At 41.6% G+C, this 135,702-nt stretch overlaps 7 protein-coding genes and 1 pseudogene across 8 annotated transcripts; 2 read left to right on the forward strand and 6 right to left on the reverse strand.

Annotated features, from left to right (window-relative positions):
- Positions 1–6,748: 6,748 nt before the first annotated feature.
- LOC121172208 (olfactory receptor 5B3-like) lies at positions 6,749–7,675 on the reverse strand. Its single transcript, XM_041004059.1, has one exon. The coding sequence runs from the start codon at positions 7,673–7,675 to the stop codon at positions 6,749–6,751; it is 927 nt and encodes a 308-aa protein (XP_040859993.1).
- Positions 7,676–11,985: 4,310 nt separating this feature from the next.
- Positions 11,986–12,943, reverse strand: LOC121172205 (olfactory receptor 5B3-like). The gene has a single exon (XM_041004056.1). The coding sequence runs from the start codon at positions 12,910–12,912 to the stop codon at positions 11,986–11,988; it is 927 nt and encodes a 308-aa protein (XP_040859990.1). The 5' UTR covers positions 12,913–12,943.
- Positions 12,944–23,019: 10,076 nt separating this feature from the next.
- LOC121172310 (olfactory receptor 5B3-like) lies at positions 23,020–23,883 on the reverse strand. The gene has a single exon (XM_041004161.1). It carries the CDS (start codon positions 23,881–23,883, stop codon positions 23,020–23,022), a length of 864 nt encoding a protein of 287 aa, XP_040860095.1.
- Positions 23,884–37,196: 13,313 nt separating this feature from the next.
- On the reverse strand, positions 37,197–56,137 carry LOC121172194 (glycine N-acyltransferase-like). Its single transcript, XM_041004040.1, has 6 exons — positions 55,995–56,137; positions 49,254–49,361; positions 46,044–46,151; positions 39,832–39,958; positions 38,103–38,274; positions 37,197–37,691 (listed from the first exon to the last, which is right to left on the reverse strand). The coding sequence occupies exons 2-6, from the start codon at positions 49,329–49,331 to the stop codon at positions 37,289–37,291; spliced, it is 888 nt and encodes a 295-aa protein (XP_040859974.1). The 5' UTR covers positions 49,332–49,361; positions 55,995–56,137; the 3' UTR covers positions 37,197–37,288.
- A 6,728-nt stretch (positions 56,138–62,865) lies between these two features.
- Positions 62,866–81,734, reverse strand: LOC121172207 (glycine N-acyltransferase-like). Its single transcript, XM_041004058.1, has 6 exons — positions 81,552–81,734; positions 74,799–74,906; positions 71,585–71,692; positions 65,413–65,539; positions 63,680–63,851; positions 62,866–63,268 (listed from the first exon to the last, which is right to left on the reverse strand). Exons 2-6 carry the CDS (start codon positions 74,874–74,876, stop codon positions 62,866–62,868), a joined length of 888 nt encoding a protein of 295 aa, XP_040859992.1. The 5' UTR covers positions 74,877–74,906; positions 81,552–81,734.
- A 5,806-nt stretch (positions 81,735–87,540) lies between these two features.
- LOC121172169 (glycine N-phenylacetyltransferase-like) lies at positions 87,541–104,093 on the reverse strand. The gene is made up of 6 exons (XM_041004012.1): positions 103,815–104,093; positions 93,408–93,496; positions 92,736–92,843; positions 90,994–91,120; positions 90,096–90,267; positions 87,541–89,220 (listed from the first exon to the last, which is right to left on the reverse strand). The coding sequence occupies exons 2-6, from the start codon at positions 93,483–93,485 to the stop codon at positions 88,806–88,808; spliced, it is 900 nt and encodes a 299-aa protein (XP_040859946.1). The 5' UTR covers positions 93,486–93,496; positions 103,815–104,093; the 3' UTR covers positions 87,541–88,805.
- LOC121172170 lies at positions 100,562–101,072 on the forward strand (annotated as a pseudogene).
- Positions 104,094–120,325: 16,232 nt separating the features above from the next.
- On the forward strand, positions 120,326–128,330 carry FAM111A (FAM111 trypsin like peptidase A). 2 transcript variants are annotated; one of them, XM_041004026.1, is made up of 4 exons: positions 120,326–121,234; positions 123,423–123,524; positions 123,873–123,983; positions 125,540–128,330. In XM_041004026.1, the coding sequence occupies exons 3-4, from the start codon at positions 123,903–123,905 to the stop codon at positions 127,289–127,291; spliced, it is 1,833 nt and encodes a 610-aa protein (XP_040859960.1). In that variant the 5' UTR covers positions 120,326–121,234; positions 123,423–123,524; positions 123,873–123,902; the 3' UTR covers positions 127,292–128,330. The 2 variants fall into 2 exon arrangements, with proteins under 2 accessions (XP_040859960.1, XP_040859961.1); XM_041004027.1 differs by lacking the exon at positions 123,423–123,524.
- The last annotated feature ends 7,372 nt before the right edge of the window (positions 128,331–135,702 follow it).

Raw genomic sequence — 135,702 nt, forward strand, 5'->3', positions numbered from 1 at the left:
TTTAATCACCTATACTTTTGTGTGTATGTAAATATAGACTTTTATTTCATTATTGTGCAAAGCCAAAATATTCTATATCAAAATGGAGAACAAAAAATAAAAGAAGGAAAGCCATATACCACTATACTCATTGAATATACCAAAAGCTCCTAAACAATCAAAATTTTCATCACAATAACATACTTACCTATTTGAAAAAAATCTGAAATTATAGAGTCTCTAATACTTGGAAAGTCAGTCTCCTCACAGATGGAACATGAGGTCAATGGATCAGACATTATAAAGAGAATCTAGGGTTGTGGGACTTTGGTTAATTTCAGCAGCATGAATCCACTTCCTCAAGAATGGGAAATCCTCAAAAAGATGACAAAAGAGACATGGATGAAGTTCAAATACTTTGAGCAAAATAAACTTGTTTAAACATGCTATGACATGTCTGAGCAGAATGCAGCTTGAAGCTAGGAGAAGGATAATACAGCAATTTCAAAAGAGATCCTACCAGGGCAAAACGAATTCTGGTAAAACTAAAGTATGAAAAAGATCCACCAGCTGGGGGTACCTGCCTAGGGTGCATTGTACCTAGGCAAGTGTAAACACTGCTGGGAGAAAAGCAGCTAATAGCTGGTGGGTATTCTGGGCCTGCGTAATGCAAAATTTGTGTTCACTGAACCAGCATGCCAGCATAGTTTCCTATTCTATTCTTTCTTTTTCTTTCTCAATATTTGGGGGAATAGACACCGGCATACCAGCAAACAGGGTCTGGGCACCTGTACGGAAATGAGCATGGGCCCACTTTCCCACCTTCCCAGGGCCCCAGTGCAGCACGACATACTGTCAATGGATGTGCTTGAGGTTCTTTATTCATCTAGGCAAAGGGGGTTGTGCATTGCTCAGGAAGGGATTCTGGAGGTATATGGGAGGAAAAACTGCAGAGGGAAAAACTGACAGGTGGAGGAGTAGCTTCTGGGGGACTTCCACCACCCAGGCTACTGCACTTGCAGGTAAATGAGGAGACTGAGACTGGGTGGTTTCGAGGAGAAAAACTGAAGGACCCTTCAGGGACAAACCAAAGCACCCACCCATGTGGGAGACCTGAGCTGGGCTTGTTGTATCAACCACTATATACAGCACACATAAAAACCATGACTTGGGCACCTACCTGCCAGGGCTTGACCACAGTACCCACCAGTGAGTGTCAATGCAGAGGGTGGATCACGTCAGGCTGGGTCATGACACTAATCATCATGTGAGAAACCAGGTCTAAAAGTATTTGTGGGTTCACCCCTGTAGGGTTAACATACCAACTGGCTTGCTCAAGGGCTGGGAGTGGTGATGGGCTGAGTGAGGTATGATCATGGAACTCATTAATACTCATCATACTGAGGTTGGTAACAGGCTGAGCTGGTCCAGGTTGTTGCAGCTGTAGGCACATCCAAGAATTTGATTAGGGAAGGGCTGGGTTGCAATATACACCAGCACACACACAAAGGCTGGGACTGGGGGGCAGACTGTGCTGGGTAAGGACCTAGCACCCACTGGCACACTTGAGGTCTGGATCTGGGAGTGGGCCTGATGGGGTGGTCATTTCCACTGGTGAGTACATGAGTCTGGACTGGGTGTTGGCCATCCAGGAAAGGTTGCTTCACTTGTCGGCAGGTACATGGGTTGGCTCTGTTTGAGTGGGGGTGCAGTGACTGGGCAGACATGGGCCATATTGTAGCACACCAGCATGTGCAGGTGCCAAGATGGTATGTGAGCCAAGCTGATCTAGGCTAGGCTATTACACCTACTGGTTTGAATGAAAGCTGGGGATGAGCTCAAGCTAGGCAGGACTAGGTTGCAGCACCCTCCAGTCAGAGTCCAGGACAAGGTACAACATCCAACATCAATTGCCAAACCAGGTGATGGGTTATGTCAAGTTGCGTTAGAGCAACAACATCTGTGGCTGGCAGTAGGTCTTGTTTGGGAGCTAAGAAGATGCCTTGACTGGTCTGCAGTTCCCATTAATGATGGCAAGATGGGTTGGACATGAATTGGGTTGGCAGTATTCCTTAGCGTGGGTGTGGACTGGGTCTGGGTATGCCAAGTTGGGATGTTCTAGCACCTGCTAGTGCTCTTCGGAGCCAAGGTACATGCAAAATGGACTGGACTAAGGTGGCACCTGCTGAACCACACAAGAGCTGGCTTTGGGTGGGCCAGGTAGGAATAGGTTATAGAACCCAAAAGAACTTTAATGGGTGTAGGCTTATCAGCCAAGGCCTCTGTAACTGCTATGATAGGAGGTAAGCCAAGTCAGGCTGGGCTAAGAACCCATCAGTGTCAAAAAAATCTGCTACTCTGAGGTGACCTGAAAGAGGTGCATAGGGAAATCCTCTGTCAGAATGCAGCCCTTGCAGGTGAGCACAAGAACCAGGGCTAGGAGTAGCCCAGAACCGGTCAGCTTGCAGTACCTGCTGGCATGTGTGTGGATCAGGTCTGGGGATGTGCCAGCCTGGAGCAGTTTCTAACACCCACTGGCAGATATGAGAACCAGGATGGAGTGCAGAACAGGTTGAGTTGGGATGCAACACCAGCCAGTTCACATTTAGGCTGCCACTGTTGGGAGTCCAGGCTGGACTAGGTGGTAGCAACCACCATAATGAGCTGGAAGTGGGAGCAGGCTAGGCTGAGCCAGGCTATAGTGCTTGTTGATGAATGCAACAGTGAGGAGAGACATGCTATAGTGGACCACAGCATCCACCAGCACATGTAAGACCCAGGATGGAGGACAATCATAGTGAGGGAGTTGTAAGGACTCCACTGCTGGGTCGCTGCTCCCCCTGTTGAGAGTGAGAGCGATGATTGGCAGCAGACCAGGCTGCACAGGCTACAACACTTATTGGTCTACATGGGAACTTGGTTAAGAGGAGAGCCAGGCTGGGCTAAGCGATCATGTCCACTGGCGCATGTATTATCTGTACAACTTTTCTGCCACTTCTGGTTCAAGCCATTTCCATGATTAGGGAGACACCAAGAGTCCTATATAGCCAGATTGTTAGTGGTACCTTTCTTGCCAGAACCTGTTGGCTGTTATGTCTGAGGGCCACATGGACCTATTTTGACCAGCACAATGCAAAAGTCAGCATTATTTTCCTGTGGGACCAGTGCAATGCACTGAGCTCAGTGAGTTTTTGCTGAGCTCAGTGCATGTGCAGCTCACTGTTGTCACTGCAGTTTTTTTTTAAAGATTTATTTGTTTTTATTACAAAGTCAGATATACAGAGAGGAGGAGAGACAGAGAGGGAGATCTTCCTGCTGATGATTCACTCCCCAAGTGAGCACAACAGCTGGTACTGCGCCAATCCGAAGCCGGGAACCAGGAACCTCTTCCGAGTCTCCCACACGGGTGCAGGGTCCCAAAGCTTTGGGCCATCCTCAAATGCTTTCCCAGGCCACAAGCATGTAGCTGGATGGGAAGTGGAGGTGCAGGGATTAGAACCGGAGCCCATATGGGATCCTGGCGCGTTCAAGGAGAGGACTTTAGCCACTAGAACACGGCACCAGACCCTGTCACTGCAGTTTTAAAGCTTTTGCCACACTTTACAAAATGGCACCTGATGTGAGTTTTTGATCTGCTGGTCATCAGGTCTGAGGGCTACCCGGACCTATGTTGTTGCAGTTATTACAGTTATTGACCATGTTATTGCAGTTCACTGAGCCAGAAGTGAGTTTACTCCCAGCTCAGTATATGCTCAGTCCTTTCCCATAGCCTTTGCCTCCTTAAACAAAATGGTGCCCGATTTGCCTGTAGGGGGCAGACTGGGCTGTGAAATCCACCCTGTTCCCACACCACCCTTCTGGGACCTGCTGCTCTATCTCTACTCCAGGTCAAATCAAACAGACCAGCAGGATGGATAGTTCTTTGGGTTCACCTCTGGAGCTCCCCATAAACGTCCCTTCCCACCTGGTTGCTGGTGTAGTTCTGGCTGCCTGTGGAGTTCAGATCTCCATTCCCTGAAGCTGCAGCGATATCAGTCACTGCAACACCACACCATTGTTTTTGCTGCTTTTCTGCGTCTGTCAGTCTCTAGGTGCCCCTCGGCTGTTGTGTTGTCTTTTATTTCCTAGAATGTGTCATCTCTGGTTCACACTGGCTAATATTTCTCCGTCTGTTTAAACATGTCCTTACCCTATTCTACCATGTTGATTCTCCCTGAAAATATTGATTTTATGGAAGAGAGTAGAATGGTGATTCGTAGAGTCAGGAAGTGTGGAAATTGGAATGTAATTAGAGAGGTCTTACGAGAAACAGCAAAATAAACTTTGATAAAAAAAAGTTTTCTGGTAAGTGAAATTTTAATTTTTTAAAGTCAGTTTAAACTTGGAATATTGACAATTGGAGGCTGAAGAAGTTAGGGTAAAAGGAGAAAGGGAACAAAAAACACAGTCAGATATACACAGTATATTCTCGTGGGACAATTATTATCACAATAATGTTTTCTATGTTGTCTAAGGACGGCATAAGGGAAGAAGTGCATAACTGGCACAGCAGTTAGGATTTTTGTTACGACATGCAGGCCCCACAATCAAAGCGCTCAGGTTTGACTCCCAGCCTTGACTCCTGACTTCAACGTCTTGTTCATGCAGACCCTGTGAGGCAGCGGTGATGCCAAAAGTATCCACAGGAGAGATCTGGACAGCTTCTGGCTCTTAGATTGGTCACAAGGCCATTGCAGGCCTCTGGGTAGTGGGCCAGTGAAGGAGAAATTTTTGTTTTTGTCTTATCTAGGTCTGTAGCCCTGCCTCTCAAACCAATCAATAAACAATTTATAATCAATAAAAAGCATTTAAAAGAACTGAAATATAGGAGCTAATAGGCTCCAAACCAAAAAATGTATAAGGAAATTAAGATGGTTAGATATGATACATTCTTGTACTATACTGCATAAAAATGTATGAGTAACACATGACAACAAAAAAATTTAAGAGTCAAAGTAAAACGTAAAGTAAACATATTATACATAAGAAAGATAAGTATTAAAGGACATGAAAATGCTAATTACCCTGATTATAGCAATACTTGTTATAAACTTGTAGCAAATTAAGACACTGAAATCCAGTTATAGAAACATTTTAAAATTACAAAAAAATAAAATTTTAATTTAACAAGGCAAAAATGAAACTACGTTTGCACTACCTCCCTAAATAAGATATGTAGGTTAAGGATAACTTGATATAATCATTGATGGTTCAAAATTGATCATATTGATCCAGTCAAACTCAAAGCTTAGTTAATTTATTCATACATATGAAAAATAATTATTGGGAAGCTTAAAAGGAAGTAGACACCAATTTAGGCAGCCCAAACAAATATTGTAAATAAAGTAAATAAAATCATTGCTCTTGTGAACTTTAAATTCTATATGGGGATGCTGGATAACAAATAGTTTGAAAAATTAGAGAAGGTTGGGTAAAGAATATGAAGAGTAACGCAGGTGAGAGGACAATGAAAATTAGGAGATAACAGTGACTATTTAGGGGAACATTTGTTTAAGCAGACACTTGAGTGGAATAAGTAAAAATTCCACAGAGAGTTGAGGGAAAGTGGCAAGGAGCCAGGAGGATACATGTTGCTGCAGAGAAATGGGAAGATCAGTGAAACTGGAACACATAAAAGAGCAGAAGAGTGATAAGAAGATGACACTCAAATAACATTTATGAGTAGCATTAATCATTTTCAAGACCTTGCAGAGAGAAAAGAGAATTTCATCAAGATTCTGGTGCATTTTGAAAAATAATGTGAACATTAAGGAGTAAGATATTTATGATTCAACTACACCATTATTTTCCCTCGTTTCATTATCCATTGGATAGTCTATGTTTATTATCACTATTACTATTCATTATTATTTGAAAGGATTACCGAGAGGAGAGAGACAGAGACAGATCTTCTAGCAAATGTAATTGCCAAAATGGCTGCAATGGCTGGAGCTAAGCAGATGTGAAACCAGGAGCTGGGAGCTACTTCTGGGTCTCCAGTGTGGGAACAGGATCCCAAGGACTTGAGCCATCCTCAGCCATTTCCACAGACCATTAGCAGGGTGTGTATCAGAAAAGGAAGACCTGAAACATGAACTTGGAAGCCAGCATTGTTGGCTGAGACTTAGCTTACTACACCATAGTACCACACCATAGTCTATGTTTTTAATAACACTGATATGACAAAGAATTTCCTATAAAATTGATCAGTCAAGTTACAATGGTAATTTATTTAAGACTCTTGACCTAAATATTACTAAAGAAACTATGCCAACAATAAAACTTTATTTTAAAAACTATCATATTTTCTTATCAAATTAGAATTTTTCTTGATTCAAGGAAAGAAAAACAATATTACTCATATTTATGTGAAAGTAAACTTGAACGATTTTATTTTAGAAAAGCAACATTTCTTTCACATCCAATTTCCAGCTGTCAAGGAGACATCCTCGGGGTTAAATACAGGATCTTTAACTCATGGGCTAGTTTTCATCCAGGAATCCTATGTGTGTTGGTACTTGCACTTAAGAGAAAAGAGACACATGCAGAAACACTGAATCCATTAAGCTCCCATATTAATAAATACATAGAACATTCTACACTTCATTGTAGCCTTCATCATCCAGACATTACATTTAGGATCATTGTGCCTACTTTCTCTAAAATAAAAACTTTTGAAGAAGAAAGGATATCGCTCCATGATTTTTCTTGGCTAAGGTCATACTCCTATTCACAGTTTGACCTTCAGAATAACTTTCCTGAATGCACCCTTCACCTCCTTGTTCCTCAGGCTGTAGACCACAGGGTTCAGCATGGGGATGACCATGGTGTAAAACACAGATACTACCTTGTCTGTGTCCATGGAATGACTGGAGCTGGGCTGCAAATACATGAATATAAGAGTCCCAAAGAAAATGGAGACTGCAGTGAAGTGAGAGACACAGGTGGATAAGGCTTTCTGGTATCCAGCAGTGGAACGCATCTTTAGGATGGTTGCAAAGATGAACGTGTAAGATACTAAGATAACAAGGAGAGCAAAATAGACAATGAGACTAGCAGCATAAACAAGAATCATCTCACTAGCATGTCTGTCAGAGCATGAGAGAATCATGACTGCTGGAACGTCACAGAAGAAGTGATGGACAGTATTGGAGTTACAGAAGGAGAGACTGAATGTGTCCCCAGTGTGGATGGAGGCATTCAGAAAACTCCCAATGTAGCAGACAATGGTCAGAGCAGCACATACACTTCTCGTCATGATGGTGGTGTAATGTAGGGGTTGGCACACTGCTACATAGCGATCATAAGCCATTAATGCCAGCAGGAAGTTTTCTGCTGTGGCAAAGGCTGCAAAACAGAACATCTGGGCAGCACAAGCACTGCGGGAGAGAACGGTGGTTCCTAGTAGTAGACCAGCAAGAACTGTGGGAGTGACAGCAGAGGAGTAACAAACATCCACCAGAGACAGGTGGCCAAGGAAGAAGTACATGGGAGTGTGGAGACGAGAGTCCCAGAGAATCAACACAATCATTCCCAGGTTCCCAATCATGTTGGAGAAGTAGATAAGAGTGAATAATACAAAGAGGGGGCCTTGCAGTTCTGGGTCATTGGTGATTCCTAAGAGGATGAACTCTGTTGCTTCTGTCCTGTTTCCCATCAAAGCTGCTTGCAAGTAAGACGATGCCCTGTAATGATGAAGAACAAAGAACAGCACATTAAATCTAGGGGTGACTGCAGTGAATCTAAATGTGTAAGTGCAATGTGCCTTATTTCAATTTAGGAATATCATGTGTTTCATGAGTCTTCACAAGTAAATCATGAATTTAAAATCCAAATTTAGTGCATTAATTTTCTATGTGGCTCCAAAAGGTTGAATAGGAGGTGCTCCTAGACCCACTTGTGAGATTTTAAATTCTATTTATGTGTAACGTGCAAGTTCAGAAATTTAATGGATTTCCCAGCATTGAATTTTGAATTTGTTTAGTAACTCTAGCACTTCAGCCTTTCCCACACTGGTACATTCTTAGATGTTGTTTTGTGAATGTGTGCAAACTGGCCTATGGTATTTGACATCTATTTTCAGTGATTCCTCTGTGTGCTATTATGAAACTAATAGTCTGTTGCAGTTAGGGTTATCAGTATTAACATGAGGTTAAATAGAGAAACTAAACTTGAAGGAATTCAGGGAAGAGCTGATACAGTGTCTGATAATGTTCTTGTAACAAGGCCAGAAGCTTACTATAGTATTCTTGAAAATGCCATATTAATATTACTGGGACTTCAACATTTTAGAAAATGGAAGTTCTACTCATGGAACTGGATTGTTCAACTTCTCCAGCCATTTGCATGTAATTTTTACTTCTAGAACATGTATTTTAAAATATCTTGTACAAATAAAAATGCCTAGGTTGATTTTCAAAAAAAAAAAACAAAAAACAAAAACCAACATTGAACAACTCCTGCTTAAATTTAGACAAGAAGGTATCAAGTTTGAGGAATATATTTTGTTAACAGAATACTTTTTATTGGCATACCAAGATTTATCACCAAATCTAAGTTTTAATTCAAATTTTATTTATTTTTTATTGCAAAGTCAAATATACAAGAGGAAGAGAGACAGACAGAAAGATCTTCCGACTGATGATTCACTTCTCAAGTGACCACACTAAGGGGTGTGGGAGAGGAAACACAAAGTGAGGGGGTGGAACCCTTTAACTTCTAAGACTGTATCGTGAAAAATACGAAATCTATTGAATTTATATAAACTGAAACTAAGAATAATGTGCCTTCTATGAGTTCATGCTCTGTCCATGCACCGCCCATAGGACTGATGGGTCTTTAGCCCTACTTGAGTCTATACTTATAATTCCATTTTTGTGCCACATTGATACCACAAATATTGAACTTTTGTACCTCTCAATTCCCATCAACTTGAAGACCTGCTTTGGTGGGAGTATGGAGCTTAATATTTTTATTAGAATCTTTTAAAATCAGGCTGATATTTTACATAATTTAATATTTTGTCCCTTAAGCAGCATTTCCACCCACATTAACTGCTCTTCCTTCTCAGTCTCTTTATACTCCGTGCACAAGTTTTCTTTATCAGTCTGGTTATACTATGTTTGAATACCTTAATACACGTAGTCAATATGATCATACATTCCACAATAGAGCAGGTGAACATTAATTATGCATAGCTGTGTGAGGCATATGGATGACTTGTGAAATTGAACAAGAGTCTAAAATTCGCAAGCACTATTGTGTTAGAAACAAAAGATTCAGTTTGCACTGAGTTCTATTCTAAACTATGTCTCTTTAGATACATTGCTACCTACATTAGCATTTGTGTCAATAATAACAATAATAATAAGGAGATGATTATGTGGTATGGGAAAATATCAAAATGTAATTCATACCTTTATATTCATACATGTGCTTTTCAAAATGAGTGATACGAAAAATTAGTGCCACACATCCAAACAATGCAAAGTCTGTAGCTATACAAGGACTGAAATTCTCCCATTTGCAACAAAATGAATGCCAGTGGAGGACAATATGTTAAATGAAATAAGCTTGACAGAAAGAAAGACATAATGTAATTCTAAATCTTTGACTAGAAGCCAACAGCTCATAAACAAACTGAAACCACCACCTGGTGAATTAAAGCCTCATCTATTCCATCTTTCTGCAATAGTTGCAGGAAGTAACATCAAGCACCCTGTTGATGCAATCATGACATGGCCCACACCACTTAACTTCAGTGTTTCACAAACTTGTATTTCTGTGCTCCAAGTTGAGCAAGCAAACTGCCTCATGATTTTTTCCCAAATTGATCTTTCGGCATCAACTATACTTTAAACCAAATTGTGTGTTCACTAACATGCTTACCTTGCTCTTTGAAAGCAAATGAAAGTCAATTCTGAAGAGAAAGTTGGAAATTCATTCAGGGAATAACGCATGAAGGTCTAGCTAATTTCTCTTGCAGCGAGTGGTTAAAACATTCTGAAGGTCCCAAGGCAGTAGACGTGAAGGTACAGACCTGATCCAAGGTTCAGGCCATCACTCTACTGTGCATCACCTTAGGATCCTCGGAGCTGCCTCCTACCTCTCCCTTCTGTGTAAGCAGAGTTGTTGAATGAGCTCTCCTACATAATTCACAAAACTGAGCTTGAAAACAATCAAGAGAGGAAGGTAGACTCAGCAACTTGCACCTGCTAGTAGGTTCTCATCGTGGGTTGATGCAATGCTTTTCTGGAAGATCTTTTACACATGTTACTGCAGTATGAAGAAATGATGACTGAAGGACCCAGGGTTCTGTCCAGCCATTATAAAATGAAGTCACCTAGCGTCGTGTTGGATTTCAGGAGATGATGCAGGTGAACCATTAGGGAACTGGAGGATCCTTGAGCTCTCTAGGGATGTCGCCAACAAGGACACCTGCAGTCCTCACACCACTTACCGAGAAATGAGGCAATTAAAATCTCTGTTGGAAGTGCAATGGTATATCAAGTGTTCAATCATATTTTTTACTTATCTTATTCAGGATTTCTTTATTTTTCTGAGAGACCTAGAAGCATTATTATGTATATTTCTTGGGGCTGAGCTCTTAAAATGTGGTAAAAAATATTTTCATATTACCACTCTGTGAGCACAAGTAATTAATGTCCATAAACTTCTTTGTTATCAACCCATTCTCCAACCCAATGTCCCTGAAAATATAATCCATAGTTTTATCCATATGACGTTGTCCTTCCAACAATGACCTGAAACAGAATTCTAAGTTTCTGATTCTGCATCTATTGCTTAGCCCAGTGCACTGCAGAAGTATCTACGTTGGTATATACATCAAGCATAGTCCCTTTTATATTTCAAAATCATATTATTTTATATGAACTTTACATTTTTTCCACTCATTGACTTTGAAATAATAGAATCCCTAATCTATGAAAGTCAGACTCTGTTCACTGATGCAATCATGAGCTGGATAGGGGTGGACAATATAACGAGAATCTAAAGTTGTGGGACTTTGGTTAATTCCAGTAGCATGAATCTACTTCCCTGAGCATGAGAAATACTAAAAAATATCATGACAGAAGAGCCATGGGTGAAATTCAAATTTTGACCAAAAAATCTTACTTAAACTTTCTGTGACATGACTGAACAAGAAGCAGCATAGAGCTTGGAGAAGGATAACAAAGCAGTTCAAAAACATATCCTACCATAGCAGTATGAAATTTGGTAAAAGAAAAGATGAAAAATATCCCCCAGCTGGAGGCAACAGGTGCATTGCACCTAGCAAGTGTTACACTTTTGGGAGAAAGGAGGCTTTTACCTTGCAAACATCTGGACCTGCTTAATGCCAAATTTGTGTTATCTAAACAAGTTGCCAGCATAATTACCTATTCTATTCATTTTTTCTTTCTTCTTAAAAGATATGTGAGTGACAGACACCAGCACACTGGCATATGCCATCTGGGCACTTGTGCCAATCATGAGAAAGTGCCAGGACAGGTGGGCAGTCCACAGGGTGGTACAACACGCTAGCAGAAGCCTGGGCATATGGTTTGATGAGCTCACAATCTTGGGGAGCCATGGATTCCTCAAAATAGCACTCCTGGGAATGTGTGTTTGAGAGAACTGCTGAGAAAGAATGTGACAGGCAAGGAGTGACTTCTGGTGGACTTCTATGAACCTGGCTACTAGGCGTTGGTTAGACTGAGCAGGCTACTTCACATGGCAGGTGCAAGGGTTGGCTCTGAGGTTGACAGGTGTGTGACAAACTCTGTTGGCTGATTCTGAGGTTGACAGCTCTATATGCATAACAAAAGGATTTTGCATTCCATTGTAACCATCATTTTTCAGGCTTTACATTTAGGATCACTGTGCCTACTTTCTCTAAAATAAAAACTTTTGAAGAAGAAAGGATATCACCTCCATGATTTTTCTTGGCTAAGGTCATACTCCTATTTACAGTTTGACCTTCAGAATAACTTTCCTGAATGCACCCTTCACCTCCTTGTTCCTCAGGCTGTAGACCACAGGGTTCAGCATGGGGATGACCATGGTGTAAAACACAGATACTACTTTGTCTGTGTCCATGGAATGACTGGAGCTGGGCTGCAAATACATGAATATAAGAGTCCCAAAGAAAATGGAGACTGCAGTGAAGTGAGAGACACAGGTGGATAAGGCTTTCTGGTATCCAGCAGTGGAACGCATCTTTAGGATGGTTGCAAAGATGAACGTGTAAGATACTAAGATAACAAGGAGGGCAGAATAGACAATGAGACTGGATGCATAAACAAGAATCATCTCACTAGCATGTCTGTCAGAGCATGAGAGAATCATGACTGCTGGAACATCACAGAAGAAGTGATGGACAGTATTGGAGTTACAGAAGGAGAGACTGAATGTGTCCCCAGTGTGGATGGAGGCATTCAGAAAACTCCCAATGTAGCAGACAATGGTCAGAGCAGTACATACACTTCTCGTCATGATGGTGGTGTAATGTAGGGGTTGGCACACTGCTACATAGCGATCATAAGCCATTAATGCCAGCAGGAAGTTTTCTGCTGTGGCAAAGGCTGCAAAACAGAACATCTGGGCAGCACAAGCACTGCGGGAGAGAACGGTGGTTCCTACTAGTAGCCCAGCAAGAACTGTGGGAGTGACAGCAGAGGAGTAACAAACATCCACCAGAGACAGGTGGCCAAGGAAGAAGTACATGGGAGTGTGGAGACGAGAGTCCCAGAGAATCAACACAATCAGTCCCAGGTTCCCAATCATGTTGGAGAAGTAGATAAGAGTGAATAATACAAAGAGGGGGCCTTGCAGTTCTGGGTCATTGGTGATTCCTAAGAGGATGAACTCTGTTGCTTCTGTCCTGTTTCCCATCAAAGCTGCTTGCAAGTAAGACGATGCCCTGTAATGATGAAGAACAAAGAACAGCACATTAAATCTAGGGGTGACTGCAGTGAATCTAAATGTGTAAGTGCAATGTGCCTTATTTCAATTTAGGAATATCATGTGTTTCATGAGTCTTCACAAGTAAATCATGAATTTAAAATCCAAATTTAGTGCATTAATTTTCTATGTGGCTCCAAAAGGTTGAATAGGAGGTGCTCCTAGACCCACTTGTGAAATTTTAAATTCATGTGTAACGTGCAAGTTCAGAAATTTAATGGATTTCCCAGCATTGAATTTTGGAGTTAATAAATCTAGCACATCAACTTTTCCTAGGAAGGTACATTCATAGATGTTATGTTGCCTATGTACACAAAGAGATCTACAGATTTTGGCATTTTTTAAACTAATTGCATGTTTTAGTATTTATTTATTTATTAAAGACTTATTTTTGTTTTTGCACAGTTACATATATAGAGAAGAGAAGTGACAGAGAGGTAAATCTTCCATCTGTTTATTCCCCAATTCGTCACAACAGCCGAAGCTGAGTCAATTGGAAGCTAGCATCATGGATCATCTTTCCGGTCTCCCTCAGGAGTGCACAGTCCCAAAGGTTTGGGCCATCCTTGACTGCTGTCCCAGACCACAAGCTGGGAGTTGGATGGGAAGCGGGACCACTGGGATTAGAAGTGGTGCTCATATGGGATTCATGCATGTTCAAGGCAAAAATTGTAGCTGTTACACTACCATGCAGAGCCCATCTATTTAGTGATAACATTGAGCAACTGCTGCTTGAATTTAGGTGGTGATGGATCAGAAGTTTAGAAATGTGTTTTTGTTAACAATTATTTAGTGGTATGACAAGCTTTGGACACAGAATGGCTATCAAATCAAGTGGTCTTCAATGCCGATTGTAATTACTCATTGTCTCCCTTAGTTCAAACTCTTCGGTATTTCACAGAAAAATCACTAACTAATACATGGATAAAGAAACATAATGTTATGAGTTAGATTGGCACACCAGGAATTAACTGCTGTATTCAATAAGTCAGTTTTACTGATGTCTTGTCACTCAAAGGAAAGTAGGGTTTCCATTTTTATTTCATGTTGCTTTTATTATATGTAATTTTACATTTTTCTTTTTTCTCCTTCCTCTACCTGCTATGTCAAAATAGCTTTAAATATTAGGAAATCATATAGGCTAATATGAAGTGAACGAATAAGTTATTGAACTTGTTTGGGTAAAAACAATATGGGAAGGAGAAAGAAAATGGAGAGAGAACAGAGAGGAAACGTGGCACCCCTTGGCTTCTGAGCTTGTAGTGTGAAAAAAATGTTAGATTCATTGATTTTGTATAAAGTAAAAAGAAGAATAAAAAGGAAAACTACATATGAAATGTCTTTGGTAAAATATGGGGATGTCTAATCAACAGATAAAAGTCTGAGAGTGAAGGCGTGCATGGGGTATGGAGCTTGAGTTCTGGGAGGAGATGCATGCCAATCCTTTATCTAAAATGTGGGAATCACTGTTCCCACCGTAAAATCCTTGGTTCAGATTTTATTCACCTACACAATGAAGATGACACAAGATCTGCCTCAAGATATCACTGTAAGACTTAAATGAGACAACACATTTGAAAAACACAAACTAATGTTGCAAAATATTGGATGCTTAGCTCAGCCTGATGGACGTTTTGACTATTATTATGAAGATCATATGACACTCCTTACGTGATTTGAGAAGTGTCAATGGCAAGAAGTAGTGGCTTTGTGTGTGCACTGAGGCTCGAAGCCTCACCTCTCTGCTGCTTTGGTGTTTCTCTTTTTGTGTGACTATTTGCTGGCACCTTATGTGCCTTCTAGGAGTTCATGCTCTGTCCATGCTCTGCCCGTAGGACTCATGGGTCTTAATTCAACTTGAGTATTTTTTTTTTCGTTCCACCATTGTATCACATCAATATCACAAATATTGAACTTTCATAATCTGCAGTAGCTTGCAGATCTGTTTTGGTGGGAGCATGGAGCTTAACATTTTAAATTAGAATCTCACTTACTGTCATGCTGATATTTCACATAATTTAGTATTTTGTCCCTTAAGCAGCATTTCCATCCCACATTAACTGCACTTCCTTCTCTGTCTCCTTCTAATCCTTTTCTTTATCAGCCTGGTTATACTATATTTGAATACCTTAATATGTGTAGTCACTTTGACCATACACGCACACCATAGGGGGTGAACTCTAATTATGCATAGCTGTGTGCTTGTGGTTAAGATGGGTATTATTATTCCTGGTCTATCATTAAGGAAAATTGATGATTTCTTCAATTCATCAAGAGTCTACAATTCCCCAGAGCTACTGTGAACAAAGATTCAGTACATCATTGAGTTCTGCTGTAATCCAAAGTATGTGTTTTTAGGTACATCGCTGCCTACAATGCATATGTGTCAATAATAAACTACTAATAAATAATAAGGTTATGATTATGAGGTATGGGGAAATATCAAAATGTAATTCATATCATCTATACACATCCAAACAATGGAATGTTCCACAGCTCTATAAAAGGACTGAAATTCTCCCATTTGCAACAAAATAAATGCCAGTGGAGGACAATATGTTAAATGAAATAAGCTTGACAGAAAGAAAGATGTAATGTAATTCTAAATCTTTGACTAGAAGCCAACAGCTCATAAACAAACTGAAACCACCACCTGGTGAATTAAAGCCTCATCTATTCCATCTTTCTGTCAATAGTTGCAGGAAGTAACATCAAGCACCCTGTTGATGCAATCATGACATGGCCCACACCACTTAACTTCAGTGTTTCACAAACTTGTATTTCTGTGCTCCAAGTTGAGCAAGCAAACTGCCTCATGATTTTTCCCAAATTGATCTTTCGGCATCAACTATACTTTAAACCAAATTGTATGTTCACTAACATGCTTACCTTGCTCTTTGAAAGCAAATGAAAGTCAATTCTGAAGAGAAAGTTGGAAATTCATTCAGGGAATAACGCATGAAGGTCTAGCCAATTTCTCTTGCAGCGAGTGGTTAAAACATTCTGAAGGTCCCAAGGCAGTAGACGTGAAGGTACAGACCTGATCCAAGGTTCAGGCCATCACTCTACTGTGCATCACCTTAGGATCCTCGGAGCTGCCTCCTACCTCTCCCTTCTGTGTAAGCAGAGTTGTTGAATGAGCTCTCCTACATAATTCACAAAACTGAGCTTGAAAACAATCAAGAGAGGAAGGTAGACTCAGCAACTTGCACCTGCTAGTAGGTTCTCATCGTGGGTTGATGCAATGCTTTTCTGGAAGATCTTTTACACATGTTACTGCAGTATGAAGAAATGATGACTGAAGGACCTAGGGTTCTGTCCAGCCATTATAAAATGAAGTCACCTAGCGTCGTGTTGGATTTCAGGAGATGATGCAGGTGAACCATTAGGGAACTGGAGGATCCTTGAGCTCTCTAGGGATGTCGCCAACAAGGACACCTGCAGTCCTCACACCACTTACCGAGAAATGAGGCAATTAAAATCTCTGTTGGAAGCGCAATGGTATATCAAGTGTGCAATCATATTTTTTATTTATCTTATTCAGGATTTCTTTATTTTTCTGAGAGACCTAGAAGCATTATTATGTATATTTCTTGGGGCTGAGCTCTTAAAATGTGGTCAAAAATATTTTCATGTTATCACTCTGTGAGCACAAGTAATTAATGTCCATAAACTTCTTTGTTATCAACCCATTCTCCAACCCAATGTCCCTGAAAATATAATCCATAGTTTTATCCATATGACGTTGTCCTTCCAACAATGACCTGAAACAGAATTCTAAGTTTCTGATTCTGCATCTATTGCTTAACTCAGTGCACTGCAGAAGTATCTACGTTGGTATATACATCAAGCATAGTCCCTTTTATATTTCAAAATCAAATTATTTTATATGAACTTTACATTTTTTCCACTCCACAGGTGAGAATTTTTTTGTAGTATTTATACTACTTAGCATAACCAATAAGACTTACGTAATATTCCCAAAGATTTCTTCCTGTGTTTGTAAATACAGGCTTTCATCACATTATCCCACAAAGCCAAAATATTCTATTCCAAAATAGAGACCAAAAAAATAAAAGAAGTGAAAATCATAAAATATTATAGTGTCTGATCACAGCAAATGCTCCTACATAAGCAGATTCCTTTAGCCTATAATCCTATTTATATATGTTCTTAAAAATTGAAATAGTAGAATTTCTAATCCATAGAAAATTAATCTCTATTCACAGTTAGAATAATGAGGTAGGTAGAGGTGGACAATATATTGAGAATCTGAAGTTGTAGGACTTTGGTTAATTTCAGCAGCATGAATCCACTTCCCCATGCATGAGAAATACTAAAAAAAATCATGACAGTAGAACCATGGATGAAATTGAAATATTTTGACCAAAATAAACTTGTTTAAACTTCCTGTGACATGTCTGAAATTGATGCAGCACAGAGCTTGGAGAAGGATTACACAGCAGTTCAAGATCTTGCCAGATCTTTTTTCTTTTGTGTTTCTTTTTTCTTTCTTTCTTTTTTTTTTAAGATATGTGAGTGACAACAGCAGCACACTAATAAATGGAGTCTTGGCACCTGTGCCGACCATTGTGGGGCCCAGGACAGGTGGGCAGTCCACAGGGTGGTATAACACGCCAGCAGAAGCCTGGGCATATGGTTCGGTGAGCTCACAACCTTGGGGAGCCATGGATTCCTCAAAATAGCACTCCTGGGGATGTGTGTTTGAGAGAACTGCTGAGAAAGAATGTGACAGGCGAGGAGTGACTTCTGGTGGACTTCTATGAACCTGGCTTCAGTACTTGCAAGTAAACAAGGAGGCTGTGATCAGGTGGTTGGAGAAGGGAAGTCAGAGGTGCTTTGGAGGCCAAACCAATACACCTGCATTGTGGGAGACCTGAGCTGGACTTCTTGGTATCAACCACCATCTCACAGAGTACATGAAAACCATGGCTTGGGGCTTGCCTGTTGAGTGTCCAATCAGGGGTTAGACCACTTCATGCTGGGCCATGACTTTAACTAACATGGAAGAGAACAGAGACTGGGAGCAATTTCTGTGGAGAATTGTGGGCTTAGTCATGTGGGACTGCCATCTCAGCTGATTTGGTCCAGATCTGGGTTGGTAACGTTCTAGATTAGTCATGGCCATGAAACTCAACAATATCCATGAGTCCTGGTGTTAGGAAAAGGCCAGGCTGATTTAGGCTGTAGCATTCCCAGGTGCATCCAAGAACTGGATGTGGACTGTGCCAGGCTGCAGTACCAAATGCCATGACTGGAAGGTAGACTGAAAGGGCCTACTAACTGTTGGAAAAGTGATATCTGGGCCTGGAATTGGATCTGGTGGGTGAATTTCAGGAACTCCCCTGTTGTGCCATAGCTCCCTCTGATGAACATGTGAGGTAATAGGTGGTGGTCAGACTGAGCAGGGCTGCTTCACATGGCAGGTGTATGGGTTGGTTCTGAGGTTGTGGACTGGACTGAGATAGGACAAAGTGTAACACACTGGCATGCACAGGAGCCAAGATGATGTGAGCCAGGATGGTGTAGTCCTTCCACTTACTGGTTTGCATGATAGTTAGGCATAGGGGCAGACTAGACAATGCTAGGTTGCAGCACCCAACAACCAAAGTTCGGGTTGCCGTTGTGCCAAGCTAAGACAGTCTGCAGCATCTGATGGCAAAGGTTAGGCTAGGTTGTAGCAACCACTGGCATGCACAAGATCAGTCACTAGCAGCTGGCTTTGTTGGGGAGTTAGTATGATGTCCCACCTGTGCTGTGGTTTCCACTAGTGAGTGAGAGCTGTAAGAGGGCAGTGAACTGGGTTGGACATGACGGCAGTGTCCCTCTGCATGGGTTTGGGCTGGGTCTGGGGTGTGCCTGACTGGGCTAGACTCCAGCACCTGCTGGTTCTCTCAGGAGCCTGGATGTGCAGACAGGCTGGGATAGATATTAGCATCTGGTGAGTCACACATGATCTAGGTCTGGTTGTAGATTGGGCTGACTTGGCTATAGTACCTAACAGTAAGAGCTGAAATGTGCGTATGCTGATAGGACAAGCATGCTGTCCCTACCAGGACAGTAGATGGGCAAAGAGCCCACTTTTGTGTGTGTGATCTGTGACTAGGAGGTGATCTGTTAGAGAAGCTTGGCAAACTCCTCTGTCAGGACTCAATCCCTGGAGGCGAGCACAAGAACCAAGACTGGGAAAGCTCAGCTTATGCCAGGTTACAGTACCGACTGACATATGTATGTGTCAGGTCTACAGAGTGGGACAGGTTGGGTCAGTTCTAACACCCACTGACAGATGTGAGACCTAGGTTGGGGGGTGGGACAGGTTGAGTTGGGTATAACTCTGTCCAGTTCACATTAGGGATGGGACTGTTGGGAGTCCAGGCTGGACTAGGAAATGGTACCCACCAGCATAAGCTGTGATTGGCAGTAGCCCTGGACAAGCTAGGCTTTAGCATTGCTGATGAATGCACATGTGAGGAGGGATATGACAGACTGGGCTGTAGCTTCCACCAGCACATGAGAGTGGAGTGGCAAGCCTTGTACGGAGTTTGCAGACTGCCCTGTTGGGTCACTACACCTGATGGTAAGTGTTAAAGCTGCAATTGCGTTGTGGAGAGGGACCAGGCTATGCAAGGTTACAATACCGTACCGCCTGGATGTTAGCTGGATTAGGGAGAAAACCAAGCTGGACAGTGGCCATATTCACTGGTGAGCATTAGCCAGAGTAAATGTGGGCTGGTTGGGCTTTGCGGAAGCATTGTCTTGCAGATGCTGGGACTGGGGGTAGGTATTGTCAGGTTAGATTTTAGAACCACCTGGAAAGTGCAGCATCCAGCCTGGGAGTGAGCCTAATAGGGAATGTGAGCATGTGTCTGCTGGGCTGCAGCTCCTAGCAGTGAACCTCAAACCACAGCTGGGGCAGATCTGGATGAACAGGCAATGGCACCCACCAATGTGAGCATGTGCTGGAAGGTGGTTTTGGTCAGGCTCAGCTTGGCTACAACACTCATTGCTGTTTATGAGAACACAATGGGATGTTGCACAGACTGGCCAGGTCTGCTGCACATAGTGGCATGCGCAGGAACTGGATCTAGGGGTATGGTCTGGTAAAGGTTACTCTGGGTCACTCCTACCAGTTTGCAGTTCACATTGGTATGTGTGAGGGCCACAGGTGTGGTGAGCAGAGCTGCGGTGGATCACAACATTCATTGGTTTGCGATTGAGATGGGGCTTGGGATATAATTGACCAGGTGCAATCAGCAGTGTGTATATGTAGGCTGATGCAGGTTATGAATTGAGCTGGGTACTGAGCTGGACCCTGAACTGGCTGGCATGTACAGGATTCAGTTCTGAGGTCAACTCTAGTGAGATTTCAATGGGAATCCCTCAACTAGACCCCCGAAACTAGAACTTGAACAGACTAAATTTTTTGACAGCTTTGCTGCTACAGTGTTGACAGCTGGTATCCGGGTGTGTGAAAACAATAATAAGGTGGGTTGTGTCAGCCAATGGACCTTGGAAGGATTTCCTCAACCTTGGGGAAACAATCAATGGCATCTGAAAACTATCCAAACCAATTGAGCAGAACTTCAGAGCAGGCTCCACATTGGGGATCAGGGATAATTTCAGGTAACTGTTAGTTTCCCAGGTGCAGATGTAGTTTGGCTGCTGGGAGTGGCCCTCTCTTCTTTTTCACCAGACACAGGAAAAAAAGAGATTGGAGCTATTTGTCTCATCCACTTTTCCCATTCCTCAATGCTTCCAACCCTAAATGGTGGTACATATCGCATGCATTCTTGTCACCTATGGAAACATCACTAAAAATAAAATAAATGCTACAAAAAGAAAGTAACTCAAGTGAGAGGAAATTGAACATGAGGAGGTGAAAGTGACTACATAACATTTGTTTAAGCAGAGACCTCCCCAAATGGCTGCTTGAGATAAGGTGATCTGAAAGCAATAGCTGGGAGCTAGTAATCTCTTCTGAGTCTCCAGAGTGGGAGCAGATTCCCAAGGACTGGAGTCATCTTCAGCCATTTCCACAGACCATTAGCAGGGTGTGTATAAGAAGAGGAAGATTTGGGACATGAACTGGTTTCCATACAGGAGAGCCGGCACTGTTGGCTGAGTCTTAGCTTACAACACCATAGTACCAGACCATAGTCTGTATTTTTAGCAACTCTGATATGACAAAAAAATTTCTACAAAATGGCTCAGTCAAGTTACAAATGGTAATTTATTTAAGACTCTTGATCTAAATATTACTAAAGAAAATATGCCAACAATGAAACTTTATGCTTTCCTTTAAAGCACTATCACATTCTCTTATCAAGTTAGAACTGTAATTTATTCAAGGAAAGAAAAAACAATATTTATGTGAAGGTACCCAACTTAACAAATATTTGAATAACCATTTCAATATTTTAGATGAGCAACATTCCATTGACTTCTAATTTCTGGCTGCCATATAGACTTATGGGGGTTACAGTGCAGGCTTTTAACTCACGGCCTTGTTTTCATCCAGGCTTCCTATGTGTGTTGGTACTTGCACTTAAGAGAGAAGAGACTTGCAGAGACACTGAATACATCAAGCTCCCATATTAGTATATCCACAGAACAAAAACATTCTACACTTCATTGCAGCCTTCATCATCCAGACATTACATTTAGGATCACCGTGTCCACTTTCTCTAAAATAAAAACTTTTGAAGAAGAAAGGATATCACTCCATGATTTTTCTTTTTTTTTTTTTATTGTTGCTTACATTGTATTATGTAGTACAGTTTTATAGGCGCTGGGGATTCCCCCCACCCCTCCCATACCCCTCCCCCCATGGTGGATTCCTCCACCTTGTTGCATAACCATAGTTCAAGTTCAGTTGAGATTCATTGCTTGCAAACACATGCCTAGCATAAAGTTCAGCGTCTTATTGTCCAGATAAGTCCAGTGGCCTCTTGGGGAGACCTTCTATGGTCTGAAGATAGGTCTAACAGAGTAAAGATCCGGTCAGTTAAAAGCCCCAACAAGGCCTCAGTATCAATATACAACATTATGGAATTAATTGACATAGTATTGGGTAAACAATATGTTAAAAATAATGCAAGTTCCCTTCTTCGAAACATCTGGGTTGAGACAGTATCAATGACAGGTTCAAAAAATAACAAACAACCAAACAAAAAAATTACAGGTTAAATCAAGGCAAACATGTGGTATCTAATCTTTTGGGATTCGCTCATTTCCCTTAGCATGATAGTTTCCAGTTGTGCCCATTTAGCCACAAAGAACTGCATTTTGTTTTTTTTAATAGCTGAGTAGTATTCCATGGAGTAGATGAACCAAAGCTTTCTTATCCAATCTTCTGCTGATGGGCATTTCGGTTGCTTCCATGTTTTTGCAATTACTGATTGTGCTGCAATGAACATAGGGATGCACAGCAAGGGAAACAATCAACAAAGTAAAAAAGCAACCCACAGAGTGGGAGAAGATCTTTGCACACGATATAGGCGATAGGGGGCTAATTTCCAGGATATACAAAGAACTTCAAAACAACCAAAAAACCAAAGCAAACAAACCACTCAAGAAATGGGCACGGGAAATGGGCAAACATTCCACAAAGGAACAAGTCCAAATGGCAAGCAAACATATGAAAAAATGTTCCAGCTCCCTAGCAATAAGGGAAATCCAAATTAAAACATTGATGAGGTACCACCTAACACCAGTAAGATTGGCCCACATAAACAAGAACACCAACGACGCTTGCTGGCGAGGATGCGGGGAAAAGGGAACCCTACTCCACTGCTGGTGGAGCTGCAAATTGGTACAGCCTTTATGGAAATCAGTCTGGAGAACACTCAAACAACTCAAAATCTGCATACCATATGACCCAGCAATAGCACTCCTAGGAATATATCCAAAACACCTGTTTTACGACCTCCATGATTTTTCTTGGCTAAGGTCATACTCCTATTCACAGTTTGACCTTCACAATAACTTTCCTGAATGCACCCTTCACCTCCTTGTTCCTCAGACCACAGGGTTCAGCATGGGGATGACCATGGTGTAAAACACAGATACTACCTTGTCTGTGTCCATGGAATGACTGGAGCTGGGCTGCAAATACATGAATATAAGAGTCCCAAAGAAAATGGAGACTGCAGTGAAGTGAGAGACACAGGTGGATAAGGCTTTCTGGTATCCAGCAGTGGAACGCATCTTTAGGATGGTTGCAAAGATGAACGTGTAAGATACTAAGATAACAAGGAGGGCAGAACAGATAACAAAGCTATCTGCATAAACAAGAATCATCTCACTAGCATGTCTGTCAGAGCATGAGAGAATCATGACTGCTGGAACGTCACAGAAGAAGTGATGGACAGTATTGGAGTTACAGAAGGAGAGACTGAATGTGTCCCCAGTGTGGATGGAGGCATTCAGAAAACTCCCAACGTAGCAGACAATGGTCAGAGAAGCACATACACTTCTCGTCATGATGGTGGTGTAATGTAGGGGTTGGCACACTGCTACATAGCGATCATAAGCCATTAATGCCAGCAGGAAGTTTTCTGCTGTGGCAAAGGCTGCAAAACAGAACATCTGGGCAGCACAAGCACTGCGGGAGAGAATGGTGGTTCCTATTAGTAGCCCAGCAAGAACTGTGGGAGTGACAGCAGAGGAGTAACAAACATCCACCAGAGACAGGTGGCCAAGGAAGAAGTACATGGGAGTGTGGAGACGAGAGTCCCAGAGAATCAACACAATCATTCCCAGGTTCCCAGTCATGTTGGAGAAGTAGATAAGAGTGAATAATATAAAGAGAAGGACTTTTAGTTCTGGGTCATTGGTGATTCCTAAGAGGATGAACTCTGTTGCTTCTGTCCTGTTCTCCATCAATGTTGGTTTGAAATCAGAAGATGCACTGAGAAGGAAAATAAAATATGAAATAAAATGACAGAGTATTAGGTATAAGAAAGACTGGAATAAAATTGTATGATTCCTGTATAGTGTGCATTACTTTAATTTCAGAATATCATAGGTACAGATCATAAAGCAATTTCCTAATCACAGTCATTATGAAGGGCTGTAAAAAGATTTCTCAGAGATCTGAAAATATTTCTACCATATGATTCGGCATTCCCCCACCTGGAAAATACTGAAATGAAATGAAATCAGCACATGATAGAATTATACACCCATTGCTATTGCAGCTATATTCAAGATATCTAAGCTGTCCATCAACTGATCACCATGTGGTATTTGTAAACTTTGAAATAATACTGAGCCATTACATGAATGAGATTCTGCCCTTTACAGCAAAAATGGATGCAACTGGAATCCATTCTGCTTAGTGAAATAAGCCAGTCCCCAAAACACCAAAATCATATATTTTCCTCCATTTGTGGCAACGAATACAAAGAAGTATTATAAAAAAGGTTATGTATTTGAGGATGAGAGTGAAATTTTGAAATTTGATCGTTGTTTATAGCCTTTGTGTATACAGCTAGATAGCACTGTTTTCTTCTATTTGATATTTGTTCAATTTCTTACGTAATGGAGTGTTATTAAGCCTTTTATATGTCATGGTGAAAAGTAAGAAAAAAATCGAATTAAGAAAAGTGTAGGGTGAGTGGGGAATATAGGCAGGAGAGAGTGTAGTTGAGAAATACTGCCCTACTTTAAACTCTGTATTATGAAATGCATGAAGTTTTGTTTACCATACACAAATAATTTAAAATATTTAAAGAGTCAGAATCAAAAACTTTAGGTTAATTTTCTGTGGGGCTCTTCACTGTTGGTTGAGAGGTTTTCATAAAAAAAAACTTTGTGAGACTTTACGATTTTAAGTATTTGTAAACTGCCATTTGGAAAATTTAATGAATTGCCCAATATTAAATTCTGCAAATATTGTATCCACCACGTTAGCATTTTCCACACATGTAGTGGCTTTGGTACAATAATGGGGGAATGTATAGCAGACAGAATTCTGAGCAGAGACAATGTACTATGTTCGGGGCTTCTAGAAATCGTTGTTCTTAACCTAACTTGTTGGTTCAGTTTTTCTTCATCTGTACAATGTTAGCAGTGATATCTGCTTCAAGTAGTCTCTGTAAGAGTTAAAAGAGACAACGTATTTTTAAAAGCACTGAGCAAAATGCATGGCCTGGTAAAAGTGCAATTATGCTATTATGATTAGGAGGGCATAATCGTGCCTTTGCAGTTTGAGAGGGGTTAGCGGTAACATGTAGGTTTTCAGGTGGACATGAGATGTGAGATTTGAAACCTCACTCTGCAGTTGCAATTACTTTGCACAACATCCATTAAAATATCTTATGTATCTTCTAATAATTTATGCTCTGATAGAGGATTCCTTCTCTTTCCACCCACTGTGAGCTTATCTTTTGCATTTGTCCTGTCCTTGAAATGTATTTTATCTCTACTTGAAAGAATCTATTTTTTCTTATTCCGTCGCAATGTCACAAATACCAAGTTCTCACCTTCCATAGTTTGTGGGTTTCCTTATCCTGCAGTTTGTGTTGGTAGAAAGTCCAGAGTGGTACATTTCCTTTTATAATTTTTTGTTAGTTTTTTATAGTATAGTTTAGTTTTATAGTTTTATAGTATAGTTTTATAGTATAGTTTTTTGTTAGTTTTTTTTATAATTTTTTGTTAGTTTTTTCATTCTTTGTCAGAGTTGTAGCTTTCTTATTTGAATCTCTTCTGCTATCAAAGTGGTATCTTAGTTTTTATTTTAATATTTTTTCATCTTTGGCAGCATGTCTGGTCTCTGTTCTTTATCCCCTCTGTTGCTAGCTTACTGCTCCTTTTCCAAGTTTACTCTGCCAGCCTTACTGTACTGTGTTCAAGCACCACAAAAATATATAACCTCACTGATCACATACTTTGTTCTACAACTGTGTGCACATGTTGTTTTTGTATTACATGGATATTATTTCTTATTTATCATGAAGTCAAATTGATGATGCATGAACTTTAACAATATTCTACAATTCCCAACAGCTAGAAAGAAGGTGCCAGAGATTCAGTACTTGAGCCCACTTACACACTAACCCAAAGCATGAACTTTTAGATACATCACTGCTCACATGTGTATGTGTGTCAATAATAATGAAATTATGAGATTTGGAGGAATGTTTGAAATATAATTAAGACCTTTATTATTAATTTAGTTGTTTCAGCCATTTAAAAAAGATGATTTAAAGATATATAGATATCCAAAATGGAATATTGTTGATGAAACTATTGATGAAATTCTACATTTCATCAAAATGGATGCAGTGGGAAACATATTGAGTAAACACGCCAGACACAGGAAGACAAACACTTCAATTTTTAAGTCTCCAAGTACTAGCCAACAAATAGTGAACAAATTAAAATTTCTACCTAGTTAATTAAAGCCTCACTTACACCATTTTTCTGTCCATATTTTTGAGCAGTCTCATGTTACTGTTCTCAACTGAAGTAATTTTATTTTTTATAATCTATCTTCATGCCAATGCTTCATAATAATATTAAAAACTTCTACTGTTGGTGTTCAACAGTAGGCATTCTGCCTCATTACTTTACAATCCGTGTTTTCAGTAAAAGTATATGCTGAATAATATAAACTAACCTAACTCTTTGAGAGCAAATAGCAATCAATCCAGAATAGAAAACCAGAAATTCATTAAGGGAACACTGCGTAAACATTCTAGAAAAATTCTCTTGTAGGTAGTGGTTAAAAGTTCCTAAAATCAGGAAAGCAGTAAATATGAAAGAAAAGACACTATTAGACATTCAGATCATGATTCCACTGCGCATTAATTTGGAACACTTGAAGTAGTCACTTACCTTGTTATTTTAAAAGTTATAAAATTGCCTCTCCTACATACTCCATAGAACTTAGTTTAAAAATAGCAGAGGAAAAGGAGACACGTAATACTTATTATTGTCTTAGAGTCACTCAATACAATTTTTGCTTTGGATATTTTCCTTGACTATGAATGTAGACACCCAGAAAATCTTTCTGACCAAGACGCCCAGTGTGCATTCTGGCCCTTCTATAATGAAGTCACCTAGAGTTATGCCGGTTCGCAGAAGATGATTCAGTAAACCAGTAGGGAATTGGAGAGATGCTGAACTTTCTGGGATATCTCCCAAGAGGGAGTCTCCAGTTCCTCACACCACTTTCCCTGAAATGAAGCAATTAAACAACCTGTTGGACTACACTATGTGTATCAAGTATACAATCATATGCTTGTTATTTATATTGTTCCTTGTTTTTTTTTATTGTAATTAACATGTAGCTTACCAACACTAATATGCATATTTTTAGTGTGTAGTTTCTTAAAATTTGGTCAAACATATTTTCATGTTATTATTATTATAATCACCAGTAGTTAATGTCCTTAAATGTGTTTGTTACCAATATCTTATCTCATTCAATGCCACAGAAAAACATGAAATGCCTTTTATCCATATAATTTTGTCATTGTAAGATTGTTCTGAATCAGAATTCTATAGCACACCATCTGATTCTGACACATTTTGCTCAGCATATGATATCTGAGGTCCGTCCATACTGTTATACTCATTGGAATTAGTACCTTTCTTCATGTAAACTTTATAGATTGTTAAGTACCCCAGCTGAGTAATATTTATTTTGTCTCCACTGTTTGGTGATAACAAATAATACAAATTTAATTATGTGCAAATTGAAGGTCTTGTGCATATGTGTGTAAATATAAACTTTTTTCATTGGATTAAATTTAGTAAATACTTCCTAACTTATTCCTCAATGACAAAATTAGCTATAACAAAAGTTAGACATCCTAACTAAGCCTTTGAAAACTATTCATTAATCAAACCCTTTGACACACTGGCTGATGTGTAAACCAAGAATATAGAGAATTTACACCAAGTATGTAAAGGCCCTTCAGTAGGAGAAAACAATCAACATAATAAGTCAAATATGATGAAGGAAAAAAGGTTCATCTTATTAATCCAGGATAAGCACTTACTAGAGTTTTGCATTGTTTCTTGACAAGCACTCAGAAAACTAACAATGCAAGACATTCCCTAATCTAAAATCAAGGCCTCTCCAACAATGTATAGAAGATAGTAGAAATGAGATGAATGCAGAAAAGCCTTCAAAACAAGGGATGGATTGCAGTGTTTGCCAACTCCTGTCTGCCTGGATCACACAGTTGTGCTTACCTTATCACAGGCAATTACTGTGCTTGAAAGAGCACCCAATACCACTGAATTTATAGCATTTTGTAACACTTTACAAAATTACATTTCTATGAAGTGAATAAACTTTATGTATGTCATAATACAGTTCTATAGACATAGTGATACTTTCCATCCAACCCTCCCTCCTGTTCGCATTCCTCATTCACCACCCTCTTTCTTGTTGTCTTTCTAAAAGATTATACTCAGAATATATTTTCAAAAATTTATATATAGTTTAAAATGTAAATTAATGCAATTCATAACCACAATTAACTAAAAATAACTCTTATTTATAAAATGTGCAACTAAATGCTCTAAATATTGTTAGCAATTTGTACAAAGTTGGTTGAAAACGTAAATGTGATTTTCACAGAAAGGAGTACTAACAAAAATTTAGGTGGTAAAGTTTTTAATGTTACTTATGCAAAAAAAAAGGTACCATACAGTATGGAACTCTACTCCTGAATGAGTGTCGAACTCCCAGTGAACCATAAAGATACCTTTGTATTTCATTCTAGGTTTTCTGTCTCTGTCTATACTTACGATGTTATGATCTGCTTAAATATCAGAAAGTTAAACTTGTAACTTGTACTAAGGGACCATACTAGTGTTAAAACACAGGGACATATTCAGGGGCAGGAATATTATGGAGGGAGTGTGGGGTGGGAAAGAGAGGAACTGCCATGTTTATAAAACTATCATAGAAAACAATAAATTTAATATTTAAAAAGCAAAGATCAAATTATCTTGTCTTCTGCTCTAAAGTAAAAGGCTGAAACTCAGCCATAAGTCAAGTATTCCTGGTTTTACTGTGTCTATCAAGATAGTACAAGATTCTTTCTAGAGAAACTAGGCAGGAGGAAGAAATAAGTAAGAGACATTCAAAATGCAAAGGAATGGTCACTATTTACAATGATGCAATCGTAAAAGCAAAAAATTGTAAGTATCGCATGAAACATATTTGCTAATCAATACACTCAGCAGAGCGACAGGAATAAAAACCATCACCTAAAGCATTCATTTTATTTCTATCCATTGGTAATAAAGAACCTGAAAAGGATATTAAACCACTTACAGCAGCATCTAAGTGAATCAAATGCCCAGATATAAATTCAACCAAGACTATGTTGAACTTATGTATTCAGAAAAAAATTGAAACTAAGAACAATTTGACATACGGAAAGGAAGTTTGTTCATGAGGTAGATAAGGATGGACATGATAAATAAAATCTTAAGCTAGAACGTGTGGGAAGAGATGAAACAAGCCTTTACCAGTGCAGTCCTAAAGACCAAGCACAATCAGATTCCTAGCTTCAAAGAGGTGCAGTGAAAGTAGAAGGGTCAAAACAAAATTGCACCTGTCAAGAGCAAAGGTCATGGCAACATTGCTGGACGATGTGAGTGTGTTTTGCTTGTTGACATTTGGGATGATCAAAGAATGATGGCATCTGCAGACATGCGGACTGTTTTGAGAAAGCTAACCTAACATTTAGAAAAAAACACACAGATGCACAAACTGCAAGTGTCAAACAGAATTCTCCACCACAGCAAAACTCCCACTCATTCCTCTCATTAAACAAGGACAATTTTGTGAGTAGTTCAACAACAAGTAGTTAGAAATCCTCTTGCTAGTCCTAATTTTACATTTTTTCCCCTCTGATTTGGAAAAATTTTAGTGGACATCCATTTTCCTTTAGATAACAGAGTAATAAACAGGAAAGACTTGCACATCAATTGAAACTTATTATTACGATTTGATAATAGCAATAACTTGTTTTCAGTGTTCCCAGCTCTACAATATGGGTAGGATATTATGTTGTAATGCATAATTTATCCATATTATAATGGACTTTTGTATGAGCAAAACTCTTCATGCATTCCTTTTCCAATGTCCTAATTTTTTATTTAAAAGCAGATTTTTAAAGTATCTGAGTTTTTTTGTGGGGAAATTTTTTTACTTAATTTTTTTTATTAATTACATTGCATTATGTGACACAGTTTTATAGGCACTGAGTGATCCCTCACCCCTCCCCAAACCCTTCCCCCATGGTGGATTCCCCCACCTTGTTGCATTACCACAGTTCAAGTTCAGCTGAGATTCTTTCATTGCAAGCACATACTAAGCATAGAACCCAGCATCTTATTGTCCAGATAAGTTCAACGGCTTCTTGGGGAGACCATCTCTGGTCTGAAGATAGAGCCAGCAAAGTATCATCCTGATCAATTAATCAGGATGCACAATCGGGTGCTGCTGCCTTGACCAGTCCAGACTACTGGAGGTTCCTTTACCTATGATTGATGGCAGGATCCTTGGTCACACCTAGCTTAGTCCATCACCACCCCAACTATTGAGATAACCAGTGGGGCTAGAATTTTCACAGGATGTGGCCCACACATCCCTCACAGAATTTACCCCTGGTTATGGTTCTTGAGTGCTAGTTAATGTAATGGCTTGCTTAATGTGACCCTTCTCCTGATCCATCATCATGTCAGGTAACATGATATAATTCTGCAGGACAAGCCCCAAGCCATAGCTTCTGAATGGACTGGTATTTGGTGATCAGCATTGTTCAGTGATTGCAAGTTTTACAAAGGAAGAGTTACTGCCAATGGGAATCTACAAATGCTTCACGTCATAGAAGCACAATGGGTTCAACGTGGAGCTAACTAAGCAGCAACTCAAAGAACCAAAACCCTAGAGCTCCCCGGCCGGGTGGCCAGCAGGCGGAGCCTGGCACCAAATGGCGAAAGGCCGCCCAGGGACATCTCACAGTAAAAAAATGTAGAGATTCACTCTATGTCCCATTATTAGTGATATTAATTTGATCATCTAGTTAACAAGGCATTTTTAAACTTCTGGGAGTCACACAAAAGTACAAAAGCCACATACATCTCTAAACTTTAAGTGCATATAATTATACATATCTTTAAGGTTTGCAAAGTTTCCTCTTTGATGAAATATTATGAATTTCATTGAGGCATCCATATTTATAGTTTTGCATTTGAAAACTCTAAAATCAAAGAATTAATCAACCATAACAGAAGCTATGGACTTCTGTGATTAAGCAGGAAAACTCAGAAATGAATATAACTCACAGTCAAGTGAATGAAAAAAATATTACTCTCTCTTTGAAGCTATGAAATTATTCATATACCATTAAGAATGGTGTTTAAAGGAGGTATCTTACCTAGCAATTAACAACACCAGCATCAACACTGCACATTAGTGTATCTGGGGATGATATGAGGTTCCAGCTCTTGACTCCAGCTTCCTATTAATATGGTCCTTGGGAGGCAGTAGAGACAGCTCAAGTCTTTGGGTTCCTGTCATCTATATGGGATACCTAGATTGAGCTTCTGGTTCATGATTTTGACTTACCGATTCCTGGCCATCATAGCCACCAAAGAAGTGTGCCACTGGATCAGGAGCTTGTTGTGTGTGTGTGTGTGTGTGTGTGTGTGTGTGTGTCCAATAAAAAAAAATCACAATCTTTAAATGACTTAAAAGTAAAACAATTTTGAAGAACATAAAAGCAAGGCTACAGTCCATCCTTTTTCACCAACTTGTGTGTTTCACCTGTGGTTAGGAGATGTCTAACCTGTGTCACCCAAGGAACACTATTGAAGACCTCAGAGTCCAGGAAGCTTGCATGGGCTTATTGGATTAACAGCCCTATATTTTGTGGTATGGTAGTACTCTACAGGTTAGTTTTCATTCCATCAATCATTCACTACTCCAGTAATAATAAATAATACCACCTGCAGAAAACATATATGTGGATTGATATGTAATATATTCAATAAGTGTATAGGTTTGATTTGTTTAAAGATGGCATTTGATAATGAAATCAACCATTTCATAATAAAAGCTCACTATACATCCGCAGTTTCACAAATGAAATGATGTAAGAATTTAAATGTAGGCATGCTTGGATGCACATGGGTGGATGACAACCAGTTCATTGAAGCCTGCTGAGGACATCTATTACCATGAAGGGCAGAACTAGAACAGTTCTTTCGGACAAGCTTTAACAAGCGAGTATCTGGGCAAGTGGAGACTCTAAGGTGGACTGTATCAGCTAATGGACTTTGGAAGGATTTCCTCAACCTTGGGGCAATGAAATCAACAGCGTCTCAGAACTATCAACACCACTTAAGCAGTATCCTTGGCACATGCTCCACCATGGGAACATGGGATGACATCAAGTGGCCGTCTCCCATTTCTGGATACTGACACAGTTGGACTGTGGGGAGTAATTCTTTTCCATTCTCTCTCTACTTTCTCCAGATGCAGGAAGAAAAAAAAAAAGGAGATTGGAGGCATTTGTCTCATCCACTTTCCTTAATTCCTTGACCCTCCCACCTGAAACAGTGGTCCACAAAGGCATGCATCCTTCTTAATTATGTAGACATCAAAAATAAAATAAATTTATTGTAAGAAAAAACAAAAATAATTATAAGTATAGTAAATATCTTTTTTTGGAATGTCTGTAAAGGTGAGATCACTTTGAAGCCTGTTTGAAGCCAGCTGAATTACTAAGTGAATTATCATCCCATTTTGTGCTTTTGGTTATATCTTCTCAATTTCATGAATGTCACATGATTTCTATTTCAAGCTGGTATTACAGGTATAGCCTCCTCCCCTAAACATGAAACCCCTCTCTCTGTTGACAGTCCAGACTCCTCTTTATTGATATTCACAAAAATTTCTTGTTAGAGGGTACAAGAGAGTGTTAGCCTGTACTTACCACAGACACAATAGCCTGTTGTTTTGAGTGCTAAGAAACTGCAGTATCCATCTACTTCTTAACAATCCTTTTTTTTTGCTGCAATGCAAATGCTTTCAAATATTTTGGTTAGATGAAAGGTTATAGAGAGGAGGGAGAGAGAGAGACAGAGGGAGAGAGAGAGAGAGAGAGAGAGAGAGAGAGAGAGAGAGAGAGAGAATCAGACATCTGCTGGTTCACTCCTCAAATGGTCACAGTAGTTAGGGATGGAATAAGTCTAAGCCAGGAGCTAGGAGCTTCAGGTGCATCTCCCAAGTGGGTGTCAGGTGCCCAAGCATTTTGACCGTCTTCTGCAGCTTTTCCCAGGCTAATTAACAGGGAGATGGGTTGGAAATGAAGCACCCAGGACACAAGCCATATAAGATGCTGGCATTGCAAGGCAGCAGTCTTATTCTGCTACAACTGACAATGCAGTTGTTTTAAATGTAGAAGTTCTAAATGCTGAATCAACTGCTGCTTTACATGTCCAACCAAAAAATTAGTGGAAGTCTTTCTTCAAGTGGAGAACATGCCTAGTTAAAATACAAGGAATACAAATGAGACACACATTTTCAAAAAAAAAGGCAGAGTAAATAGATGTTTCTTGTGCTGGGTTCTCAAACAACTTGGTGAATGTCGGATGTAGATGGAACTGGTGAGGACTGATATGAAGGATTCTCCCAAGAGGGATTTTGGGAAACACAAGACCAGAATTAGTGGTGAAATTCATTGGAAATGTATATTCTGGGGCTGTTACCTAAGTCTACTGTGTCAGAGAAACTAGGGATAAGGTTCCACATGTGTCATGCCAAGCCTTCCCAGTGATTCTGATGTGTGTTCTAAACAAGTGTTTCTCACCAGAGGTGAGGTTGCCTCCAGAGAATTTTATCTCTATTTCTTTTTTATAGTTATTTTTATTTTTTATGATTTTTACATAAGGTTCAAGGGCTACAGGAAGGTGGATGAGATCACCATTTCCACATTCTCTTTGTTTCCTTCCTGTATCTGGAGGAAGGAGGGTATAACGGGAGAAGCCACAACCAGCCTCCCAACCGCCCCACGATCTCTGATTGTGGGGCATGCTCTGAGTGCCCTGCTCAAAAGGTTTCAATAGTTCAACAGTTCTGAATTGCTGCCAATCTCATCACTCCAAGCATGATGAAATCTCTCCAGAACCCACTGGTTCACACAGTCCAACCTAGAGTCTCTGTTTGCCCAGATAGTCACTGTCAACACTTGCTTGGGGTAGTTGATTGATTTGTTCTGTCCTCTGTCCTCTGTTGTGGTACCAGGTGTCCTCTGCAGGCTCCAATGTACTGCCTTATCCTCCATGTGCACCTGGACATACCCTCAACTGCTCCATTTAAGCTACTGAGGAGGCCCAGCTCTGACACATGCACTCCACAGTCAGAACTATGGAACATGCAATTCTTTCCATGGTTGGGGTTTTGAATCCAGAAATACAGCTGGGGGGAATCCCCATAGAAATTTCATCTGAGGTGATTCCAGACCTGATCTTATGTGTGCTTGCCAATACAGGGTCAAGCATAGTCTGTCACCCCAAGCAGCTTATGCATATGCTGGTGGTTGCAATTGCTGGGTCAGTTCTGCCTCAAGCCCCATCTTCTACACAAACCAATGAGTGTCGCAGCCCGATCCTGCCCACCACACACTCAGCCTTCACATACACCAGCAGAAACTGTAGGCTAGTTGGACCAACCTGAAATAATCCACACCAGGCACACCCCTGCCATGGTTTCCATGCTTGCCAGTATGTACATCAGACTAATCTAGTCCATCCCACATTCCATTAAGCTCTCACACAATTCAATGGGCCTTGAATCCTAGTTCAACCCAACCAGACCCACTATCCAGCTCACACAAGCACTGGTGGGTGCCACTCTCTGTCTAGCCATACATACCCAACTCCTGGTTCTCACTCTCACAAATTGAAGTAGCAACCCAAGAGGGAGGTGCTCACTGTTTTCTATTGGACCCAGTCCCACTCATGGATCCTGCACTCTTGAGGTGTTCCTGCAGTTTAACTTGACAGAATTTGCTCTCCTGCCAGCATCTACCACATGATGCTGCAGCAAAGCCCAACCAACCCACACCCATTCTGATTTATGCATTCACCAGTAGGAACACTCAACTCTGCCTGGCTTTCCCCTGATCCAGCTCACATGAGGCCAGTAGGTGTTGTAACCCTGCCAGGCCTGGTCTGCCCCCATCCAAACTCACATTTTCCAAGGGAGTGGTAGTCCAGCAATGGAGCCCCATGCATCTTCCCTACTAGCATTCCCCCTGTCCCCCGGGTCTCATACGCGCTGGTTGATTGCTGTGGCCAAGTTTTGTAGGGCCTGCCTCAACGTGGCATTTCTCATTGGATGTAGCCTGGCCAGACCCACCCCAACCACAGCTCCAACTCATGCTGGTGCAGGCTACCAACCTCGCCCAGTTATGCCAGCTCCTTGTTCTGTCATTCATGTGAACTGCCATGTGTTGTGACCCAACCCAACTCAACCCACATTCTATTCTTGTGCTTGGATTCACCAGTGAGTGATGTGAACTGGTTCAGCATGGTTTATTCCCAACTTTCACTAAATGTATGCCTGTGGGTACCATTTCCTGGCCTGTCCTGGGTTGTTCCTCACTGTGGTTCTTGTGCTCACCTGCAGTGACCGTGTTAAGACAGAAGAGTTACCCAAGTTCCTTCATCAGAACCTCTCTTAGTGCAAGATCTCATGCCCAAGAGTGGACCCTAGCAATGACTGTGGCCTTTCCTGATTGGCCTTCAACCTATTCTGGTTTTTGCTGCTGGTGGGTGTTACAGCCCAGACAAGCATGGTCAAAACCACAAAAGAGCTCACACATGACTCAGTAGGGGCAGAGACCAAGCCTAGCCCTTCCTACACCTACCGTGGTTGTCACGAGCATCAATGCATACATGCCTCAGGTCCAGGGAGACATTTTCAGTTACCCAAACAGAAAAATGGTGCTTCTGGCATCTGGGATAATGGCCAGATTGTGTTATGAATCTAAAATGTACAGAATAATCTTGCAACAAAGAATTACATAGTTGACAACATCCATGGTGCGGAAGTTGAGATATCCTGAACTAAACTGAACCTCAAATATTTTGGGTGCCTGTGAAATTAAAATATTAGAAACTTTTTGATACTGGTGGTATCCTTGGTTGGAATGGTTCATCTCCAGTTCATCTCAGGTGGGCCAGAAGAGAACAAACAGATCCCTAATTCAAGTGATCATTTCCATTAAAAGTTCTCTTTGTAGATGGCAAGTGCTTCAAATGCTAACTTCAGGTGAAAACACTGCACTTCAGTCCTGGCTAACCTGTCTCAGTCTGGAACATTGCCTATTCCTCAGGTCCTGCCAACAACTCCTCTCCTATAAGCAAATTGTCAACACACCATAGAATTGAGTATCTTAAAATAATGTGTTCAAGGTCAAGTGTAGCTGTAGGTATCCTCGGTGTATCCTCCTCCTCTTCAAACACTCCCTCATCTCAGGTGAACGCACACCTGCCTCTCTGAGCTTGAGTGATCCCATTTACCCTTCTATGCACATTCACCCCATGTTCTTCCCATCACAAATCACTTAGCTGAAATCTGTGCAAGTAGAAAATTTATTATTTGGTAGTGGCAGCAGTTCCAGGAATCTCAGGGTTTGAAGACAACATTTGATCATTTTCTTTAGAATGAGAGGTGAGAGAGGATAGGCTAATACAAGGTTTTCTTTTTGATAATTCTCTTTGTTATATCACATACTTTGTGTTTGATCTAATCTTGCTTGTGTGCTATGCATAGCTTATTGAGTGTATCTATCACACCATAATTAGAGGAGATTCTAAAGACCTAACAATAGTACTGATGTGCTGATCAGTAAAGGATCAGTCGCAGAGAGAGGAGTAAGTGATAATGCCCAGAAAGTAGCACCTCCCGTTACTCATCATGGGTGGCAAAGAGTCTCCCAAACCATGCATTCAGCACTCCTGGAGAAGCACGTTGGAGCAATATGCAGCTGAGTAGGAAGTGATGCAAAAATTCTGAAAATGTGAGAAGCTAAAACATGTGGAACCATGTACCAGGACCTTGGCCTGCTTTGTGTCAAGGGAGCTAGGAAGTCCATCGCAGTTATGTTGACCACTCACATATTCATGGTAGTCCAATGAGCTCGCACCATTTCAGCTTACAATGATTTATTCATTCATTCCTCTGTTTATCCACTACTGTAGATGGATCCCTACTTATTCTCAGCTCATGAGTCCAGGCCTGGCTTCACACCGGCATGCAGATCCACTGGTTCCAGTTACAGGGCATGAGGATGTGGTGCAGAGTGTCACCCATTTTTTGCATAGCTATGTTGTCCTTGTCTGTGTGAGAATAGACAGGAAAGCCAAGTTTTTCCATGGCAACAACCTGGGCATGGACAGTGTGGGAGACAAGGCCCAGACCCCGGTACTCAGGTAGGGTGCCTGCTATTCGTGTTTCTCCAGTCTGGTCCATCAGGTCCCAGGACACAAGGGTGCCATCTGGCCCCAGCAGACCACTGGTTGGGAAGGTCCGGATGCAGCGTTCAATGAATCTCTGGCTCCTCTCATTCCCACCGTAATACCAGAATTTATTCACCAAGGAAGCATGGGCAACATCCAGAGATGTGAGCTTGAACTTCTCATGGTTGCTATGGAAAGCCCAGAAAGAAAGTCCATGAGGATGAGGATGTAATATTCGTTCTGACTTCTTTTATCTTGTGAGACAGAGTACAAAGTCAGGAAATAGCAAAGGCAAAGAGCTCCTAGATGGATAGGCCTGTGACGATAGAGCAAAGAAAGAAGACCAATATCATACAAGCATTGTTGGAGAGAAGAAACAGGAAGGTTACAAAGGTGCAAGTGGTAGACAGGTTCTAAATATTCCAGATGAAATGGAAAACAATAGAATTTTTTAAGCAGAGAGGAGCACAGTTGGTGTTGGAGTTTTTCAAGGATGATCCTGAGTGTTGGGAGAGCATTGATGTGGGAAGTCAGAAAGAAAGCAGGGGAGAAATTGGGAAGCTACTTCAGAAACAGGAGATGTGCTTTAACCAACTCACATGGCCTTGGGCTTGCCACCAGTGGGTGGTAAATTCTTGACATCCAGCAGGGAAGGGATGAGTTTCTCAGCAGTCTTAGGTGACATATACAGAAAGCCTTCTGAGTGTTTGATTTTGAAAGATTTAATGGCTGAGAAGTTTTGTATCACGTCGTTCAGACGGTTCTGTGAGCCTAGAGCAATAAAAGGAGATAAGTAATGATGAAAACACATGATAGGAAGTTCTGCAGAGGAGTAGGAGTTGCTGGGAAATGGAATCAGACAATGAGGAAGCCAGGATGGGGCTTTTAAATATTCTTCTTATTATCTCATTTTATTTATTTATTTTGTTTGTTTGCAGAGGGGAATTCAGACAGAGCCATGTTGTTGGCAGTAATTCTGTAATGAGAATTCTCTGGGTTACATAACCACGTTGCTTTAACAATCAAAGGAGATGAGTCTATTTAACAGTTAGCTAACTTTTTCTGAACCCTGTGCCCTGTTGCAGCAATGATCCACCATAATCCCATGTCTCCTTCAATTGCATTTTTTCCAATTGTGCTTTGTGTTCCCGTGGCTAAATCATTTTATTTCCCTCATGAAACTTGCAAATTTAGCATAGAGAAAATCTTTGGAAAAACGCTTTGCTCCTGGTGGCCTTGACAATGGCCATTGAAATGTTTCTAGGCTAGCCGGGTGGAGACACGTGTACTGTTATGGTGTCATCACAGCCCCATATTGGATTGTCCTCCACAGTCATTCCATTCATAGCCAATCCATCAACAAATTTCACCAGCTAATAAATCCATGTAAGACCAGAAGAAGAACCATCTTGCAAGACCCAATCCAAATGGTTTAGTCCATAGAACATGAAGTTTGCCATGAAGTAGAAGTTAAGTGACACCTCCAGCTATTGTTCTAGCTTTTCCTTATTCCACATTTTTTTTAAAGATTTATTTTTATTATTCTCTCATTGGAAAGGCGGATATACAGAGAGAGGAGAGACAGAGAGGAAGATCTTCCGTCCGATGAGTCACTCCCCAAGTGAGCGCCTCGGGCCGATACTATGCCGGTCCGAAGCCAGGAGCCTCTTCCGGGTCTCCCACGCGGGTGCAGGTTCCCAAAGCTTTGGGTCGTCCTCGACTGCTTTCCCAGGCCACAGGCAGGGAGCTGGAAGGGAAGCGGGGCTGCCGGGATTAGAATCGGCGCCCATATGGGATCCTGGGCGTGCAAGGCGAGGACCTTTAACCACTTGCGCCACCGCGCCGGGCCCTTATTCCACATTTTTAAATAGTCTTTTCCGTGTCTTGTCTTCTAGAACGTTCTCAGGGTAATTTGGTTGGTTAAAGTCACAAAGCAACTGACAGTTGGCTATTATTCTTAGGACTCTGATTTCAGAGTTTGCACTCATAACCAAGACAGTTGTCTTAAGTGACCTGAGAAGTGCTCTATGGCACAATGAATTCCTCTTCATGAGCCTGCCCTAACATCCCATCATCCTAAGGGTCCTGGATACATCTGAAAAATGTGCTTAAGTCCTCAGTAGTAAGAATTACAATGTAGTTCTCTATATGAAGTCCATTCTCCCTAGGCCTTGATATGCTTTCCACGTCAGTGGATACAGGAATAATGGAGTTAGAAAGCAACAAGCTAAGGGGTCTGGTGCTTGGAGGAAGGCGATCTGAGTCATATATGTAGACTTGACTGAGAAACAGAAAGGAGACCTCACGCATCCCATTTCTCTGGCTTACTTTGAATCTGCAAGTGCTGTTTCCAGTTGATGACTCCTGGAGAATCAAGGAAAGCTTGACAGGTGTTTGGGTCCCGGGAATAGATGTGGTAAGTATTGGTGTAGTGATCGAGGTCGTCTGTCATATTCTGTTATCAGAAAACAACAATGAGCCTTCTTCAGGTTCATCACACAGTGCTCTTTTCCTTTTATATTATCATTCTACTGTATTGCTTGAAGCAATAAATGGGATTGGTGTTTTAATTTGTCTGTTATAATTGTTTCTGAGTCAAGGAAATCAAGAACAAAGATTAAAGCACTTATAAAATTTCAGAGCAATACTGTTCTCTACCTCTGTGTCACATTAAAATTTCAAAAAACAAACACAATCATTTCAAGATAGTTCCTTGATTTCTCAGACATCCTTAAGGGAAGAGGAAAGGCAATTGAACAAGGAAATGTTCTGTTACAGAAAAGCTACATTGCAGCTAAAATATTTGCAGAACATGCCAACGATGAACATGACTGTATTAAAGTGGCTCCGGGATGGCTTTGATTACTGGGGCTAATACTCTTGGGAACACCTGCATCCCGTATCAGGGATACCTGGGTGCTTGAGGCCCTGGATGGCACTGAGGATGTCTCACGTACCCTGATTTCTGCCATTGGTGTAGGGACCAGGATTCAGTTTCTGGCTCCAACTTCTGCTTGGTACAGCCCCTGTTCATGTGGCTTTTTATTTTTAATTATTAATGTGTGGATTTATATATTTTTTTTAATTTATTTATTTTTATTATTTTTCACATTTTATTATTGTTGCTATCATTTTACGATACAGTTCCATATTCCCCTATCCCCTCCCCAATTGCCTTCCCCCCCAGTTCCTTTATATCATTATTAACATATAGTCCTTCATACTCAGTCATATGTTCATCATTGCGGGCATGGACAATGGAAGAGAGTCCAGAATCCTATTGTCAAAATATAATATAAACAGTTTCAATGTAAGTCCATCTTTGTCTGGAAACAGAGATGCCAACCACACTGCCTCCTCACATCTGGTTGTTAGTCTCCATTACATAACTACTGTACATTCCCTTAAATGAAAAGTCATGATACAGAATCAACAATAGAAAGAAAAATAGAAATTTACAATGCCATGAAGTTAAATGACATGTTACTAGATATGACAGTCTCCATTACACAACTACTTTACCTCCCCTTAAATGAAGAGCCACAAAACAAAATCAACTTCCGGAAGAAAAAAAGAAATTAACAACACCAAGAAGTTAAACAACATGCTTTTAAATGTGCAACGTGTAGCTGAAGAGGTGAAAATCAAGAACCTTCTTGAGGAAAATGATGTCACTGCATGATCTACGAGTCATTGAATGATTTAATCAGAAGAAAGTGTTTTGAAGAGATGAAACCAACAGAAAACAACAAAACCCATGTGATATAGTTTCCGCTGATCTTTGTTGGAGTGTGTCTCCTCCCGACAATAAACAGATGGGTTTTGTTTTTCAATCCAGTCTACTAATCTATGATGTTTGATTGAGCTTAAGCAATTTACATTCAGAGTTAAATATACATAGGTGGTACTTTGGTCCTGTCATTTTAGGAATGGGTTGTTCATTGATTTAGTCTTCTGTTGTCATTTTACTGGGATGTTCTTCCTTTTTGCCTTTGGTTTTGGTAGGTGCTATTCCTCTTCTCTGTCAAGGGAACATCTTGAAGTATCATCTGTAGAGCAGGTTTGGAAGAGGCAAATTCTTTTAGCTTTTCTTTACTATGGAAGAATTTTATTTCATTTTCAAAGATGAAAGAAAGCTTTGCAGGGTATGTTATCCTAGGCCAATTTTTTTTCTTTCAGAATCTGGAATATGTCACTCCATTCTCTTCTTGCCTGTAGAGTTTCCTGTGAGAGATCTCCTGTGAGCTTAATTGGCCTTCCTTTATATGTCAATTGATGTTTTTCACTTGCACATTTAAGGATCTTTTCTTTATGTTCAATTGAAGAGAGCTTGATGATCATATGTCGTGGGGAAGATCGCTTTTGATCAAGCTGGTTGGGAGTTCTGTGCCCCTCCTGGATCTTGTTTCCCAATTCTTTCTCCAGATTAGGGAAATTTTCCTTGATTATTTCATTAAATACATTTGCAAACTCAGCTTCTCTTTCTGCACCTTCTGGGACTCCCATAACTCTTATATTTGGCCTCTTAATAGTGTCTTTCAATTCTTGAATGCTTTTTTTGGCCTGATCCAGCTCTGCTTCCAGCTGTTTGTTTGCTTCCCCCAATGACAGAAAATATTTTCCAATTCTGAGATTTTTTTCTTCTGCTTGTTTCATTCTATTTTGGAGACTATCCACTGTACTTGTAATTTGCTCTACTGTGTTCTTAATTTCTGATATACCAGCCTTGATTTCCTTTACTGCTTCCTTAAATTCTTTGAACTCTTGCATTAACTTCTCATTTTAGACCAGAATCTTTAAAATGAGTCTTATGGATTCTGTGTCCCCCATTTTCTCAATGTCTTCCTCAGTTAACTCTGAGGTTGGCAAAGGGTTTTGCTCCTTTGCAGAGGAGTTTTCAGTAATATTCATTGTGCCTTTGTCTCTTCTTTTGCTCTTGATCATTGTACTTCCGGTTAGCAGAGTGTTCTTCTTGGGGCAGGTTTCTAAGCTGTGTCACCAACAGGTCTACGGTTAGATTTTACTTATTGCAGTTGGTACACAACTTTTTGCTTGCAGCCACTTGTGCCACAACCTCCAGTGAGTTCCAAGTCTGGCTTCTTATGTCAGATATCCACCGTAGTCTCCACAGCACAGCTCTTGGCTCACCACTCTCCACCTCCTGTGATACCGTGCTGAGGCTGCACTGTTGTCTCTGCAACCTTTCTCCCTCTTCTGGTTGGAGTGGGTTCCAGGATTAAAGAGACACCAGGTGTCCTATCTAGTTATGTTGTTGGTGGCACTAATCATGTCGGAACTTGTTGGACGCTAGGTCTGGGGGCCACACGGACCTGTTTTGACCAGTATGAGGCCACAGTCGGTATTATTTTCCTGCGGGACCTCAGCGAGTTCTCGCGAGCTCAGCACATGCGCAGTTCACTGTTGCCCCTGCAGTCGCAAAGGTTTTGCCACAGTGCGCAAAATGGTGCCCGAAGTGCTACCACAACAGTTCTTGATCTGCTGGCTGACAGATCTGAGGGCTACCCAGACCTGCCCTGGATGGTACCCATAGAATGCCACGTCGTTGCAGTTCACCGAGTCAGAAATTAGCTCACTCCCTCTCAGAGCATGCTCAGTCCTTTCCCTTGCCCTTTCCTCCTTAGGCAAAATGGCGCCCAATTGAGCTCTAGTGGGCTTATTGGGCTATGAAATCCTCACTGTTCTCGCACTTCCCGCCTGGGACCTGCTGCTCTGTCTCTGCTCCTGGTCAAATCAAACGGACCAGCAGGACAGACAGTTCCCCATCTGGGTTCACCTGCCAAGCTCCCAGTGAAAGTCCCTTCCCACCTGGTTGCTGGTGGAGTTCCGGCTGCTGGTGGAGTTTAGATCACCGTGCTGGAATATCATTCACTGCAACACCACACTGCTGTGCCCGCTGTGCCCGCTGCTTTCCTGTGTCTGTCAGTCTCCAGGTACCCCTCTGCTGTTGTTCTATCCTTTCGTATTTGCTGAAATCTGTCCTCTCTGCTTTATTCTGGTTAAATGCTTCTCTGTCCGTTTAAACGTGTCCTTACCCTATTCTGCCATCTTGATACCTCTCATGTGGCTTTTTAAAGAGTGAATGGCAGATGGGAGATTTCTGTTTCATTTCTCTTTTTTCTCTCTATTTCCCTCTCTATTTCCCTCTCTTTCTCTCTCTATTTCTTTCTCTCCCTGTCTTCCTCTTTCTTTCTCTCTATTTCTTTCTCTTCTTCTTCTCTACCTCTCAGGTAAATGAATTAAAAATATTTAACAGCCAGGTATTGTGACACCAAGACTTAGGCTGTTGCCTGCTACACTGGTATGCCATGTGTACAACACGATGCTATCCTGTGGCTGGCCCTGTGTGACAGCCCACACAGGCGCTGACGAATCCACCTGCAAACTTGGATTTAAGCCATTGAATTCGCTCCCTTTAATCCCCTAAACAGGCAGGAAATTGACCATAACTTTCTGACTCCAGGCAATGCATTACAAGAAAATTGCTACTGTCTTCCATAAAAATAATCATATGAAACTCTTAATGGACTTCACCAATTTTTACACCAATCATCTTTTAATTCCCTTTCCTTGTAGTATCTTTGTATTTGTACATTGTGGAATGACTAAATCTAATTCATACATATTTACTTCAGACAAGATGTTTTTGTGGTAAGAACATTTTGTATAGATACTCATAGCATTTTTTTTCAAGAAGATTATGTGTTATTCTGAATCAGAATAACTGTGTAATAAAATAAATCTCTTGAATTTATGTCTCTGAAATTTTGTGTCTTCATCCAACATCTCCACAAATGCTCAAAACTTTTTTTCCATAGTGCTGTTGCCTTGGCTGTGTCTTTATGGGAAAATGTTTATTTAGGTAGTTTGCCATTTCAGTGTCAGGTGATGGTTGTTTTCATATCATTGAGATGAGTTCCTCATATATTCTTGGCATTAATGCGTTATCAGATGCGTACTTGAAATGCTTTCCCTCAATATGTGAGTTACTGTGCTACAAGTAGAGACTATGACCTTGTGATCACAAAAATTTTTTTTTGCCTGTCATCTTGCTCCAGCCTTCTACCCTACTTCATTTTATTTATTTATTTTATTTATTTATTTATTTATTTATTTATTTATTTATTTTGTGTTTTCCAACTAACTCATCTTTGAATTGTATTAACTATTTAGTGTGGGTGAGCCCAGTGCCTGGATGGGTCTTGGCCTACCTGCCCTATGCAAAGGGCCATAGGTCCAGGCTGGGGCCTTGGCCTCGGCAGATGCCCGCAGGACACCCGATCCTGGTGCATGCCTACAGGTCCCTTGTCCACCTTTGGCCGCAGTGTTTGCCAGCAGGCCAGAGCTCCTGTCTGCCCCTTCTGGGCTGTTGCCCCAGGTGCACCTTCCTCCTCAGCTTCTCTTTCCTTCTCTGTGAGAAACAGCTCCAGGATGGGGGCAGGTTACATTGTGCCCCTTGGAGAAACACATGACCTGTAAGCTGGTTGTCTGGCCTTGTGCTTGTCTTCCCCGCCCCACCCTTAACAAGCCTATGCTTGACGTCCAACAAATGGACTTGTCCATCACACTTGTCTCCAGAGATTCTCTGCAGAGTGTGCTGTCTAGTTGCCTCAGAGGGTGGTTTTTTGGCTGAGTCTCACCCCTCCTGCAATTTACTTGCACAAATTTTTAAGTCCTTCCCAAATTGTATATGAAAATTCTAACGCTAGGATCTGGCACAATGGCTCAGTGGTTAAATCCAGCCTTGCAAGCACCAGGATCCCATATGGGTGTCAGTTCATGTCCTGACTGCTGCACTTCCCATCAAGATCCCTGCTTGTGGCCTGGGAGAGCAGTTAAGCAGTTGAGGATGGCCCAAAGCCTTGGAACCCTGTACCACATGGCAGACCCAGAAGAAGCTCTGGGATCCTGGTCCAGCTCTGCTTCAGCTCCAGCTGTTGCAGCCCACTTACTGAGTCAACCAGCAGATGGAAGATCTTTCTCTCTGTCTCTCTCCTTTTCTCTGTACATTTGTCTTTCCAATAAAAATAAAGAAATCCTTAAAATATATGTTGATATTATAACAATATGCTTTCTGTCTTTATAGTCATCCTGGCTCATTGTCAGGTTGCCTGCCTTCATATGTTTGCTCTTCTGTTTATTCCACTTATAATGTCTATTTTTCCTTATCAGCCTGGCAAATACATATCTTAACTGCAAAATCTAGTTTGGATGAAACTTCTACAGGGCAGTGTCTCTAACTTTCTCTTGTAACTCCATCTCCAATCTGCATAGATTAACCATTTTTCTCTTACTTGGATTGGTTCTTAACTTCACATACATGCCTTTGCACACTGTTGTGTCCTAGCAGTAACTGATCTTTTTGTTTATGTTTACCTTGAGTCTGTGAGTTCTTGAAGACCAAGACTCAATCATCATCTCTGATTCATTTCTGCATCCATAGGAGTCACACTGCTTGGGGCATGGCAGGCACACAGCAGGTATGAGCACAGACTCATCTGCATGGGCAGCTCACTACGTACCTGCTCCTGGGGGCGGACAACCACAGTGTTGAAATCAGGCCACTTATCCACCAGGACCTTTAAGTTGAACGGGTTTCCGTGATTGATGTGGAAGACAGTCCCAAAAACCTGCAAACTCCAAGAAAGTAGAGAGATCAGCGTATTGGAAAAAGATAGTGCAGTGTCTTATCGAACGAGACAAATATTTTTTGTATAAAATATGACAAGATTTTAAAACATATTGTTGCAGATTCTTCTATAGCCATCCATATACACAAATAATATACTCAGCTTTCCTCAAGTTATAATCATTGTCATGAATCATTCATTTGTCATATTAAAATTTCCCAGTTGTTTTAAACAATAGTTTATATGTGAATAGATAGGATATGCATATAAAGGAAAGTGGCAAAACATTAAAAATATTATCTTAAAGTTAAAATCTAAATTTAATAAACTGTTATGAAAAACAGAAAAAATACAAATAATGTTTGATTATTTGATATATTATGAACATGTGTCTATACTGATAAACTTAAAGACTAATTTTCAACTTTTTTAAAATTTTATTTTATTTGGGATTCCCACCCCGAACTCCCACCCCTCAGATTTTCCACACGTTGGTACAATACTATAGTCCTTCATTAGGAGTCATAATTACACCAGTCTCTTCTCTAAGTGTGTCCCGACATTACTGATACAGACACTGTCAGACAGTCCGGCATCCCATTGTCTACACACTTTCAACGGTTTCACTGGTCAATTATTTTTTAATGCCTAAATAGGAAGCCATAATCTAAACTGACCTAACTGGTCAACATCATTTTGATTGAAATACGTCAGACCCAGAAAGACAAAGACCACGTGTTCTCCCTTATATGCAGGAGCTAGCATTTAAGAATAGAAAGTTAGGCCCAGCGCAATAGCATAGTGGCTAAAGTCCTTGCCTTGCACGCCAAGAATCCCATATGGGCTCTGGTTCTAATTCCAGGCAGCTCCATTTCCATTCCAGCTCCCTTCTTGTGACCTGGGTCCAAAAATCTTTGGGACCCTGTGTGGGAGACCCAGATGAGGCTCCAGGCTCCTGGCTTTGGATTGGCTCAGCTCCAGCCATTGCAGCCGCTTGGGAAGTGACTCATCAAACTGAAGATCTTCCTCTCTGCCTCTCCTCCTCTCTATATAGCTGACTTTCCAATAAAAATTTTAAAAAACTTAAAATAAGGAAGAAAGATCTGTGTATGGCAGTACTTCAGCAAATATAGTGTGCCAAATCTTGTTTTATCTGGTCAATGCACTGTCTCAAATGACTGATCTATTTATGTAGTTTTGGTTTGCTTTGTTGCCTGTGTTGGTGGATCTTTTCAAAGAAGATTCTCTATGCCAATGTTCCTGAGTGTTTTCCTTACATTTTCTTCCAATGACTTCATAGACTCAGGTCTTAAATTTAGGGTCTTGGTACTCAACTCTGTCACTTTACTTTTATTAACTGTGTGAAAAGCAGAGGAATTCATCCCTCCCCTCCACACTTTCCCTCTCAATTTCTCCCTCTTGCCAATTTTTTCATATATTAGTATAGTTCCTTAGTTCAAGTTAAATGATACAATACTTAAGTGTATCATGACATAATAAGTACAGGAAATGAGAAAATAGTATGATGTAGAGATATATTTGTAAGTTTCATTGGAAATTTTCTTGTATTTAAAGTAGAGAATATTACTTTAATATATAAAGTAGTATATTAATACTATATAAAGTAGTATTTTAATAGAGAATAGTACTGCATACCACCACTGCTTTGCAGTATATTAGTCTTCCCTGCAATAATCATGATTATGAGTATGTAAGTGTGCATATGTAAATATAAACATATACATAGACATAGATATATATTTATGTTCACCTGTGTAAGCATACTATACTTTTCAAGTTGGGTGTTTTAAATCAGAGATAACGTATGATATTTATCCCTTTCAGATTGGCTTACTTCACTGAACACCATCATTTCCATCTGGAACCATTTTGGTGCAAATGGCAAGTTTTCATTTCACTTTATGGCTGAGTAGCATTCCATTGAGTAGATGTACCACAATTTCTTGTCACTCCTGAGTTCATGGCCATCAGTATGGATTCCGTAGCTTTGCTGTTGTGAATTGTGCTGCTGTACACAGAGCTGCAGAGCTCTCTGTCTCTCTAGAATGCAGATCTCGTTTCATACATTGTTTGATTGGGTTGTGGAATTTCTGGCTATGCCTCATCTGCTTAAGGATTTTTAACCATGAAGTGATGCTGCATGTTGCTGAAATCTTTCTTTGCCTCTATTGAGATGATCACAGGGATTTGGTCTTTGCTTTGTTGCTGTGGTGTATCTGGTTTATTGACTTCTGTGTGTGTTGAAACATCCCTGGCACAGGTGAGTGATCTGTTTCATGTATTCTAGGATTCTGTTGACCAGCATTTCATGGAGGATTTTTGCCTCTCTGTTCATCAGGAGTATTGGTCTATAGCTCTCTTTCTCTATATGTCTCTTTCTGTTTGGGGAATTAAGGTGATTTCTGGCTCACACAACAAATTTGAGAGGATTGTCTCCGTTTCTATTGCTTTCAAGAGGGTGTGTCCCTTTGCTTCATAAATATATATACTCTTTAAAATTTCATACTGAATGAGGAAACTGAATGAGCTTAGCTGATATGATGCGTTTAATGGAAACAATGATGAAATAATATACATCTAATAAAGACTGCCACCAGAAAGAGAATCATGTTCCTTTGATTGCTAAAGAAAAATTACAAACACAGATCAGAATCTACGCTTAAAATTCCTGCTGGCCAAGCTCTCACCTAGCAAATGTTCTTTTAGAGAAAACAACTAAATATGAATATACAGTCCTAGCCAACATGGGAGAACTCTGGGCTAATTTTAAGTGTTAATTGCTGTTCGGAAGGGAGTCAGGGAAGAATATGCTAAGTCAGTGCAGAACAAAGGACATCAGTTAGACTCAGACATGCCTATGCTCGTGCAGTACCTTTGCAACTATTCATGGGATATTGGACAATCCATTCACAGAGCCACCTGAACAATAAGGACCAATAACAAACATCATGTTTCCACTTCCAAAGGAGTGGAAACATGAATAAACTGTGACTTAAAATACACATTGCACAAACGTTCGTCTCCTTTCTATTTCCAAGCATGCTTCTCTCTCTCATCCTCCCCGGAACTTCCTGTTGTCACCTTTAAGGATTCCGGAAGGCATTTCCTCAAGGAAGTTTCCAGCATCTGTAGCATCTGTGCACCCTGCAATGTCAACATTGTGCAGGAGTCCGTGTCCTAGAGAGAGAACTGAGGAACGTGCAGAAATGAGAAGAATTGGAGAAGATTCAGAACCTGGAAGAGCAAGTTCTGCATTAATAGGCAGGACTTTCTTTAGTGTCACTTTGCTGAGATCCTCACCAACTTCCAGGGAAGACAAGACTCACAGTCAACACAGGGTGGTTTTTGTTTTTCTGAGTTTTTAGGTCTCTCTCTTACCTTTTAATGAATAAAGCCATTGTCCTACTACAGGTTAACAAGTGCAACTAAGAATAATTGCAACATTTTAAAATTTCAGTTGTGATCAGCAATTCCCCTTACTACTCTATAGAAAAATGTGTAATCTAGGAGTTATTGAGGAGAATCAACATGACAAAATAGGGAAGGCCAATGTTAACAGATGATGAAACATTAGCCAGTGTGAAACAGAGAGGGTACATTGAGACCAATAGGAGAAGACAGGACAACTGCACAGGGGTACCTGGAGACTGGCAGACACTGGAAAGTAGTGAACCCAATCTTGTGGCATTGCTGTGACTGATCCCCAGCAGTTTTCAGAAAGTGGTTATCTGAAGTGCAGTGACATCCAGAACTCCACCAGCAACAGCGTGGGAGGGACTTTCACCAGGAGCTCAGGAGGTGAATCCAGAAAAAAAAAAACTGCTTGTCCTGCTGGTCCATTTGATTTCAGTAGGAGCAGAGACAGAGTGGCAGATCCCAGACTGGCAGTGTGAGAATAGGGTGGATTTCACAGCCCAGTCTGCCCCCTACAGGCAAATCGGGCACCATTTTGTTTCAGGAGGCAAAGGCTATGGGAAAGGACTGAGCATACATTGAGCTGGGAGTGAACTCATTTCTGGCTCAGTGAACTGCAATAACATGGCATCTTGCAGGTCCATCCAGATATGGGTGGCCAGCACATCAAGAACTCTATTAGAAGCACATCAGGTGCCATTTTGCACAGTGTGGCAAAAATGTAAGAATGCAGGGACAAGAGTGTGATGCACATGCACTGGGCTGGGAGCAAACTTACTAAGCTCAGTACATTGCACTGGTCCCAGAAGAAAATGATACCCACTGTTCCAGTGTATGTGTCAAAATAGGTCCATGTGATCCTCAGACCTAATAGCCAACAGGTTTAAGCAAGAGTAGCACCACCAACAACCTAGCTATAGAGGACATGTCACATCTCCCTAATCCTGGGACCTACTCCAATCAGAAGTGGGAGAAAGGTTGTACAGACAATGGTGCAGCCTCAGCACAATATCACAGGAGCTGGAGAGTGGTGAACCAGGAGCTGGGGCTAGGGACACCATGGTGGAAATCTAACATGTGAATCCAGACCTGGAACTCACCCGAGGTTGTGGAACAACTGACTTCAAACAAAGAGCAGTGTACCAACTGCAATAAGCAAAATTGAACTGTAGACCTGTAGGTGACAGAGCCTAAAAACCTGCCCCAAGGAGAAGAATCTGATAACTTGAAGGAAAATGACCAAGAGAAAAAGAAAAGACAGAGGTACAACAAATATTACTGAAGACTCCCCTTGCCAAACTCAGAGTTAACTGAGGAAGACCTGGAGAACATGGCAGATACAGAATTCACAACACTTGTGAATTCCATAGACTAGGGAACTGTATCATAAAATGATAAAATACATTTTGTAAAAACTTGACATGTTGTACTCATTGCATCACAGAAAGATTATCCAAACAGTCCCTAACACTGAACTCCATGAAAAATTGTGGAAAGAGGTTATGTTACCACAATTCTGATATTTGCAGTAGAGAAAATTGCCAAGTGAAAGCAGTAAGGAAGTTTTCTCAGTACAGTGTGTTAAACTGAGTTATCACATGATGACTAAAAATGCATGTCATGTGGTCTTTTAGAATAACATGGAAAACTCTTGTGTTTCTTATCAAAGTAAGGTAACCAAGCTGCATTTATGGTCACCCCTGGAACAACGGCTATGGCAACAATATTAAATGTCTGATCACACAGAGCTATGATACATAAGAACAGAGAAATGATAAGCTGTTCCCTAGGATTGATCAGATACTGTGGATGTGCTTTCCAGGCTACATTCAGCATCATGCAATGCCAAGGAGCACAGGATGGAGATTGGAAATGGAGGAGGTCATGTTGGAGCTTCAGATACAGTGATAAATCAGAGAGAAGGGGAGACCAAGAGGGTGGGGAGGAGAGGGACTGGGTGAGAAGGAGAGGTAGAGGGTGAAGGAGAAGAGGAGGGAAGAATGTCTACAGATTTGAATAGTGCCCGAGGATCTTTGGGTAATCAGTGTCCCAAACATGCACAAGGAGAAACTGCCTTGGTCAGAGCAAAGAGTTGCTGGAAAGGACAGGAAGCAAACATTCCTACAACTCACACAGGTTGACAAGTGTTTATTGGCCCACCGGCTACAGCAGAAAATATAATACCAAATTGGCTTTGTTCTAGATCCACCCCAACAACTAGTTAAAGCAAGCCTTGAAATGACTCTACTGATTCCAATGACTAGCTGTGTGTGAGACAAAATACAACCTGATAGACAACTGCAACACAATACGTTACCCAACAGTGTGTAAATCACATTGTCCAGCCTCCAGTCAAAATGGGACGCATACAAGTAAGCTGGAATGTCAATTAATATCATAACATTGTGCATTGTTGCTGATGTTATGTTGGGGCTTTTGATTGATCAGGTTTTTACTCAATTGGCTCTATCTTCAAACCAGAGATGGTCTCCCCAAAAAGCTGTTGAACATATTTGGACAATAAGATGCTGGACTCTATGCTTGGTATATGCTTGCACTGAAGGAATCGCAACTGAACTTGAACTGTGGACATGCAACAAGGTGGAGGAATCCACCAAGGGGGAAGTGTTATTGGAGGGGTGGTGGGAATTCCAGTACCTATAAAACTGTGTCACATAATACAATGTTATTTAAAAAAAAAAAAGGTATGTTGGAAATCTGAATCAACAGTCCTAGGTTGAAAAATTGGTAACAATAGATTCAGAAAAGATACGTACAGAGTTGTTCAAAATAGTACCTCTCCCCAAATTCAAAGGTTCCTTTTCTGCATCCCTTCTCATGGCAGGTTTATTCTTATGTAAACATAGAAATGATAAAATGAATATCCTGATTGGAGGCAGCAGACAAGGATATTGATTAGCTATGGTAATCTTGCTCTCCTTCTTTAGGGCAGAGAACACAAGCTAACACTGAGGAAAAGAAGAGATGAAAAACCCAGGCTTAACTTTGTAAAACTGAAATGCATTACATCTGATCTGTAAGAATACGTCCAGGAAAAGTGTGTGAAATGTGGGTAAGAGTGGACTAGATGTTACATAAGACAGGAGCAGTGAGGTTAGACAAGACAGTTAAAAGTATTTATAATGATAAGCAGAGAGGAAAGCATCGATGATTACTGAGTATACATCTGCTCATTCAAACAAATCACAAAACATCTCAGGTTGTATCTCCAGAGAATGACAAACTGCTTACAAAATTGGCATGATTTTGACAAGTACAAGGAGGCTATGGATTCGTGATGCAGTGGTATCTGCATGAGGTTATGCAAATCCATGAAGATTCTTGAAGTGTACCAGAAAACCAAAGAACCGATTTTCTATACAAAATACCTAGATAATTCAATGAGAATGGCTAGCAGTCTTTTCAGCAAATGATGTACAAATTTAATTTTCAAATCAGAATGGCTTCTTGGTAGACTCAGAGAATTGTCAAGTAGAAGAAATTCACAATTTTCTGTATTTCTTGCTCTCTATTCTGCCTTTCTCAAATCACTCACTAAAAATAGCTCCCTACTCTATATTAAGGCCTTTTGCAATACCAGTAAGAAAATGCAGCAGTCAAAGAATAATGTTTCGTTTCTTTTTACAATGCAGGTCACATCAAGCAACATTATTCTGTTTTCATAATGGAAAGATACAAAAACAACTCAGGACCATTCCATGCACAGGCTAGAGCAACATCTGTCAGGGAAAAATGCCCCAATGTCCTTCTCCTCAGGTAATAAATTCTGTTGCTTCTTTCGCTCCGATCTTTTTTCCTGGTTCATTGGGAAAAAACATAGAAGTGTCCAAGTTGGAACAAAACCAGGCTCTCCTGAGTCTTTGCCCAGGACATCTCACTCAGGTCCCTCCCAGCTCATCCTGGCTGAGAAGCACCACATTTCCTCATGGTGTGAAGTTCCACTGTTTGTGATAAACAATAAAATAGCCTGTCAAATCAGCAACACGGTCTTTGACTAGAAGTGAACACACAAGCTCTGACCCAACAACTCTTACTGGCTGCAAGTTTAAGACTTCTGTGATTTCAGAGTCTTTTAGCATAACTCCTCAGGACCAGTTCTCTTTAAGATAGTCTACAAAGAGTTGGATTTGCAGCAATGAAACCCATAGTCTCTTGTGTCTATGGAAAAACATCCAGGTTCAGGTTCTGCCATGTAGCATATTAATAAGTGTACTGGTGAATGCCCCGCATTTGTTCAGTGCATGTGTCTTCTATCCTTGTCCCAGATTTCTCTTAGCCATTCGGCAGCAGGTGCTTAATACTCCCTTGTATCTCCTTCAGGATGTGAGGAGAGGGGAGACTTGGTAGAATCAAGGGTGTGATATGCCTTGGCTATACCTGCTGAGCTGAAGGTTTCACTTCAGAAATGTGCTTGTTCTGCTGGGGCTGACCCCAAACCATCTCCCTCACAGATACACATCCTCAGGATATTCATTCAACACAAAGTGCAACCCCTAGGACCTACCAGCATTTTATTCCTGGCTTGGAATGCCCTACTTTGGCCCAGTTTTCTACGTTCAGATTCCACTCATTCTTCAAAGTTCAGCTCAACAGCTTGTTATCCGTTATCTCTAATTTCAGGAAGAATAAATAACCCCTTTGTGATGTTTCCATACGTGTTGATGTGTGTCTCAATTACAAGCCTTGTTACACTGGGTGCATGCTTTCTTTTCTACATGACTGATACATATGATCTGCATTTCTGATGTGTAGCAGGATGCTTTCAAATGGGCTTATAGGCAGGCCTCTTTTTCTAGACCACATTTCTGAGGCAAGAGGGCCATTTTATGGATTCTCCTATAATTAATGCTTACCATAGCAAGTGCACAATAGATGTGTGTGACAAATGACTGAACATATGAAATGTCTGCATTAACCTGTCGGTCTAGTCCTTCAACTTTACAAAGGTACAGAGTGTTAATCCATTCTTTTAATCAATATGCATATGTGGAGTGCATAACATATCCTGGACATGACAGTGGTTTGTAGACACTTTGGACTGTCATGTATTGTGCATTAGGGTCTTAGAATGGTGAAAGTTTCATATTCCTGCTTTCGTATTGTCTTTTGTGTGTAAACAGCACACAAGGAAGTTACATGAACACAAGTTGCAAAGTGATATTGGATGTCAAATCCATGGGGTATAACGTCACTGCATTTCCTGATAGGTCGAGACTACAACCACACTCTAAGTGTCTACACAGAAACTGACAATGAAATGTGCATCCAGTAAATAAAACACTAAAGGGCACCAAAATGGAGAGTTCTCAGAAAATCCCAAATACTCACTGAGCCTGACACAGCGTTGGGCAGTGGACAATGTCCTTGTGTGTGAATGTCAGAAACTGACCAACATTGCAGAAGTGGAAATTCATCCAAAGAAAATAGTTGCAAGGAGGAAATGGCAATTTAAAAATTTTTTAAAACCACATAAGCATGGATAAGCACTAAACAAACTCTCAATGTTCAACAACAGAAAGACACAGCAAGGTGAAAACAACTCTAAAAATTAACACAACAGACATAGTGGAGAGAAAGAAAAGGCGACATTTAGGATACAGTGCAGTTCATACGCAGCACATATAAGCAGAATATAAGACAGAACACTGAAATAAAACATGGGTTTTGTGTTAGTGACTTTAAAGTGAAATAAAATCTGTCCTTCCAATTAATTTAAATAAACAGTAAATCTGTTCTATATGTTTATCCTTATTAAGCTGCTTTATCTATGTATTTAAGCGTTGATGCCTCATACCCGCCTACTTGATAACATGAGTAGACCTAACTATGTTAGTGTTTTGCAGTGTTCACATGCGGTAAGTGTTCTGTTCAGCCACTTGTCTCCAGACAGCACCCACATTGACCCTTGTTCATTTATTAGGTCAGAGCTAACATCTCTCAGAATCTTTCAGAACTCTTGACAAAATCAATGCCCTCTACAGAACATGCGTCAAAGATGTATTTCTGAGGTTGACATTAGTCCTTTTCCTTAAGCAGACTTGCCTACATTTCATGAGCATGATTTAACATCAGCATTTCAATCTGACTTATCTAAGAACAGCAAATGTCCACAAAGCAATGACCATCTTCTGTAAAACTGATTCTGTTCTACATATTATGGTTCATGATACTTGTGGGGTATTTATAGACCATAAACTGGAATCCTGATGAAGAGTTAACCTGTTCTTCAACTTATATTTTAATCATTATGGCAAGACTAGTTAAAATGTACCCACTTTTCACAAATCCCATGTGCAGTACAATTTGTTCTCTACAGCGCTCACACAGTAGATTAGATCTACAGATTTGTTCACCTGACAAATCTACTACTTCACAAAGGGGCCTCACCTTCAAAGCTGACTCCACGTTGCTCTTCCAGCTATCCCAGGAACAAGTGACTGGGAGCAGCCCACTTCAGCCACAATCTTCCCAGTGCAGTGGGCTCAGCAGTCTTGCCTGCTGGCCACTTCTGTTGTGCTTGCTCCGGAAACAGTGCTGAGCTGACGCTTGTAATTTGAACCTTGAGCTAAACTGGTGAAAATTTCTGAGAGCCAGCCCTTGTGGAATCCAGCCCTGCCCTCATGGTCATGTGTGCAAGGAACTGGCTCTGCAACGCTGCCACCCTGGCCCTGTGCCCTCTGTGCCCACTCTTTCCAAAACACTACACTATCATTTGTCCCTATTGGCCCTGCCAGTTCTGTGTAAAGCCAAGCTGCAGGAAACCAAAAGGCCAGTGGAGGAACTCACTCAAACAACTGCAACACAAGTGTAGCAGTGGGAACGAGAGAATGAAGTCTGAGTTGCAGAACTTGTACTCACATGCATGCAGAAAATGAGGTGTACAGAATGATTTAAGCTGGCTGGGTCCTCTTTAGTTTAAAGTTATGTCCTTCCTCTCCCATACTCCTTTCAAAGCTACATCTAAACATCCCAGCAACGATTCCATATAAGCAGTTCTTAGCATCACTTTCATACAGACACAAATTCAGCTTCAGTGTGGCTGAATTAGAAACTGCACCCAGGACCCAGCGAGATGGCTCAGTGGATAAAGTCCTCACCTTGCACACAATAAGATCCCATGTCGACACTAGGTCGTGTCCCAGCTGCTCCATTTCCCATCCAGCTGCCTGTTTCTGGCCTGGGAAAGCAGGAGAAGACAGCTCAAATCCTTGGGACTCTGAACTCACTTGGGAGACCTAGAAAATCTGCTGTCTCCTGGCTTTGGATCAGCTCAGCTTTGGGTGTTGCAGCTACTTGGGGAGTGAATCAGCGGACAAAAGGTGTTTCTCTCCTTCTCACTGTAAATCTGCCTTTCCAACAAAAAACAAAATAAAACTTAAAAATAACAGAGTCTGCCTTTTACTTCATGTTGGCACTCTATCGTTCTCTGAAAACAAAGGTGGAGGTTAAAGAAATGCATTTTGAGTCTCTGCTGCACAATACAAGACAGCCAAGAATGGACGTTTGTCCTCAGCTAGGTCATTGTCTTCACCACCTTGTTCCCAGGTTAGCAGCTTTTTCATGGAGGGAGGAACACTCTAATGAGAGGACCAGGGACAAGGGAGAAGGTTTCCTGGATAGAGTTGAAAGAACCTGTGTGTGGCTTCATCCGGTGGAACAGAACAGTACACTTATTTTTCTTTGATCTCTCTAGGAGTTACTCTTCTTTCTCCTGGAATATTCATTATTGATTTTATTTCCTGGAGTTGAAGTCATGGTGAGTATTCATTACTCCTGCACTAAGGCCCAAGTCCATCCTGACTGAGCTGTACTTGCAAACAGTGGACAGCAGGAGTCACACTTCACAGAGCCTGACTGCTGTGAACAGCAGGATCCTCCTTTCCCTCTGTCCCAGGAACCAGGTGCCGCCACCCACTTTTCAGCATCCTTCAGCTCCCACACTCACTCAGTCACCTACCCAACCAATCCAAAGACCAGGGCTCACACACCACTGCCACGCTTGAGTCTGTTTAGGCACTAGTTTTTAACCTCATTGGGTGTTTCCCATCTATACCAAGTTCATGCTCCTCTAGGTAGCCCACTGTTTCTCCTGCTCTTTATAGTTGTTGTTCCTGCTTTGTTACAGGAAATAACTGAGGAGGGTCCAGGGACACCAGGCTCAGTCTTCACGGGCAGGTCTGCTCTGGGATCCAGATAAAGTGCTGGCAGTGACAATGCAGGCAGCATGTCCTAGTAGCTCATACTGGAAATGGCCCACCCAGACCAGCAGGGCTAGGTTTTTTTCAGAATCACTGAAGGACAGTTTCATGTTGGGAAAATTATTATTGCATCCATTTCTATATCAACATTAAGAAGTAAATATTAGTAGTATGCTTTCTAATACTTTAATATATATATATGTATATATATATATTAATTTGAAAGAATAAGAGCTACAGGAAGAGGGAGACTTAGGGGTGAAGTGGAATGAGAGAGAGCTTTTCCTAGCTACACGTTCACTCCCTAAATGGCCACAATGGTCAGCACAGGGTCAGGCCAAGACCAGGAGCTTCATCTGGGTCTCACACATGTACCCAGGGACCCAAGCATTGAGTCGTCCTCCATTGCTTCTCCTAGATCATTAGCAGGGAGTTGGATTGGAAGTGGACCATCTAGGATGCAAACTGGAGCCCATACAGGATGACAGTGCTGTAGGCAGCAGCATTACACTGGCCCCAGGAATACATTTTGAAAAAGTCATTGTTAGGGAGACAGCACAATAACCTGGAAAGCCAACCCTACACCTGCAGCCTCAGCATCCCATATGGGCTCAGGGTTGTGTCCTGGTTCCTCCATTTCCAATCCAGCTCCCTGCTTATGGAAGAAACATTTGGGGCTCTGTACCCACATGGGAGACCCAGAAGAAGCTCCTGACACTTGTCCTCACGTCAGTTCAACTCTGACTGTTGCAGCCATTTGGGGAGTGAACCAGCAGAAACAAGATCTCCTTTTTTCTGTGTCTTTCCTTCTCTCTAAAAATCTGCCTTTCAAATAAAAATAAATAAATATTTAAACAAATGAAATGTGAGGCAATTTTGGTGGCTGTGTGAAGGCATAGAATGTGCTTATTAAAACCTGGATGGCAGAATCCACTGTATCGCTAAGCTGTGTGATATAGCCTGTTGCTCCTCAGCTGTAAACCTACACAGCATGCAACTGTACTGAATAGTGTAGGAAATTATAATACAATGGTAAATACTTACATACCAAACATACCTAAACATAGAAAAGGAGTGGTAAACATATATGGCCTAGAAGATCTTTTCATGGCAATATTGTGTAGGTGCTTATTCTGAATCAGCTTGCAGGACTTGAAACTGTTATGGGTGGGGTACTGAGTAAGCATGAGTGAATGTAAATGCTTGGGACATTGCCGCACATGATTACTGTTTCTATAAACACTATAAATTAGACAACACTAAGTTTATTTTTTAATTCATTAGTTTTTTCTTCAAGCTTTATTAATTTTCATTGGAAAGTCAGAATACAGAGAGAAGAAGAGACAGAAAGGAAGATCTTCCATCCACTGAGTCACTCCCCAAGTGGCTAAAAACAGCAGGACCTGAGCTGAGCTGAAGCCAGAAGCCAGAAGCTTCTTCTGGGTTTTCATGCATCCACAGGGTCCTAAGGCTTAGGGCCATCTTCAACTGCTTTCCCAGACCCCAGGCAGGGAGCTAAATGAGAAGCAGGGCTGCCAGGACACAAACTGGAATATATATGGGATGCTGGCACATGTATGGAGAGGACTTTGGCCACGAGGCTACTGGACCAGGGCTCAAAAAATTACCTTCTATATAATAATTCATCTTAGTGTACATTTTCATTTTTATTTTTCAGTTTGTGGTAGTTAACATATAGAGATGTATAAGAAATTGGATTTGATTGCTGTTTATAACACTTGTCACATACCAGTGGACCAGGGGTCTCTTTACTTTCCATTTCTTGAACTCTTCATTTAGCGCAGGAGTAAGCCCTTGACTATGAAGGAAATCAAAAATGCGCTGTAACAAGCAAAAGAGAAAGAAAAGAGGAGGAAGGCAGGAGCAAGGGGAGCATTGAAGGATCATAATCTTTGAATTTTACCTATCAACTGTGTTAAATATGCTTTGTCTTTGTAAGTGAAGAAAAGTAAGAACAAATAATTTTTTTTAACTTTTTGGATACATTGGAATTAACTTAGCCCACAATACCAATAAATGTACCAAGGTACATAAACATGTATTTTTACTCTACATTCTTATCCTTTCAGGTTTTCCTCCTTCTAAACTTCTGTTAAAAAGCTAAAACACAAATAGGCATGTTAGTAGGCTTACACAAGGTCAGGTTCATCAATATCACTCTCTTCCACTTGAATTTCTTTTTAAAAAAGATTTATTGATTTGACAGTTTAGTGGGATGGAAAGATGAGTGGGTATAGAAGAAGGCTATACTGGGATAACCAAAACACAGAAGGAATATGTTCTAGAGTGTTCCACAGCACAGTGAGGTGACTATAGTGCAAAATAACCTAGCAGAAGAGAGATCAGTGGCTCCAAATCCTTGCTCTGCATGTGGTAGGATCCCATATGGGCACTGATTCATGTCCTGGCTGCTCCACTTCCCATCCAGCTCCATGCCTGTGGTGTGAGAAAGCATAATGGATGCGCCATAGCCTTGGGACCTTGTGCCCATGTGGGAGCCCCCGAAGAAACTCCTGGCTCCTGACTTTGAATCAACTCAGTTGCTACCATTGCGGCCAGCTAGGAAATAGGCCAGTGGAAAGAAGATCTTTGCCTATCCTTACTGTTTATATCTGCCTTCTCAATAAAAAGAAATAATTTTTTATAAATGATTCATTCTATTTTAAATGAGAAGGCAGAAATACAGAGAGAAGGAGATGCAGAAAAGATCTTCCATCTGATGATTCACTCCCCAAGCAACCACAACTGTTGAGCTGATCTGAAGCCAGGAGCCAGGAACCTCGAACCTCCTCCAGGGCTCCCACGTGGGCGCAGGGTTCCAAGGCTTTGGTCATCATCTGTTGTTTTCCCAGGCCACAAGCAGGGAGCTGGATGGGAAGTGGAGCAGCTGAGACATGAACCGGTGCCCTATGGGATCCTAGAGCATGCAAGCTGAGGACTTGAGCCTTTAGGCTTTTGTGCCAGGACCCCAAAGAAATATTTTTTAATTTTGTTTTATATATTGTAACATACTAATATATATATATAAAATATACTAGAATATAAACATACATACTAGTTAGTATAAAAATTCTATACTAATATAAAACTACTAGAATGCTTCTAAGACTAAGATACTACTAACACACAAAATGAGAAAATGGATGCCATTGGATTTCATTATTCTTATTGTAATAAACCAGTTCCAGGTTCAGTGCAGCAAGCCTAGTAGCTAAAGTCCTTAGCTTTGAACACTCCATGATCCCATATAGGCACCGATTCTAATCCTGGCTGCTCTACTTCCCATCCAGCTCCCTCACTATGGCTAAGAGAGCAGTTAAGGACAACCCAAAGATTTAGAACCACGCACCTGCATGGGAGACCTGGACGAAGCTCCTGGTTCCTGGATTCACATCAGCTCAGCTATAGCCATGGCCAGTTGGCGAGTGAACCAGCAAAACATCAGTCTATCTGCTTCTCTCACTCTCTGTATTCTGCCTTTTCAGTAAAACCAAATAAAACTTGGTAAGAAAGTACCCAAATAAGGCAAATATCATGTGTTCTTGACTTATGGGAAATAATATATAGAATCTAAAAATGTAAGGTGTCTGAGTGAGATTGACATTTTGAGATTGCTCATTGTTTGTAGTTCTTGATTATATTCATGAGGAGGAGTGGTTTTCCTACTTACTGCTTTTGAATTCTTTTTTCAGCGGAGGATGAAGCTGTGCTTACGCTTAAATGAAAATAATGTCACTAAAAATATCAAAGTAAAATAAAAAAGAAAACTAGAAGGAGGGTGAGAGGCAAGGAAGGAGGGAGGAAGGTGGGAAACAACATTATGTTCTTAAAACTGTAAATAGAAATAAAAATGTATTGCCTATATATAATTAACTAATCAGAGTCATGCTGGTCATACTCTACATGTTTGATGGTGGTGATAGTGGTAATGTTTTGGGTGGCATGGTTCATCTCCAGTTCATCTCAGGTGGGCAAGAAGAGAACAAACAGTTCCTTAATTCAAGTGATCATTTCCATTAAAAGTTCTCTTTGTAGATGGCAAGTGCTTCAAATGCTAACTTCAGGTGAAAACACTACACTTCAGTCTTGGCTAACCTGTCTCAGTCTGGAACATTGCCTATTTTGCAGGTCCTGCCAACAACTCCTCTCCTATAAGCAAATTGTCAACACACCATAGAATTGAGTATCTTAAAATAATGTGTTCAAGGTCAAGTGTAGCTGTAGGTATCCTCGGTGTATCCTCCTCCTCTTCAAACACTCCCTCATCTCAGGTGAACGCACACCTGCCTCTCTGAGCTTGAGTGATCCAACTTACCCTTCCATGTACATTCACCCCATGTTCTTCCCATCACAAATCACTTAGCTGAAATCTGTGCAAGTAGAAAATTTATTATTTGGTAGAGGCAGCAGTTCCAGGAATCTCAGGGTTTGAAGACAACATTTGATCATTTTCTTTAGAATGAGAGGTGAGAGAGGATAGGCTAATACAAGGTTTTCATTTTGATAATTCTCTTTGTTATATCACATACCTTGTGTTTGATCTAATCTTGCTTGTGTGCTACATAGCGTATTGGGTGTATCTATCACACCATAATTAGAGGAGATTCTAAAGACCTAACAATAGTACTGATGTGCTGATCAGTAAAGGATCAGTCGCAGAGAGAGGAGTAAGTGATAATGCCCAGAAAGTAGCACCTCCCGTTACTCATCATGGGTGGCAAAGAGTCTCCCAAACCATGCATTCAGCACTCCTGGAGAAGCACGTTGGAGCAATATGCAGCTGAGTAGGAAGTGATGCAAAAATTCTGAAAATGTGAGAAGCTAAAACATGTGGAACCATGTACCAGGACCTTGGCCTGCTTTGTGTCAAGGGAGCTAGGAAGTCCATCGCAGTTTTCTTGACCAACCATACATATTCATGGTAGTCCAATGAGCTCGCACCATTTCAGCTTACAATGATTTATTCATTCATTCCTCTGTTTATCCACTGCTGTAGATAGATCCCTATTTATTCTTAGCTCATGAGTCCAGGCCTGGCTTCACACAGGCATGCAGATCCACTGGTTCCAGTCACAGGGCATGAGGATATGGTGCAGAGTGTCATTCATTCTTTGTATAGCTACATTGTCCTTGTCTGTGTGAGAATAGACAGGAAAGCCAAGTTTTTCCATGGCAACAACCTGGGCATGGACAGTGTGGGAGACAAGGCCCAGACCCCGGTACTCAGGTAGGGTGCCTGCTATTCGTGTTTCTCCAGTCTGGTCCATCAGGTCCCAGGACACAAGGGTGCCATCTGGCCCCAGCAGACCACTGGTTGGGAAGGTCCGGATGCAGCGTTCAATGAATCTCTGGCTCCTCTCATTCCCACCGTAATACCAGAATTTATTCACCAAGGAAGCATGGGCAACATCCAGAGATGTGAGCTTGAACTTCTCGTGGTTGCTATGGAAAGCCCAGAAAGAAAGTCCATGAGGACGAGGATGTAATATTCGTTCTGACTTCTTTTATCTTGTGAGACAGAGTACAAAGTCAGGAAATAGCAAAGGCAAAGAGTGCCTAGATGGATAGGCCTGTGACGATAGAGCAAAGAAAGAAGACCAATATCATACAAGCATTGTTGGAGAGAAGAAACAGGAAGGTTACAAAGGTGCAAGTGGTAGACAGGTTCTAAATATTCCAGATGAAATGGAAAACAATAGAATTTTTTAAGCAGAGAGGAGCACAGTTGGTGTTGGAGTTTTTCAAGGATGATCCTGACTGTTGGGAGAGCATTGATGTGGGAAGTCAGAATGAAAGCAGGGGAGAAATTGGGAAGCTACTTCAGAAACAGGAGATGTGCTTTAACCAACTCACATGGCCTTGGGCTTGCCACCAGTGGGTGGTAAATTCTTGACATCCAGCAGGGAAGGGATGAGTTTCTCAGCAGTCTTAGGTGACATATACAGAAAGCCTTCTGAGTGTTTGATTTTGAAAGATTTAATGGCTGAGAAGTTTTGTATCACGTCGTTCAGACAGTTCTGTGAGCCTAGAGAAATAAAAGGAGATAGATAATGATCAAAACACATGATAGGAAGTTCTGCAGAGGAGTAGGAGTTGCTGGGAAATGGAATCAGACAATGAGGAAGCCAGGATGGGGCTTTTAAATATTCTTCTTATTATCTCATTTTATTTATTTTGTTTGTTTGTTTGCAGAGGGGAATTCAGACAGAGCCACGTTGTTGGCAGTAATTATGCAAAGAGAATTCTCTGGGTTACACAACCATGTTGCTTTAACAATCAAAGGAAATGAGTCTATTTAACAGTTAGCTAACGTTTTCTGAACCCTGTGCCCTGTTGCAGCAATGATCCACCATAATCCCATGTCTCCTTCAATTCCATTTTTTCCAATTGTGCTTTGTGTTCCCGTGGCTAAATCATTTTATTTCCCTCATGAAACTTGCAAATTTAGCATAGAGAAAATCTTTGGAAAAACGCTTTGCTCCTGGTGGCCTTGACAATGGCCATTGAAAAGTGTCTAGGCTAGCCGGGTGGAGACACATGTACTGTTATGGTGTCATCAGAGCCCCATATTGGATTGATCTCCACAGTCATTCCATTCATATTCATAGCCAATCCATCAACAAATTTCACCAGCTAATAAATCCATGTAAGACCAGAAGAAGAACCATGTTGCAAAACCCAACTAAAATCATTTAGTCATAGAGTCATGAGGTTTGTCATGAAGAAAAAGTTAAGTGACACCTCCAGCTATTGTTCTAGCTTTTCCTTATTCCACATTTTTTTTAAAGATTTATTTTTATTATTCTCTCATTGGAAAGGCGGATATACAGAGAGAGGAGAGACAGAGAGGAAGATCTTCCGTCCGATGAGTCACTCCCCAAGTGAGCGCCTCGGGCCGATACTATGCCGGTCCGAAGCCAGGAGCCTCTTCCGGGTCTCCCACGCGGGTGCAGGTTCCCAAAGCTTTGGGTCGTCCTCGACTGCTTTCCCAGGCCACAGGCAGGGAGCTGGAAGGGAAGCGGGGCTGCCGGGATTAGAATCGGCGCCCATATGGGATCCTGGGCGTGCAAGGCGAGGACCTTTAACCACTTGCGCCACCGCGCCGGGCCCTTATTCCACATTTTTAAATAGTCTTTTCCGTGTCTTGTCTTCTAGAACGTTCTCAGGGTAATTTGGTTGGTTAAAGTCACAAAGCAACTGACAGTTGGCTATTATTCTTAGGACTCTGATTTCAGAGTTGGCTCTCATAACCAAGACAGTTGTCTTAAGTGACCTGAGAAGTGCTCTATGGCACAATGAATTCCTCTTCATGAGCCTGCCCTAACATCCCATCATCCTAAGGGTCCTGGATACATCTGAAAAATGTGCTTAAGTCCTCAGTAGTAAGAATTACAATGTAGTTCTCTATATGAAGTCCATTCTCCCTAGGCCTTGATATGCTTTTCACGTCAGTGGATACAGGAATAATGGAGTTAGAAAGCAACAAGCTAAGGGGTCTGGTGCTTGGAGGAAGGCGATCTGAGTCATATGTAGACTTGGCTGAGAAACAGAAAGGAGACCTCACGCATCCCATTTCTCTGGCTTACTTTGAATCTGCAAGTGCTGTTTCCAGTTGATGACTCCTGGAGAATCAAGGAAAGCTTGACAGGTGTTTGGGTCCCGGGAATAGATGTGGTAAGTATTGGTGTAGTGATCGAGGTCGTCTGTCATATTCTGTTATCAGAAAACAACAATGAGCCTTCTTCAGGTTCATCACACAGTGCTCTTTTCCTTTTATATTATCATTCTACTGTATTGCTTGAAGCAATAAATGGGATTGGTGTTTTAATTTGTGTACTACAATTGTTTCTGAGTCAAGGAAATCAAGAACAAGATTAAAGCACTTATAAAATTTTAGAGCAATACTGTTCTCTACCTCTGTGTCACATTAAAATTTCAAAAAACAAACACAATCATTTCAAGATAGTTCCTTGATTTCTCAGACATCCTTAAGGGAAGAGGAAAGGCAATTGAAAAGGAAACGTTCTGTTACAAGAAAAGCTACATTGCAGCTAAAATATTTGCAGAACATGCCAACGATGAACATGACTGTATTAAAGTGGCTCCGGGATGGCTTTGATTACTGGGGCTAATACTCTTGGGAACACCTGCATCCCGTATCAGGGATACCTGGGTGCTTGAGGCCCTGGACAGCACTGAAGATGTCTCACGTACCCCAATTTCTGCCATTGGTGTAGGGACCAGGATTCAGTTTCTGGCTCCAACTTCTGCTTGGTGCAGCCCCTGCTCATGTGGCTTTTTTTTTTTAATTATTAATGTGTGGATTTATATATTTTTTTTAATTTATTTATTTTTATTATTTTTCACATTTTATTATTGTTGCTATCATTTTACGATACAGTTCCATATTCCCCTATCCCCTCCCCAATTGCCTTCCCCCCCAGTTCCTTTATATCATTATTAACATATAGTCCTTCATACTCAGTCATATGTTCATCATTGCGGGCATGGACAATGGAAGAGAGTCCAGAATCCTATTGTCAAAATATAATATAAACAGTTTCAATGTAAGTCCATCTTTGTCTGGAAACAGAGATGCCAACCACACTGCCTCCTCACATCTGGTTGTTAGTCTCCATTACATAACTACTGTACATTCCCTTAAATGAAAAGTCATGATACAGAATCAACAATAGAAAGAAAAATAGAAATTTACAATGCCATGAAGTTAAATGACATGTTACTAGATATGACAGTCTCCATTACACAACTACTTTACCTCCCCTTAAATGAAGAGCCACAAAACAAAATCAACTTCCGGAAGAAAAAAAGAAATTAACAACACCAAGAAGTTAAACAACATGCTTTTAAATGTGCAACGTGTAGCTGAAGAGGTGAAAATCAAGAACCTTCTTGAGGAAAATGATGTCACTGCATGATCTACGAGTCATTGAATGATTTAATCAGAAGAAAGTGTTTTGAAGAGATGAAACCAACAGAAAACAACAAAACCCATGTGATATAGTTTCCGCTGATCTTTGTTGGAGTGTGTCTCCTCCCGACAATAAACAGATGGGTTTTGTTTTTCAATCCAGTCTACTAATCTATGATGTTTGATTGAGCTTAAGCAATTTACATTCAGAGTTAAATATACATAGGTGGTACTTTGGTCCTGTCATTTTAGGAATGGGTTGTTCATTGATTTAGTCTTCTGTTGTCATTTTACTGGGATGTTCTTCCTTTTTGCCTTTGGTTTTGGTAGGTGCTATTCCTCTTCTCTGTCAAGGGAACATCTTGAAGTATCATCTGTAGAGCAGGTTTGGAAGAGGCAAATTCTTTTAGCTTTTCTTTACTATGGAAGAATTTTATTTCATTTTCAAAGATGAAAGAAAGCTTTGCAGGGTATGTTATCCTAGGCCAATTTTTTTTCTTTCAGAATCTGGAATATGTCACTCCATTCTCTTCTTGCCTGTAGAGTTTCCTGTGAGAGATCTCCTGTGAGCTTAATTGGCCTTCCTTTATATGTCAATTGATGTTTTTCACTTGCACATTTAAGGATCTTTTCTTTATGTTCAATTGAAGAGAGCTTGATGATCATATGTCGTGGGGAAGATCGCTTTTGATCAAGCTGGTTGGGAGTTCTGTGCCCCTCCTGGATCTTGTTTCCCAATTCTTTCTCCAGATTAGGGAAATTTTCCTTGATTATTTCATTAAATACATTTGCAAACTCAGCTTCTCTTTCTGCACCTTCTGGGACTCCCATAACTCTTATATTTGGCCTCTTAATAGTGTCTTTCAATTCTTGAATGCTTTTTTTGGCCTGATCCAGCTCTGCTTCCAGCTGTTTGTTTGCTTCCCCCAATGACAGAAAATATTTTCCAATTCTGAGATTTTTTTCTTCTGCTTGTTTCATTCTATTTTGGAGACTATCCACTGTACTTGTAATTTGCTCTACTGTGTTCTTAATTTCTGATATACCAGCCTTGATTTCCTTTACTGCTTCCTTAAATTCTTTGAACTCTTGCATTAACTTCTCATTTTAGACCAGAATCTTTAAAATGAGTCTTATGGATTCTGTGTCCCCCATTTTCTCAATGTCTTCCTCAGTTAACTCTGAGGTTGGCAAAGGGTTTTGCTCCTTTGCAGAGGAGTTTTCAGTAATATTCATTGTGCCTTTGTCTCTTCTTTTGCTCTTGATCATTGTACTTCCGGTTAGCAGAGTGTTCTTCTTGGGGCAGGTTTCTAAGCTGTGTCACCAACAGGTCTACGGTTAGATTTTACTTATTGCAGTTGGTACACAACTTTTTGCTTGCAGCCACTTGTGCCACAACCTCCAGTGAGTTCCAAGTCTGGCTTCTTATGTCAGATATCCACCGTAGTCTCCACAGCACAGCTCTTGGCTCACCACTCTCCACCTCCTGTGATACCGTGCTGAGGCTGCACTGTTGTCTCTGCAACCTTTCTCCCTCTTCTGGTTGGAGTGGGTTCCAGGATTAAAGAGACACCAGGTGTCCTATCTAGTTATGTTGTTGGTGGCACTAATCATGTCGGAACTTGTTGGACGCTAGGTCTGGGGGCCACACGGACCTGTTTTGACCAGTATGAGGCCACAGTCGGTATTATTTTCCTGCGGGACCTCAGCGAGTTCTCGCGAGCTCAGCACATGCGCAGTTCACTGTTGCCCCTGCAGTCGCAAAGGTTTTGCCACAGTGCGCAAAATGGTGCCCGAAGTGCTACCACAACAGTTCTTGATCTGCTGGCTGACAGATCTGAGGGCTACCCAGACCTGCCCTGGATGGTACCCATAGAATGCCACGTCGTTGCAGTTCACCGAGTCAGAAATTAGCTCACTCCCTCTCAGAGCATGCTCAGTCCTTTCCCTTGCCCTTTCCTCCTTAGGCAAAATGGCGCCCAATTGAGCTCTAGTGGGCTTATTGGGCTATGAAATCCTCACTGTTCTCGCACTTCCCGCCTGGGACCTGCTGCTCTGTCTCTGCTCCTGGTCAAATCAAACGGACCAGCAGGACAGACAGTTCCCCATCTGGGTTCACCTGCCAAGCTCCCAGTGAAAGTCCCTTCCCACCTGGTTGCTGGTGGAGTTCCGGCTGCTGGTGGAGTTTAGATCACCGTGCTGGAATATCATTCACTGCAACACCACACTGCTGTGCCCGCTGTGCCCGCTGCTTTCCTGTGTCTGTCAGTCTCCAGGTACCCCTCTGCTGTTGTTCTATCCTTTCGTATTTGCTGAAATCTGTCCTCTCTGCTTTATTCTGGTTAAATGCTTCTCTGTCCGTTTAAACGTGTCCTTACCCTATTCTGCCATCTTGATACCTCTCATGTGGCTTTTTAAAGAGTGAATGGCAGATGGGAGATTTCTGTTTCATTTCTCTTTTTTCTCTCTATTTCCCTCTCTATTTCCCTCTCTTTCTCTCTCTATTTCTTTCTCTCCCTGTCTTCCTCTTTCTTTCTCTCTATTTCTTTCTCTTCTTCTTCTCTACCTCTCAGGTAAATGAATTAAAAATATTTAACAGCCAGGTATTGTGACACCAAGACTTAGGCTGTTGCCTGCTACACTGGTATGCCATGTGTACAACACGATGCTATCCTGTGGCTGGCCCTGTGTGACAGCCCACACAGGCGTTGACGAATCCACATGCAAACTTGGATTTAAGCCATTGAATTCACTCCCTTAATCCCATGAAGAGGCAAGAAATTGACCATAAATTTCTGACTCCAGGCAATGCATTACAAGAAAATTGCTACTGCCTTCCATTAAAATAATCATATGAAACTCTTAATGGACTTCACCAATTTTTACACCAATCATCTTTTAATTCCCTTTCCTTGTAGTATCTTTGTATTTGTACATTGTGGAATGACTAAATCTAATTCATACATATTTACTTCAGACAAGATGTTTTTGTGGTAAGAACATTTTGTATAGATACTCATAGCATTTTTTTTGAAAAAGATTATGTATTATTCTGAATCAGAATAACTGTGTAATAAAATAAATCTCTTGAATTTATGTCTCTGAAATTTTGTATCTTTATCCAACATCTCCACAAATGCTCAAAACTTTTTTTCCATAGTGCTGTTGCCTTGGCTGTGTCTTTATGGGAAAATGTTTATTTAGGTAGTTTGCCATTTCAGTGTCAGGTGATGGTTGTTTTCATATCATTGAGATGAGTTCCTCATATATTCTTGGCATTAATGCGTTATCAGATGCGTACTTGAAATGCTTTCCCTCAATATGTGAGTTACTGTGCTACAAGTAGAGACTATGACCTTGTGATCACAAAAATTTTTTTTTGCCTGTCATCTTGCTCCAGCCTTCTACCCTACTTCATTTTATTTATTTATTTATTTATTTGGTATTTTCCAACTAACTCATCTTTGAATTGTATTAACTATTTAGTGTGGGTGAGCCCGGTGCCTGGATGGGTCTTGGCCTACCTGCCCTATGCAAAGGGCCATAGGTCCAGGCTGGGGCCTTGGCCTCGGCAGATGCCCGTAGGACCCCCGATCTTGGTGCATGCATACAGGTCCCTTGTCCACCTTTGGCCGCAGTGTTTGCCAACAGGCCAGAGCTCCTGTCTGCCCCTTCTGGGCTGTTGCCCCAGGTGCACCTTTCTCCTCAGCTTCTCTTTCCTTCTCTGTGAGAAACAGCTCCAGGATGGGGGCAGGTTACATTGTGCCCCTTGGAGAAACACATGACCTGTAAGCTGGTTGTCTGGCCTTGTGCTTGTCTTCCCTGCCCCACCCTTAACAAGCCTATGCTTGACGTCCAACAAATGGACTTGTCCATCACACTTGTCTCCAGAGATTCTCTGCAGAGTGTGCTGTCTAGTTGCCTCAGAGGGTGGTTTTTGGGCTGAGTCTCACCCCTCCTGCAAATTACTTGCACAAATTTTTAAGTCCTTCCCAAATTGTATATGAAAATTCTAACGCTAGGATCTGGCACAATGGCTCAGTGGTTAAATCCAGCCTTGCAAGCACCAGGATCCCATATGGGTGTCAGTTCATGTCCTGACTGCTGCACTTCCCATCAAGATCCCTGCTTGTGGCCTGGGAGAGCAGTTAAGCAGTTGAGGATGGCTCAAAGCCTTGGAACCCTGTACCACATGGCAGACCCAGAAGAAGCTCTGGGATCCTGGTCCAGCTCTGGTTCAGCTCCAGCTGAGCAGCCCACTTACTGAGTCAACCAGCAGATGGCAGATCTTTCTCTCTGTCTCTCTCCTTTTCTCTGTACATTTGTCTTTCCTATAAAAATAAAGAAATCCTTAAAGTATATGTTGATATTATAATGATATGCTTTCTGTCTTTATAGTCATCCTGGCTCATTGTCAGGTTGCCTGCCTTCATATTTATGCTCTTCTGTTTATTCCACTTATAATGTCTATTTTTCCTTATCAGCCTGGCAAATACATATCTTAACTGCAAAATCTAGTTTGGATGAAAACTCTACAGGGCAGTGTCTCTAACTTTCTCTTGTAACTCCATCTCCAATCTGCACAGTTTATCTCTTACTTGGATTGGTTCTTAACTTCGCACACATGCCTTTGCACACTGTTGTGTCCTAGCAGTAACTGATCTTTTTGTTTATGTTTACCTTGAGTCTGTGAGTTCTTGAAGACCAAGACTCAATCATCATCTCTGATTCATTTCTGCATCCATAGGAGTCACACTGCTTGGGGCATGGCAGGCACACAGCAGGTATGAGCACAGACTCATCTGCATGGGCAGCTCACTACGTACCTGCTCCTGGGGGCGGACAACCACAGTGTTGAAATCAGGCCACTTATCCACCAGGACCTTTAAGTTGAACGGGTTTCCGTGATTGATGTGGAAGACAGTCCCAAAAACCTGCAAACTCCAAGAAAGTAGAGAGATCAGCGTATTGGAAAAAGATAGTGCAGTGTCTTATCGAACGAGACAAATATTTTTTGTATAAAATATGACAAGATTTTAAAACATATTGTTGCAGATTCTTCTATAGCCATCCATATACACAAATAATATACTCAGCTTTCCTCAAGTTATAATCATTGTCATGAATCATTCATTTGTCATATTAAAATTTCCCAGTTGTTTTAAACAATAGTTTATATGTGAATAGATAGGATATGCATATAAAGGAAAGTGGCAAAACATTAAAAATATTATCTTAAAGTTAAAATCTAAATTTAATAAACTGTTATGAAAAACAGAAAAAATACAAATAATGTTTGATTATTTGATATATTATGAACATGTGTCTATACTGATAAACTTAAAGACTAATTTTCAACTTTTTTAAAATTTTATTTTATTTGGGATTCCCACCCCGAACTCCCACCCCTCAGATTTTCCACACGTTGGTACAATACTATAGTCCTTCATTAGGAGTCATAATTACACCAGTCTCTTCTCTAAGTGTGTCCCGACATTACTGATACAGACACTGTCAGACAGTCCGGCATCCCATTGTCTACACACTTTCAACGGTTTCACTGGTCAATTATTTTTTAATGCCTAAATAGGAAGCCATAATCTAAACTGACCTAACTGGTCAACATCATTTTGATTGAAATACGTCAGACCCAGAAAGACAAAGACCACGTGTTCTCCCTTATATGCAGGAGCTAGCATTTAAGAATAGAAAGTTAGGCCCAGCGCAATAGCATAGTGGCTAAAGTCCTTGCCTTGCACGCCAAGAATCCCATATGGGCTCTGGTTCTAATTCCAGGCAGCTCCATTTCCATTCCAGCTCCCTTCTTGTGACCTGGGTCCAAAAATCTTTGGGACCCTGTGTGGGAGACCCAGATGAGGCTCCAGGCTCCTGGCTTTGGATTGGCTCAGCTCCAGCCATTGCAGCCGCTTGGGAAGTGACTCATCAAACTGAAGATCTTCCTCTCTGCCTCTCCTCCTCTCTATATAGCTGACTTTCCAATAAAAATTTTAAAAAACTTAAAATAAGGAAGAAAGATCTGTGTATGGCAGTACTTCAGCAAATATAGTGTGCCAAATCTTGTTTTATCTGGTCAATGCACTGTCTCAAATGACTGATCTATTTATGTAGTTTTGGTTTGCTTTGTTGCCTGTGTTGGTGGATCTTTTCAAAGAAGATTCTCTATGCCAATGTTCCTGAGTGTTTTCCTTACATTTTCTTCCAATGACTTCATAGACTCAGGTCTTAAATTTAGGGTCTTGGTACTCAACTCTGTCACTTTACTTTTATTAACTGTGTGAAAAGCAGAGGAATTCATCCCTCCCCTCCACACTTTCCCTCTCAATTTCTCCCTCTTGCCAATTTTTTCATATATTAGTATAGTTCCTTAGTTCAAGTTAAATGATACAATACTTAAGTGTATCATGACATAATAAGTACAGGAAATGAGAAAATAGTATGATGTAGAGATATATTTGTAAGTTTCATTGGAAATTTTCTTGTATTTAAAGTAGAGAATATTACTTTAATATATAAAGTAGTATATTAATACTATATAAAGTAGTATTTTAATAGAGAATAGTACTGCATACCACCACTGCTTTGCAGTATATTAGTCTTCCCTGCAATAATCATGATTATGAGTATGTAAGTGTGCATATGTAAATATAAACATATACATAGACATAGATATATATTTATGTTCACCTGTGTAAGCATACTATACTTTTCAAGTTGGGTGTTTTAAATCAGAGATAACGTATGATATTTATCCCTTTCAGATTGGCTTACTTCACTGAACACCATCATTTCCATCTGGAACCATTTTGGTGCAAATGGCAAGTTTTCATTTCACTTTATGGCTGAGTAGCATTCCATTGAGTAGATGTACCACAATTTCTTGTCACTCCTGAGTTCATGGCCATCAGTATGGATTCCGTAGCTTTGCTGTTGTGAATTGTGCTGCTGTACACAGAGCTGCAGAGCTCTCTGTCTCTCTAGAATGCAGATCTCGTTTCATACATTGTTTGATTGGGTTGTGGAATTTCTGGCTATGCCTCATCTGCTTAAGGATTTTTAACCATGAAGTGATGCTGCATGTTGCTGAAATCTTTCTTTGCCTCTATTGAGATGATCACAGGGATTTGGTCTTTGCTTTGTTGCTGTGGTGTATCTGGTTTATTGACTTCTGTGTGTGTTGAAACATCCCTGGCACAGGTGAGTGATCTGTTTCATGTATTCTAGGATTCTGTTGACCAGCATTTCATGGAGGATTTTTGCCTCTCTGTTCATCAGGAGTATTGGTCTATAGCTCTCTTTCTCTATATGGCTCTTTCTGTTTGGGGAATTAAGGTGATTTCTGGCTCATACAATGAATTTGAGAGGATTGTCTCCGTTTCTATTGCTTTCAAGAGGGTGTGTCCCTTTGCTTCATAAATATATATAAATACTCTTTAAAATTTCATACTGAATGAGGAAACTGAATGAGCTTAGCTGATATGATGCATTTAATAGAAACAATGATGAAATAACATACATCTAATAAAGAATGCCACCAGAAAGAGAATCATGTTCCTTTCATTGCTAAAGAAAAATTACAAACACAGATCAGAATCTACGCTTAAAATTCCTGCTGGCCAAGCTCTCACCTAGCAAGTGTTCTTTTAGAGAAAACAACTAAATATCAATATTCAGTCCTAGCCAACATGGGAGAACTCTGGGCTAATTTTAAGTGTTAACTGCTGTTTGGAAGGGAGTCAGGGAAGAATATGCTAAGTCAGTACAGAACAAAGGACATCAGTTAGACTCAGACATGCCTATGCTCATGCAGTACCATTGCAACTATTCATGGGATATTGGACAATCCATTCACAGAGCCACCTGAACAATAAGGACCAATAACAAACATCATGTTTCCACTTCCAAAGGAGTGGAAACATGAATAAACTGTGACTTAAAATACACATTGCACAAACGTTCGTCTCCTTTCTATTTCCAAGCATGCTTCTCTCTCTCATCCTCCTCAGAACTTTCTGTTGTCACCTTTAAGGATTCCGGAAGGCATCTCCTCAAGGAAGTTTCCAGCATCTGTAGCATCTGTGCACCTTGCAATGCCAACATTGTGCAGGAGTCCGTGTCCTAGAGAGAGAACTGAGGAACGTGCAGAAATGAGAAGAATTGGAGAAGATTCAGAACCTGGAAGAGCAAGTTCTGCATTAATAGGCAGGACTTTCTTTAGTGTCACTTTGCTGAGATCCTCACCAACTTCCAGGGAAGACAAGACTCACAGTCAACACAGGGTGGTTTTTGTTTTTCTGAGTTTTTAGGTCTCTCTCTTACCTTTTAATGAATAAAGCCATTGTCCTACTACAGGTTAACAAGTGCAACTAAGAATAATTGCAACATTTTAAAATTTCAGTTGTGATCAGCAATTCCCCTTACTACTCTATAGAAAAATGTGTAATCTAGGAGTTATTGAGGAGAATCAACATGACAAAATAGGGAAGGCCAATGTTAACAGATGATGAAACATTAGCCAGTGTGAAACAGAGAGGGTACATTGAGACCAATAGGAGAAGACAGGACAACTGCACAGGGGTACCTGGAGACTGGCAGACACTGGAAAGTAGTGAACCCAGTCTTGTGGCATTGCTGTGACTGATCCCCAGCAGTTTTCAGAAAGTGGTTATCTGAAGTGCAGTGACATCCAGAACTCCACCAGCAACAGCGTGGGAGGGACTTTCACCAGGAGCTCAGGAGGTGAATCCAGAAAAAAAAAAAAAAAAACAACTGCTCCTCCTGCTGGTCTGTATGATTTAAGTAGGAGCAGAGACAGAGTGGCAGATCCCAGACTGGCAGTGTGAGAATAGGGTGGATTTCACAGCCCAGTCTGCCTCCTAGAGGCAAATCGGGCACCATTTTGTTTCAGGAGGCAAAGGCTATGGGAAAGGACTGAGCATACATTGAACTGGGAGTGAACCCATTTCTGGCTCAGTGAACTGCAATAACATGGCATCTTGCAGGTCCATCCAGATATGGGTGGCCAGCACATCAAGAACTCTATTAGAAGCACATCAGGTGCCATTTTGCACAGTGTGGCAAAAATGTAAGACTGCAGGGACAAGAGTGTGATGCACATGCACTGGGCTGGGAGCAAACTTACTAAGCTCAGTACATTGCACTGGTCCCAGAAGAAAATGATACCCACTGTTCCAGTGTATGTGTCAAAATAGGTCCATGTGATCCTCAGACCTAATAGCCAACAGGTTTAAGCAAGAGTAGCACCACCAACAACCTAGCTATAGAGGACATGTCACATCTCCCTAATCCTGGGACCTACTCCAATCAGAAGTGGGAGAAAGGTTGTACAGACAATGGTGCAGCCTCAGCACAATATCACAGGAGCTGGAGAGTGGTGAACCAGGAGCTGGGGCTAGGGACACCATGGTGGAAATCTAACATATGAATCCAGACCTGGAACTCACCCGAGGTTGTGGAACAACTGACTTCAAACAAAGAGCAGTGTATCAACTGCAATAAGCAAAATTGAACTGTAGACCTGTAGGTGACAGAGCCTAAAAACCTGCCCCAAGGAGAAGAATCTGATAACTTGAAGGAAAATGGCCAAGAGAAAAAGAAAAGACAGAGGTACAACAAATATTAATGAAGACTCCCCTTGCCAAACTCAGAGTTAACTGAGGAAGACCTGGAGAACATGGCAAATACAGAATTCACAACACTTGTGAATTCCATAGACTAGGAAACTGTATCATAAAATGATAAAATACATTTTGTAAAAATTTTACATGTTGTACTCATTGCATCAAGGAAAGATTATCCAAACATTCCCTAACATTAAACTCCATGAAAAGTCATGGAAAGAGGTTATGTTACCACAATTCTGATATTTGGAATAGAGAAATTGCCAAGTGAAAGCAGTAAGGAAGTTTTCTCAGTACAATGTGTTAAACTGAGTTGTCACATGATGAATAGAAATGCATGTCATGTGGTCTTTTAGAATAACATGGAAAACTCTTGTGTTTCTTATCAAAGTAAAGTAACCAAGCTGCATTTATGGTCACCCCTGGAACAACGGCTATGGCAACAATATTAAATGTCTGATCACACAGAGCTATGATACATAAGAACAGAGAAATGATAAGCTGTTCCCTAGGATTGATCAGATACTGTGGATGTGTTTTCCAGGCTACATTCAGCATCCTGCAATGCCAAGGAGCACAGGATGGAGATTGGAATTGGAGGAGGTCATGTTGGAGCTTCAGATACAGTGATAAATCAGAGAGAAGGGGAGACCAAGAGGGTGGGGAGGAGAGGGACTGGGGGAGAAGGACAGGGAGAGGGTGACTGAGAAGAGGAGGGAAGAATGTCTACAGATTTGAATAGTGCCCCGAGGATCTTTGGGTAATCAGTGTCCCAAACATGCACAAGGAGAAACTGCCTTGGTCAGAGCAAAGAGTTGCTGGAAAGGACAGGAAGCAAACATTCCTACAACTCACACAGGTTGACAAGTGTTTATTGGCCCACCGGCTACAGCAGAAAATATAATACCAAATTGGCTTTGTTCTAGATCCACCCCAACAACTAGTTAAAGCAAGCCTTGAAATGACTCTACTGATTCCAATGACTAGCTGTGTGTGAGACAAAATACAACCTGATAGACAACTGCAACACAATACGTTACCCAACAGTGTGTAAATCACATTGTCCAGCCTCCAGTCAAAATGGGACGCATACAAGTAAGCTGGAATGTCAATTAATATCATAACATTGTGTATTGTTGCTGATTTTATGTTGGGGCTTTTGATTGATCAGGTTTTTACTCAATTGGCTCTATCTTCAAACCAGAGATGGTCTCCCCAAAAAGCTGTTGAACATATTTGGACAATAAGATGCTGGACTCTATGCTTGGTATATGCTTGCACTGAAGGAATCGCAACTGAACTTGAACTGTGGACATGCAACAAGGTGGAGGAATCCACCAAGGGGGAAGTGTTATTGGAGGGGTGGTGGGAATTCCAGTACCTATAAAACTGTGTCACATAATACAATGTTATTTAAAAAAAAAAAAGGTATGTTGGAAATCTGAATCAACAGTCCTAGGTTGAAAAATTGGTAACAATAGATTCAGAAAAGATACGTACAGAGTTGTTCAAAATAGTACCTCTCCCCAAATTCAAAGGTTCCTTTTCTGCATCCCTTCTCATGGCAGGTTTATTCTTATGTAAACATAGAAATGATAAAATGAATATCCTGATTGGAGGCAGCAGACAAGGATATTGATTAGCTATGGTAATCTTGCTCTCCTTCTTTAGGGCAGAGAACACAAGCTAACACTGAGGAAAAGAAGAGATGAAAAACCCAGGCTTAACTTTGTAAAACTGAAATACATTACATCTGATCTGTAAGAATAAGTCCAGGAAAAGTGTGTGAAATGTGGGTAAGAGTGGACTAGATGCTACATGAGACAGGAGCAGTGAGGTTAGACAAGACAGTTAAAAGTATTTATAATGATAAGCAGAGAGGAAAGCATCAATGATTAATGAGTATGGATTAGCTCATTCAAACAAATCACAAAACATCTCAGGTTGTAACTCTAGAGAGTGACAAACTGCTTACAAAATTGGCATGATTTTGACAAGTACAAGGAGGCTATACATTCGTGATGCAGTGGTATCTGCATAAGGTTATGCAAATCCATGATGATCCATAAAGTGTAACAGAAAACCAAAGAACTGATTTTCTATACAAAATACCTAGATGATTCAATACGGGATAGCTAGCAGTCTTTTCAACAAATGATGAAGAAGTTTATTTTTTAAAATCAGAATGGCTTCTTGGTAGACTCAGAGAATTGTCAAGTAGAAGAAATTCACTATTTTCTGTATTTCTTGCTCTCTATTCTGCCTTTCTCAAATCACTCACTAAAAATAGCTCCCTATTCTATATTAAGGCCTTTTGCAATACCAGTAAGAAAAGGCTGCAGTCAAAGAATAATGTTTCTTTTCTTTTTACAATGCAGGTCACATCAAGCAACATTATTCTGTTTTCATAATGGAAAGATACAAAAACAACTCAGGACCATTCCATGCACAGGCTAGAGCAACGTCTGTAAGAAGAAAAAAAAAACGCCCCAATGTCCTTCTCCTCAGTTAAGAATTCTGTTGCTTCTTTCGCTCCGATCTTTTTTCCTGGTTCATTGGGAAAAAACATACAAGTGTCCAAGTGGGAGCAAAAGCAGGCTCTTCCGACTCTTATCCCAGGACATCTCACTCAGGTCCCTCCCAGCTCATCCTGGCTGAGAAGCACCACATTTCCTCATGGTGTGAAGTTCCTCTGTTTGTGATAAACAATAAAATAGCCTGTCAAATCAGCAACACGGTCTTTGACTAGAAGTGAACACACAAGCTCTGACCCAACAACTCTTACTGGCTGCAAGTTTAAGACTTCTGTGATTTCAGAGTCTTTTAGCATAACTCCTCAGGACCAGTTGTCTTTATGATAGTCTACAAAGAGTTGGATTTGCAGCAATGAAACCCATAGTCTTTTGTGTCTATGGAAAACATCCAGGTTCAGGTTCTGCCATGTAGCATATTAGTAAGTGGACTGGTGAATGCCCCTCATTTGTTCAGTGCATGTGTCTTCTATCCTTTTCCCAGATTTCTCTTAGCCATTTGGCAGCAGGTGCTTAATACTCCCTTGTATCTCCTTCAGGATGTGAGGACAGGGGAGACTTGGTAGAATCAAGGGTGTGATATGCCTTGGCTATACCTGCTGAGCTGAAGGTTTCACTTCAGAAATGTGCTTGTTCTGCTGGGGCTGACCCCAAACCATCTCCCTCACAGATACACATCCTCAGGATATTCATTCAACACAAAGTGCAACCCTAGGACCTACCAGCATTTTATTCCTGGCTTGGAATGCCCTACTTCGGCCCTGTTTTCTACGTTCAGATTCCACTCATTCTTCAAAGTTCAGCTCAACAGCTTGTTATCCGTTATCTCTAATTTCAGGAAGAATAAATAACCCCTTTGTGATGTTTCCATACGTGTTGATGTGTGTCTCAATTACAAGCCTGTTTCACTGGGTGCATGCTTTCTTTTCTACATGACTGATACATATGATCTGCATTTCTGATGTGTAGCAGGATGCTTTCAAATGGGCTTATAGGCAGGCCTCTTTTTCTAGACCACATTTCTGAGGCAAGAGGGCCATTTTATGGATTCTCCTATAATTAATGCTTACCATAGCAAGTGCACAATAGATGTGTGTGACAAATGACTGAACATATAAAATGTTTGCATTAACCTGTCGGTCTAGTCCCTCAACTTTACAAAGGTACAGAGTGTTAATCCATTCTTTTAATCAATATGCATATATGGAGTGCATAACATATCCTGGACATGACAGTGGTTTGTAGACACTTTGGACTGTCATGTATTGTGCATTAGGGTCTTAGAATGGTGAAAGTTTCATATTCCTGCTTTCGTATTGTCTTTTGTGTGTAAACAGCACACAAGGAAGTTACATGAACACAAGTTGCAAAGTGATATTGGATGTCAAATCCATGGGGTATAACGTCACTGCATTTCCTGATAGGTCGAGACTACAACCGCACTCTAAGAGTCTACACAGAAACTGACAATGAAATGTGCATCCAGTAAATAAAACACTAAAGGGCACCAAAATGGAGAGTTCTCAGAAAATCCCAAATACTCACTGAGCCTGACACAGCGTTGGGCAGTGGACAATGTCCTTGTGTGTGAATGTCAGAAACTGACCAACATTGCAGAAGTGGAAATTCATCCAAAGAAAATAGTTGCAAGGAGGAAATGGCAATTTAAAAATTTTTTAAAACCACATAAGCATGGATAAGCACTAAACAAACTCTCAATGTTCAACAACAGAAAGACACAGCAAGGTGAAAACAACTCTAAAAATTAACACAACAGACATAGTAGAGAGGAATAAAAGGCGACATTTAGGATACAGTGGAGTTCATATGTAGCACATATAAGCAGAATATAAGACAGAACACTGAAATAAAGCATGGGTTTTGTGCCAGTGACTTTAAAGTGAAATAAAATCTGTCCTCCAATTTATTTAAATAAACAGTAAATCTGTTCTATATGTTTATCCTTATTAAGCTGCTTTATCTATGTATTTAAGCGTTGATGCCTCATACCCGCCTACTTGATAACATGAGTAGACCTAACTATGTTAGTGTTTTGCAGTGTTCACATGCGGTAAGTGTTCTGTTCAGCCACTTGTCTCCAGACAGCACCCACATTGACCCTTGTTCATTTATTAGGTCAGAGCTAACATCTCTCAGAATCTTTCAGAACTCTTGACAAAATCAATGCCCTCTACAGAACATGCGTCAAAGATGTATTTCTGAGGTTGACATTAGTCCTTTTCCTTAAGCAGACTTGCCTACATTTCATGAGCATGATTTAACATCAGCATTTCAATCTGACTTATCTAAGAACAGCAAATGTCCACAAAGCAATGACCATCTTCTGTAAAACTGGTTTTGTTCTACATATTATGGTTCATGATACTTGTGGGGTATTTATAGACCATAAACTGGAATCCTGATGAAGAGTTAACCTGTTCTTCAACTTATATTTTAATCATTATGGCAAGACTAGTTAAAATGTACCCACTTTTCACAAATCCCATGTGCAGTACAATTTGTTCTCTACAGCGCTCACACAGTAGATTAGATCTACAGATTTGTTCACCTGACAAATCTACTACTTCACAAAGGGGCCTCACCTTCAAAGCTGACTCCACGTTGCTCTTCCAGCTATCCCAGGAACAAGTGACTGGGAGCAGCCCACTTCAGCCACAATCTTCCCAGTGCAGTGGGCTCAGCAGTCTTGCCTGCTGGCCACTTCTGTTGTGCTTGCTCCGGAAACAGTGCTGAGCTGACGCTTGTAATTTGAACCTTGAGCTAAACTGGTGAAAATTTCTGAGAGCCAGCCCTTGTGGAATCCAGCCCTGCCCTCATGGTCATGTGTGCAAGGAACTGGCTCTGCAACGCTGCCAGCTTGGCCCTGTGTCCTCTGTGCCCACTCTTTCCAAAACACTACACTATCATTTGTCCCTATTGGCCCTGCCAGTTCTGTGTAAAGCCAAGCTGCAGGAAACCAAAAGGCCAGTGGAGGAGCTCACTCAAACAACTGCAACACGAGTGTAGCAGTGGGAACGAGAGAATGAAGTCTGAGTTGCAGAACTTGTTGTCACATGCATGCAGAAAATGAGGTGTACAGAATGATTTAAGCTGGCTGGGTCCTCTTTAAAGTTATGTCCTTCCTCTCCCATACTCCTTTCAAAGCTACATCTAAACATCCCAGCAACGATTCCATATAAGCAGTTCTTAGCATCACTTTCATAAAGACACAAATTCAGCTTCAGTTTGGCTGAATTAGAAACTGCACCCAGGACCCAGCGAGAAGGCTCAGTGGATAAAGTCCTCACCTTGCACACAATAAGATCCCATGTCGAAACTAGGTCGTGTCCCAGCTGCTCCATTTCCCATCCAGCTGCCTGTTTCTGGCCTGTTTCTGGCCTGGGAAAGCAGGAGAAGACAGCTCAAATCCTTGGGACTCTGAACTCACTTGGGAGACCTAGAAAATCTGCTGTCTCCTGGCTTTGGATCAGCTCAGCTTTGGTTGTTGCAGCTACTTGGGGAGTGAATCAGCGGACAAAAGGTGTTTCTCTCCTTCTCACTGTAAATCTGCCTTTCCAACAAAAAACAAAATAAAACTTAAAAATAACAGAGTCTGCCTTTTACTTCATGTTGGCACTCTATCGTTCTCTGAAAACAAAGGTGGAGGTTAAAGAAATGCATTTTGATTCTCTGCTGCACAATACAAGACAGCCAAGAATGGACGTTTGTCCTCAGCTAGGTCATTGTCTTCACCACCTTGTTCCCAGGTTAGCAGCTTTTTCATGGAGGGAGGAACGCTCTAATGAGAGGACCAGGGACAAGGGAGAAGGTTTCCTGGATAGAGTTGAAAGAACCTGTGTGTGGCTTCATCCGGTGGAACAGTACACTATTCTTTGATCTCTCTAGGAGTTACTCTTCTTTCTCCTGGAATATTCATTATTGATTTTATTTCCTGGAGTTGAAGTCATGGTGAGTATTCATTACTCCTGCACTAAGGCCCAAGTCCATCCTGACTGAGCTGTACTTGCAAACAGTGGACAGCAGGAGTCACACTTCACAGAGCCTGACTGCTGTGAACAGCAGCTTCCTCCTTTCCCTCTGTCCCAGGAACCAGGTGCCGCCACCCACTTTTCAGCATCCTTCAGCTCCCACACTCACTCAGTCACCTACCCAACCAATCCAAAGACCAGGGCTCACACACCACTGCCACGCTTGAGTCTGTTTAGGCACTAGTTTTTAACCTCATTGGGTTTTTCCCCACCCATACCAAGTTCGTGCTCCTCTAGGTAGCCCACTGTTTCTCCTGCTCTTTATAGTTGTTGTTCCTGCTTTGTTACAGGAAATAACTGAGGAGGGTCCAGGACACCAGGCTCAGTCTTCACGGGCAGGTCTGCTCTGGGATCCAGATAAAGTGCTGGCAGTGACAATGCAGGCAGCATGTCCTAGTAGCTCATACTGGAAATGGCCCACCCAGACCAGCAGGGCTAGGTTTTTTACAGAATCACTGAAGGACAGTTTCATGTTGGGAAAATTATTATTGCATCCATTTCTATATCAACATTAAGAAGTAATTATTACTAGTACACTTTCTAATACTTTAATACATATGCATATATATGCATATATTAATTTGAAAGAATAAGAGCTACAGGAAGAGGGAGGCTTAGGGGGGGAGTGGAAGGAGAGAGAGCTTTTCCTAGCTACACGTTCACTCCCTAAATGGCCACAATGGTCAGCACAGGTCAGGCCAAGACCAGGAGCTTCATCTGGGTCTCCCACATGTACCCAGGGACCCAAGCATTGAGTCGTCCTCCATTGCTTCTCCTAGATCATTAGCAAGGAGTTGGATTGGAAGTGGACCATCTAGGATGCAAACTGGAGCCCATACAGGATGACAGTGCTGTAGGCAGCAGCATTACACTGGCCCAGGAATACATTTTGAAAAAGTCATTGTTAGGGAGACAGCACAATAACCTGGAAAGCCAACCCTACACCTGCAGCCTCAGCATCCCATATGGGCTCAGGGTTGTGTCCTGGTTCCTCCATTTCCAATCCAGCTCCCTGCTTATGGAAGAAACATTTGGGGCTCTGTACCCACATGGGAGACCCAGAAGAAGCTCCTGACACTTGTCCTCACGTCAGTTCAACTCTGACTGTTGCAGCCATTTGGGGAGTGAACCAGCAGAAACAAGATCTCTTTCTCTCTGTGTCTTTCCTTCTCTCTAAAAATCTGCCTTTCAAATAAAAATAAATAAATATTTAAACGAATGAAATGTGAGGCAATTTTGATGGCTGTGTGAAGGCATAGAATGTGCTTATTAAAACCTGGATGGCAGAATCCACTATATCCCTAAGCTGTGTGATATAGCCTGTTGCTCCTCAGCTGTAAACCTACACAGCATGCAACTGTACTGAATAGTGTAGGAAATTATAATACAATGGTAAATACTTACATACCAAACATACCTAAACATAGAAAAGGAGTGGTAAACATATATGGCCTAGAAGATCTTTTCATGGCAATATTGTGTAGGTGCTTATTCTGAATCGGCTTGCAGGACTTGAAACTGTTATGGGTGGGGTACTGAGTAAGCATGAGTGAATGTAAATGCTTGGGACATTGCCGCACATGATTACTGTTTCTATAAACACTATAAATTAGACAACACTAAGTTTATTTTTTAATTCATTAGTTTTTTCTTCAAGCTTTATTAATTTTCATTGGAAAGTCAGAATACAGAGAGAAGAAGAGACAGAAAGGAAGATCTTCCATCCACTGAGTCACTCCCCAAGTGGCTGAAAACAGCTGGAGCTGAGCTGAGCTGAGCTGAAGCCAGAAGCCAGAAGCTTCTTCTGGGTTTTCACGCATTCACAGGGTCCTGAGGCTTTGAGCCATCTTCAACTGCTTTCCCAGACCACAGGCAGGGAGCTGAATGAGAAGCAGGGCTGCCAGGACACAAACTGGAATATATATGGGATGCTGGCACATGTATGGAGAGGACTTTAGCCACGAGGCTACTGGGCCAGGGCTCAAAAAATTACCTTCTATATAATAATTCATCTTATTGTACGTTTTCTTTTTTATTTTTCAGTTTGTGGTAGTTAACATATAGAGATGTATAAGAAATTGGATTTGATTGTTGTTTATAACACTAGTCCACATACCAGTGGACCAGGGGTCTCTTTACTTTCCATTTCTTGAACTCTTCATTTAGCGCAGGAGTAAGCCCTTGACTATGAAGGAAATCAAAAATGCGCTATAACAAGCAAAAGAGAAAGAAAAGAGGAGGAAGGCAGGAGCAAGGGGAGCATTGAAGGATCATAATCTTTGAATTTTTTCTATCAACTGTATTAAATATGCTTTGTCTTTGTAAGTGAAGAAAAGTAAAAACAAATAATTTTTTTAGCTTTTGAATACTTTGGAATTAACTTAGCCCACAATACCAATAAATGTACTAAGGTACATAAACATATGTTTTTACTCTACATTCTTATCCTTTCAGGTTTCCTCTTTCTAAACTTCTGTTAAAAAGCTAAAACACAAATAGGCATGTTAGTAGGCTTACACAAGGTCAGGTTCATCAATATCACTCTCTTCCACTTGAATTTCTTTTTAAAAAAGATTTATTTATTTGATGGAAAGATGAGTGGGTATAGAAGAAGAAGGCTATACTGGGTTAATCAAAACACAATTACACAGAAGGAATATGTTCTAGAGTGTTCCACAGCACAGTGAGGTGACTATAGTGCAAAATAACCTAGTAGAAGAGAGATCAGTGGCTCCAAATCCTTGCTCTGCATGTGGTAGGATCCCATATGGGCACTGATTCATGTCCTGGCTGCTCCACTTCCCATCCAGCTCCATGCCTGTGGTATGAGAAAGCATAACAGATGTGCCATAGCCTTGGGACCTTGTGCCCATGTGGGAGCCCCCGAAGAAACTCCTGGATCCTCACTTTGGATTAAATCAGTTGCTACCATTGCGGCCAGCTACAAAAGGGGCCAGTGGAAAGAAGATCTTTCTCTCCTTCTTTATATCTGCCTTCTCAATAAAAATAAAATAAATCTTTATAAATGATTCATTCTATTTTTATTGAGAAGGCAGAAATACAGAAAGAATCAGATGCAGAAAAGATCTTCCATCTGATGATTCACTCCCCAAGCGACCACAACTGGTGAGCTGATCTGAAGCCAGGAGCCAGGAACCTCGAACCTCCTCCAGGGCTCCCACGTGGGCACAGGATTCCAAGGCTTTGGTCATCGTCTGTTGTTTTCCCAGGCCACAAGCAGGGAGCCGGATGGGAAGTGGAGTAGATGAGACATGAACTGGTGCCCTATGGGATCCTAGAGCATGCAAGCTGAGGACTTGAGCCTTTAGGCTTTTGTGCCAGGACCTCAAAGAAATATTTTTTAAATTTTGTTTTATATATATATGTATAACATACTAATATATATATATATAAAATATACTAGAATATAAAACATACTATACTAGTATAGTATAAAAAATTCTATACTAATATATAAAACATACTAGAATGCTTCTAAGACTAAGATACTACTAACACAACAAAATGAGAAAATGGATGCCATTGGATTTCATTATTCTTATTGTAATAAACCAGTCCCAGGTTCAGTGCAGCAAGCTAGTAGCTAAAGTCCTAGCCTTGAACACTCCATGATCCCATATAGGCACCGATTCTAATCCTTGCTGCCATGCTCCCATCCGCCTCCCTGATTGTGGCATAAGAGAGCAGTTAAGGACAAACCAAAGTCTTAGAACCACGCACCTGCATGGGAGACCTGGCAGAGCTCCTGGCTCCTGGCTTCACATCAGCTCAGCTCCATCCACGGCCACTTGGCGAGTGAACCAGCAAAACATCAGTCTATCTGCTTCTCTTACTTTCTGCCTTTCCAGTAAAACCAAATAAAACTTGGTAAGAAAGTCCCCAAATAAGGCAAATATCATGTGTTCTTGACTTATGGGAAATAATGTATAGAATCTAAAAATGTAAGGTGTCTGAGTGAGATTGACACTTTGAGATTGCTCATTGTTTGTAGTTCTTGATTATATTCATGAGGAGGAGTGGTTTTTCTACTTACTGCTTTTGAATTCTTTTTTCAGCGGAGGATGAAGCTGTGCTTACGCTTAAATGAAAATAATGTCACTAAAAAATTCAATGTAAAATATGAAAGAAAACTAGAAGGAGGGTGAGAGGCAAGGAAGGAGGGAGGAAGGTGGGAAACAACATTATGTCCTTAAAACTGTAAAATAAACAAAATGTATTGCCTACATATAATTAGCTAATCAGAGTCATGCTGGTCATACACTAGATGTTTAGCTTCAAATATGTGAAAGAGAATTTTTATTAGACTATCAACTAAATTCATTTAGAAGTATCAGTTATAGATGTATGATAATGCTACTTTAGGACATGGGAGTTCTTAAAATTTCAATAATTTAGCTCATTCCACTAAAATAACATCGGGATATGTCTCCAAGTTACATGTGAGATAATATCAATTTATCTGAGTTCTGTGTGATTGGGGTCTCAAAGGAGAGCAAACAGACATAGAACAAAACAGTACGCTTTGTAAATTTTATTTGAAATATCAATATCCAGATCCTAGGATCTCAATTAGCACTAATTAGGGTGAATGGAACACTAAAAATTATCAAATAAAATATGTGAGAACAGAAGTCAATCAGTGTCAGCAACACGGTGGAATAGTATGCCCTGCAAAACCTCCTTCTGGCTGCCCTGGACACATTAAGCGAATTAACACAGAGATCAATTTGCCTTTGGAGAAATCCAGAGACCTGTGAAGACACTCCTGTACACCAGATGAGGATGAAGTCCACCAAAGCCAGCAGGAAAACACATACAACCCCTCACCTGTTACAATACCCCATAACTGCAAGTCCTTGACTCCTGGCTTCTCCCTAGAAGGGGAAAGAGCAGTCTGGGCAATTTGTTCCGTAGCCTGACCTTTCCAAGGTGAGCAAGTGATGGGTTTTTTCCTTCCTGAGTCTGAATGCTGAGGCAAAAAGAGCAGGGGTAGGGGCTGCTGAACACAAAAGGAATGGTGTGGAATAATGCACACATGCTGGCAATAGCACCTCTCCTTATCTTAATGTAAAGTAAGCAAGCAAAACCACCAAAATCCTATCGTATTCCTGCTAAAGCCAAGAGTTGAAACATTCATCCAACATTTGGCCTTTTTACGTGGCTGCCTAAGGGACTGGATTCTGTGTTGCCTATATCAGTATGCTGATAGGACTAACAAACTCCAGATGCCTGAGGAGTAGGGGAGCTGAGAGCAAAGGTGGGACTAGCACCCACTCAATCACCAGAGTCCCTCTGCACTGGACCAGCCTGGCTCAGCCCGGAAAGCTCACAGCTCCTGTAGTCTCTCTGGAGAGAGAAGACTGAAACTCAAATGCAAATGTTAGGCGTCTGAGGAGGCTGCCTGAGATACTGGCTTCAGTCTTTCTTAATGATTGGGCTCCTCTGGTCAGTGTGTGCTTGCTCCTGAAGACCTGTAAGACGGCAGACAAACAGCAGAGTAGCAACAGATCACTGACTTCTAGAGAAAAAAAAAAAGGCAAATTTTCTAATTAGGAGTTTACATGCCTAAGTCCAGATAAGATACTTATACAGAAAATATTTGGATGGTCATTAGGAAATTTAGATAGGTTTGTTGGCGAAAGCTTTCCTCTACGTGAAGAACATCCATAAAGTGTCAGTATGCCCCCTCCTAGACTGCTGATTGACACGATTCCATCTCTCTGTGCATTCATCCACCTTGGTGGCAGCATGCACAGCCCACAACACTGTCTTGTGTTCAGGGCATGCTTAGAGCTCACTTCCCAAAGGCACACAGTTCCACTGGTTCCAATCACAGGGCATGGGGACAAAGCCCTGAGTACCACCCAGTTTCTGGACAATTTTGTTGGATTTGTCTGTGTGGCAGTATAAAGGGAAGCCCAGTTTGTTCAGAGCCTCCCTCTGCTTGAAGCTGAGGTAGGAGATGAGACCGTGGTTTCGGTACTCAGGCACAGTAGCTCCCATTCGCAGCTCTCCAGTGTGGTCCATCAGGAACCATGACACGGGGCTCCCATCAGGCCCCAGCAGGCAGAGGCTGGGGAAGGTCCGGATGCAACGCTCTATGAATCTCTGGCTCCTCTCATTGCCACCAAAATGCCAGAATTTATTTACCAATGGTGCGTGGGCCACATCCATTGTTGAAGGTTTAAACATCTCTTGGTTACTGTGGAGAGAAAGGGACAGCGATAGCTCATCATGTCACACATAATGTGAAATATTTGTATGTTTTCTGCACAATGATTTCAAGAGAAAAACAGAGCACAGGTCAGAGACTGTGCTTGCAGCCAGATTGCTTGGATTCACAATCTGATGGGATCTGATTGCTTGAGGAAATAATTTAATGTATTTCTGGCATTACTTCCTCTTGCATAAATGAGAATACTGATAGCACTTCTATCAAAATGCAAATGAGTGTGAAAAAGCCATTGCATGTCAAGCACCTAGACCAAGTCACACAAATAGTAATCCCAGGAAGTTGTTTGATTCCTCACATTGTGATGAATCATGTAAGGTGGGCCAAATGACATTATGCCTGTTGTGTAGATCAGAAAAATGACTAAAAATTTGAAAATAAATCCTCTGGAGTACAGGCTAGCAAGACGAAAAGGCATAATGATGATGTCAAAAGATCCTTGGGCCATCAGGTTGAACAAATGAGAGAGTTGAGGGGCAGAGAGGGTCAGTAAGCAGAGTGCAGACGACCCTCGTTATGGGCTGCTGAGGTTTGCAACCTCCCGCAGCAGTGTAAAGCAGCTTCAGGAGACATCTTGGAAAGTACCCAGGCTGTGTAATTAGGTCTACATTCAAGGCCAGGTCACCCTTGGTCACCTACAGTGATGACAGAGTCAAGTCATCATCAAGGCACACTTTCTACCAGCAAAATAATGGATCTGTCTCTGATAAGATTCTAGACATCACAGTCTAAATAAAGCTTGCTTAGGAATTAACAGAGAGTGCTAAAATATGAATTCCAGATCAAATCCCTGTCTTCCGCAGTGGAAAATATCATTAACATATAACATCTTTTATCAAACTCACATAGCATTGGATTTGACAGGTTGAGGAGGGAGGTTCATTGTCTCCAGAAGTGAAGGGACCAGTTTCTTTGCTGTGTCAGGCATCATATAAAGAACGCACTCTGTTCTCTTGACCTTGACCGACTTAGAAGCTGCAAGATTTTGTATTACTTCATCTAGGCTGCCCTGTGTACCTAGAGGGGAGTGAATCAGGACAGAGTAGTCCTTTTAATCATCACCAACAGTGACCCAATGGATGTACACAACACTCAGAGTCAGGCAACTTTGCTCCTTCTGACTGAGTTGCTCCCTGAGTGTGCTTGCTGTTTGGCAAAATAGAAATAGCACCGAAAATTCCAGCTGTATCACCATGAAGCCGTAGTAGTGGAATTGATTGTGCCGATATTATGTGCCCATACTATATGATCTAACATCACCTCATCCTTATATGATTCTGTGCTTCAAATTCTTTCACACGAGGAAGGTAGTGATGTGTTAGCGACGTCATTTTCTCAAGAACTTGAAGCAGGTGACAGGCACGCCCGCCATCGCAAAGGCGGCTGTCTGTGCCCTGAGAGGCACTCTATGACACAGTTAGCTGTCACTCTTATCCCAAAAATGCAGATACGGGGACAGCTCTGCTTTCACACACAACCATCTAGAGGGATCTAGAACAGCTGGAATCCTCACTAACAAGAAATTACGCTACTCAAAGTTCCTTTTAACAACCCCACTGTCTGCAATACTTGATTTCTACCCCCAAGAAGAGGGGATGGTAATTAACCAAAGGAATGAGCCCCAGGATGACAGATTAGGGTTTGGTAGACAATATTAAATGTCAGGAGACAATGTGATCAGGATGAAAAATGACCTGACAGATGTGAGCAAGAGAAGTCCCAGCAGCCAGGCTACATTCTTACTTTGGATCTGCAAATGTTGTTTCCAGTTAATGATATCTGACGTGGCAAGGAATTCTTGACACTTGTTGAGATCCTTAGAATAGATTAGGTAGGTATTGGTGTAGTGATCAAAGTTGTCGGTCATCTCCTGTTTGACAAACATGAAACAAATCAAATGGCCTACAAGAAGTGATTTCAGTATCTGCACATAGTATTTCATCATATTGATACTTTACATGCTAGAGTATGGATCTATTTCTTTATGTATTAACATAATTACAGAATCATATCATGGAAACAAATCAGGGGCTCTATTCACTTCAGGAGAAAGGAAAAACTGCTGAGCCAAATATTTATATGTTGCATTACAATTTCAAATCAATGAGCTAGCTTAAGAAGCATTCCTCTGTAATTTTGAAACCCTCAGGAGAAAGAACAAAAGTGTTATTGCCAAAGGTAAGCTTCTGTTCCAATACTAACCCATGTTCTGAATCAAAGAGTCTCTGATAACACCTGTTTTGAATCTGATGACAGTAAAATCAAGCAGTAAGAATTTCTCTAATGTTAAGGTAACTACCTATTTCTCTATTAAGAGAAAAAGAATTTAGAATACTTTTGTTATTGCCACTTGTTTAAAGATTTTTTTTCTTTTTCCTCTTGACTTTTTTCCTTGATATAGGTCTTTAGGAACATATTTAATTTCCAAATCTGTGTGAATTTTCCAAGAAGTTTTCCGCCCTCGATACTACATCCAGAGCACTGTAATCTGAAATCGTTCTGGAGACATTTCCAACGTTAAGTTTATTAAAGCTTGCTTGTGGCCTAGGTTCGAATCCGCCCCCAGAGAATATTCCATGCGTACTAAACAGTTGTGTCTTCTGCTACTGTCGGATGTGAAACTGTGCATGTCTGTTGAGTTAACTGAGACAAACTGCAGCTCAAGTTTAATGTTAGTTAACCAACTTGCTTTCTGATTGATCAATCTACTGTCAAAAAGTAGATCATTAAAATTCCCTATTACTGTTTGCCTATTCGTGTCTGCTTTATCTATATAGGTGTTCTAATTTGGGGTACATATATTTCGATGATGTCTTCTTGGTGAATTGATCTTCTTTGTCTCCTGGGATAGTTTTCACCTTCAAGTCCATTTTAAGGATAGCACCCCCTATTGCTTTTTGGTTTCTATTTCTGCTTCTATCTCCTCAATTTCAACCTTTCTGTGTCCTTAAATACCAAGTGACCCTCTTTTGGACAACATTTAGTTACATATTGTTTTTCTTCATTCATCCACTCTTTGGATTGAAATCTGTTTGCATCCATGATTGGTCCTGAAAAGGACTTTCTTATTTATTTTCTGGTTTATTTGTAGAATTTGTTTCTTCCTATCTTACTTTCTACTTTTGAAATTTAGTGTCTTCCTAGAGCACTAAAGTTTTATTACTTTCTCTGTATGGTCTGCATGCTGATTACAGATTTTTGGATCTTTTTGTTATTGTTATTAACATGGAACTTACATATCACCTCTCAGTACTTCTGCTCTATCTTAAGGTATAATCTTCAAATAAGAGCAATTTCTTAAAACAATAACAGATGTTTTCTATGCTTTGATGCAGTATAATTAACATCCTTATGTCCATTTTCTTTTAAACCTGTTGAGAACTGGGAGTATCGCTATGCTCTGTCTCTATTTCTGCTCCCACGTACATTGCAGGCACTTAGGAAATGGGATCATACGTACTCTTCCTCACCCACCAACAACTTACCTGCTCTTGAGGGCAAGCAACCACTGTACTAAAATCAGGCCACTTGTCCACTACAGCCTTTAGATTGAATGGGTTTCCATGGTACATGTGGAAGATGGTGCCATAAGCCTATTAAATTCCAACAAAGTAGGAGGGTTAACACTTGATTATGTAGGAATAGTAAGCCGCCTTGTGTTTAGCCAAGAGTATAGCTCTGAAATTAGGTCAAATAGAGCAAATAGTTCTCAGATCCTATTTTATTACCACAAACTGAAACAGATTTCCATATCCACTCATGAGAGTATTATATAAAGTTCATAATTCATATAAATACAATTAATAAATTAAAAAATCACATGGTACCCCATAAATGTGCATGATTTAATATTAGTTAAAAGGGTAACAAATAAAAATCCAGTCTTACACTGTAAATTTTAACATTGCATCTTCCACTTCCTTCCACCGATTTACATATTCAATTCTATATAAGCAATAAAATTACCTAAAATATGTTATTTAATATATAATGATTTCATAGGTACTATACCACAGACTTAGTTCCATGTCTATGCAATCATGTTTAATGATTACATAAGATCAATTATGTACAAGCATGATCAATCACTTCTACTGTCTTTAATTGCTCTTCTGTGTGGTTTACAGGCCTTCCTCCCAGGAATTTTGCATTCTTACCTTTAGAGACTCGGGAAGGCTGTTTCTCAAGGACGTTTCTAGCATCTGCAGCAGCTGTGGTTTCTGCAAATGGATCATCTTGGCAATACCTACGAAGTTAAAGAGAAGACCACAAAATATCAGAGTTAGGGTTACTGGAAGATGTTTGGACACAGTATGCAGTTTTAGCTACCGGTCTTCCTTCCACTCCTGTGGGTTCACTGGTACCCCAAGAGCTACATTCTTCAATAGTTTCAACAAAGTATAAAGCTAGTGCAAGTACCAGTCTTTTCCCCTGAAAGCATGTCTCTTATAATTCATTAACTTTTGCAAAAATTCCTAGAATTTTCATTTTTATTTTTATATCACCAAGAATTTCAGTGATTAAAGGTGCTGTGAGATTAGTAATCTCTAATCATATCCTAGCGTACTTTGAGGCTACGTGTATTTTTGTTCTTGGCAAGCCGCACTATGCCACTCACAAGTTCTGTGTCATTGACAAGTTACTTAATTCTCACCTCACCTCCTTGGTTTCATCATTTACAAATGGCCATGAACTATAAATAATAACTTTCCCAAAGAGTAGGTGAAGGAAAAAAATCCAGTTTTTGGAAGGTGTTTTGAATAGTATCTACAATTTGGTAAGCAATTAGTGATTATGATTTTTAGTACTTTTTATTCTTGTCACAAGCAGAATTAGTCCATTTATGTTGCCATAAGAAACTTCCATTCGGTGACCTTTCCTGTGCACTGCAATGTGCTATAGATTATAAGCAAACTGAAAAGGGTTAACTGGAAGTAACCCATGTAATTTGTTGTACTGTGAGAGCTTTCAGCCTTTGCCATAATGACTGGTTTTAGTAACACACTATATGTTTCAGTCATTTTTATCCATTACTAGTATTATTAACTTAGTAAAACATATTTGGTTGCTACTAAAACCAAAAACAAAATAGAAGCAAAATTGTGAATACCTATACTGGAAACCTAAAAGTGATCTAGCCCAGTATTTCCAAATTGGATCATGCATGAGGACAATCTGAGAATTGAAGAAAGTGAAGAAAGCAGAAGGAAATTAAGGCTTTTATACAGTTTGACCAGATTTGCATAAATAGTGACAGCAGTGACATTTGAATCCAGTGTCTTCTTTGTTGTGTGGTGACTCCAACATCAACCTTTGTAATTATCATTTTAAAACTGTCAAATTATGTAGTGTACACATTTGAAAAACTGTTTATTCATTTGAGAATCAGAGAGGGTGTGTTGCAGGGGGAAGAGATAAAGAGAGCTGGACAGGCAGATAGACTCCTGGTGTACTGGTTCACTTCCCACACACCCACAATAGCTAGGCCTGGAAGGGCCCAGGCATTACAGCCTTCCCCTGGTGCCTTCTCAGTGGCAGCAAGCTGAAACTGACAAGAGAGCTGGCTTTCCAACACAAGCACCTTGTCATGATGACTTAACCACTAAGCCAACATGTGTTTCCTAAGTTTTCGACACTAGTTTTTTCATTGAGGAGATCCATGTGTTTGTGTCTTCCAGTTTAATCATTGCATACTGTATATTGTATGAATACAACAGAGATTGTGTATTCATTACCAAGTGAAAGACAGTTATTTTTTGGTGTCTGTGCATTTTTCAATTAAAATACATTTCTAGAATCCTATGCTAAGTGTATGTTCAACTTTATAAAAGAAACAGCCTGTTTTCCAAAGTGTCTGTTTTACGTCCTTATTGAAAAGTAAGAGATTTCAATGTTCTCCACAGTATCTCTAACACATATGCAGAGAATCTTTCTTTATGCAGCCATATTCAAAGATCATTGAGACAGTGGACACATTCTCCAATACAACCCTTCCAATTCATACTGCAAGAATTTTTGTACAGCTACTTTGCAAAGCAAGCCAAAAGGTTAAGGCCAAAGTGTTTTCCAATGACTCTTGTTCTCTGAGAAACTGATGATGTTCAACTTCACCCAAGGCCTGCTACTACAAAATAACAAAGGTTGGAAAAATCTTTCCAATTCTTCTTTGTTCTAGAAGTTGCTTACTACAGGAACCCACCTTCCCTACATGGCTTTGATTGAACCCACATGTGTTCCCCTTATTTGCCTGTGACAAGATTAAAGAATAGGACCCTCCAAAATCCCATTCTTAGTCTCATAAATGAGTAGCTCAACTACTAGCCCCTGCCAGTTAGCAAAGAGCAGTGTCCTCTCTTGCCCTTCCTCAAGGCTGAGATTGCACGAAACGCCCCAAAGCACTACCAAGAAGTGTTGAAATTTAGATAAAAGAGAGGGGTTTTTTTTAATCTGTTATTGTGGATTTGGACACCCTATCATCCCACCTCCCCCACACTGTGTTTTTTTCTAGCCCTGTTTCTTCACTCATGAATCGTTAACGAAACTGCTCATCCTCAGCAATCCAGGGGAACAAAGTGCTTGTTAGTCAAACTGAATAAACTGTGGTTACCTTTTTCTCCTCCCGCTCAAGACTATTAACTTTGGCCCACTTTGCTCCTGAGCCAGGACTAGCATGCAGAAAGGTTTTCCTTTCTATGAAGACACTACATACATTTGCTTACCTCCCTGCATAAAAGAATAGACCTCACCATCCCACTCTGTCAGATATCTGCATGTTTATTCATCTAGAAAGTCCTTCTTCTCCCTATCGCTTTTCTAACTCTTCAAAGATTTCTAACTAAAAAGCCTCATGACGCAAGACTGAATATTCTTTCTTTATAAAAATAAATTGATATAGATTTTGTTACTAACTAAATTTAATTTTATGACTAGCCTAGAAAAGTAAGCATCGATCTTTTTATTCATTCGTTCTTATATTCAATAACTCCCGATCAAAAACATACTGTGGTGACTTTGCAAGGTATTATCATGTTTGGCATGAACAACATTTCCTGGAATTACTTCCCCTGTAGGAAAAGAATGATGGGTGAGACACAAGTGATACTGACATGGGAGGCTTGCAAGGAGGAAATAATTTAACAGTAGCTATGTTTGCAATTCCCCACACTTTCTCTGTTTACTGTGCCAAGTGTGTATATTCAGCCTCTGCCTGTAGTGCTTGCATCCCTTGTGGGTGCTGATTTGTGTCTTAACTGCCACACTTCTGCTCCAGCTCTCTCCTTATAGCCTGGGAAAGCAGCAGAGGATGGTTCAACCCACTGGATCCTGGCACCCATGTGGGAGATCCAGAAGAAACTCCTGGCTCCTTTCTGGTTTGGAGCAACCCTGCTCCAGTCGTTACGGCCATTTGGGGAGTGTACAGCAGAAGGAGGATCTCTCTCTGTCTCTTCTTCTCTCTCTTGTAATTCTGCCTTTTGAGTAAAAATAATAAGTCTTTTTTATTGTTATTAACATTGTATTATGTGATACAGTTTTATAGGCACTGGGGATTCCTCCCACCCCTCCCATGCCCCTCCCCCCATGGTGGATTCCTCCACCTTGATGCATAACCACAGTTCAAGTTCAGTTGAGATTCCTTCCTTGCAAGCATATACCTAGCCTAAAGTCCAGCGTCTTATTGTCCAGATAAGTTCAGTGGCCTCTTGGGGAGACCTTCTCTGGTCTGAAGGTAGAGCTAACAGTGTAAAATCCGGTCAGTTAAAAGCCCCAACAAAACCTCAGTATCAATATACAACATTATGGAATTAATTGACATAGTATTGAGTAAGCAATATGTTAAAAATAATGCAAGTTCCATTCTTCGAAACATCTGGGTTGAGACAGTATCAATGACAGGTTCAAAAAATAACAAACAACCAAACAAAAATTACAAGTTAAATCAAGGCAAACATGTGGTATCTAACCTTTTGGGATTCGCTCATTTCCCTTAGCATTATAGTTTCCAGTTGGGCCCTTTTAGCCACAAAGAACTGCATTTTGTTTTTTTAATAGCTGAGTAGTACTCCATGGAGTAGATGAACCAAAACTTTCTTATCCAATCTTCTGCTGATGGGCATTTCGGTTTTTGCAATCAAATAATAAGTCTTTTTTTTAAAATTCCGTGAAATTTAAATTTCAATTTACTCAAAGTTTTTTTTTAAAAAAAAGAACACATAATTGCATGTGACTGAATCCCTGTTACAGATCTGCTGCTACTTCCATAAACCTTGACTGATTCCCTTTCCTTCAACAACTTTCTGATCAGTTGGGAGTCCAGGACAAACAAGTAACAACAAATAAATAAGGTAAGTTAATCAATTGCACAACTGGTAAATACCACACAGAAAGAACTAAATTTTTTATATATGTAAAACAGTATACTCGTTTTATGAAATTACCAAGGAGTCTTTTGGTATGGAACATTCTTATGTGTTCTAACAATGGATCATGAGATATTTATTTGGTACAACACTGAAATTGCCTTGGAACAGCACATCCTATAACAGGGTGCCTGGGAAAAACTCCTGGCTCTGTTTTCCATTTTAGCTTCTTGCTAATTCATGCCTTCAGAGGAAATAAGTAATAACCCAAGTAAGTGAGTCCCTGCCACCCACTTGAGATAATTATATTGACTTCCAGGCTCCCAGCTTTGGCCTGGTCCAGCCTGAATATTGCAGATATTTGGAGCATGAACCAGCAGATGCATCTCTCTCTCTCTCTTTTTCTCTCTCCTCCCTGTCTCCTTCATCTTTATGCCATCTCAAGAAATAAATAAAATCATATTCTTTCTGTTTATATTCCTAAATAATATTTAAACTTCTTTGAATGCCAGCATTCTGATAGAGTGCGACAAACTGCTACCTGTGATGTCAGATCACATTAGAGTGCCAATTCGAGACTGACATGCTCTGCTTCCAATCCAGCTCCCTGCTGGTGAGCTGGGGAAAGCAGCAGAAGATGGCTCAAGTACTCGGACACCTACACTCTCACAAGAGACCTGGATGGAGTTCCTGGTTTCTGGCTTCAGCCTGACCTAGTCCTAACTGTTGCAATCATTTATACAATGAACCAATAACTAGATTCATTTTTTCTCATCTTTCCCTTACTCCCTGTCCCTGTCACTCTGCCTTCCAAATAAATAAAATAAAATAAAATAAATCTTTTCTTTTTAAGTGGGAGTGGCATTGTGGCATAATAGGTAACACTACCGCCTGCAATGTTAGCATCCCTTATGGGTGTCAGCATCCCAGCTGCTCCATTTCCAGTCTAGCTCCCTGCTAGTAACCTGAGAAAATCAGAGGAAGATGGTCCAAGTGTCTGGGATCCCGCCAGTCACATGGGAGAGCAAGATGAAGCTTCTGGCTCCTGATGTTAGACTGTGTGGCTATCTGGGAGTGAGCCAGGTGTGTGTGTGTGTGTGTGTGTGTGTGTGTGTGTGTGTATGTGTGTGTGTGTGTATGTGTGTGTGTGTGTGTAACTCTGATTTTCAAAATAAATAAATAAATCCTTAAAAACGCAAATTGACTTACCCAATTCTCACTCCTTACTTCTTAACTCTTGGGCCATCCCTAAAATGTCATTTTGAGATGGCATTACTAAGTTACACAAAGCATACTTCTATATTGTTTACTCAATTCATCAAATTGACATTACTGGAAGAAGTGGCTCATAACATGCTGACAAAAAAAAATGGTGAACCAAATACTACAGCAAGAATGGTGCTTGAGCTCTTTGAGCCTTTGCAAGAGGAAAACGCTATTTCTTTGTGGAGACTTCCAGAGTTCCTAAAGCTGAAATCGAAGTGGTCATTGAAGAGGGAATAATGTTAAGTGATAGATTACCTGCTGTGTTCCTGGGCAACACAGTCTAACTCTTTTATGTTAAGAACTATGGGGGGAAATGTCTTCTTGTTAAATTCAATTGGTGATTCAACTCAAAGTTCAGATATGGAATAGCCTGTGTGCATTTGAAGCAACTCACTAGCACCTGAAATCATGTACCTTCTTCTACTTCCTTCATTCCTAATTTTAACATGTATTCTGATAATTGTTTAAACAATATCTGGCCTGTTTCCAGTGTCCATGAGCCTTAGCTTGTCAACGTTCAGGTGCTAAGTTCAGCTCACGTAGGCATCCCAGCTTGCTCGTTGCTGTGTTCAGAGTAACACAGAGTAACGGAGTAACGCAACAACCAGACTTTACCAACACTGATGTTTTAAGATAACCAAGTAGAATCCGCGCTTGCAGAATTTGTGCTGGAATTTGTTTTAATTGGCTCCAATGATCAAAGAAATCTCACTAGACTTTGTAGTATTTTTGTTTCAACAAATTGTGGAATGGTTGGTCAACTCTATGCTTCGAGTTTTCTATGTGTGTTTCCCTTCGGTCAAGTTTTTGTTTTGTCAGTAACCTCAAGCTAACAATGAGGCTTTCACTTGACCTTCAGTTTCCTTCATGGCTTAAGAGGACAAAGGGGAGAAAAAGTGTTGGTTTGAACCATTGAAATGGTTATTATATCCTGGTCATATTTATCTTTTCTTTAAAAACCATCAGAGTCTGTTATATTAGTCCCATTTGTTCTCTCTTTCACAGAACCTTTCTGCTGTCATACCTTTGGTTGTCCTTTTAAGCATGCCCTATGGTTACACTATATTCAAAGTAGAGTTTTGATTCCTTTGTCAAAGTATTACTGAAATATCAATTTTCCCCATTGACTTTCTGTATTGACCCTCAACCCACATCACTCTTTCCTTTGTACTCTCCTAGGGTTGTATACATATTTTAGTTGCATAGTTTGTTCAAGAGTTGACATTTTGCCCCTTCTTTTCGGAGTTAATCACGCTATATTATGTTAAATTTTAAAATGTTAATTTAATGATTGGATATGTGAAGCCTTTGAATTAAAATGTAATCATTTAATCACTTTATTAACACAGAGACGTCAGCTGTGGTCTGAATGCTGGCATCCTCCCACAATTCCTATGCTGCAGTCATCATCCCCAGAGTGAGAAAATCAAGCCTTTGGGGGTTAGCTCATAAAAGGAGGGCCTTTTCCAGAAGGTGAGGACACAGCAAAAAGTCACCAACTTTAAGCAAGAGGAGTCTTGCCAGAGACTTCTGCCAGTATTTTGATATTGGTCTTATCCACTTCCAAGAACTATCATAAATTATTTTCTGCTTTCTATACACCATCCCATTTATGCAGCCTGAGTGAATGAAGACAAAATACTTATTGGAAGTCAGCAATCGGGAAAAAACAAGGGCACAGCCAGAACATGGGGAAGTAAAAATAAGCAAGAAAGTATGCAACCATGAAGGAAATGCTAAGAGATGAGAGGTTTAAAGAAAAGAATGATTAGAAATCTAAAAAGAAAAATAAAGACCCTAGTGAACTGAAGGACATCGTGGTTGATATCAACTTTATGAGCTTCTCCACTAAAGCCAAAGTGGATTTAATATAATCAAGATGGATTGTCAGTATTTCAAATATTTCCCTCGTATCGCTGATTATGAGATGGCAGAAATTGAGAAATTGGGGCAGAAGTATTGATCAAGTGACACTGGGGATTGCCAAAGGTCCAAGATTTGAAAGATTACACAAAAAGTAATCAATGTAGATGATTGTTTATTACAGAGAGTGACTCAGCACAAGTGTTACATGGTAGGCGCAGCTAATGAGCCCTTACACGAAGACTCCAGATCACTAATGTTCCTATCATGAACTTTTGTGACCACAAATACAACATTGAGTGGATGCCAGATGACTGGGGAGCTTCTTGGTTCTAACTTTTTGGAGATAAAGTCCCCTTACCTCCCTTCGACCAACTTTCTTTCTCGCCACTTCCCTAAACATGCTGCATCGGGAACTGTTGCTCTCGTCACATATTTGTTTTGTTATGAACTGAGTGTGACTAAATACACTCACTTTTTATGCTGATTTGAAAAAGAAAAAAGTCATCTATATATTGTGTATGAAGATTTTGTACCATAAGGTCTTTGAAAAAATTCTCGAGACTGCAAAAACGTGTGCTGAGTTTCAGAAAGCCTCGGTACAATAGCAGCGTGACATACACAAGGTCATTGCGGAACTTTTGCTAGAAGTGTCTCCTACATGAGAAGCAACATCGAATTCGCTGCCAGATTACTGGAGGTGATGTAATATTCATAAATTGTCAAGTGCATTTGGTACAACCTGCTGCATACATACTCACACATCCTGAACACATAAATATGATGTTTAATAGATGTAGTTGCCTGGAAACCAAGAGACTCAGGAAACTGACTCACTTGGGCAAGTTCCCAGCATTGGCAACAGGCAAAGTTCTATGAACGGCACTGAGAAATCCTGACACCACCGACACAGCCCTTGGGATGAATAAAATTATTCTATGAAAATTCATTGACAACAGACAGAACTGGAGAACATTCTGTTAAGTGAATAATCCAGGCACAGAGAGAAAATATGCATCATCTGACCGGAAACTGATCTCATAGAATGTGAATATAGAATAAGGGTTATCAGGGACTAGGAAGAGTAAGCTCACGCACCAGAATGGCTATAGATAACATAAAATGCTGCAAGTCTCAAAAAAATGAAGAACAAAGAATTTGAATGTTTTTGTCACAAAGAAATGAAAATATGTTGGAGGGAATAAATATACTTACCCTGAATTAAACAGTACACTCCATATTCACACAGCAAAACATCAATGGAAACACACACACACACACATATATATATATATAAAATCTTATATAAATTAAGATTAAAAACAAACATAAGGTTAAAAAAATTTCATAATACAATACAAGTTTATAGGAGAGGACTAAGCTTAATTTCATTGTCTCTCTATAAAATACTTTATATAAATAATGATGGCCAACACTATATTATTATGCAACCCACAACATGGAAACTATGATGTACATGTTGGCATATGAAAATATTAGAATGAATATTACAGTAATAGGAAAAAAGGAATACATAATTTTAAATTAGATATATATAGTTTTCATGTGCACGTTCATGAGGGTACTTCAAATTTTCAAGTAAAATTGAGTTAAAAGCTAGGTTTTAGGCTGGAAATTGTGGTTCAGAAAGTTAAATCTCTCCCTGAGGGTCTGGCATGATGGGCCAATGGCTAAATCCTTGTCTTGCACATGATGGGATCCTATATGGGTGCCAATTTGTGTCCTGGTTGCTCCACTTCCCTTCCAGATCCCTGCTTGTGATCTGGGAAAGCAGCAGAGGACAGCTCAAAACTTTGGGACCCTGCACCCACATGGGAGACCCAGAAAAACCCTCTGCCTTCTCGCTTCAGATTGGCTCAACTCTGGCTGTTGTGGCTGCTTGGGGAGTGAACCAGTAGACAGAAGACATTTCTCTCTTTTTCTTCACTCTGTAAATCGGTCTTTCCAATATAAATAAACAACTTTTTAAAAAAATAAAATAAATGTCTACTCTGCCTCATCTTCAATTCCTTGCCCATGCACGTGAGAATCAGCGAATGATAACTCAGGTGTGTGAGTTGCTGCCACGTACCTGAGGCGGGTGCGGACGTGTATGACATTTTTGGCTTCTATTTCAATCGTGACCATCCCAGATGTTGCCATTTGGGAAACCAATTAGTTGACCAGTGTCTCTCCCTCTCTTTCTCTCTCTTCCCTCTGTCCTTCTTACTCTGCCTTTCAAATGATTACAATTTGCCTAAATAAATATATAAACCATGTAACCTAGGAGTTCTAGTTCTGGATTTTGGATTTTGTGTTTAAGATGAGTTTATTTTTTGGTATAAAAATATATTGAAAGCCATGCATAGTTTTTTTAGCAAAGTTCACACATTTTCTGTGAACTTTTTGAAGAATTCAAGGATGTGTGGATATGATATAAAGATGATAGAGATGACAGAATAGATAGATAGATGATAGATAGTCAGATAAAATTCTAGAAACAAGTAATATGATAGCATTACAGACAAGATTTCTGAAATTAGTCTCTTTTTAATTTTAAAGCAGCAGTTCATCTTCTGCATATTCTAGTCCCTGTGCCAGAATCTACCTACCCCATTTGTGACGTTAGTAGGACACTGAATTCCCTGGATACCGGTTATCCAAGAATATCCCACTGCTATAGAACGCCACTAGAGATCGCATGAGATATGCTTGCATAGAATACGTCATCTCAACCAGCGTGCTCTTTTTCAGAGGCGACTGCACTTTTTGTCACCCATCTCACCCATCTACCAATAGCCAGCTTTCAAATCTCTCCAGACTTATCAGTTCAGAGCAAAAGTTGACTTAGTCCACTCAAGAATATCTCACAGACCTAGCAAACTATTCTGTATACAGTAGGTGACCGACAAAGGTTTTTCAAGTGAAAGAGCTACCTCCTACACAGCATAATTCTTAGGAAAAATAAACTCAATAATCTTTATCTACTCCAACAGGAACAGGTTGCCTCATTCCACCTCACTGGGGAAGCAAAAGGAGACCACAGACCCCAGAACATCAACTCTGCTTTGGTCTCACCTGCAAAGCTGCGTTCTCACTCAGTCTCTGCACAGGTGCCTAGGGAAACCCAGGAGGAGGCGGTGGACTGTTGCAAACGATGAAATGCATCTCATAAGTACAATGACCTGGGAGGCTGTACTTTGATCTGTGGTCTCCAGAAATCACTGAGCTGAAGTTAACAAAGCACACGCACTGACCTGTGCAGTCTTCCAACTGTCTGCTGTGCGCTCAGTCTCCTCAAACCCCTCTTCAGGGAGCAGGTTCTACCGCGCTGACAAGTTGGCAGTTAGAAATCTCAGGCACTTCTTTTCCAGAAAGCTGAATTCCTCTTTCTGCTCCCAATGTCCCTGCCATGACTCAGCAAAACTAACTCAGTCACTGAAACTAACTGGAAGAGAATTGGGACAAAGGTTGGCCTTTGCAGGTAATACTCCGTTTTTCTTCTCTTTTCACAATTACCTGTAGCAAAAGGAAGGGGGAAAAAAGAGACAGCTAAGAATCAAATTCTATGTTGAGAACTAGAGTCCTTTTCATAAACAAAAATACCTATCTTCAGACGAAAGAGTTGGGAGTCTACTCATCTAGAATATATTTGGTGGACACCAAAAAAGGGTGAAAAGACAACTTAAGCTTTAACTAATCCACTTATTTTTATTAGAAAGGCAGATCATATTTAGAGAGCAGAGACTGAAAGATCCACCGTCTTCTGGTTCCCTCCTCACATGGTTTCAAGAGCCGGAGCCAAGCCTAGCTGAAGCCAGGAACCAGAAGCCGTCCCTGGATCTCCCATGTCAGTGCGGGGTCCCAAGACTCTGGGCCGTCCTCAACTGTGCTCCCAGGCCACAAACAGAGAGCTGGATGGGAAGTGGAGTGGCCAGGACATGAATCAGCACACATATGGGATCCCAGAGCTTTTAAGGTGAGGATTTGGCCATTGAGCCATGGCACCGGGTCCTCATATAATGACTTTTAAAACATTTTTCATTTTATTTATTTATTTTTTATTACATTGCATTATATGACACAGTTTTTTAGGCACTGGGATTCCTCCCTTCCCCCTCCCCCTTCCCCAACTCCCCCCCCCCCACCATGGTGGATGCCTCCACCTTGCTACATTGCCACAGTTCAAGTTCAGTTGAGGTTCTTTCATTGCAAGCATGTACCAAGCATAGAGTCCAGCATCTTAAGCAACCAGAGGAAAAGAAGGTATTACAGGAACAGGATTTTGACTTAACAATTAAGTGTTCAGGCCCGGCGGTGTGGCCTAGCGGCTAAAGTCCTCGCCTTGAACGCCCCGGGATCCCATATAGGATCCGGTTCTAGTCCCGGCAGCTCCACTTCCCATCCAGCTCCCTGCTTGTGGCCTGGGAAAGCAGTCAAGGACGGCCCAAAACCTTGGAACTTGGGACCCTGCACCCATGTAGGATACCCAGAAGAGGTTCCTGGTTCCCAGCTTTGGATCGACACAGCACTGGCCGTTGCGCTCACTTGGGGAATGAATCATCAGACAGAAGATCTTCCTTTCTGTCTCTCCTCCTCTCTGTATATCTGACTTTGTAATAAAATAAATAAATCTTTAAAAAAAAACAATTAAGTGATCAGTTAGAATGTTCTCATTCCATATCTAATTGCCTGGATTCAGTGCCCACCCCCAGCTCTCAATTCCAGCTTCCTATTCACAGCCTATGAGGCAACAGCGATAACTGGAGAAAGTGAGACCTGGTTTTGTGTTCCCAACTGCCAGCATGGCACAACTCTAACCAGCAGATGGCAGCAAATCCTTTCTTGCTGTCTCTGCCCTCCCTTCAGACTCCACCTCCCAAAGGAATAAATGAAAATGTTTGTGGTCAAAAATGCTTACACGTGAGAAATAATAATAGAAATAATGACTGATTCACCATGAGATCATTTATAATAAAGTTTAGAAAACAATATATATTTTAATTTGTAATTAATTGTGACAGATTTGTTACTGTTTATATGGACGAATATCTATCTTTCCGATAAAATTAGAAATGAATCTTTAAAAAAAAGAATGTGTGTTTGTAATAGAGTAATAACTAAACACAGAGGTGAGCATCTTCTAAAATTATTGTTTGCTGACTTTCATGCTATTTGAAAGACAGACACATAATGAAACAGGGATCTTCCTTCTGTGGGTTCATTTCCAAACACCCACCACTGCCTGGGCCATGCCAGGCTAAAAACAAGAATTAGGCATTCCAGTCAGGACACCCACTTGAGTGTGAGGGACACGAGTATTTATGCCGTCATCTGATGTCTCTCCCTGGTGTACACTAGCTGAAGGCTGAATCAAAAGTAGTCAACCAGATACAAGGTGCTCTGACGGAGATGCAAAGAGCCCAGCTTAACTGCTTTGTCAAATGCACACCTGTCGTGTGTTTGAGTGTGTGTGTGTGTGTGTGTGTTTAATGCCAACAAACTTGCAGAGGCAGGCATTTGGTACAGTGGTACAGTGCTAATTGGGACACCCACATTCCATATTAGAATGTCTGACTCACATGCCCTTGGGCTCTGTTCCTCCAACTGCCTGCTAATGCACGTGTCGGGAGACGTGATGGCACAAGTAGTTGAGCTCCCGTTATCCATCCGGGAGACCAGATGAAGTTTTTGGCTGCTCTTCTGTGGATGAGCCCTTTGTCCATCTGTATCAGTGCTCATTGAGGAACCCTGGTGACCCCTCTGCAGCTGCTTCTTGCTCCTATGCCTCTGCTCCCAGCCTTGTAGATGTGATCAAGAAAAACTCTCCACAACAGAGCCTTCTGCAGCCACATCACAGTCTGGTGGCTGCGCCCACCTGCCTCACAGTGTAGTATTCCCCCAGAATAGATGAGAAGTACAAGACAGCAGGCCACTAAGTGCAGGGACCCCGGCAACCGAGGGCAACATGACAGTGTGGGCTGTTACAGAAAGAGCTCATGGTATTCACCTGGTTCCAGGTATCAGAATGCTCCTCCCTCAAGCACTAGGGAACACTAGAACACGGGGCCCAGCCCATTCTGCATGGAGCCTGGCCCAACCAACCTACACTCAAATAAGGGCTTCCCTAGTACAAACCCACGGCCTCTTAACCATGTCTGCATGACCAAGTGGAGCTCATCGCATGGAAGGAAGGATGGTTTAACATATTCAAGCCAGTAATTGCAATAAAACACATGAACAGAACAAAAACAAAAACCATGTAATCATCTCTAAAGGCACTTGATAAAACCAATACGCTTTCATGATTAAAATCTAAATAAATTATGTATAGAAAAAATGTACCACAGCATAATAAAGCTCATGTAGAACAAGCCAATGACTAGTGCCAAAATTAATTGGGAACAGTTTAAGACGTTGCCTCTGAAACGTGAGACAATGAAAGAATGCCCACACACTGTTTTACGCAGTACTTGGAGTCCTGGCTAGAGCAATTAGACAAGGCAAAGAAATGGCATCCAAATTATAAGTTTGCAAATCCCATGATATTCTGTAGAGAAAAGCTCAAAGATGACATCAAAACCCACCATAATTGCACCAAAGCTCTGGAACAATAAATGAAGTTAGTGATGATTCAGGGTGAGGGGTCAGTGTGCAGCAAACTGGAGCACTGTCCAAGAGCGAATTACACGAAAAAGAAATCAAGACAACCATCCTATTTCCAGTATCTACCAAAAAAAAAAAGACTCAAAATAAATTTAACTGAAGAGATGAATTATTTCTAAAACATAACTAGAAATATTGATTAAAGACATTGAAGAGGATACAAAGACATGGAAAGACATGTTATATTGCTGGACTGAAAGATTCAAAGTTACCCTTAGCAATTCACAGATTAAATTCAATCCATATCAAAATAACAATATTTTTCACAGAACTAGGAAAAAGAACTAGATACATTTTCGTCGTACAATGAAACAAGGCTACAGCCAAAGCCATCTTGAGCACAGAGAACAAAGCAAGAAACATCTCACTGCTTGATTTAAAATATATTACAAAGCTACAGTCATTAAAATGCCAAAATATTGGCATAAAAACAGACACACGGGCCCCTATGTCCTAGAAAGAAATCGTTTATTGCCAGCTGGTCATAGACCAAAGCAGCGCTACAACATCCAGGAATTGAAAGCTTAGGCTGTGGCGATCCCTGGAACCATGGACCAGTGAGAAGCTGTCAGCAGGTAACAGGAATCACACTTCTCCAAGCATAATCCCCTCCAACAAACTCATGGATACCATGCAAAAAAAAGAAAGAAAAAAGAAAACCCTTTAGACTAACAGGTTTTGTTGTTGTTGTTGTTGTTTGTTTGTTTGTTTTCAGAAAGGCAGATATGCAGAGAGGAAGATTTTCCATCCCATGATTCACTCCCCAAGTGGCCTCAATGGTTGGAGCTGAGTCCATCAGAAGCCAGGAGCCAGGAGCTTCTTCCAGGTCTCCCATGTGGGTGCAGGGTCCCAAGGCTTTGGGCCGTCCTCGACTGCTTTCCCAGGCCACAAGCAGGGAGCTGGAACGGGAAGTGGAGCTGCAGGGACTAGAATAGGAGCCCATATGGGATCCCGGTGCTTGCAAGGTAAGGATTTCAACCACTAGACACCCATGCCGGGCACTAGACTAAGTTGTTTAAAATGGAGTATGTGAGTCTGAGGCAGGCGGCAGGATTCCCTATAATTCCAGACTTTTCTTTTTCAGGGCAAGAGATTCTGCTGGGCCCACAGGACGCATGATGAACGCCCATGGGATTAAACCCCCTGAAGTTAACAGGACACGATCCCAGTGTGCGGCTGGTGTTGGCAAGCATATAGGCTCTGTCTGGGACTACAAAAGGAGCACCAAATTGAAAGCATATGCTGTGAATCCCACAACATGAGTCTTCCTTGTCCGAATTCCTTGGAATCCACCCCCTCACAAACCTCTTATTCGGCCAGGGGCTTTGGGAGACTTGTTTAAATGTGGGCTTAGAGCACCATCTAGTGCCCAACAGGATGTAGTGACCTCGGGCTAAAGGAATTCAATAGTCAATTTACATAGTATCCGTAGACATAAAGTATCAGGAGCAGCATAGACTAACCATGAGAAAACCATGCTAAGGAATGTTTAGTCATATGACTGAAGGAGATCATATCTGACTTGAATTCAAGTTCAGGTGGCTCTGCTGATTTAGCTGGGTGTGTAGTAGGAACTTTTTGGACACTCAGCTCCACGATTTATAAAATGGGAAGAGTCCGGCCCGACGCGGGTGCCTAGTGGTTAAAGTCCTCTCCTTGTACGCGCCGGGATCCCATATAGACGCCAGTTCTAATCCTGCAATCCCCGCTTCCCATCCAGCTGCCTGCCTGTGACCTGGGAAAGCAGTCAAGAACTGCCCAAAGCCTTGGGACCCTGCACTGGTGTGGGAGACCTGGAGGAGGTTCCTGGCTCCTGGCTTCGGGTCAGCGCTGTGCCGGCCGTTGCAGTCTCTTAGGGAGTGAAGGAGCGGATGGCAGATCTTCCTCTCTGTCTTTCCTTTTCTCTGTATTTCTGCCTTTCCAAAAAAGGTAAAATAGATCATTTTTTAAAAATTCAAATTGGTGGATAACTTACATGGCTGAAACAATTTTTTTTTTAATGGGAAGAGTCGGAACCCTCTTAATAGGATAATGCAAGATTGAAATGAGATGTAGTCTGTGAAAGGCTTAGTACATAGTACATCGTTGCAAGTATTGCTGAATATTTGTGAAGTTGCACAAGGAGTGAGTGATTAAGTAGAAATGCAAAATTAAGCTTCCTTTTGTTCAAACGCCCAGGCACTTCCCTGGCTTTGAGGACACTGAGTCGATGAAGTGAAGCCTCACAAGGACAACCCAGCCTCACTGTGGAGCTAGACGCTGAGTGTCCACCTTGCAAACGGGATCAGGACTGGGCTACTGAAAACAGTGACGTGACCCCAACTAAAGAAGAGGAGGGCAGGGCGTGGGAGCCAGACTGATCCGCCCACTCCCCTGGCTCCCTTCTAGCACTTTCCCTTCAGAATCCTTTTCGAACCTCCCAACTTCCCAGCCATTTAATGTTGAGCCTTTAATGCTTCGTTCATTGCATTCTGGAGATGCCAAATTCCTTTAAAAATACGATATGTTGAACAACTGCATGTGGTAAAACCTTCCAAGTGACCGTGTACTCATTCTGTGTTATTGAGCAATGTAACTATGGCATCAAATCCTTGATTTAATGTTTTCATGTCTTTAACCAAGGCTAGCTTTTTTTTTAAGATTTATTTTATTTTTATTGGAAAGGCAGGCATACACAGAGGAGGAGAGACAGAGAAGAAGATCTTCCGTCCGATGGTTCACTCCCCATGCGGCCGCAATGGCTGGAGCTGAGCCAATCCGAAGCCTGGAGCTCTTCCAGGTCTTTCACATGGATGCAGGGTCCCAAAGCTTTGGGCTGTCCTGTACTGCCCTCCCAGGCCACAAGCAGGGAGCTGGATGGGAAGCGTGCCGCTGAGATTAGAACTGGCACCTGTATAGGATCCTGGCGCGTGCAAGGTGAGGACTTTAACCACTACACTATCACAGTGGGCCCAAGCAAGGCTAGTTCTTAAACAGTATACTAATAAATAAAACACTAAAAACTATAGTAAAAAAAAATATTAAAATATGGGGCACAGTGTGATAGCTCAGTGGCTAAAGTCCTCACCTTACACACACCAGCATCCCATAGGGGTGCCAGTTCGTGCCACGGCAGCCCTGCTTTCCTTCCAGCTCCCTCTTTGTGGCCTGGGAAAGCAGTTGAGAACAACCCAAAGCCTTGGCACCCTGCACCCATGTGGGAGACCCAGAAGAGGCTCCAGGATCCTGGCTTCAGATCAGCTCAGCTCCAGCTGTTGTGGCCGCTTGGAGTGTGAATGAACAGACAGAAGAGCTTCTCTGTCTCTCCCCTCTATACATCTGACTTTGCAATAAAAATAAAAATAAGTCTTTAAATGCATATATATATATATATGGAAACCCTGTAAAATAATTCAATTTACCTTGAAAAATATTCATTTGGCTTAATTCTATATCACATCCTTCTTTCAATATTAAAAGTCAATTTCCTACTGAAAAAGAACCTTGAGGTGTGGGTTGCGCAACAATTTATGGGGGAGAAATAAATTTTTTTTTGTTAATTTTTCAATTTTATTCTTTGTGATTTTTAAATGCACTGCAGAGGTGAGATGATGAGGACGGCAGTCCTGTGGGGATCTGGGAGGGATGGAGAGAGCTTGGGAGGAGAGGAAGGGAAGGAGAGACGTGTGCATTGGGGAGGGCATGCTGCTCATTGCTGTTGGACTGTGTTTGAGGAAGGGGGTGGAGATGCTGCTGTGACATCACCTCAGGGGCCGCAGTGGTCAGCAGGGCCATGTCCTGACGTGCGGTCAGTGGAGAGGTGAGATGGTCCGTCCGCCCAGGGGCTCTCTGCTGCTCTCTTTATATACATTCTAAGGCCTGTTGGTTGCCCGTGTCTACCTCAGAGTATCCACAAGTCTGGGTGCTTTCTGTAGAGCTTGAATCGTCCTCTTTCCATCACTTGAAGAGGTGCTTGAAGTCTTCTGTTGGAGTCAAAGATCCAGCTGTCTTGTCTTGCATGCACATCTGGCTGTGCTCTTGATGCTTTCTCTGGAATCAGCAATGGAAATACCCTGGTCCCATGCCACATGCTCCATAGTTAGACCACACGTGCAGGGGATGTCCCTGAGGTCAGGGATCCTGTGAATCTAAGCTACTCATGAGATCCAGGGAACTCGCTCCCAGTCAGACCACCTTACCCAGCCCAACCCCAGCCCAGGTTGTCATTTTCCTCTGCTGGTGTTGCAGCCTGGTCTGGACCCACCCTCTGCCCTATCTCCTATAGAGGTCAACCAGAGTGAGAGACCCCCTGCTGACCCCCCACCAGGTCAACCGCCAGCCTCAGTTCCTACAAGTACTGATGGGTGCAGCGGTCTAACCTTAACCTCCCTCAGCCCCAGCTCTCACATGCATCAGTGGGTAACGTGGCCCAGTTGGGGTGATCTCTAGAACACTTAATTTGTCTTTCCCTGGAACTGGCTTTCATGTGCATCAGTAGGTACAACAACCCAACCCAATCTGCCCCTAGACCTGCCCACTAGTGGGTGCCCTGGGGTGGCAGAGATGATTCTCCAGAACTCCTAAAAGACTGGTGCCTAGACCTGGCTATAGCACACACTCAGCATGAGTGCTGCAACCTACCTGGTCTGTCGTCAAAGTTAGCTCTTGTGAATGCCACTGGTTGCAGTGTCCCAGACAGGGAGACCCCTCAGACTCCTACTGGGCCTTACCCCAGACCTGACTCTCCTGTATTCTGGCTGGTGTTGCAACCTGACCCAGCGCATTTCCAGTCCTGATTTTCATGCTTACCAGCAGGCAATCTGCCTAGTCAAGCCTGTCTGTGGACCCATTTCAGGTCAGTCCCGAGACTGGGCTCTCACGTGCTACAGCAGTTGCAGAGTGACCTGGCCCATCCCCTGCCCCAAATTTCTCCAGTGCCAACAAGTGCAGTGATCTGGACTGGTCTAGTCCCAGACCAAACTCTTGCACTCACCAGCAGGTTTCTTAACTTGGACAGGGTGACACGCTGGAATCCCTACCAGGCTAGTTCCCTGATCCAGAATTCATGTGTGCCAGTTGGCACCACATCCTAGCCCAGAGCACCCCGATTCCTTGACTCCCTGTGCACAAATGGGTGCAATACCCGGGACCTGAAAGATCCTCCAATCACCCTCCCTGGCTCACCCTCAGGCCTAGCTACAGTGTGTGTCCAGCAAGTGTGGGGACCTAAGGAAACATCTGTGTCCTTCTAGCTGCCTCATCCCCTCCCTCCTCTGTCTTATCAACATACATGTGTTCTAAGGAATCCCTAGACTTCTGTATGCACCTCCGGTCAGTGCCCAGTGGCCTTATGCACCTCTGGTTACTGCCCAGTGGCCTCCCTCCAGTCAGTGCCCAGTGGCCTCCCTCTGGCCTGTACCTAGCTCTGGGATGGGGATTTATTTTTTTAGGGTGAAAATATTTCATGTATTTCATAATACAGGTTTAGGAGTGCAGTGACACTTCCTTCCCACGTTCTTCACCCACTCCCCTCCTTGATTTATTTTTAAAATTTTTACATGATTTCAGTTGGCCTTATAATCACAGGTCTAGCACTTTATTCAGTGAGAAATCCCACAAATAGCAAGTAGAAAAAAAAAACAGCAACATTGGTTCCTCAAGAGTATAGTTGAAATCTGTTCATATAGTCAAATCTCAAAAGGACAATTTCACACATAAAATTACAACTTTTTACTCAGTATTTTCAGTACTGCAGTTCAGGGAAAATATACGGTATTTGTCTTTGGGGACCTGGCTTATTTCATTCAGTGTAATGGTTTCTATTTGCATCCATTTTGTTGCAAAAGACGGGATTTCATTCTTTCTACAACTGGGTAGTATTACATAGTACCCATTGTCATTTTTTTTTTTAAGATTGATTTTTACATGAAAATCAGAGTTACAGAGCAAAGGACAGACAGAGAGATCTTCATCCACAGGTTCACTCCTCCAAATGGCCACAATGGTCAGAGCTGATGCAATCCAGGAGCCAGGAGCTTCTGCTGGTTCTCCCACATAGATTCAGGGCCCAAGACTTTGGGGCATCCTTCATTGCTTTCCCAGGCCATTATCAGCAAGTTGAATCAAAAGTGAAGCAGTTGGCGCTCGAACTGGAGCTCATTAGGGATGTTGGCACTGCAGACGAAGGGGTAGTGTGCTTCCCACCTATGCCACCCCATCCGTTGTTCATCTCAGTCACAAAAGTAAGGTATGCTGGTTACTCACACAAGTATAAAAACCCCTCATTGGCCTTAACAAGTTAACAACTCCTCACCTCACCTCCCTTTTTGCCCTGCTTTCTCACCGTTTGAGGAAACTGGTGTCCTTACTCATAGCGACTTAGTATTGAATATCTCACCTTTCATAACTTTTAAATTTGCCTTCTATATGTGATGGCTAACAAATTCACACCAGCTCATTCTTTTTTTAAAAAAAAATGTATTTGTTTCTATTTATTTGAGAGTGAAAGTTACAGGGAGAGAGAGAAAGAGAGCAAGAAACAGAGAATCTTCCATCCACTGACTCACTCCCCACATGGCCACAATGGTGGGTGCTATGCCAGCCAAAGTCAGGAGCCTTGAATTCCATCTGGTCTCCCATGTGGATGCAAAAGCCCAAGCAGTTGGGCCATCCTCTGCAGTTTTCCCAGGCACAGTAGCAGGGTGATGGATCGGACATGGAGCATCTCAAGGACTGCGCCATGCCACCTATGGTGCCAGCATCCCATACGGGTACCCGTTCAAGTCCCACTGCTCCACTCCCTGCCCAGCTCCTGGCTTAGAAAGTAGCAAAGGACAGCTTAAAGCCCTGGGACCCTGTACTCAAGTGGGAGACCCAGAAGCAGCTCCTGACCCCTGGCTTCAGACTCACCCAGCTCCTGTTGTGGCAGCCATTTGGAGAGTGAACCAAAGAATGTGAGATATTTCTCTAATTCTGCCTTTCAAATAAAAATCTCTAAAGAGGAGGTTGTCACGCAAGTTTAGATGATGGAGTAAGAGTGGTTACATTTTCAAAGTCAATGTGACAGGACTGAAGTGAGGCAGTGCATGCAGATGACATATTTGGGGGGCATTTAAAAAATATGTTATTTTTCAAGATAGGTTTCAATAGGCACAAAAGGAATTCCCCTTCTCTACCTTGCCCATTCCTAACCCCCACTGTTTCCCTTCACGTTATTACAATAGTATAGTTACTCGCAAGCCCAACATTCTACCACTTAAGACTGTCATGGAAATGTAGGCATACACCATGGTACCATAGACCACGGTACTCTACCGTCAAGGTATATTTAACAATTTCTTTGGTTGCACTCTTTTTATTTAGGAACAGAGATGCATATTGCAACGAATCTTCACTTCCCAAAATGCACATTATGATTATGTATGCTTTGCATCAAAATAAACTTACCTTTCACTTCCGTTTTTCCTGCCTTTTTTGCCTAAGTTCCAGCAGGATCTGTTTCTAGCACCATCTGCAGGCAGGACGCAGCACTACATCCTCACGACTTGGGCATGGAGCCCCATTCTTGGGGATTGCACCAGGAACTGCCCTCATTCTCTGGAGTTGCCAGTGAAGAAACACCCGGGGTGCCATAGGGGGGCCACTGAGGTGGAAGTAGCATTGCTATTGCCTTCTTAAAAAGATTTATTTATTTTTATTAGAAAGTCGGATACACAGAGAGGAAGATCTTCCACCTGCTGATTCACTCCCCAAGTGGCCACAACAGCCAGAGCTGAGCCGATCAGGAGCCAGGAGCTTCTTTCCGGTTTCCCACATGGGTGCAGGGTCCTGAGGCTTTGAGCCGTCCTCGCCACAGGCAGGGAGCTGGATGGGAAGTGGGGCCACCAGGTCACAAACCGGAGTCCATATGGGATGCAGGTGCATGCAAAGTGAAGACTTTAGCCTCTAGGCCACCATGCCAAGCCCTGCTATTGCCTCTTAAGAAAGGCGCATTACCGTGCCACATCCTAAAACCATAGAATCAGAGTTTCTGGAAATGCAACTGGAGAAGGTGCGTTTTGACATAGATTTCATGAAGTGCTGGGCCAGGATTCTCATCAAAGATGCAGATGATTCGGTTGCACCCAGAACTTCCAAGCTTAAATGTCTTGGTTTTGATTCCCAGATATCACATTAATAATGATAATGATAATAACCTACCCCAGTGATTGTCAAGAACAAGTGGACGGGAAATCACAAACTAGCAGACCTCCTTAATTTGTAAATGATCTTCTCTACCCATGAGAGTCTTGCAGAATTCAGTTCTTACTTACTCCATCACCTAAATCTTGCAGAATTGAGGTACTAAGACTATGCAGCTTGATTGCTAAAATTCCACCCGCTCCAGCTCCCAGCTGGCTTCTGGCAAACTAACTGTTTCCTAAACTGTGAAATGGAGGTAAAAGTCATATTGCAAAGGTCCAGTGACATTATAGGAGCCAACCACAAGCTCTGCTTTTCTGGGACTAGGAGCTGATGGAAAATGCAGCCACGTGGCCCATCCATGCTGTAATCTGACTTGCATAGTTGAAACGCCCAGCTCTCCTGCATCTGGGTCCTGGGCTTGTCTACCAGGCTTAATGGATTTTTCTCATTCCAGAGACAGAAAGTGAGCAGACTCCTGTTTGAGGCTCGTGGAGCTCAGGCAGGCTGGCATTACCTGTCCTGCGAGCTCATTGCACTCGTAGGCCAGGTGGACTTGGGATTTATACAGAACACTTTTAGCTTCCTGAGTTTCTAGGCGGACACCCTCCCCGCAGGGCAGTTGCTGGAAAGCTCGGGACCTCAGTTGGGAGCAATCTGTTTGCAGGAGTGAATGATGTGAGCCCGCTGTGAGCTCCTGGGAGAAAATGTCACCACTTCTGCATCTTTGCACATCCCATTGCAAGCCCCAGAACGCATATTCCCAGAACATGCTGACTGCAACTTTAAATGCAGAAATCTGCCTATCCTGTGGGGGTGCGGGAGCGCAGGAGAGCTCTCCCGCTTCCAGCCACAGACATCTTGTTGCATGTTTAACAGTCCAACTCAAACTGGTTTCTTGCAGCTTCTCTCGTTGCCAGATAGTTCAGCTTCCTCCGAGTTCAGTGTTGCAAGGAAACCTTGCCTGGAACACTGGAAACACGGCTGCTGATGCACAAGCTGTGACCCCCTGCAGGAGTTCTCACGGACAATTGGAGGGATAGCAGCTCTGTGTGTATTTCACCTCGGGTAAGGAGAAGCACTCGTGATGGACCCAACACACCATCAACTTTTACACAAACATGCTTTCTGTGAGTCACAGAAGCAATTGCCACCTCCTTCCCCTCTGTCGAGCCTGTGTTCTTCCCTTTGATCGACTTCTCAGATATAGCATCCACAACTGAAAGCATCAAGCCAATGTAAAGCATTTAGATCCCCGGTATGAGGATGCCTAACTCGAGCTGGCAGTCCCTCAGTTCCGCGAGTCCCTGGAAGTCGGTCCATCTGCGAAGTGCGCCAAGACCCCCGCCAGAGCCCACCGAAGGAGCAGGCTGCGGTGGGAGCGGAGGAATCCGAACCCAGGGAGGCGCGACGCCTCTGCGTGCCTCCCATTCCTGCAAGACTGCACCCCTCCACCCAGGGGCCCAGACAGCCATCTGGCGGAGTCGACGGAATTGGTTGCTCAAAGCTCATCACCGGACGCAGAAGGGGGTCGTGAACTAAGTGAGGGGGACAGGGCTTGATGACACCCGAGTCGCGTCGGGCGAAGAAATAGTGTGGGTGGGTGGGCGCACACCCGCCGGGCCAGGCTCTGGACCCAGGAGCGATCGCGCTGTCCCCCTGCGGCTCTTATGGCGTAAGTACCGCCCACAACCAGCCCGAGCACAAAGCTCTTTGCCCACTGGCTGCAGCGAGTGTCCGTCTGGCAGGAGGTTCCTGTGGGCAGCGTAGAGCGCGGCTTTTGAAAGTCCCTGTACGTTACCGGCGGGGATGGGACAAACTCGCTCCTTTGGGCAGTGGTTTTTCTGATCCCGGAAGAGCGTGGAAGCCTTTAGTGGGCGATTGGCAAGGACACTAACAGAAGTCTAGTAGCTTTGTAATAGCTACAGAGTCCTCCGTAGTAACTGGACAGTCATAGGGCTTGTCTTGTTTCACTTCCTCTCGGGGATGAGACACCATGGCCCAGTGGTGCTTGATGTCTTGAGTCTGAACGTTGTATTATTATTATTATTATTAATTATTACTATTATTTTACCATTTCAGGAGGAAGAATAAATCCAAACCTTGTTTCTCCACCACTGATGACAGTAGACGCCAGTTACACTCTGGATTCGTCAAGAATTGCATCAGGACTATAGAACACAGGGCATTTGGTGTTGCTGAAAGAGTATGGAATGTTGAAAGTACAGCTATGCTTTAGCGATCCTCGTGGGACCAACACTCTTACCACCACACGCAGCTTTTGGAAGGCAACACGCTCCTTTTTAGTTTGTTAAGATTTAAAAAAAAATTTTTTTTTTATCTGAAAGGAAGATTTACAAAGAGGAGAGACAGGAAGATCCACTGCTTCATCGCTCCCCGCCCCTCCCCAAATGGCCACAGTGGCCAGAGCTGAGCTGATCCACAGCCAGGAGTCAGGAGCCTCTTCCAGGTCTCCCATACAGGTGCCAAAGCTCTAGGCCGTCCTCAATTGCTTTCCCAGGCTACAAGCAGGGATCTGGATGGGAAGTGGAGCAGTCAGGACATGAATTGACAGCATATGGGATCCCAGTGTATGCAAGGTGAGGATTTAGTCACTAGGCTACATACAGCTCCAGGCCCAGGTAACACACTGTTAAAGGAAAAAAAAAGGTTATAATCCTTTCTCTTGTGTTGTCTAGAATATATTTGGGGAAATCATATAGCTAAGTGCTTATTAAATGCAAAATACTAAGACTATGAATTAACAGTGCAATTGATGGATACTTAACATCACTAGAAACGTAGTCGTGGGTCTGGCACGGTGGCCTAGCGACTAAAGTCCTTGCTTTGAATGTGCCGGAATCCCATATAGATGCCGGTTCTAATCCTGGCATTCCCACTTCCCATCCAGCTCCCTGCTTGTGGTCTGGGAGGGCAGTCGAGGATGGCCCAAGCCTTAGGACCCTGCACACACATGGGAGACCCAGATGAGGCTCCAGGCTGGTCACTTGGGGAGCGAACCATCCAATGGAAGATCTTCCTCTGTCTCTCTTCCTCTCTGTATATCTGACTTTGCAACAAAAAAATAAAATAAATCTTTAAAAGAAAAGTAGTCGGGCAAAAATTAAACAGCTGATATTTACTGGAAACAATAAATTCCAGGAAAAGAGTACCTAGAATTATTTTACATGCATTATCTGTTCTAGTAGTTAATAAAACTTAATATACTAGGTATTATTATCATCCATATTTTGCAAGTGAAGAAACTGAAGCCTAAGTTACTTAAGGCTTTCAAGTCAGACTTTGCAGATCAGTTTTTAATTGGTGTATTATTTAATTCAAAACATGCAAAATCAGCTTTATGTGTGAAACAAGGAAACATAGGCTTCCCTTTAAACGATATGCAAATGACGATACTAAGTCAAGATGCACAATGGCTTTTAACATACAGAGAAAAGAATGATTAATTTACATTATGAAGTCAGCATCATGTGGAAAATACCCTTAAAAGAGTAATCTAAAATAATCAGATCTGCAGAAGCAGAGGTGGCAAGGGAGATAAGAAAATATTTGTCAAGCTAGTAAGTTTTGATTAGCTAAAATAAACAAGTTCCAGGGGGCTGTACAGCATTTTGTTGATAATTCACAACAGTATGTGGCATATTGAAACATGCCTAGAATCGAAATCAATGCACTGTTGCTTTAACACGTTTGAAAATGGTATGCTTCTTGGGGAAAATAATAAAATATGTGGCTTATTTCTACGCCTCATGGTAAGAGTAAACAGGATTATGCTTTTGTGTCATGCAATGCATGGGGTCTTCGCAGCTTTACTAGGTGTAATTTTACTGCTCTCACTTCCCGCTCCCATTCTTTTTTTATTTTCCTTCTTTCACCTGTTGTTGTTCCCGCTAGCCAAGTTTGTACTGTTGCTTTCCCCTCCTCCACGCCCCACCCCAGTTGAAGGCCCTGTCAACTTTTTTTTTTTCCACTTCTGAGATGAGAGTACTTAACACATTTAAGAGTAAGAACTTTCAAATTAACAATTCAATTAAACCTATCAGTAAGAGCAGCAAGTCTGCTGCAGGGAAAGTTCTTAACTTTAGAGACCTCCTGTTTGTTTGTCAGGAAGCTTTCCCATCCCCAAATTCCAGCAAAAGGAAAGTAATGAGAGGATTTTTGCGATGCATCTCTAACTGTAATGATTTTACTCTCAAGCAAGATCCTCAGTTATTTTTGCTGCCGATTTTATTTTACAATTTACTTTACCAAATAAACCTAACCAAGAGGAGAGAAAGAAAGATCCTTCTTTAACGACACCTAATAAGAACAGGGGGTGGGGGGACCTCAGAATTTAATACATCTAGATTTGTTTCTGGAATATATATTTAATGTAGTCAATAAATTCATAAAAAGAAAAAGAATCCAATAGAACAGCCTGCTGAAGCATGAGAGAGGATTCAGTCCCCATTAGCAGCTAGAAAACTACTCTAATCACCAAAAAAAGAAAGCCATTTTATACACACACAGTTGACAAATACTAAAATTTACACATTAAAAATTTCTGATGCAGGCATAAAGTAACAAAACTCCCACTTGCTGTGGGTGAGAGTGCCAGCTTGTAAAAGTATTTTGTAGCATATTTGGCAGTAGCACCCTATGAAGATGGGTATGAATTTAGCCTGGAGTTAAGCAACTCCATTTTGAAGTGGAGTATACTTGCAAGGAACGAGGAACACCAAGCGCTACGATTTGGGTCCGTAACAGTGCACGCCTTCCATGCATCCAGGAATCCACGCCAATCAGTCCACAAAATGTTGACACCTGGAGCTCAGAGGACAGCGCTGCAGACAGAGACCGGGCTGACAGATTTGAGCAACGTCACCGAAAAGACCAAGGGAGAAACTCACCATGCTTACAATCTGGAATCATTGTCATTGCACCCGCTTTTTAAATGAGCCCAGCTCTGCTCTCTCTCCTGATTCTACCCTTCCCAGACTGACTTATTCCTGTATCCTCATGGAATACATCCAGCACTTTAGATTTCACAACGATTTGCAGCTGTTACTTTTGCTTTTAGGATGCACGGATCTCACGTCTGTGTAGTTGGAATAACCGGTTCCCTTTGCTGGTCATGTCCGTTTGCGGCAAGGGCGTGCCATGCGCCCCTGGTTCTCCTTGGGGTTTGCTCTGTCTGCTGGGGAATGTTACTTCCCTTCCCGGCAAGCGCCAGAACCGCTGCAGCCCTCTTGTCCACACTCAGCCCAGCCTTGACAGCTCCAGCGTGCCGGCTTTCACCGGCTCCTCCTCAACTCTCATCTCCACGCAGGAACTGCCTACCGGGAATCTCCCCATCCTGACTTCCAGCGCGCTGGCATCGGGATGCCTGCAGTGTGCCACTCCCGGTTCCACCCACTTCCGCGACTGGGCGCCCGCGCGCTCTCTAACCAGTCCGGGCCAGCCCAAACCGACCTAAGCCGGCTAGAATCTTCCAGAAGAGCAGCCAATCGCCTTCCGGGGACTTCAGGCTTCTCCATTGGCCAGTCGCCGCTGTTCCCTGGGCGGAGTCAGCTCTCCAAGCGCAGGCTTTTTCAATCTGGAAGGAAGACGCTCATATTGGCAGCAGGTGCTGGCTAGAGACGTCTTTGGTGGTGGGCGAACTCAGCTGTTACGTGAGTTACCCCTTTGCTTTTGGGACTGATCTGGCATTTGGGGGAAGAAAACGGCTGGGCATGGGGGAAACTGCCCACTGTCCACCGGGTTAGGCTTGGTACAGTTCTGTTTTATTACTTGGAAACTTGCGTTTGTCTTTGTCAAAGTGTGTAAAGTGTATCGCGTCTGTGAGAGAAGAGAACAGGTTTGGCTAAATCGCGGCAGGTGCAGCAACTCAGGGTTTTCTTACGACTGAAGCGGAAATGAATGACGAGGTTTTGGAAGAGAATGTGGTGAGAGTGGGGGGGGGACGAAAGTGAAAGTCTCCACAAAGACAGTCCCACAGCAGTTTCTAAAAAGGCAGGCGATGTTTTTTTTTCAAGTCCTTATGCCCACTTGCCCAGAGCTTACGTGGGTACACACACTTGCTGGCTAGAACAGTATAGCTGCATTCCTGTGGAGCTCAGAAAGTCATCATGGTCTCCTCCACTAAGAGAGGAGGGGGATCAGATTTGAGTTCAGCTGCTGCTGGTGTGCAAATCACCCAGCGGAATCGGCGAGTGTGGCCAGCAGCCTCCGCGACTGGAACCGAACGGGGATCCCTGGGCCTAGGCCAGAAGGAAATGTCTAACCAGACAGCAAGATGCAGATTGTACTTCAGTAGCTGCTTCTTGGCCTTCTCTATACTGGGAAGGGTGGAGTCGTGGGCTTGGACTACTGGTTTAGGCCTGGAGAGGAAGGGGGAGAAGCAAAAGAAGGGGTGGAAGGAAGAGGGATTGGTGCCAGGGGGGCGGTCAGGTGGGCTGGGGAAGACCCCCTGGGGCGGGCTGCGCTGCCTCATCCCTTTCCTATAGGTCAAGCAAGTCCTTCCTATCAGTAAAAACCCTGGCAAACCCTGGCGTCTGCAAACAGAGAGCAGAGGTGGTAATGAATGGGCTAGTGCCTTTCATTTCTTAATCGTTCCTTACTGTTGTAATCGCTATTGGACTGGAAAATTCATTTTCCCTTCTACCTACTGTATTTTACCTTCTGTGTCTTTTAATCAAGCTCTGTAACATGAGTCAACAGGCACCCCAAATATCCCCAGCTATGCCTTCCTTCAAGGATCCCTTTAAGATCCTACCTCCTCAATTCTATAACCGCCTTTGTCTACACAGGGTCTCTGCTGTTTAGAAACTATCGCCGTGGTAAGTGTATTGCTATCGATAATAGTAACAGTAGTAATATTTGCTGGGAAATCTCCAGCTGTGTCCCAGCTGTTTTTGTAAGTTTTTCAGTTCTGTTTGTATTTTCAGATCTGCCTAACCATGGTGGTTGTTGCTAGTGCCGCTCCCATCTTAGGATGAGGAAAATAAAGCAGACTAATCATCAGTTACTATATACAAGGTTGTGAAGCTAAAAGGTTGCAACATAATATTTTCACCCAGATGGTCAATGTTGGATCAGCAGTTTCAACCACATTACCTCATTTAGAATCATTTCCTTCTTTTAAGATTCTTAGAGGCAGTGGGGATTTCCTTAGTAGCTGGTTACCAGTGGCTGTGAAAGCCCAGATTCCCGCCCGTGGTAGAATGGTTGAGAGAATAAACCTTGTCTTTACGTAACATCCTCTTGATCAGAACTTCAGGGGCTAGAGTGTAAGTTACACTGCAACACAGAGAAGGAACTGACGACGAGGTAGACATTCCACAGTCAACATCTCTGCTCTCTTCAACAAATCTATGTTTTTTACGCAAGGATTAAAAAAACTTTAAAGGCACAAATGAAGAAAACGATTTCATTTGAATTTGGGTGTGAATGACATAGCATGATGGCTATCTATTGTGAAGTCATTTTTAGAGGTGGAAAATGATCATTGTGGTCAAAATGACATGATGTCTCTGGTTAAATTTGTAAATGGTGTAAATTTGAAAAATAAAGAATTATCATTAATCCTGTGATTAGATAGGTGGAGGTTCATCATACCATTCTCTTTTTCTGTTTGTAATAAAAATTCTCAAAGGTATACTCTCTGAAGTAAAACTTAAAGCAGTCCATATAGTTCCTTACTAGTAAAACTAGTAAACCAGTGATACCTCTGTTATGTAAGAATCATAAGGTAGTTTATTAAAAACCATAGAACAGGCGATGATTTCAGGGTACTGCCCAGTTCTTTTCTCACTCTTTTCCTGTAATTTTGCCTTTGCTTGCCATCCCTGTCTTAAACAGAGACCAGAGTTTAAGAAGCGTGCAAGCAGGACACACCTTTGAATTCTCCATCTGTAAACTCCTCGGTTGAGTGTACCGGCACTTGAATTTCATCTTTGGAAGGTAATGGTGGACAAATACTTTGTCTTCTGTGCTTTTCCACATCCACAAACTGCAGACATGCCCACTTCCCTTGGTATCCTTAGATGCTGACAATTGCAGGTGGTTTTCAAAAAATGTGTTGGTGTAGTTCTTGGCACACAGTGCCCTGTTAGACTGTTTTTGCAGAAGGGAGTTTAGTTGGGGGGCAAACTGTCGTCTTGTGAAGTTAATGTCTGCAGGTTGAGAAAGGCTAGAGATGAGAGGGGAGAGCAGCATATAGATTACAAGTTCATCTTTTCCTGTGTACAGCTAATGGCAAATGTGAAGCTACTGTTAGAACAGGAAGCTTATTTGAAGTTTGTATTTCAGTGGAAGCATCCGTTCCTCTTCAAAGCCATCATGAACCGGAAGAGGCGTATGTCAAAGAAGAACTTACGTGATTGTAAGAAGAATATGAAAATTGAGCAGTTTTTTGGTCAGGTATGTCTGTAATCATTATTTGTAACCCATATCAGTATTCCTTTCAGCCATCCCTGGTACTAGGCTTCTCTTATGTGTATTGGGACTATGTGTAAATTAAAATCTTTTTTATTCATTGTATTCTTTTTGTTTTTATGGGGTGCTGGTAGGGAAGGGGGTCATAATACAAATCCTGACCATATCAGAGTACTCGTTAACAAAAAGCATTTGTAATGCTTCCTAAGTAATAATAAACATGTCAAATATTAACATAGTAAATTATGGGGAAAAACACAAAGCCATTACCATTTTATATCATAAAAGCTTCTAACAGTTCTTGTTGCTGCTCCTCTGAGCACTTAGTGGCATTTGCCATGTGAATCCTTGTCTGTTGACACTGCTGCCATGATGAATATGATGTGAAGAAAATGTTCCTTTGAGGTGTAGAAATTGAATATTCTTAATTTTTCTTTAAATTTTTGCTACTTTATTCATCTTCTTTATCGAATTTCTCTGCTTTCTTCCACCTCTGGTTCTTGAAGCGTACTGTATGAAAAAGAAATCATAAATGAAAATTTACTAAAAAATATATAGAATACTCAAAACAATAATGGACTAAGTAGGGAACTTCTGATACTTCACTCTTCATGTATTATTTATTGTGTCAGGAATGCACTTATAAGAAAAACATTGTGTGCCTCATTAAAAGGACAGAGATCATATTTGTTCCTCCTCATCTGATTGGCTTTGAGAATTAATTGAGGTGCTAGAAGAAATCATTTGAGTTGTTTGCATTATAGATGCTGTGTGAATCAAGGAACTTATGAGAAATATCTATATTTTTAAATTTTTAATTTAATGGGGCAGAAACCAGGAGACAGCACTTCTGTCTGCTGGTTCACTCCTTAAATGTGTACAATAGCTAGGGCTGAGCACAGATTGAAAAATCCATGCAGCTCTCCTGGTTGGGTGACAGGAGCCTGTCACTCCATCCATGCTGTCCACGGAGTGTGCATTCATGGGAAGCCGTAGTCAGGAGGTGGGGCAGGCTGTTGAGCCCAGCCACTCAGATACGGAATACAAGTTTCCTGACATCTTAACCACTGCGCTAAAAGCATGCCTCAGAAACAACTGTATTTTTTATAACCAAATACTTAGTTAACTAATGATGGTTTATACATTTAATGCCTGATAATAAATCATGGCAACTTATTCTAGCTGAATTTGATGTTTTCAGAGAAAATGTTTCAGTACAATCCATCACTAAGCACAACAAAGAAAATTGTATCTGTATAAAAACAGTAAGACCCAAAATATCATTATAAGAACTGGTAGATTTATAAGCATCTGGGAAAAATGTCTTTCTTCCATTGTATTGCTTAGAAAACTGCACTATTATACTGCTATCAAGAGTATATCTGGCTTATGTGACAAGATGGTCAGCTTATATTTCAGATGTCATGTCAAGTTTGGGTGTATGAGTTTCCCATAAAGATTCTGCAGATCACGTATTGAAAAGAGAAACAAAAGACTAAGGTTGCATTTGAAATTTTCAAGTATCTAACATTTGGTTTTAGAAACCTGAAGAACAGAATGGAAGCAACATTTCTCAAAGGAAGATGGAATCTAAAAAGCATCTAAAAGATATAACCAACACCCCAGCTCAAGAATTCCATTCACCTAAGAAAACTCAAGGAGAACAAACAACACTCCAATATAAGACAATTCACGTTACCTTGAATGTAAACCAGAGGAAAAACAAAGGCAGGAAATATGTGCTTACACACAGTAAAGCCGACAGCCTGTATGTGGCACTCAACACCCTAGAGGCAGTGAAGGAAGAGATAGAAACTCGAGAAGGCAAAGAAATGTTGGTGCGTGGTACAAAAGGAATCGAGGGGTACATCAATCTTGGAATGCCCCTCCATTGTTTTCCTGAAGAAAGCTATGTGGAAATTACATTTTCCAAAAGTAAGCAGAAAGAAGGCGACCAAGTATTTGTCCGGCATGACAAAGCCCCTACTGACTGTGTTAAGTTTCGTGTTCATGCAGTTGGGAAGAAGAAAACCAGAATTGTTAAACGTGGGGAACTTCACAAAGAAGGCTCCATACTCTGTGTCTATGCTTTTAAAGGAGAAACCATCAAGGACGCTTTGTGCAAAGATGGTAGATTTCTTTCCTTTCTGGAAAATGACAATTGGAAGCTCATTAATAATCTGGACTCCGTTTATGAAAACACACAGCCAGTTGATGAATTAGAGGGCAAACTCTTTCAGGTTGAGGTTGAGAATAAAACGGGCTCTGAAGCAGCAGCTCCTCAAAATTCTGAATCAGAGCAAAGAAACACTTGTGTGTCAAATGAGGAAATTTTGAACCAGTACCCCTGTTTGAAAAGTGAAAGTGAAAGGATCAAAGAAAACTTAAAGAAAAGAAACAAAAAAAGAACAGGGAAAGCATTATTTAACTCACATAGAACCAACTTCGGAAAAGTGACCAAAAACTCTACTCCAGTTACATTAATCAAACTTCTTGCAGAGCGTAGTGACTCCGTTGGGTACCTGTACTATAACAACAATGGGAAAGAGGGTTGTGCCACCTGCTTTGTTTTTAAAGGACCATTTATCTTCACTTGTGGACATGTAATCCGAGGCATTATGGAAGAAGGAATAGAACGAAGTGAATGGCCAGGCATCCTTGGTCAGTGTGTAAGGGTGACATTTGGTTATGAACAGCTCCATGAGAGAGAAGAGAACCATTTTCGCGTTGAGCCTTGGTTTGAAATATCTGATGGCAATCTCGACTATGCGATTCTGAAACTGAAAGAAAATGGACGACCCATACCTGCAGGGCTGTATAATGGAATTGCTCCCGTACCACTTAGTGGGTTGGTATATATTATTGGCCATCCAAATGGAGAAAAAAAACAGCTTGATGCTTGTGCTGTGATCCCTCAGGCTGAGCGAGAAAAGAAATGGCAGGATTGTGATCAGGATAGGAAAATGAAAGAGTGCGACTACAGTCTGTCATTTCTCCATCTGTACACTCAAAGAAGTTTCCAGGAAATAATTGGCGATCCTGATGTAATCACTTATGATACTTGTTTTTATTTTGGATCTTCTGGTTCCCCGGTGTTTGATTCAAATGGTACATTGGTGGCCATCCACGCTGCTGGTTTTGAACATAAGTACCAACCTGGGTTTTCCAGTATCGTTGAATTTGGCTCTACTACAAAGTCCATTCTCCTTGATATTAGTCAAAACAATAGTAGGTTGTATGAAGAACTGTGTGTGAATCAACCAGATGTGGAAATGGAGTCTGATGAGTTTTGAGGATTGTTGAGAATTTAGCCTGTTTACTACCTTTGAAGAAATTGCTTTTGGTGTTTTTATTCCATAAACAATTATAACAGTTTTCTAAATTCCAAAATGATGTTTCACAAAAAAAATAATACTGTCATAGACAGATTTTAAGGCATTTTTTTCTAAGCACAGAAGAAATTAATCCTAACAAGTCTTTGAGGTGGATTAAGTGAGAAATATCTTTACCAATCTGAACAGAGTGCTTATGTGCCGGTTACTTTGGTTTTAACTTACTCCTTTTATTCTCAGCTATTTAGATCAGCACTTTTCCTCTCACGCCTTGCATTTTTTTCCCTTGGATCTCTAAATGATTTTTATCATTTTTTTTAAATTTTCATTTATTTGAAAGAGAAAGAACTCATATCTACATGTCTACAACAACCAGGGCTGGGCCAGGCTGCATCCAGGAGCAGTGAGCTCAGTATGGGCTTCCCAGGGAGGTGGCAGGGATGTAAGTGCTTGAGCCGTCACCCTTGATAGGAGTACGCCTCAACAGAATGCTGGAATTGGGAGTTGAACCCTGGCAGAGAGTCAGGAGTCCCAATTATCATGTTAACATTTTGCCAGATATCCTGCTTGTAATATTTCAGTTGCAGTGGAACTGCAATATTCAGTGTGTGTTATAAGGTTGTGAGGGTCTTAACACGTGAGCAGTGTATCTGTCGTTAAGACATAATGGTTTCACTACTTCAAATCCTCTGAGTTTTGCCACTTTTCCCTCCCTCTCCCTTGAATGTCTGGAACCACTTCTCTTTTTATTGCCTACAATTTTGCTTTTTCAGAATGTCATAGAAGTGCAGTCATATAATATACTACCTTTCTAGAACAACGTCTTTGATTTAGATAAGCAATTAAAGTTCCTCCGTGTCTAGAGAAGTTAGCATGATAAACTCATTTTCTTGTGTCACTGATTTAATACTGGATTTTATGAACATAAAACAAACTGTTAAGTAGCTTGGCTCTCTTGGCTGCCTAAAGCTTTAGTTGATTATGAATACTAGTACATCATTTGTACTACTAATTAATAGAAGATACTACTTCCACATATTTTCAGGTTTTGGTTTTTGCTTTTAGGAATAGTGATAGTTTAGATGTCATGTATTCATCAATGCATTAAAAATATATGTAACAGAAATTGGGGCTGTCCTGAGTGATCAAGGATATGCGTGCATAAAAGTCACATCATCCTGAATTCAGTCAGGAAAAGTGCCCCTACATGCATTATAGAAAGGATGTATTAGGAATTAGGAGTTCTCTAAGTATGTGAAAAGAAGATGCAAATATTTAAAGCTGCAACTAGAGGATATCCAACTAAACCATTAGAAGATGAAAGAAGTTGCTGATTGATGTGGGGATCTCTGGAAAGTTACCGTATCTTGTCATTGTGATTGCACTCAATTACTAATAATTTACAAAGAGGTTGTAAAGTTGGTGCATCAGACACAATGTTTAGAAGGGACCTTGTGGAGATAGGAAAAAGTGCTATTTAATGCTGTCATCTTCCACAAAGGAAAGAGTGCCACTTAGTTTCAACCCTCCAAGCTTCTGATGAGTTTTCCTCACTGGCAGATGCTGATGCAAAAATTCTGGAGAAAAAGAAACAGATTTTTTTTTATTTTTTAATTTTTAAAATTCATTTATTTTTATTTGAAAGGTATTATAAATATCTCAGAATGGAAATTTTTTTTTCTGATTTTCTTTGTTCTTAGCTTTAAAAGTTAGGTGCTAGGGTCTGTGCAGTAGGTGTGAATAACACGAAGGTGTGAAGAGAACAGCTCCCCTGTGTGGCAAGGCCCGGGGGAGTTTCCAGCTGTTTGGCAAGGGCCCAGCGATTTCTCTCTGACCACCTTGACACTGCTTCACCCCCTGTTTGCATGGTCACTCAAGCACCCTATTGAGTGCTTTGTTTATTGAGGCATTGTTTGCCCCTGTGGGATGGCTTTTACCACCAACGTGAGCTTGAGAGTTAATGTTATTGATAATGTCTTGGCGAGTGGGTCTTTAACTGTGCACAGGAGTACAATTAAGCCCATGCCATTTCTGGACACCTTATTGTGTACCTACCCATTGCCCTGAAATCGGGCCCAGACATATAGCACACCCTCTGGGAAGGGGCTTGATATATATGTCTTAAATACTAATGCAAGTGATGGGAGTGAGAGCTGAAACTGCTATGGCAATAAATATAGTTGTTATCTCAAAGGCTAGCCTGCCATTGCAATTTTTTTGGAGCCTAGAAAATATAATTGTTTTAGCTAGAGGAATTTTTAGCTAGAGGAATTAAGGATGCTTTTATTAAAGAAAAATGCTTTTGATTATTGTCTTATTGTTTATGGGGTTGTAGGAGTCTATAGTTGTAGGGGATTTTAACATTTGAAGTTTCTGTTTTAGATTTTAGGTTTTTCCCTTGTAACCTATTTTCCCATTAAATAATGGCTAAATTGTAGAAATAGAAATGTGATGGGAATGTACTACTGATTAGCAGGTAATCGCATGTGCCTTGGCCTTGGAGTCCTGGCTGTTGCTCCATGGCTACTGTTGAAGAATAAATAATGGCTTGCTTTGAAGAATATGAATACAGTATCTTGCAGAATTGTCTTTAGGGGCACGTGCTTAGCTTTGAAGTGCAGACGGAGTGATCAAATGTGATGCCCCCCCATCTTGAAGTAAAAATAGAATAATTAGTTGCTTGTGCAGAAGATTGTGAGATGTTTCAGTAAATAAAAAGGACAGCTTTTTCTTGGGCTGGTGTGAGAATGCACCAAGTGTCTGTGTCTTTCTTTATTGCTGACTCCACGCACCCTTCCCGAGCTCCGAACTCAGCTGGAGCTGGACTCCAGCAGTTAGGTAGCTAGAAAAGCCAGCTTTTATGTCTGGATTTACCATCACTCACTCATATAGTATCTGCTAATATAGCCAGTTCACCAGTCACATGTTGGTGCAGCGCTCTTTTGAAATGGAGTAATAGCCTCACTAATGTTATTGAAGATTTCTCTGCACACCCCTCCTAAAACTGTTCTGCACCTCAATTGTTGACATAGGTCTTGTTAGAGTTATAAGCCAGTTTAGACTATCCTAAAATCTGCCAAGTTCAGCAAAATTATGCTTTAGCACTATAAACTGCTAAATACTAAAATGAAAATAGATACGAGACAGCTGAATAGTATACTATAGCCCTTTTAAGGTGTATAGCAGCCGGTTCTGTGTATAAACAAAAATTGAAATGTCAATGAAGTAGTCACAGGATGTAGTTAAGAACTTGCATTTTTTAACATATTGGTTACTCAATACCATGTCAATTAATTCCATAATGTTGTAAATGGTTGTTGATGTTATGTTGTGGTTTTAAATTGATCGGGATGATATTCTGCCAGCTCTGCCTTCAGACCAGAGATGGTCTCCCCAAGAAACCACTGATTTTATCTGGACAATAAGATGCTGGACTCTATGCTTGGTATACATTTGCAATGAAAGAATCATGACTGAATTTTAAATGTAATACAGCAACAAAATGGAGGAATCCACCATGGGGGAGGGCACGGGGAGGGGTTGGGGTAATCCCAGAGCCTATGAAACTGTGTCACATAATCCAATGTAATTGATTAAAAAAATAAATATTAAAAAAAAAAGAAGAAATGGAGTAATAGACTCAAGGGGAATATGTGGGCTGAATAATGGGTACCCTTCTAAAAGTTCATGGAAAAAATGAATTTAAAAAAAGAAATTACTTTGGTAACTCCAATTAACATTTCTAATTCACGCACATCCCATCCTGAATCTCCACCTGAAGGCCTCTTCCTCTCAGGAAGGAGGCTGTGCCCTGAGGCCATCACACTTTGTTCCCTGGATAGAGTCGCAGAGACAAGCAGAGGCAGTCATCTCTGAGGTGAGGTGGTGATTGAGAGCTGCTAGGCTCTCTCTTCAGTCCCGCTCGTTGCACTTGAGACACAGTCTGGTTCCTTCCTGAGCTAGCTGAGAGCAGCAGGCCCTGTCCCATTGAGCCCCTTTTTATATCCGTTGGGCTCTGTCTCTCCAGCACTTGTTGCCGGTTGGTTAGTCTTCAGTCCCTGTCATTGCTCCCCCTTACAGACTACTCGAGGTTGGGGGGTGGCGGTCAGTGAACGTTATCTGTGCACACTCCTAATGACATCACCACCAAGTCCTAGTTCACAGACGTGACACTTGACATATCACTTTATGTTGCTCCCCACACAAAGGGGAGAAAATACACACAATATTACATTTCATGAACTCATGTTTCACACGTCTCACACACAGGTTAAACATTACATTATGTCAGCTAATATCTGAGACATTTCACATTTTGAGAAAATGGTTTATGTGCAAAAATATTCTTGAACAAGTTTTGTTATGATGCTCCTCATAGCTTCCCAGGCTCCAGAACCATGAGAAATCAATTTCTGTTGTTTGTAAGCCACCAAGGCTATGAAATTTTGCTAGGACAGATTGAGTAGACGAAAACAAACACAATGTCATACCTACATGGTTAGATGAGGAAGAACAAAATCATTGTGACATGGATTCAGAAATATGAGAAGATTCCTTACCATGTGGCAGCCAATGTTCTCACCCTAGTGATGAACATTAGGGAGGGGTGAGAGCGAAGGGTTACTGGCCCTCCCTCTGACCTTCTGATGAGTGAATCTGAGTAGCCAGAAATTTGACTGAAGCAGGTAGTCAGATGGTGCCTTGGATTTATCTCTGTTACTCAGTCCTCCGGGCAGAAGCAAGAAAGGGATATTCCCATGACAATGAGGCAGCAGGACCTTTGGCCCACAGAAAAGCAATGCAGCTATTTTTGCTGAGTGAGAGAGTCCCCACTATCATTAAAGATGGAAGTAAGGCCTTCCTGTCTGCAGGGGAGACAGACACCAGGCACATCTATATAAACGTACTCAGAGACTTGGGAGAGGAAAAATCTCAAAATACGGCTCTGTGGAGTTCAAGTCATCATCCTACTCTGTCCTGTTAGAGAATAAGATGCTGAGCACAGAGGTGACAACAACCACCAAGAATGAAGGGATGATGGCTCAGAGTATTGGGAAGAACGGGATCTCTGGGACTGGGTGCTCATTAACCCTGGAACGTCATGAAGAATACTGCTTAGGAATTGACCCTCAAGCAAGGAGCTAAAGAAGACCACACTTTCTCTCCAAATCTCCACTGGCCTTCCCTCTCCATCCTTACCACCTTTTCTTTGCCATCATGTATTCCCCTAGCTCCTGGACAGGAACAGTAGTTGCAACCTCCAATTCTCATTGTGCTTTCAGAGACAGTGAAGCAACCAAATTTAGCTGATGGGGTCTACGCTAAATTTGCAATGGGAAAAGAAAGCTACAGTAACCTTATGGATGGGGTCTTTGGGCAAGTCCAAGATATGTCTATTGTGGAGTGATGTGTTGCGTCTCAGCACTACACACGCCCGAAGTGTCAGAGGGGATCCTTTTCAGCAGCCGCTCCACATTGGGCTTTGTTATGATTCGGATGTGGTTTGAACACAGCTCCTAAATGTTCATAAATAAGAAACTTGGTGCTCAGGGTGGTAGTGTTGAAAGCCGATCGGGCCCGGTGCAAGTCTTTGCCTTGCACACACCAGGATCCCTTATGGGTGCCAATTCTAATCCTGGCAGCCCCGCTTCCCATCCAGCTCCCTGCTTGTGGCCTGGGAAATCAGTCAAGCACAGCCAAAAGCCTTGGGACCCTGCACCCATGTGGGAGTCCCGAATGAGCTCCTCCTGGTTCCTGGCTCAGAATTGGCTCAGCTCCAGCCGTTGCGGCCGCTTGGGGAGTGAACCATCAGATGGAAGATCTTCCTCTCTGTCTCTCAACCTCTCTGTATATCTGACTTTCCAGTACAAATAAATGACTCTTAAAAAAAAAAGAAAAGAAAAGAAAGCCAATGGATCCCTTAAGAGATGGGGTTGGGGCAGGTTGGTTGGGTAACAGAGTCATTGTTTTCCAAAGGCATTAATGAGTTGAGTGAGTGAGTTGGTTTCCAAGAGAGCCAGTGGGAGTGTGTGGGCCTTGTGACACACCTGGTTAAGCCATTGATTGCAATGGCCACATCTGATAGCAGAGTGCCAGTTCAAGTTAGCTGCTGACAATCCAGCTCCCTGCTAATGCACCTGGGGAATGGCTAAAGTGCTTCTATTCCTGCACCCAAAGCAGAGACACCCAACTGAGTTCCTAACATGCCAGGATCCCATATGGGTTCTAATCCTGGCAGCCCCACTTCCCATTCAGCTCCCTGCTTGTGGCCTGGGGAAGCAGTCGAGGATGGCCCAAAGCCTTGGGACCCTGCACCTGCCTGGGAGACCTGGAAGAGCTCCTGGTTCCCAGCTTTGGATTGGCGCAGCACTGGCCGTTGCGTCACTTGGGGAGTGAATCATTGAACAGAAGATCTTCCTCCCTGTCTCTCCTCCTCTGTATATCTGACTTTGCAATACAAATAAATAAGTCTTTTTTAAAAATTCCTCTCTCTGTCACACACACACACACACACACACACACACACACACACTGAGCCTTTGAAATAAACAAGTAACTTTTAATAAAATAGAGAAAGTAGGCTGTTATAAAGTGAAACCACTTCACACCCTTGGCCCCTCCATACCCAGCAGCCCTTTCCATTTTTTTCTTATGTTATTGTGGTGCAACCAGAGATACTCTCACCAGAAGCCTAATGGATGGGTTTATTTGACATTGGACTTTTAATTTGCTGAGTATGATCTAAATGAATTTCTTTACCATAAAGTACTAAATATCATCGGAAAATGAACTCAGACAGACATGAAACTCATCCCCCCAGCTCTCCTCTCTGTCCACTCTGGGTGATCCAGTTCACACAACATAAAGTCCAAACAGAAAATGTGGGTAGACAGGAAGGCAGGCAGAGGATGCCAAGATATTAGTTATTTTCTAGTACAACATCGCCACCTGCCTGAGGCAGCTACCAAGTGCATGCCTTCTCAACAACCAAACATGAACCTGGAACTTTGCTGCCAACATCACTGCACCTGAGGAAGAGTCTTCCATTTGGCATCCTCTTTTTGGAATAGTTTAACTGCTATTTGTTGACTAACAAAATGAAAATTACAGAAGGCCTTGGTTGTAGGCAACTGCTAATGGTATATCCCAGAGTTCAACCAACCAGCCGTGGTATTACCTTAGCTTTACTGAAGTCGTCCTGGAGAACACTTCGCTTTTTGCTTTACCGTATGCTATTGCCTTATACAACAGGAAGGGTTGACCTTAGTGTCAGATATAACGTGAAATCAGAACACCTTCATTCAGTCAGGAGCAAACTGAATTGAGTCTGAGTTGCAAAATGTTCAGTCTGTCATCCTCAGGTCAGTTCCACTTGTTTCGTGTAGCCTCCTAGGAGTCCCAACTCATGCCTCAGATATTTATTTCTATCCTGTTTCATGCTAAATTCAGAAACTCAGCTTTTATTCTAGAGCCGTTATAAGTCTTTCATGAACTCTGCTTCACTTTGTTACTTGACTTAAATGTGGGAAGGGCATGCAAATCTTAGTGCCATCTTTAAGGGCCCAAAGAATAAAAGTTGGTCCCTGCCATGTATGCACTTACTCTCAGCCTGATCCATGCAGAAATCTAGTAAGTGTTAAGAGAGTGACAGTTGACTGCCACAAAGTCAACCCGAGCAACTGTGAAGTGAAACAAAGGTCACGGAAGATTTGTGATGGTCATGTGATGAAAGGGGAGTTCACTGGGAGCAAAGGAGGTAGAGACAGGGGACAGAACTGCCCATTCTGCTGACTTGCTTGATTTGACTATGAACAGAAGCAGAGTGGCAGAGTCCAAGGAAGAAGATGCGGAAGCAGAGTGGATTTCACGCCTCAGACCCACCACTGTACGTCAGGTGCCATTTTGTGTAAGGAAGAAAAAGCTGTGGGGCTGAAGGGACAACAATGGGCTCTGCCAGGAGCATGCTCATTTCTGTCTTGATGCATTGCACTGGTCCCACAGGGAAAAGGCTACCAACTTGGTACCCTACAGGTTCTGCTCAAAATAGGTCTGGTAACCTCCAGACTTAATGGCCAGCAGGCCCAGACCCCAACCAGTGCCACATCGGGCGCCATTTTGTATACTGAGGAAAATATGGGGCTGAAGGAAAAATGGTGAGCTGCACAGGCCTGTGCCAGGAAAGAATTCACTTCTGGCTCAATGCATTGCATTTGTCTCACAGAAAAAAATAGTACCAACTTGGTATCCTACAGATTCCACCCAAAATAGGTCCTGGTTGCCTTCAGATCTAATGGCCAGCAGATTCCCCCAAGAACAGCACTACTGACAACCCAGTGATTTAGGACAACTGGTGTCTCCCTAATCCTTGGCAC

This window comes from Ochotona curzoniae, unplaced genomic scaffold (genome assembly GCF_017591425.1).
Source record: "Ochotona curzoniae isolate NIBS_2020 unplaced genomic scaffold, NIBS_Ocur_1.0 scaffold_3171, whole genome shotgun sequence".
NCBI lineage: Eukaryota > Metazoa > Chordata > Mammalia > Lagomorpha > Ochotonidae > Ochotona > Ochotona curzoniae.

Coding starts and splice junctions, on each gene's coding strand:
- LOC121172208 (XM_041004059.1), bottom strand. CDS start 7,675: ATGGGAAACAGGACAGAAGCAACAGAGTTCATCCTCTTAGGAATCACC.
- LOC121172205 (XM_041004056.1), bottom strand. CDS start 12,912: ATGGGAAACAGGACAGAAGCAACAGAGTTCATCCTCTTAGGAATCACC.
- LOC121172310 (XM_041004161.1), bottom strand. CDS start 23,883: ATGGAGAACAGGACAGAAGCAACAGAGTTCATCCTCTTAGGAATCACC.
- LOC121172194 (XM_041004040.1), bottom strand. CDS start 49,331: ATGTTGACATTGCAGGGTGCACAGATGCTACAGATGCTGGAAACTTCC. Junction 46,152..49,253: donor GCCTTCCGGAATCCTTAAAG/GTGACAACAGGA, acceptor TGGAGTTTGCAG/GTTTTTGGGACTGTCTTCCA. Junction 39,959..46,043: donor TTGTCCGCCCCCAGGAGCAG/GTACGTAGTGAG, acceptor TTCTGATAACAG/AATATGACAGACGACCTCGA.
- LOC121172207 (XM_041004058.1), bottom strand. CDS start 74,876: ATGTTGGCATTGCAAGGTGCACAGATGCTACAGATGCTGGAAACTTCC. Junction 71,693..74,798: donor GCCTTCCGGAATCCTTAAAG/GTGACAACAGAA, acceptor TGGAGTTTGCAG/GTTTTTGGGACTGTCTTCCA. Junction 63,269..63,679: donor GGTGGCAAGCCCAAGGCCAT/GTGAGTTGGTTA, acceptor GGCTTTCCATAG/CAACCACGAGAAGTTCAAGC.
- LOC121172169 (XM_041004012.1), bottom strand. CDS start 93,485: ATGATCCATTTGCAGAAACCACAGCTGCTGCAGATGCTAGAAACGTCC. Junction 92,844..93,407: donor GCCTTCCCGAGTCTCTAAAG/GTAAGAATGCAA, acceptor GGAATTTAATAG/GCTTATGGCACCATCTTCCA. Junction 90,268..90,993: donor ACAACATTTGCAGATCCAAA/GTAAGAATGTAG, acceptor ACTCCCCTCTAG/GTACACAGGGCAGCCTAGAT.
- FAM111A (XM_041004026.1), top strand. CDS start 123,903: ATGAACCGGAAGAGGCGTATGTCAAAGAAGAACTTACGTGATTGTAAG. Junction 123,984..125,539: donor TTGAGCAGTTTTTTGGTCAG/GTATGTCTGTAA, acceptor ATTTGGTTTTAG/AAACCTGAAGAACAGAATGG.